This window comes from Heloderma suspectum, chromosome 1, assembly GCF_057233095.1.
Source record: "Heloderma suspectum isolate Gila_16-S chromosome 1, 16-S_ref, whole genome shotgun sequence".
NCBI lineage: Eukaryota > Metazoa > Chordata > Lepidosauria > Squamata > Helodermatidae > Heloderma > Heloderma suspectum.
Window position 1 is genome coordinate 363,801,076 of NC_139458.1, and position 144,179 is coordinate 363,945,254.

A 144,179-nucleotide genomic window follows, 5' to 3' on the forward strand; every position below is an offset into this window, starting at 1 on the left:
TGTTCCATGTCCGGTTCTTACTGTTGCTTCTTGACCCTCGTACAGGTTTCTCAGGAGACAGGTAAGGTGGTCTGGTACTCCCATCTCTTTCAGAATTTGCCACAGTTTGTTGTGATCCACACAATCAAAGGCTTTAGCGTAGTCAATGAAACAGAACTAGACATTTTTCTGGAATTCTCTTGCTTTCTCCATGATCCAGCGAATGTTGGCGATTTGATCTCTAGTTCCTCTGCCTCTTCGAAACCCAGCTTGTACTTCCGGTAGTTCTCAGTTCGCATGCTGCTGAAGCCTATCTTGTAGGATTTTGAGCATCACCTTGCTGGCATGTGAAATGAGCGCAACTGTGCGGTAGTTTGAATACTCTTTGGCGTTGCTCTTCTTTGGAACTGGAATGTAAACTGACCTTTTCCAGTCTTGTGGCCATTGTTGAGTGTTCCAAATTTGTTGGCATATTGAGTGCAGCACTTCAACAGCATCATCTTTTAGGATTTTAAATAGCTCAGCTGGAATACTGTCATCTCCGCTAGCTTTGTTGTTAGTAATGCTTCCTACAGCCCACTTGACTTCACTCTCTAGGATGTCCAGCTCAAGTTCAGTGACCGCACTATCATGGCTATCAGGGACATTCAGATCTTTCCTGTATAGTTCTTCTGTGTATTCTTGCCACCTCTTCTTAATCTCATCTGCTTCTGTTAGGTCCCTGCCTTCTTTGTCCTTTACCATGCCCATCTTTGTTCCCTTGATATCTCAGATTTTCTTGAAAAGTTGTCTAGTCTTTCCCTTTCTATTGTTTTCCTCAATTTCTTTGCATTGTTCATTTAAGAAGGCCTTCTTGTCTCTCCTTGCTATTCTTTGGAAATCTGCATTCAGTTGGATATATCTTCCCCTTTCTCTCTTCCTTTTCGCTTCCCTTCTTTCCTCAGCTACTTGTAAAGCCTCATCAGACAGACACTTTGCTTTCTTGCATTTCTTTTTCTTTGGGATGGATTGAGTTGCTGCCTCCTGAACAATGTTACGCACCTCCGTCCATAGTTCCTCAGGCACTCTGTCTATCAGGTCTAATCCCTGAAATCTATTCCTCACCTCCACTGTATATTCATAAGGGATATGATTTAGGTCATACCCGAATAGTTTAGTGGTTTTCCCTACGTTCTTCAATTTAAGCCCAAATTTTGCGATATGAAGCTCATGATCTGAGCCACAGTCAGCTCCAGGTCTTGTTTTTACTGACTGTATAGAGCTTCTCCATCTTTGGCTGCAAAGTACATAATCAATCTGATTTCGATATTGACTATCTGGTGATGTCTATGTGTAGAGTTGCCTCTTGTGCTGTTGGAAAAGAGTGTTTGCTATGATCAGCGTGTTCTCTTAGCAAAACTCTATTAGCCTTTGTCCTGCTTCATTTTGTACACCAAGGCCATGCTTGCCTGTTATCCCGGTGATTTCTTGACTTCCTACTTTAGCATTCCAATCCCCTATCATGAAGAGGACATCTTTATTTGGTGTTAGGTCTAGAAGGTGTTGTAGGTCTTCATAGAACTGATCAACTTCACCTTCTTCGGCCTCAGTGGTTGGGGCATAGACTTGAATTACTGTGATGTTGAATGGTTTGCCTTGGATTCATACTGAGATCATTCTATCGTTTTTGAGATTGTACCCCAGTACTGCTTTTCCCACCCTTTTGTTGACTATGAGTGCTACTCCATTTCTTCTAAGGGATTCTTGCCCACAGTAGTAGATATAATGGTCACCTGAATTAAATTCGCCCATGCCTGTCCATTTTAGTTCGCTGATTCCCAAGGTGTCGATGTTCAATCTTGCCATCTCATGTTTGACCACCTCCAGCTTACCTTGTCTCATTGATCTTACATTCCAGATTCCTAAACAATATTGTTCTTTACAGCATCAGACTTTCTTTTCACCACCAGACACATTCACAGCTGAGTGTCCTTTTGGCTTTGGCCCAGCCGCTTCACTCTTCCTGGCGCTACTTGGAAATACCCTCTGCTCTTCCCCAGTAGTATATTGGACACCTTCCGACCTGAGGGGCTCATCTTCCGGTGTCATCTCTTTTAGCCTTGTGATACATTCCATGGGGTTTTCTTGGCAAGAATACTGGAGTGGGTTGCCATTTCCTTCTCCAGTGGACCACATTTTGTCAGAACTCTGCTCAATGACCTGTCCATCTTGGGTGGCCCTGCACGGCATAGCTTATGGCTTCACTGAGTTATGCAAGCCCCTTTGCCACAACAAGGCAGTGCTAAACGAAACTGTTACTTTAGCACTTAGCAGGTATTACAAACTGTTAGGCAGTCTTTTCTCAACTTGGCCATAAACTCAAGACATGTGGTTATCTGATGCACACTCGGGGGTGTGTGTTGTGGTTACATGTTCTCGCTGAAGTAGTTCATTTCTTGGAACATTTCTTGCTACTGTGACAGCTAAAAGTGCATAAACAACATAACAATCCCATCAGCCTTAGCTAAAATTATATAATGAACTAAGGTTATATAATACAATTATACAAGGAAATGGGGAAGGAGCTTCTTTGCGCTTCTCAATCCCCCCTTCGAGCACATACTGTGAACAGTATTTTGCTCGCTAAACTAGGGATGGGCTATCTTCCATAATTTGTTTAGAGTTCTGCAACCATTTTGTTTTCTTTGCATCAACAAGTGGAACGGACTCTGTTTCGGCTGTGGGAACGGCTTGGTACATCGTAAGCATTTGGTGATTCACTACAGTGGAAATTATGTGGTTCATGCAAGCAAGAATACAAGGCAAGCATAACAAAAATTAGGTTAGGCAACCAACTGGTGAGCCAGCTAGTAATGTCCCATCCTCTCTAGGTCTGCATGGGAACATGGGCAACCTTTTTGATATCTGACGATTGATGGGTGTTCATAATAAAGGATAGAGTCTTTTTTTATACCATTTAAACATGGACTCAGCATATTTCTTTTAAACCAATTTCTTTTAACTTGGGAAAAAGAAGTTAGCACAACCAAAGTGAATATAATCCACTCAGGCTGCCTCTCTGGCTGATTAAATAGAAATGGGATACATAAATGGAACATATTTAAAACTCTATCAGAAGGCGAAGCATGAGGGTTTTTTTTTAATCTTCAACGGCCTCTGCAATGGGATGTCATTTCAGAGGGTCTTTGCCTCTCAGCAATGGATATGGAGGTTTGTCTACTTCTGGTTCCTTTTCGTCCTGTGGGTCTGATGGGGGACTGGCACCGAAATTCTCTTCAAGTGGGGCCTTTGCACAGTGCGTGTAATAAATCTAGGAATCCTTCTTGCTGATCTTGCATTCGTGGTTAGGAGTATTAAGTCTGGTCTGGTCCATTTCTCTTGAAATCTTTTAACAGTCTAAAGCTGTCAGATACACCGAATCACCAGGCTGGAACTGGTGTGCTGGAACATCTAATGGGAGACTTTGAGCTGCTTCTGCGTGTCTTCTCAACTTCTGGAACTGGACCTGTAGCTGAGTTATATTAGATCTTCTCCCCCCCCCCCAACAATAACACACGTGGCCTCCTGTAATTTGGGTGACGGGGGGGGGTTACTTCTATATATAAATTTCATATGGGGACAACCTTAAAAGTTGTCTGCGAGTAACTCGGACAGAAAAACAAACTAGTGGAAGTGCTGTAACCCAGGGCCTTCCCCCCTTTGGTCTTGGCAGGGTTGCTTTTGTGTTTTCTTTTAAACATATGCTGCAACTCTGGGTTACTCGCTTTGCTACTTGGTATATTCCTGGGGCAAACCACTATCTCACTACAGTTCTTACAATTTCTATGGATGCAGTGTGACCCTTTTCATGAACATCTTGAGCTATTAATTGCAACCTAACTTTGGGTAACACCATTCTCCCATCAGGCACAATTTACATTCCCCCATCTGCCTTATATCCCCCAGAGGCTTTCTATATTTCCCTTTCATGTTTTGGGGCTTCTTTCCACCACTCATGGAGGGGCGCAGTGCACGCGGCTAAAACAGGCATTTCGGAACTGTTACTTGGGACAGGCTGGAGGGCTGCCAATTTTGCAGTTTGATCAGCAAAGTTATTTCCTTAAATGACCACATCAGTCCTTGTCCCATGGGCTCGACAGTGTACAACAGCAATTTCAGAAGGGCTGTGGATAACTTCTAGCAAATCAGCAATCTCTGGACCATTTGCTATGGCTTTTCTTGTGGCAGTTAGGAACCCTCGCCCTTTCCAGAGGGCCCCTGTGGCATGGCAAATGCTGAAAGCATACTTTGAATCACTATAAACAGTTAAAGAGTGTCCTTCAAATAAATGGCAGGTTTTGGCCAAGGCAGTTAATTTGGCAGCCTAGACGCTCTTGTTGCAGGGGAGTGCCCTGGCTTGAAGCAATGACTTCTTGCAAAGAGACCACTGCATAGCCTGTTTTTCGCTCTCCATTCACAATGCGTGATGACCCATCTACCAACCACACATTGTTTGCTTTGTTTAAGGGCAAGTCTTTCAAATCCTCCTTGGAAAGCTGGACTTCTTTTATTACATCTGCACAGTCATGGGGAAGATCAGGGTTGGGCTCAGGGAACAGAGTAGCAGGGTTCAACACATTGCATCTTAAAATAGTCACTTCATGTGCTTGCAGAAGTACTGACTTATACTTTGTGTATCTGGCATTGGAAAAATATTGGGTGTTTTTCCGGGTGAGCAGTGCCACCCACAGCTCACAGGTACCCACAGCTGTAAAGGGTAACTTAACACAGTGTCTTGGATCTTCTCGAAAAGCAGGCCAGCAGCTGCTATAAATCTCAAACACGACATGTAGCCTTGAGCTAAGAAGGGAAGGAGGCTTGGAGCAGGCATGGATACATAGAAACTATAAAAACTACAAGAAACAGTAACATTTAATTTTGCTAAGAGGTTGCGACCTAATAAATTTATTGGACTATGTTTCATCAAAATAAAAGAATAATCGGTTCATAACAGGCCAATTTTTACAGTAACTGGTGTACTTATAAGGCTGAAGCTTTGGTTTTTCTATCAATTCTTATTATGGGTTCTCTGCATCCAGAGAGAGTCAGTGCACTTTTATTTTTTTAAAAAGTAGATTGCGCCAGTATCCACAAGACAATCATAGGGCTATCTGTCAATGGTTAAAGTGAGAAAAGGTTTATTTCTTTTTTAGCTTTCAAATGTTGGGGGAGGAATTTTCAACTACCTGAAATCCTTCACTAAAACCTCCATCCTCATGTCATTGAGTCTGCTGCCTTTCATCTGTTTCTAACCCTTGATAGGCTGCCTGGTTTATGCCTCTACTAGTGCCTTGCCCTCTCATCGGGCACTCATTTTTCCAGTGTCTTTTGTGTTTATAAACTAGGGATGTACGGAAGTCACTTACCTTTCTGTGGATTATGTTGGTGGGGGGGGAGGTGTTCCGTCCCTCCCCCCGGAATCCTCGATGGGGGGGATGTGATCTGTTCCTCCCCCCCGAAATCCTCCGTGGCTGGCTGTGCTCCGCGTAGGCTGTGCTCCGTGCTCCAATGCATTCGGCCCCCCGAAATTGGTGGTGAAATTCTCCGCCCCCCCGCCCCCCCGGGATGGAACTTACCTCTGTCGAATGTCCCTCTCGGCGGCGGGTCCCAGCGGCATTTCGGCGGCATTTTGGCGGGGGTGGGGGCGGCGGCCGGTCTTCCGACCAGCTGCCGCCGCCGCCATTTCCCCGTAAAGTTAAAAAAAAAAACGTGATAGGCTACGTAACGATTTACGTAGCCTATCACGGCTAGATTTTCAAAGTCAGCCGTGATAGGCTACGTAAATCATTACGTGGCCTATCACGGGTGACTTTGAAAAAACAAACAAAAGCGCATACGCAAATGGCGGCGCCCATGGGCGCCGCCATTTGCATTTCTTATTTGGGCACGGGAAGTCTACGTAAAGATTTACATAGACTACGGTGAAAATAAGGGCAACACAAATAGCGTAGCAGGCGCTATTTGCGTCCCTTTTTGATTCACCGTTTTAGCTTACGTAAATCTTTTTATGGGGGTGGCAGGCCGTTCCGCCACAGATTTCGGGGGGCCGAATGCACTGGCATTCGACCTCACTGAGATCCGTGGTGGAATTCTCTGACATCCCTATTATAAACATGACACACATTTCTCATATCTCTTTGTCTCAAATACCCAAATGGGCCACCTCTACCCTTTCTCGGCCACAGCCTCATCTGCGGCCGTGAACATCACTTCTACTAAACGCAACTGCCAACTAGGGATGGCAGAGAATTCCGCCACAGATCACGGTGAGGCCGAATGCCAGTGCATTCGACCCCCCGAACTCCATGGCAGAATGGCCTGCCACCCCCCGCCCCCCCACGGATCCCCCCCGGGACGAGACTCACCTGGGGCGGATCTTCCAGGCGGCGGTGGCTCTGGCGGAAGCTTCGGCGGCGGCAGCGGCTGGTCTTCCGACTGGCTGCCGCCGCCACCGCCATTTCCACTCTTGTAAAAAAAAGAAAAGAAAAAGAAAGACGTGATAGGCTATGTAAAGATTTACGTAGCCTATCATGACTAGGTTTTAAAAAAACCCACACGACGTGATAGGCTATGTAAATCTTTACGTAGCCTATCATGGCTGGGTGGGTTAAAAAAAAACAACAACCGTGTACGCAAATGGCGGCGGCTACGGCCACCGCCATTTGCGTTCCTTATTTTTGCCCTCTTAATCTACGTAAATATTTATGTAGACTATGACAGCAAAAATAAAGGGGAACGCAAATAGCGTAGCGGGCGCTATTTGCGTCCCTTTTTGATTTGCTGTTTTAGCCTACATAAAGACTGATGTAGGCTAAAATGGGGAATCAAAAAGGGACGCAAATAGCGCCCGCTACTCTATTTGCGTTCCCCTTTATTTTCGCCGTCATAGTCTATGTAAATATTTACGTAGATTAAGAGGGCAAAAATAAGGAACACAAATGGCGATGGCCGTAGCCGCTGCCATTTGTGTAAGCGTTTTTTTTTTTTTACCCAGAGCCCTCCGTGGCCAGAAATCTGGCTGCGGATGGTTCTGGCCTGGCTGGGCCTGGCTGGCTGTTCTGCCGAGCTGCTGCGGAGCACAGCCGGCCACAGAGGATTCCGGGGGGGGGGGAACGGAGCGCCTCCCCCCCGGTGAGGATTCCGGGGGGAGGGACGGAATGCCTCCCCCCCCATCAACATAATCCGCAAACAGGTAAGTGACTTTCATACATCCCTACTGCCAACATCTTTATATCAGGTTCCGTTTCCTTCCTCTTTTTCTTTTTCTGCTTTTCCTCTCTGTCATTAAACACATGAGCTGTCACACCCAAAACCACTGTCTTCCCTTGCCAGCCCAGCAGGTTTTTCATAAAATACCCTCTAATATCTGGTGCTAACTTATCTACAAACAATCCAACAATCAAAACCCTATTCTCTTGAGCATCAACATTAATTCCTCCTCCAAACATTCGGATAGCCTAAGACAGCTGAGTAAAAAAACTCCGCTGGAGACTCAGTTGCCAATTGCATAGTCCCCCTTCACTTTTGCCCAGTTGACAGTTCTCTGCCCCATCTATTGCAACACTTCTCTCACTTGGGTATGGTACTGATGAAGTACCATTCTATGAGTAGCATCATTAAAATTCAGATCTGGGGGTGGATAAAAACAAAACAAAACATTTATCACAAGTTGAGGAGCTACTCCCAGGGGGTTCAACCAAAGGGACTCACTAAGTCTCCTTCTGAATTCGGCAAACTGGACTGGTGTCAAAAGAACCTGAAAAAGTTGTGTACAATTTGGAATAATAGGACTATGAGTTATTAAAATAAATGCAACCTGCTGGAGGAATCCTTCAGGATCCTCTTTTATCTTTGGTGTATTTTGCCCCCCAAATACCAGGTCTTTTGGCTTAAATGAAACATGCTGATAATGGAGAATGTGAGCAGTCATGGGGTTAACCAGTTGAATGCCTTGAGCCTGATCTCCAGGCTGTCTGTGTGATCTAGGCGTGTTGAATTATTATAGTATGTTCTTTAATCACCAATAGAAAAACTCTAGCAGCTTTTTGTGCATCACAATGTGGGGGAGGGGCAGTAGCTACTTTTGGAACAAAGCCAGGATGTATCTAGTGGTAGGTTTCATTTGCCCACAGGTACCAATAATCCATCTGGCCAGGAAATTTGTCTTCCAATACATTTATCAGATCTTTTAAAATTTTCTGATTAAAGGATCCTCATTTTGGCCAGGTGTAAAACATTACAGGCCATTTCTCAGTGCACAACAAACACAACCTTTTCTTAAACATTTTAACCGGTATATCAACAGAAGTTAACATGACGTCTAATAGTGAACCCGTAGGTAGACTTTTTCTTACACCCATGATTCTGACCTTACCTCAAGGTACTTTTGTTGTGTATACCTTTCAACACTAGCCTCACTTGGATCGTGAATTCACTTACCTCTGATTGTTGGCCTTAACCTTCTATGAGGACCCAGCCTTATTGAAGGTAGTCCGAGCCCCTCCCGACACACAAAACACCCCAAGGTGTAACTCACCTAGTGCCGGCTGGGCAGTTGTTTTTTGGGAGACTTGGACTCCAACAAACTAGACTTGGTCCCATCTGGGTCGCCAATTGTGGTAAGAGGGCAGAATGGCCCCCGTAGGTCATGTCTAGTGTGGGTCCAATAAAGCCATAGACACTGGGTAAGGATCCAACGCTGTTTTATTGCTGCAGCAAGGCTGAGTACAAGAAAATATACTCCAGCCCCGAGGAAACCTCAGGCTGGTCTTTTATAGCTAGCTGGAGTTACATAGGCAAAAGCTTGCATGCAGCAGTAATTTTCCACACTGCTGCATAGACTGTAGTTGATGTACCGTGCAGTAAACAAAACTGTTACTTTAGCACTTAGCAGGTTTTACAAACTGTTAGGCAGACTTTTCTCAACTTGGCCATAAACTCAAGACATGTGGTTATCTGATGCACACTCGGGGGGGGGGGGGTTACATGTTCTCACTCAAGCAGTTCATTTCTTGGAACATTTCTTGCTACTGTGAAAGCCAAAAGTGCATAAACAGAATAACAATCCCATCAGCCTTGGCTAAGGTTATATAACGAACAAAGATGGAGTCACTTTGGTCAAGCTAATAACAACAGTTCTAACTTTATATGGTCAAGCCTCTGAACCCTAACTGTTGAAATTATACAAGGAAATGGGGAAGGAGCTTCTTTGCGCTTCTCAGTTCCCACCCCAAGGCTAATAGGGGAAGGGGATTTTCATTGAGATAAGAGGTGAGGAGGGAATGGTTAAACCTCATCCCCACTCCCCAACCCACAGTGACTGCTATTTTTTTTTTAACTTGACATGTTTTCTGTGATGTGTTTAGCATCACATCTTGTTTGGCCCTTACATGTTGCACATAACATGTCACATCTATTAAATGGAATGGGAGTAAGACTGGAAGAGTTCTTTTTTAAAGGCTCCTTATATTGTCTACAGCTGCACAACAAGAATTTGTACCCCACTGCATCTCCATGTGGAGGAAAGCTACACTGGTTGAATTCTTGCATGTAGAGCTATGAGACACACAAGAACCCTGTGAAAAACCTATCGGTGATTAGCTACAGTTTTCAAGTCTGTTCATTATTACCTGTTCACATCTGGCAAGGAGGTGCAAGCCAAAGTGTTAATTACTATGCTGGTTTATATATCTACATTCTCAAATCTGCTGCAACATGTATTTAAAAGTGATCTATGAATTAGGGAGAATGTTTTTAGACGTTCTGAACAAATACTGTAAGAGACAAAAAAGGGAGTTTCATGGGTTTGTAGTAGAGGGGGGGGAAAAGCTTCGTTGATATAAAGCCATCAGGAGACTGAAAGCTTATTCTGTTGCTGCCATCCTTTCACTTCCCCTGCTGTTTCTATGGTTTCTTTGCATTCAAAGAGACAGGCAAGGAGGAAGGGCCATTTCATACTGTTTACAGTTATACAGGCTTTTCAATAATGCTTCCACTGTGGCGTATAAGAATATGGCCAGATTCTGACACCATTGCATTTGAGACCCAAATTACCCAATAGCTTTTGTGTAGAATAGGTCTGGGCTCTTATTTTCTTAGATATGATTAAATATTGCTTTCCAATGCACCTTAGTTTGGGCACTGCTTTCTAATCAAGTCAATTTATCAACTGTGGTGTTTATGTCACCCTGCTGTGCCACAGGTTATATATTCCTGTAGAAAGATCTATTGGGGCTATTAAAATAGACGAAACCCATATTTCATGCATTTTACATGAATGTACACACACAAAATCTTCCCAGGCCTTATTATTAGGGAACAGGGCCGGAGAAAAACCCAGGCAATACAGGCAGTTACTTTGGTTCCAAGAAAAATACGTATCCAGGTGGTTGCTGCTTAGAGCTGTCACCCTTTTCCTTACCAAGATTCTACTTTTAATGACAGCATGGCAAACAGCCACTCAAGAGAGATACTGTTCCTGGAATGGAGATATAGCATGAGGAAAGTTGCCCCTGTTGAATTTCTGCATGTTGCACAGCTGCTAAAGCAAAACATTAGTCAACAACAAGATGTCTTTTAAAATTGGATCTCTGAAAACACTGATGGGCTTTGAACTTGTTCATTTTCTGGAAGCCGGTACTAGTGTTTTAGGCTGAAATCCTATATCCACTTATCTGGGAGTAAGCCGCACTGAATAAAGAGATGTACTCCTGAGTAGACATGCAAGAGACTGCACTGTTTATCTAACAGTGAATAAACACAAATAACTTTTGTTTGTTAAATTAAATTTCCAGTTATCTCTTGCTTAACAGAACTATGCCTCTCCTTCAATACTCCCGCAAGGGCACCAATGCAGAAGTTTTTGCAGTCTATAAATGTAATGTAATCGATTAATTAAAAGCCAAATAATGAATTGACTACAAATCTATAGTGGGCTGATAGCCCCAGACTTTAGCATGCCCAGATCTTTGTATTCAGAATACGTTCAATAGCCATAGTTGAGCAGAGGGCTGTCTTTTAAATATTCCATATTTTCATCCATGCCATATTTTAAAATGTTACCTACCTTCAGAAACAGCAATAAATTCATATCCTGCTGTTCAAAATTCCATCATTGTCAAAGTTGAATCACAGATTTCAGTGATGGCCATGTGTCCTACTTTACAGAGGACAGTCCTCGCTTTGAAGGCTTCCTCATTTTAAGAACTGTCCAGTCCAAGTTTAAAGATCAAGAAGGATGAGCTGGGCCTTGAAATTGCCCTTCAGCAGTTAGTACCTGGACAGCAGACTGAGGCAACCTGCTCACAGTCTTCCCTGCTAGGGTGAGGTGGATTGTATTTCTATTTAAATTATAGTAATTATTTATAAAATTATATATATAAATTAAAATATGAAAATGTAATGCAAATTGTTGTCCTCTTTGTCCACTTTTGGTGATGCATTTCCTCTCTTTTTGGCAATGTGCAAGTGGCCACCCTAGAACTCCAGCTTAGTGTAAGGATCAGCTATGTCAGAACTGGGAGCCCCCTCATCTGTGCACTGGTTCCCCTTGTGGTAGTCCACTTGAGGCTACAGAGCGAAGGAAGAAATGGCAGCATTGTCCCTTCCAGGTCCTAGCATAGCTCCATACCCTTCCTATCCCATTGATTCCTCTTGGCCTTGCCTGTCTAGCAATACTTCTACTGCAGGCATGGGCCTGTTGCCTTGGTAAGTCGGGCCTGCATTCCATGTGTGGCCTGCTAGCCCTTGCTCAAGGTGTGACAGCCTGCTTGCTTGTCTCCCAGATTTCCTATCAGTTTGCGCGCGGGCAACCTTAATCAAGCCCTATTTGAAGAACTGTCTGGTCTCAGATTTGGCCTGAACTTGGCTCTGCCTTCAGACTGACATTCCTAGGGATCTGGATGTGCATCAGTGCCCCAAGCAACTTAAGTCCCAACCGTGCCAAAACTCATATTGTACTTCCTTCATGCTTGGCTGCCTATTGTCAGACACTGAGACTTATTCATGCCAACCACGGCAAATTAATGCTTGTATTCTAATTTTGCAGAGCTAGATTCTCCTCTTTTTAATTTTCTTTTCTGTAAAAAAAAGAAAGAAAAGATGTTCTGGCCCATGTGGAATTCTTAGGGATTTATCAACTGAGAGCCATTGCTGTTTCCATAGCAATGGCTTCCATTTCATTGAAAGGAAACCTGTTTTCAAATTAAATTTCTATGTGAAAACTATGGCATAAACGGCAGGGAAGATGTCAGTTCTGTAATATCTCAAGACTGGTATGACTACTGTTCTCCCTCATGGTGAATTTCTGAGATTTTGAAGGAAGTCTCAGATAAGATAAACAAAAGCTACCACCTATTGTTAGAAAGGAGGGCTATCTTCAGTATTTTCTTTCTTCAACATTCACAAATACAGTAACAGACCAAAACCAAAATAGCACCCTCCAAATAAACAAGTGTGCCTGTAATTTCAGCCCCACCAATTCATCCGCTAAAGCTTAGTTGATTAATCTACTTATTAAACTGATTAAGGGGGCGGGTCATATGGGGTAAGATCCTTTCTGAGATATGGCCCAAGAAGTCCTCTCTACCGTTTTGTGAAATATTGTCAGAGAAGAAGAATGGAAATAAAAAAAAAAATTGAATAGAGACAGTTAATCCCTTCACCTAGCAATCAATATTGGATTTAAAATGGTAAAAGAACTTAGAAGTAATTCAAAATTCAATTTCTGTCTGTTCCTTTGAAGTCATGACATAACTCTTGTTCCCAGCTCCATCTGGTCAAATACAGGCTTCCCTTCTAATACCCCTTCCCGTCTGTTTTGTTCAGTTATTATTGTCCGAGCTGCCTGCCAGATTACAACATCTGAGACTGTTTAGTTTAGAGAAAAGGCATGTGAGCGGGGATATAATAGAAGCATACAAAATTATGCATGGTGCAGAGAACATGGATAGGAAGACATTTTTCTTCCTCTCTCATGATTATACTAGAACCCAATGGGGTCATCCCATGAAGCTGATTGGTGGGAGATTCAGGACAGATAAAAGGAAGTACTTCTTCACACAGCGCAGAGTTAAACTATGGAATTCGCTACCACAGGATGTACTAATTGAGATGGCTTTAAAAGGGGATTAGACAACTTCATGGAGGATAAGGCTATTAATGGCTACTAGTCCTGATGGTTATATACTACTTCCAGTGTCAGAGGCAATACGCCTAGGTATACCAGTCGCTGGGGAACATGAGTGCTACTGTTAGATGTTATCAGGCTTTGGAGTCGGAGGGAAAGACTGCTGGAATCCACCCAGAGCTCAGCTGCAATAATCAGAGCTCCCTTTCCAGAGCCATACTCCTGAGGAGTCACTTTCTCCAGAGGAGACCATCTCTTGAGTCTGCCAGTGGAGGAGCCTTGTTAACTATGAACTCTGGAATTTGGTGTAGGACAGTCCAACATATCCGGAGACACCAAGTTGGCACTGTCACTATGAGACATGCCGAGACCCCCAGCCCGTCCCCAACCTTGTAAAGCTAGATCTAGCACCAGCGGCCTCTGCTTTGCTTCCCACTCGCCTCCCTCGGCCCTGCCTGCACTGGAGCAGGCAGGCATAAGCTGGGCCCGGGGCTTCAGCAGAGGAGTGGAGCGGCTATGGGGACGTGGTGGCCTGGTGGACCCAGCCCAGCGACGATGTGACAGCAGCAGCCCTGGTGTGGACCCAGAGGGGTGACATTGAAACCCATTCAAACTGGCTAATGACCTGGGAACCCAGTGTGCTCTGCTGGTATAGAAAGAAATGTCTCCTCTTTCTCCCGCCTGCCAGACCCTCTCGCTGTCCTGAGAACCGGTTATAAGACCTCTGCCTCAGTCACAGCTGAGTTTGACTCCGATGGGCAAGCAAAGGGTGCTAACTTTTACACCCTTACCTGAGAGAGGGAGAGAGAGAGAGAGAGCACCCGTGATTCTACATGATCTGAATATACCATTGCTTTCATCTTGCTGGTATTTCTGGCCCTAATTGTAAGAGGCCAGATTTAATTGTTAATTCAGATCTCTTGACCTGTCAGGATGATCCTAGGAGGTATAGTAAAGGCTGGAAGTTGGTACTGATGAAGCATAAACTGGTCCTTATAATTATCCAAAGCCAAAAGGTTACGCTGGTATTACGCTGGAGTGTAAGCGCTATCTGATGCATATTTTAGGCCCAGTTGCTTATGGGGTCTTTACCGTAACTGATATTGCACATATAGAATATTTATTTTTTAACTATATGTATGCATGAGCAGTTGTTTCCTTTACAGGCTGGCAAATAGCTAAGAAGGTTTATCTTAGAAGGAATGAGCTTTTTAGTATGGGTCTGGTAGTTTCTCGGTTTTTTTGAAAATATAGCCTCTCCCATGTCATTGGTTAAAAAAAACCCTAGGCCAGATCTAAAGAATGCCCAAGGTCTAATTGATAATGGGATAGGCAGCCTTATTGACTTGGATGATTCCAATACTTCTTTAATCCATATCTCTCAGAATGTAAAAGCCTTAATCACAAAGGACCCCAATTTAGTACAACCTGGTATACTACCTAATGGAAATTTTACTTTTGAGGAAGAGACTCTTTTGAAGACCTTTTTAATTCTCCCCTTCGAGGTACAAGCTGAAATAATAGATAGACTAGCAACTCTATTTGTGAGAAACTCTCCTCGGCCTCCAGGAAGGGAAAGGTCTAATTTCAGGAAAATCTCTAGGCTTGCTCTTATATCTAACAACCATGGCCAATAGAAAGACCAAACAAATGAGGTTAGAGCAAAGGAACAATTATAATATTGATGACTCTACTGAAACAGCATGCAATGAGGGAATTAGAAATGATCCCCTTGTGAGAGAACATAATCCCACCCTTATTGTAGCTCATCCCATGATGGCTAGGGAGTGGCTGCAAGGAAGGTTTTTTAGAACCAAATGAACTGGGTGAGCATGATCTCACACCAATAAGACAGCCAACAGTCGAAGCTAGCATAATTAGACAACCACCTATGAGAAATGGGGCAGTGTTTGTTGATAAAGAAGGAGAATTAGACCAGATCCATAAAGCTGATTGACAACCTAAGAATCAAGGAGAGCAGAGTAGGGATTCTAAATTGTCTAGACCCCATGCTAATTCTTTGGCCCTTGATAACTTACAATTGGCATCTCTAAATAATTTTCAGCTTAAAATTCTTTCATGGAACATAGCTGGCTGGAATTCTAAATCCAGGGATGTTGATGTAATCGATTTTATTGGGAAGATAGATATCATTCTCCTGCAAGAAACACGATGTACTGCAAAGTTAGACCTTAATGGCTATTTTATTAACGACTTAACAGCTGTTGCTCAAATTGGAAGAGGAAGACCAAGGGCAGGGTTAGCCATTCTGATCTCTACTTCCCTTTAGGTTACTATCAAATGTCTCTCGCATTGCAGTCACACTGCAGAAGCCTGTCTAATTAATTTTGGATCATCGAGTCTGCTATTTGTTAACATCTATATTCCTCCTATTTCTATAATTGATTGAATTAAACAAGAATGGGAGAAATTAGAAAACTATATAGTAGATTTAGAGTCACAATTTCCCTCAGCTCATGTAGTTGTGATGGGGGACTTTAATGCACGCATTGGGCCTAATAACGATATCTTGTTCTCATCTCGGTTTTGGGGTTTGATTGAACATGAGGACTATATATTTAACAATGATAGGTGCTGCAAGGATTCTAGGGTTAACTTTGCTGGCATATGTTTAGCTCAGATGGCTGGCCGGACTTGCTCTTAGAATTCTTAATGGGAATCCCCTTTTTGAGAAATGTGGTGAATATACATATATCTCGGGGAAGGGAAGTAGTATAGTTGATTATGTAATGGTCTCTGATGCACTTTTTGCCCTTATTAACAGTTCCTCTGTGGCTGACAGACTTGAAAGCGATCATTTGCCTCTTTCCCTTACTCTCCTAGCCTAGCCCAACCCTTACTCTCCTAGAACTGAGGTACAGGTAAATTACCAGTTAGCTGATTCAGCCTTGGTGCTTAGGCACAGGAGACTTTTTTGGTCTGAAGGTCTGAATGCTAAGATCATTGCCTTCTTAAATTCCTCAGAGGGTATGAGGCTCAAAATTACTGAAGCTATTACTGAAGCTCAAGATGTGCAAACTGCTTTGGGTAATTATACTCAGTTGCTTTCTGGTTTGGATATGACACTGAGAGCGACTCAAGTAAAATTTAAGAACTTTTAAGTACAAGGGTATGTCAACTAAGGATGGACGAAAGTCCCTTACCTGGTCCCGCAGTTTGCTTCGCGGTGGGGGGGAGGCGCTTCGGTTCTCCCCCCGAAGTTCTTGGCACGGGGGAGGTGCCCCGCCCCACCCGGCCAAAATTCAGGCCGGTGGAGAGGCGCCCCATCCCTCGCCGCCGAAATTCAGGCCGGGGGGGAGCGCCCCATCTCCCTGGCTGCGAACTAAAAAAAGTAAAGTAAAAAAAAAAAACACGTGATAGGCTACGTAACGATTTACGTAGCCTATCACAGCTAGATTTTCAAAGTCAGCCGTGATAGGCTACGTAAATCTTTACGTAGCCTATAACGGGTGACTTTGGGGGGAAAAAAAGCGCGTACGCAAATGGCGGCGCCCATGGGCGCCACCATTTGCGTTCCTTGTTTGGGCAGGGGTAGTCTACGTAAAGATTTACATAGACTACGGCGAAAATAAGGGCAACGCAAATAGCATTGCCCTTATTTTCGCCGTAGTCTACGTAAATCTTTATGTAGACTACCCCTGCCCAAATAAGGAACGCAAGTGGCGGCGCCCATGGGCGCCGTCATTTCGGTACGCACTTCCCCCCCCCAAGTCACCCGTGATAGGCTACGTAAAGATTTACGTAGCCTATCACGGCTGACTTTGAAAATCTAGCCGTGATAAGCTACGTAAATCGTTACGTAGCCTATCACGTGTTTTTTTTAAATTACTTTACTTTGTAATGGCGGCGGTGGCAGCCAGTCGGAAGACCAGCCGTCGCCCCCGCCCCCGCCAAAATGCCGCCAAAATGCTGCCGGGACCCGCCGCCGAGAAGGACATTTGAAGGAGGTAAGTCCCATCCTGGGGGGGGGGGCGGGGGGGAGAAAATTTCACCACCAATTTTGGGGGGCTGAATGCGTTGGCATTCGGCCTCCCGGAGATTCGTGGAGAAATTCTCCGCCATCCCTAATGTCAACATGGTTTGACAAGGAATGTTTTGAAGCTAAAAAACAGTTAAGGACAGTATATTGCCAATATAGAACAGAGAATTGTAGAGCATTACCTCAGTCATATTACCATCTTAAAAGGCATTATAAATCTTTGATAGTCCGGAAGAAGAAAGAAGCTATACAAAGGCAGTGGAGTATTCTAATAAACTCTTTTTTGGAAAAGGACACTAAATGCTTTTGGTCAGTAGTTACAAGTGCATTAGGCAATCTGTCAGGTTAAAGAGCATGTACAATTCCTGCCCAGGTTTGGGAATCATACTTCTCCATGGTTTTTAGGGAACCCAGAAAGTGGGTTTCAATGGATTTTCTTTTTTCCTCTTCAGACGTCTCTGACTTCTCAGACTGGGCTCCTGTGACCCAAGATGAAATAAAGATATTAATTTCTCAAATAAAACCTGGAAAGGCTCCAGGGCCAGATCTAGTTATGCCCGAACTTTTGAAAGTTAATGTCACATGGTGGGCACCTTTATTAGCAGCCCTGTTTACACAAATTAATAGGACAGCTCAGTTGCCCAATAATTGGACCCAGGCTATTGTAATCCCTATTTACAAGAAAGGAGATAGAAATGATCCTCCTATCCGCCCATTAGCCTACTATCAGTAGTAGGTAAATTGTATGCTCGTTACTTTAATAACAAACTTGTTACCTGGATAAAGGATGAAAATATCTTAGGATATGAGCAGGTTGGCTTTAGAAGAGGCAGGTCAATATTTGACCACTGCCTAGTCTTAAGTCACTTATCAGAAAAATATATAAGATCTCCTAGCAAGGGACTATATGCTGCTTTTATAGATGAAAATCTGCTTTTGATTAGATTCCAAGGGGTAGGTTATGGGAAAAGCTTTATTCCTCTTCCATTGATAAAAGATTACGTTAATTATGTGTTTACATCAGAATATTACTGTGCAAGTGAGATGTGGCGTCAAGGGCACTTTATAACTAATTCTGCCCCTATTACTAAGGGAGTATGCAAAGGTTGTGTACTTGCACCTAAGCTATTTAATCTGTACCTTAATGATCTATCTAAGGTTTATTCTCCATGGGATTTTCATGCCCCCAAACTGGCCAGTTAGCATCCCCATACTTTTATATGCAGATGATGCTGTTCTCCTTTCTTTTACTAAAGTTGGCTTGAAACGAATGCTGAGAGCATTTATAGGTTATTGTAAAGAAAATGTGCTATTAATTTTAGTAAAACCAAGATTACGGTTTTTACCAAAAGCATTTCTCTGACTAAATGGGTTATAGGTGGCCAGGCCATAGAACAAGTTAGGCAGTTTAGATATTTGGGGATTGTCTTCCAATCTTCTGGTTCTTGGGTGGCTCACCGGACTTCTGCTAAACAATCAACATCGAATAGTACTAAAGCCATAGTTCATTTTTTTTATACTAGAGGAGGACAGTTTATTCCTGCTGCACTCAGAGTATTTAAGGCTAAGGTGCTGCCACAATTATTTGGAGTTCCAGTGTGGATCTTACGTTTTCCTCTGCCTTAGAACAAATACTTTCATCTTTATTGCGTCGACTCTTTGGTGCACCTAACTGTGTGCCATCAGCAGTTTTAAGGCTTGAGGCTGGGTTTTCATTGGTGGAATGTATTGCTTGGCATTGGGCATTTAGATACTGGCTAAAACTCATTTATGCAAACTCCAAACCAGGATATGTGCCCGTTCTCTGGGAAGACAATTACATCAGCCAGTAGTCTAAAGCTATCAGAGGCAAATTACAGATGTTGGGTTTTTCTGATAGCTTTCTTTCCACCCAAGATATTTCTCAAGCAAAATCTATAGTTGCGCTCCGGATTAAAGACTTGGCTACCCAATATTCCTTATCTGCTGCCCGTACTACTTGTTCTCCAATTCACCTAGGCTTGACATTTGACATGAAGAGTTGTGCAAAATACCTTGTAAATTTGACCATTCCTAAATATTGCAACATCTTTTCTAAAGCTAGGTTTAATGCAATTCCTCCTGCTGTACTGGACGGTCACTTCCAGGGGATCCCTTATACAAATTGTCTTTGTTTATGCGGAGATGAAGCAGTAGAGTCTTTATCACACATACTCCTTTTTTGTAATTTCTATAGAGACGAGCAAATAAGACTTATTACACCTATTGTAAATAAATTCCCTGGAAGATCCTCTGACTGGTATTTGATTTACTTACTGGCCAATACTAATAAGCATGTAACCGAGGCAGTTGCAAAATTTTTATTTTCTGCTCTTAAAATTCATAAGGTCATCCTCCAGACCCATATGTAACAACTGGCTGATGATATTTTAATATACTATGTTAATTGTATTTAAGTTTTAAATATTTTAAATAATTGCTGAATTGTTGGGGGGGTTGGTCTTAAGTATTTTATTTTGAGGATTACTTTGTGTTTCCAATGGTATAATAAAATGTTGTTGTTGTTGTTGTTGCTATTGCACTCATGTCCTTCTTGTAGGTTTTCCACAGGCAGCTGTTTGGCTACTTTGGTCTAATCGAGCATAGCTCTTCTTATGGTCTTATGTCTTTGCCACCAGGGGAGTGTCTCCATGAGTGATTTACCGTGAGTTTGCTGCATTTGCAGGTCATTCAGGGCACATGACATCATGGCCATCCCACAACCACCCTGGAGTTTTGCGCTGAAAAAATGGTTGTTAAGAGACTACTTTTAGTCCAATTGTTTTCCTTAATTTGGCTTGTCTATGCTTCTGTTGTGGTGTGCACCAACCTTCTGCATTTACTCTGGCATGACTGTGCTGCCCAGGGGTGTGTTTTTCACCTGGCTGTGACTTCACTGGTTTCCCCAGTGTTTTCCCCATCTGTGTTTCCCCGACGTTTCTGCCATTTCACATATTGGAGTAGCTATATCCCTATAGCACTATTGCAAAATAGCGCATTTGAATGGGAGTAGCTATACCCCCATTGCACTACAGCACTGTCACGAAATAGTGCATTGAACAGAAGTAGCTATTTCCCCTATAGCACTGTAGCAAAATAATGCATTTGAATGGGAGTAGCTATACCTGCTATTGTGCTACTGTAGTTTTAGAGGGACAGTAATAAAAAAATTGGGGGGAATCGGGCCCAGTGTGTTTCTCTGGCGCTAACACACTGGCCAGAGAATGCAGGAAGGGCAGAACAAGGTGAGAGTAGGAGGGAGTGTGGGGGAGGGAACAGGCTCTCATGAGAGCCCCAGGCTAGCTTTGGGATAATCCAGGCTTTCAAGCCCCATGGATAATTTTTTTAAACTCTTTTTTTAAGGCAAGCTTTCATAGTAGGAGAAAAATGCAAATAAATACTTTTCCTTTGGTTTATATAAGAGTTACTCTTACAACCCCAATTTTTCATATTTCCATTGTACTAGACATCATACAAATACCTATCATAATGATACTCAGCAACTATATAATCCCTGATCTGTATAGAGTAAGTATACAGCTACGACACAATTCTATACTGCAGTGCATTACATATGGCCAGTTACCTCTGTGCACAGTGAGCAAAATACAACTGTAACTTAATAGTCATTGTATATTACTGTTAATAGGTATGTAAGAACATAAGAAGAGCTGTGCAGAATCAGATCAAAGGCTTATCTAGTCCAGAATTCTGTTCCCATACTGGCCAACCAGCTGCTTGTACAAAGCCAAAAAGCAGGATGTGAGTGCAACAGCACCCTCCCACTCATGGGCAGGATCCAATGTTGACTGTCAGCAAGTGGGGTCCACTGCTGCTTCCATTCTGCAGGCAGCCAGCCCCACTAATTCTGTTGTACAAGCGGGGCCCACTGCTTGTGCAATGGAGATTTAGCACTTCTGGGGGCTAGCCCCATTCCAGAAATGAGCATTTCTGCTAGCTTCAGGTTGCTTCTAGAAATGCTAAATCTCTATTGTTCAAGCAGCGGGCCCAGCTTGCACAATGGAATCGGTGGGGCTGACCGCTTCCCGAAGGTCACCATTGAATATTGCCTCATGTTCCCCAGTATCTGGTACTGAGAAACATATTGCCTCCAGTGTTGGAGGTAATATATAGCCATCATGACTAGTAGCCACTGATAGCCTTGTCCTCCATGAATTTGTCTAATCCTCCTTTAAAGAAGTCCACATTACTGACCATCGCTACATCTTGTGGTTACTTACTCTGTACTTTAACTATGTACTGTGTGAAGAAATACTTCCTGTTGTCTGTTCCCGAATCTCTCACTATTATTCAGCTTAATTGGATGATCGCAGGTTCTAGTATTATGGCAGAAGGAGAAAAAGTGTTCACTTCTCCCACACAATGGATAAATTTATACAGCCTTTGTGTGGGGCTTTGTACATTTTCTGTAATGGTAAAGCACTTTGTTGTAGGTAGATACTATGATTCGTGTATTGATCTGTTTAAACAAAAGAATTCCACATTATCCATTCTGCTTGTGTTTGATTTATCTGGAGTGCACCATAAGGAGGAATGAAAAGCCAGGTGTTGTCAATGAGGTGTTCAAGGGGGCTCAAAAAGGTTATGTGATTAAGGGTGAGACCCTTTTCTTTTGTTATCTCAGATTCCAGAAGATTTAATGCTGGAAGGGGCAAATTATAATTACCTAGCCTGAGCTGCTGCATGTCACAGGTCACAGAATTTGACCCACCAGTTTTTTTGCATCAGCTTCAACAATTTCAGTAGGAACGCCCGCTTTCATTCTGGATAATCAGAAACTTTTATTTCAAAGGCTCCTGATGAGGGAGCTTTCACTAGAAGCCTTCGGAAGCCATTGCTGTGCTCAACTTACTGTTATTATCAACCCCTTCTAGGTTGAATTCAGTCTTCTGACTTGTACATCCAAACATGTTCTTTCATCTTACATTGGCAACATATATTAACAGACCCAAGAACAGCATCTCATCCTATGAAAGGTTCATTTGCCTACACCCCCACCCCCACCCCCACCCTCATATATATTGAACAACAATTCTGCTCCTTACGTTTGCCAAATAGAACTAGCAAATACACACACTCACGAACCAGACACTGAAAACAGAAAGCCAAGAGGAAACACCTGGAAGGACACAATTGCACAAAAAACCCAAGTGGTCAGTTGGGAGTGGCAATATTTTTAGATGTGCCCATGAAACAGCAGACAATCTGAGATGTTTGCCCCATCATCCTCTGAAACATAGCAGGTTTTTGGGAATCCTGCACATGCAGCGCTCAAATACCATGGCACAGCTGTGGGAGGGCAGCAAAATGTCTTGTGCCGGAAAACATTCCAATCCCTTGTCCCATTCGGTGGCTCCTTGAGGCTCACAGGGGAAGCTGGTAGCATCCAGTGGAAGTCAGAACAAGGCAAGAAAAAAATAGTACCTTGGATAGTTCCAAGTGGCTCCTGTTGGTTAGAACTCTCTCCTTAGTACTATAGGAGAATGTTGTCTCAGCAGAGAGTGAAATCCAACTGCAGCCTTATGTAGTTGACAAGACCTGTAGTGTGATCAGCTCCACCCCTCCTGGACAAGCTGACTAGACTGTTAAAAGAGCCTGAGACATCTGAGAGGCTGGGGAGTTGGAGGTTCTGCTAGGGACTCATCCTCTGAACCAGAGGACAATGGCAGTCAATAAAGCATTGACGGTCCTACACCTGAGAAAGAAGCCTGTGCCTTGTTGTCATCAAAATACTTGTTATACCCCCCACCCCTGAGGAGTCCTCCTCAGAGAGAAACTTGGTTTCCAGAGCTCAAGGACTCTTCTTCCCCCGAGAATGATCCAGTGGTGGCATCTCTAGACAGTATTGGATGTACAGCTGAAGAGGAGGCAGTCTCCTCTGTAGGGATGGGGGAGAATTTCTCCCCAAAACTTCGGGGGGCCGAGCGCCAACGCATTCGGCCCCCCGAAATCGGCGGTGAAATTCTCCGCCACCCCCCCGAAATGGGACTTACCTTTCACGAATGTCCCTCCCGGCAGCGGGTCCCGGCGGCGGTTCGTTGGGTCTTCGTCAGGGGCGGGGGCAGCAGCTGGTCTTTTGACCGGCTGCCGCCGCCGCCATTACAAGGAAAGTTAAAAAAAAACAACACCCCCGTGATAGGCTACGTAACGATTAACGTAGCCTATCACGGCTAGATTTGCAAAGTCAGCCGTGATAGGCTACGTTAATCGTCACGTAGCCTATCACGGGGGTGGTTTTTTGTTTTTTTTTTGCGGCCGGGTAGACGGGGCGCTTCTACCCGGCCTGACTGTCGCTGGCGAGGGATGGGGCGCCTCCTGCCCGGCCTGAATTTCGGCCGGGCGAGGCGGGAAGCCTCCCCCCCCTCGCATGAACTTCGGGGGGAGAAGCGAAGCGCCTCCCCCCCACCGCGAAAAAAGCTGTGGGACAAGGTAAGTCCCTTCCGTACACCCCTACTCCTCTGGAATATCCTGTGGGGGCCTTCCTCCTCTGCCTCCTACTGCCCCAGAGGGCTCAGATTCCGATCCAAAAGTGGAGCATCCACCCAGCCCTTCTGAAAGATGACATATGAAGCAGGGAGAGCAGACCCAGCCCCTTAGGAGATGCGTCAGGCTGCAGGCCAGGAATATGAAGGCCTTCCAGGAATGTGAAAGTCTGTGAAGGCCTTCCTTATATAGCTGGTTTTGTTGGAAAACTCCCTAATGAGTTGCAGCTGGCAGTGGGGCATGTCCAGGCAAGGGCTTTCATAAGAGGCAGCAAGGCAGGCCCAACAGTTGTTGGCTGCAATGTCTGTATCTGCTCTCCGTGCATGCTTTGTGAATCCTGCACTCCTGACTTGAACTGGATTTTGTATATGACTTCAGACTGATCTTGACTTCGCTGTTGCTTCTCCTCTGCTTGGATTTCTTGGACTGTTTGATGAACTGCTTTTGCCCATGCACTGTATCGCTGTCTGTTACTGTGAGCAACCTTGATGGTACTATGCTGGCAGGGCACCCAGTTAGAGAAAGTTGCTTGTTTTGGAAACACATGCTGATACAGGATTCTGTCTTGGATACAGGACAATACTGTATTGCACACTGGGGGTGTCCAGGAACTGGAGGCATGACAACTTTATATATCAGCTTTATTCTAGTTTAACTGTCAGTGCCTTTTCTTAAAAAAAAAAAGCCTGGGAGTATTAGTGGTGTGAGGCTGCTGAGAGTTTTTTTATTTGTCACACTTGTATTTGTGCAGTTTCTTAGATGGCTTATAACAAATAAATTTGCACCCTTTACAAGACTATGGTTCTCCAAGGTGAGGGAATGACTACTAAACCAGGTTAAGGGTGTGGTATAAGTTATACTTAAAAAGAAATATGTTTAAAAGTCAGCATGAGAAGCTGCCTAATCAGAACTCATTAACTAATCTGACACTGTATGGTTTCATTTCAATACGGATAACTACTTCTCATTATAAAAAGCAATTGTCCTCTAAGTGATATTAACAGCTATTGTTTGGTATTGATGATGCATAATGAGCATAAGAATACGTTGTGGGCCCTGCTATCTGGGTGCGTTGCACTTTTGCTATCTCTAGGACTAGATCTTACCTTTCAAACTTTCACTCTAGTATATCTCAACTAAGGTGCAGCTAGTTTTGAGGGGGCCCCAAGCAATTTGCTTTCCCATGGTCCCCCACATCCTTGCCAGCTAGTCCCCCTGCTGCCATCACCACCACCATCATCCTGCCCTCTCTCCTTTTTTCTTTTAAAAACCTGGTGGTGGTGGCAGCAGCGGCAGCATACGCTTCTTCCTCCTCCTTCTAGCTCAGCCCTGTGCTGCCAAAAACCACACAATGCCACCGCAGGCCTCTTAAAAAAAACTTTCTTTTTTACTTACATGAGTAGCAGTGATCTGAACCAATCAGATATTGCCTTTGGGGGGGACACAGCTAATCAGAGCACAGAAACAGTGAAGGGGCAGTCTTTATGTTGCTCCTGGGACCTTATTGGCCATGTCTCCTAAAGGCAGCATATGATTGGTTCAGATTGCTGCTATCCATGTAAGTAAAAAAAGAAAGGTTTTTAAAAACGGTGTGCCACAGCGTAGGCTCACCTTGCTGGGTGCTGCTGCACTTCCTTTTCCTAGCAGGGCCGGGCTGGGCTAGAAGGAGAGGGAGGGGCCTGCCACCACCGCCTTCTTAAGCTCAGAGTCAGGGGGTTGTTTGGGGGCCCTCCAGGCTGCAGGGCCCCAGACCTGCACCCCACGGTCTGGCCCTAGCCATGTCACTGACCTCAACATATGTGTATATAGGATAATATACTCCTACCTCCATAATCCTCATCAAGCATTTGACCAAGTAAGCTATTGCCTATGAAAGCTCATGCTATAATGAAGTATTTTTAAAAGACCCCTGGACATTTGGTGTGTCCCCCCCCCCCCCGCAATAGACTGGTACTGCTATTTTTTTGGAATTTGCTTCGAACGCTGGCTCTCATTACCTCTTGTGTAAATGACAGATCCATCCACAAACATAGACAGTCACATCAGCATAAAGCCAAAGCAGAAAACATGCACACATTTAGATGAGTTCAGAAATGAAAGTTAAATAAGGACATATGTGATACTACCGCTGTCAGTTTATGATGTTTGAGAGCCAGATGTTCAACCTTGACATTACTTTGACATGATATGAATTGTTGCATTACTCGGTAGCAATGTTATATTGAAAGGCGAGATGCTGCAATCCCATCCCTGACTTTTAGACTTTGCTAGAGAATCTGATGTGATTGAGAATGACTTCAAATCTGTTGTTATAATTAAGAGTTGGCCTTGAGCCATAGGCCTTTCCCCTGGGTGGGGGGTTGATTGGAATCCAGGAGGCCTTACATCTCAGCATGATATTTCCTGAAGCCTCTCTTGTTCTTGCTGTTAAGTTTATGCCAAATGATCCTGAATGTTAAGACCAAAGCTGACAGGCACTGCAGAGTCAGAGTAAATGAGGTGGTTCATACCAATTCTGATGGGGCAAGGAAAGATCAGGACAAGGTTCCCATTTGAAAATGGGTTTGTCATTATTCTTTTTTTCCATCAGCATTAGCATGATCACAATAATCAATTCATAAATACTTTGGTGAGTCCCCATAAGTAGAGAATCCTCATAAACACAGTCTCAAGTATCAGGCCTTCTTCTAGCCCATCAATTCTGTGATGAAGCATTCATGTCCTATTTGTGGGCTTCTGCAGGCATCTGGGTTGGCCACTGAGTGAGCGGAATGCTGGGCTAGATAGGCTTTTGGTCTGATTCAGCAGGACTCTTCTTGTGTTCTTAAAGGCCGGTGGATAAGTTGCAGCACTGTTATCTAAGTAAAAGACCACCAGCAAGGGAAGTTCAGCCTGGTCCCAATTGTACCATAATGCCATTTATGTATCATTTTGTTTTGGCATTGTCAGACTGATTTCCCTCCACTCTTCTTTGCTTCCGTGTCTTGTCTTTTTAGGGCTTTTTTACATGATGCTGTTAATCTGCTGCATCTACTTTCGGTTTCATCGCAGAATTGAGATCTAAGCACTAAACAAGGAGCATTTCCTTTCCTGTGTTTTTCTAACATAACCTCTAGGAGGCATTGTGGTATAGCAGAATAGCGCAAATACACAAGTTGAAACAATGTTTTCTTTCGAAAAATAATACCCCATTATTAATAATACCCCAGAAATAATACCCCATTTTCCCTGCTCTAAAAAAACTTGCTGAAAGTGCTCTTTGAAAACAGAAGTGAAACTGGAGGATGACAATGTTGTCTAAGGAAATTGTAAACAACCATGACTAGGGAATGCTGAGTGCACAATACATGCCTCATGTAGAAAAGCACTTAGTTTGTAAGCCTGAGGGCAGCCCCCCTGCCCCTCAATCGATGTGAGCCATTTTGGGACAGATATCTGAAAAGTAGGATAATTTTTTTTTAATCCACCCAAAGAACATTTGTTACTGGATGGCTTAAAAATTCAATCAATCAATCAATCAATCAATAAAAATATCAAACTTCTAATAGCGCTATGAGAAATGTGAGGAACAAGGTATCCTTTTAAGAGTTTATTGCACATTTAAACAAACCCATCTTGGTATAGAAATTTAATATCTTTGAATTAATCCTCACTGTCAATAAAATACAAGTGGTTCTGTGACCAGGGCTGGGGCTTATAGCAGCTCCCACACCTCTACCCCACTTCCACCTGTTGAAGTGGTACAGTCCAGAATTCTGCCACCCCATTTCTGCAAAGTGTTTAGAATGAGAATCCTTTTCACTGCTTTGTTCACTTAACCTTTCTAAAGTCTGTGCACAATATTGTGTAGTTTTCTTCATGTCCTTTGCCTAACATCAATTTATTATTGCTTTTTTCTTTTGTAAGAAAATAATGAATTAAAAAACGAAGTTTAAAAAAGGAAGGCAAAGGAACAACTGTGTGTATGTAGAGAGCTGGGCTGCGTCTTTAAAATTCTTTTCTGAGTTCAGTTATATGTCCATATTCAGGGCCAAGATACAGGTGCCATGAGAGATTATCAGCTTTCCTAACATCTTTTTTTAAGCTGGTGTGGCGAGGTGGGAGATTGTAATGGTTTGGGGCAGCTGCTTTGGGAAAGGGCTATTTAACCCCTTCCCCCATGTCATTTTCCCTATCAGAATTGTCATTCTGAAGCTGCTAATGGCCTTGTTGTGAAAAAATAGGCACACTACAGATACCCACCTATTTTTCCCCAGTGGGGCCAATAGCAGCTTTGTCAGAACATCCGAACCACCATGTTGCTTGTAGGTTGGCCCTCAAATTCATTGTTATATGTGGAAAGGGCTCAGTAGGTCTGCCATTCCCGAGTCTGGGAGATAGGCCTGTTCTGGATGAGGTTGCACTCCCTCTGAAAGATCAAGTCCATAGTCTGGGGGTACTCACTGTTGCTGGAGTCCCAAGTGGCTATGGCAGCTCAGAGTGCCTTTTGGCTGGTTCATCAACTATGGCCTCTCCTGGACAGGGATAGCTTGGCCACAGTGGTACAGGTGCTAGTAACCTCCAGACTGGATTACTGCAATGCACTCTGTGTGGGGCTGCCCTTAAGGCTACTCCGGAAGCTGGAGCTAGTGCAGAAAGCAGCAGCTCAGCTGTTGTCGGGAGCTGCCCCTTTCAGCATGTAGCTGCTGATGGAACTGCACTGGCTGCCTATCCACTACCGGGCCAGGTTTAAGGTTTTAGTACTAGTGTACAAAGCCCTAAACAACTTGGAACCAGGATATCTGAGAGAGCGCTTTCTAGGAGTATACAAACCCCACTTACCAGTCCGCTGTGGGGTCCGCTGCGGGGGGGGGGAGGTGATCTGTCCCTCCCCCCGGAATCCTCCCCGGCCGGTTCTGCTCTGTGGTGAGTCCATGGAGCCGCCGGTAGGGGACACCGTTTGCATCCTTGCCCTTTGCCGTGATTGGCTACGTAAATATTTACGTAGCCTATCACAGCAAAGAGCAGGGATGCAAATGGCGTAGTGGACGCCATTTGCGTACCTGCTCTTTTTGTGATTGGCTAAGTAAATATTTATGTAGACAAACACGGCAAAGGGCAGGGACGCAAATGGTGTCCGCTACGCTGGATGCCATTTGCGTCCGCAGACGGCTGTGGAATGAAGAGGACAGACCTGTACCGGCTGGTGCCAGGTAGGGTCCGTCCCGACCGTAGTTCGCAAGGTGGCAGGGGGAAGCAGTCTGTTCCGCCACGGAGTCTGGGGGACCGGATTCTTTAGAATCCGGCCTCATTGGAGTCTGTGGCAGATTTCTCTGCCTTCCCTAGCGCTTTCTCCCTTACCAACCTGCCCAGTCACTGAGGTCATCGGAGGGGTTGCTCCTGGTGGTTCCACATGGACCCATACCCAGACTGGAGTCCACTAGGAGAAGAGCCTTCAGTGTGGTGGCCCCCTTTCTTTGGAACTCCCTGCCCCTGGTGGTCAGACAGGCACCAATACTGTGTTGTTTCCGGCACCTCCTGAAAACAGCATTGTTCCAGGCAGCATTACTTAATTGACCAATCATGGTTTCTATTGGCATTCTATTTTTTTTTTAAAGCATGATTTTAATGGTGGTGTTTTAATCTTTTTATTCTTTTACTGTTTTATCTTTTGTGTTCACTGTGCCGAAATCTATTTTGGATATGGAGCGGTATACAAATATTGTAAATAATTAAATAATTAAAAAACCCTCCATGAAAGTGCTCTTAAAAAGGAGAAGTGAAACTGGAGGGTCAAGACATTGTCTAAAGAACCCCTAAACCACCATGACTAGGGAATGACAAGTGCACAATAAATGCCTTGTGTAGAATAGCTCAGTGTCCTCCACCACACCTGAGGACAGCAAGCTAGCTTGAGGGGTGCAGGGTAGGCTCCATAGTATCCTCCAACACCTTACTGCTGGTGCCCCAGTATCTCCTACCTGAGGCAGCTGCCTCACTTTGCCTAATGGTAGGGCTGGCCCTGATTCTTCTGTCTTTTTTCTTACCACAGAAAATCTGTTAATGAGAAAAAGACAGAATAGCTGTACAATGCCTCCTACCTAGTAGCACTAGGAGTCCCCTGTCTGGAAGCACCCTCGGTTCTGCCATAGTAAAGGCATAAGGAGAGGGTAGAACAGATAAATTAGGGCTGCATTTGCAGTTAACACAAAAAATTAAGCTACCTTGGTTGCACTCATACATCACACTGGCAAATGTATGTTGAAGCTAGGGCTGTGCAGGGACCCCCCAATCTGACTTGGAAGCTTTACAGCCTCCGAGGCAGGCCCACTCCGGCTTGGGCAGATTCAGGGGCACCCCAATCCGCCTCGGCCCCGAACCCGAAGCAGGGTTCGGATGGCGAACCCCGCTTCGAGTCCCCCCCCCATGCCCCCATGCAACCCCCCAGCTCCTTACCTGGGCTGCCTCCTCCTCTGCTGCCGCTGCCTTGTCCGTTGTGCCACCGCCGCCTTCATCTTCTTCGCCGCTGCTGCCTTCACCATCTTCATCTTCTTCGCCGCTGCCCGCTGCTGCTGTCGTCATCGTCATCTTCTTCTTCTTCACTGCCATCTCCTGAGGCCTGGATGTTCAGCGACTGGTCTTCTTCCAGGGAGTCACCATTTTTAAAATGGCGACTCCCTGCAAGAAGAGTCACCACACGTCCAGGCCTCAGGAGATGGTGGCAGCGGTGTCGGCGATGACAGCGGCAGCGCAAGCAGTGAGGCGGCAGAGAAGGTGGCAGCGCAGTGGTGGTGAGGAGGTGGTGGTGGCAGCAAAGAAGGTGGCTCAGGTAAGGACCTGGAGGTGCTGGGCTGGGGGCTGAAGCTCTGAAGCACACTGAGCGCTTCAGTGAGCCCCTGACCTGCTCCAGGCCGCTTCATGCCCCCTCCGCTTCACCTCGGAAGGGGCACAGTGTGGCCTGAAGTGGCCCGCTTCAACTTGGGGTTTGGGCCTTGGGCCGAAGTGGTGCACAGCCCTAGTTGAAATGGCGTTAACGCTGACTTGGGTGATATCGAAAGGAAATGCAATAGAACTGAAACATCATTTGCCATATACATCCTTTTTTGGAAATATCTGTGAAGCTACTACTGCGATTCTCCCTAAGATTCAGGAATTTCCTTGGCATCAACTCGAGTTGATTGTAACATTAGCCTGTCTGCTTTGGTTCCCATTGTTTTGTTTAAAGGTCATTTATTTTTAAGTATGACTGCATTGTATTTTACTTAACAGCTTGGTTGGACTCCCAGCATTTATAAATATTGGAATATTAAATAACAAAGTGCTAACTATTGTGCAGGGATGGAGGGAGAATTAATTAGTTAATTATGTTAACAGCCAGATGAAACAGGGTATAATATTTCACATCGACAGGTTGCCTAGTTTATAAGACAGCACATCTTAAAATAGACTGGTTTGGTTTGGTGTTTTTTAAAAACCCAAGTAAATAATGTCAGCAAATGCAAGTGTAAATTGCTGATTATAGTCACTGAGGGACCCTAATAGCTTTGGGGAATCATTAAGTGGTGACAATACTTTCGTGGAAGGGACTAATTATAATTATAATGCAGGCTTTATTAATTATACTGCAAGACACATTTTTTTCCTGTATCACAGTGGGGCTTTAAAAAATCAGAGTCGTCCCTGATAAATAAAGCTCTTTCACGAGACCTTCTTGATGGTCTTAGGGCATCTCTACACCAGCCTGAAATCCTGCATTTAAAACAGGGCTTTCTGCTTCCATTTTAAATGCAGGATCATGATGGACTCCCTTTACATGCACTTCCTTCTCACCCTTTCCCCCCCTTAACTGAGTCTTCCATATGTTTCATTATACAGCTGCTAGGTGTTGCTGTGGTCTAGCTATTCTTATTGCGGCTTTTCCTTTTTTAGGCAGGAACTCAAGCTGAACTCAAGCATGGTAATTTGAGAGCTCATTATCTCCGATCTTTAAAAAAATGGAATAAAGACTAAAGAACAAGAAATGCAAGAAAGCAAAGTGGCTGTCTGATGAGGCTTTACAAGTAGCTGAGGAAAGAAGGGAAGCGAAAAGCAAGGGAGAAAGGGGAAGATATACCCAACTGAATGCAGAGTTCCAGAGAATAGCAAGGAGAGACAAGAAGGCCTTCTTAAATAAACAATGCAAAGAAATCGAGGAAAACAACCGAATGGGCAAGACTAGAGATCTCTTCAAGAAAATCAGAGATATCAAGGGAACTTTTTGTGCAAAGATGGGCATGATAAAGGACAAAGAAGGCAGGGACCTAACAGAAGCAGATGAGATTAAGAAGAGGTGGAAAGAATACACAGAAGAACTATACAAGAAAGATCTTAATGTCCCTGATAGCCATGATAGTGCGGTCACTGAACTTGAGCTGGACATTCTCGAGAGTGAAGTCAAGTGGGCCTTAGGAAGCATTACTAACAACAAAGCTAGCGGAGATGACAGTATTCCAGCTGAGCTATTTAAAATCCTAAAAGATGATGCTGTTGAAGTGCTGCACTCAATATGCCAACAAATTTGGAACACTCAACAGTGGCCACAAGACTGGAAAAGGTCAGTTTACATTCCAATTCCAAAGAAGGGCAATACCAAAGAGTGTTCAAACTACCGTACAATTGCGCTCATTTCACATGCCAGCAAGGTGATGCTCAAAATCCTACAAGCTAGGCTTCAGAAGTATGTGAACCGAGAACTACCGGAAGTACAAGCTGGGTTCCGAAGAGGCAGAGGAACTAGAGATCAAATCGCCAACATTCACTGGATCATGGAGAAAGCAAGAGAATTCCAGAAAAACGTCTAGCTCTGCTTCATTGACTATGCTAAAGCCTTTGATTGTGTGGATCACAACAAACTGGCAAATTCTTAAAGAGATGGGAGTACCACCTTACCTGTCTCCTGAGAAACCTGTACGAGGGTCAAGAAGCAACAGTAAGAACCAGACATGGAACAACCGATTGGTTCAAAATTGGGAAAGGAGTACGACAAGGCTGCATATTGTCATCCTGCTTATTTAACTTATATGCAGAGTACATCATGAGAAACGCCGGGTTGGATGAAACACAGGTCGGAATTAAGATTGCCGGGAGAATTATCAACAACCTCAGATACGCGGATGATACCACCCTAATGGCAGAAAGCGAAGAGGATCTAAAGAGCCTCTTGTTGAGGGTGAAAATGGAGAGTGCAAAAGCTGGTTTGAAACTCAGCATTAAAAAAACGAAGATCATGGCATCTGGCCCCTTCACTTCCTGGCATATAGAAGGGGAAGAAATGGCAGCAGTGACAGATTTTATTTTCTTGGGCTCCAAGATCACGGCAGACGGTGACTGTAGCCATGAAATTAAAAGACGCTTGCTCCTTGGGAGGAAAGCTATGGCAAACCTAGACAGCATAGTAAGAAGCAGAGACATCACCTTGCCAACAAAGGTCCGCATAATCAAAGCTATGGTTTTCCCAGTAGTAACGTATGGCTGTGAGAGCTGGACTATAACGAAGGCTGAGCGCTGAAGAATCGATGCTTTCGAACTGTGGGCTGGAGAAGACTCTTACGAGTCCCCTGGACTGCAAGGAGGTCAAATCAGTCCATCCTAAAGGAAATCAACCCTGACTGCTCATTGGAAGCACAGATACTGAAGCTGAAGCTGAAATATTTTGGCCACCTAATGCGAAGAGAAAAGTCACTGGAAAAGTCACTGATGCTGGGAAAGACTGAAGGCAACAGGAGAAGGGGACAGTAGAGGATGAGATGGCTAGATAGCATCACCGATCTAATGAATATGGACTTGAGCACACTCTGGGAGAGAGTGGAGGACAGGAAGGCCTGGCGTGCTATGGTCCATGGGGTCACGAAGAGTCGGACACGACTTAACGACTGAACAACAAGTGTGGGAGATGCCCTGGAGGTTGATGACATCACCTAAAGGACCCGCAAACCTCCATGTGTAGGCAATCTCAATAGCAGGATAAATGCTTTGTGTGAAGAAGCCCTTATAGTGCCTTCCTATGCATGTTTAGAGTGAAAGAAGTCCTACAATTCCCAGCATGGTAGGGATTGCAGGACATTTTTCTGTCTAAACATGCGTAGGATTGCACCCTTAGAGATGCAGTGGGAACCAAGTCATTGCACAGGATCCAGACGACATTTCCCTGGCAAGTGCTTTCTTTACAGTGGGCGATGATGTTCTCTCTGCACTCGGTTGTGTTTCCTTCCTAGGCAGGTGCAATCATGGCACTGATGAAAACTCTTGCATTCACTGCATTGATGAATATTGTTTGGCAAGACACTCCCAGACAGCTACAGCGCATACAGTTATTACTGATCACCAGTGAAACAGCCACCTCCGTCTCAAGCCCAGCACCTTTGAGAGTACTTTTCTTTAAGAGTATTTTTCTTCTTACTCTTTAAAAACCATTACAGGCTGATCAGTCCCCTGCTGTACTCATGCAAAAATGGAATTCTCATCTTGGCCTTTAAATTCCCCCTGAAGGCAATGCAAGATGGGCCTTCTCTCCACAGGAGTCATCTGATGATTTCATGGCCTTTTCTTTCTTTTTTTTACGGTGGTGGGTGGGGAAGGTTTTATTTAAGTTTTGTGAATTTGTCCAATACAGTGGCACAGTGCAGATGTCTCCAGCTTTTTGCAATGTTTCTAAATGGAGTTGTGACTATTTCCCATACTTAGGATGCTGAAATAAAGATTTTATTTGTAAAAAAAAAAGCCCAACACATTTCAGCCTATTTTTATTTTAAGGCTTTCTTCAAGGGAAGATTATAAAAAAATATGCAGAAATTCCTGTAAAAATGTGTCCTACGACAATTCAGTGGCATTGAATTGCAGTAGGAGACATTATACGAATTTCTGCAGATTTTTTATAACCTTCCCTGGAAGAAGTCGTTAAAACAAAAACATTGGGCTTTTTTACAAATAAAGTCTTTGTTTCAGCATCCTGAGACATTTCTCTTCTATTTGTGGGCCTATTTTGGATGCTCTCCTGCTTTTTCACCTCTTCTTTCCCACACCACAGCTATTCCCTCCCCAACTTCAGGGGTGAAGCTAACCATCCCTTCATTCCATAGACTAGGCTGCTTTCCCCAACCTGGGCCCCTCTGGATGTGATGGACTACAACTCCCACCACCCCAGCCCACCTGGCCTGCTAGTTGGGGGGATGGGAGTTGTAGTCAAACACATCTAGGCAGCACCAGTTGGGGGAGGCTGGTGTAAGGAGCCCAGGTGGGGGTGGGGATGGTCTTGAACAAGGGCAGGCACCTATCCCCACTGCCGATCTGTCTGCCTAACTGTTGCAGTGCAAGGTTGCCAGGAACAGAGGAAGCTGCCTTATAAGACAGACCATTGGTCTATCTAGCCAAGTATTGTCAGCACTGACTGGCAGCAACTGTCCAAGGTTTAAGGCAGACGTTTTTCCAGTCTGACCTGGAGATGCCGAGGCTTGAACCTGTGACCTTCCACATGCCAACCATGTCCTTTACCACTGAGCGATGGCCCTTCCCACCTTGGTTGCAGTACTGATCAGCTGACTCACTAGCCAATCCTTACTCACCTAGCCTATAAAGCCCTGGCTTGAGAGTTTTAGGGCATCTCTACACCAGCCTAAAATCCTACACAGGGCTTTCTGCTTCCATTTTAAATGCAGGATCACAACGACTGCCTTTTTCACCTGCTTCCTTCCCCCTCCTTCTACCTGTATCTGAGTCCTCCATTATCTTTCATGGATCTCGCTCCTCTTCTTGCCACTTTTCCTCTTTTTACAGAGGGAACTCAAGGGGAGCATAACAGGGTAATTTGATAGCTCATTATCTGCAATCTATTTAAAAACGGAACAAAGGGCATTTAATGCAGGAGATGCCTTGGAGGGTCATGGCGTCGTGTAAAGAGCTCGCAAAATTCTGTGAAGGAGCAATCTCAATCGCAGGACAAAAGCCCCATGTGAAGGAGCCCTTACTTATTAGTCTGAGTATTTTGCCACTATGAAGAGCAGCAGAATTGACCCAACTGTGCCCCTTTCTTTGGCCCCTGCCTGCAGCCCCTGATCTGCTTGCTGCAGTACTGAGTGTAGCCCTTTGGACCATGCCTTTGTCTCAACAACCAGGAGCAGACCCCGGCTGACACATGAGATAAGAAATCCTGCTGAGAGGTTAAGCAACTGCCTTGCACACATGCCCTGCTGCGAGGGCTAAGCAAGATTTTTTACAGGTATGAAAGGGCCTTTAAGTTGTCATGGCTGGTGCCTTCACAAACGGAGGGTGCTACAAGCCCCCCTCCCCCCAATCCTTCCTGCTAAGCTACTCCCATTACACCATCCCTTCAGGATTGGCCAAGGTATTTTACAGCCTGAGGTGAAGGAAAAGATGGCACCCCCTCCCTATTCCACGTACATTTCCAGCTGGACTTGCAGATGAAACAAACTCCAACACTTGCACTGAGATAGTGTCTTCCACCACACTTAGGGCAACAGGTTGGTTTAGGGGCCCCAGGACAGGTTGTGTAGTGCACACAGCTCTGTCTTCCAACAGAAAGAAACAACTAGGGAGTTCAGGAGGAATAACCAGAAGGCTGCCACTGCTGCCTCCCAATATCTGCTGTCTGAGGCGATTGCCTCACTCTGCCTAATATTAGAGCCAGCCCTACATCGCTTAGTTCCATTCACCCAAAGTTCCTCCTACCTGTTTCATCCCAGCTCTGCTCATGAAAGCCTTTGCTACCAGCTGTCATAGCTAAATGGAGCCCCACATTTTCCTCTTACCCACTGTTCAATGTAGCCCAACCTCGCATCTTCTCCCTCTTCCGGCTTAAAGCAGTAGGACCAGCAAAGGAGATGTAAACTTGAAGAGCATCTACTCTCCAGTCACTGCCCTGAAGACTACTCTGTCTCCTCCACTATGCCAGGGTGGAGACACCCTTGTGATGCTCAGCATGTGTTCCTATGGCAGGTAGGTGCAAATTCTGTGAGAATTTGTAAATTTTTAGTATTCTATCCTCCACCAGTGCACGGGCAGGACCACAGAGAGCTTTTCTGCATGAGGCATTTATCATGCGCTTGTCATTCTCTATTCACAGTTCTTTACAAGTTCTTTAGATGACATTGTGACCCTTCAGTTTCACTTCTGTGTCTAATCAGCACTTCTGGCAAGTTTTTTTTAGACCAGAGAAAATGCAGAATTTAATTGTGAAAGTGAAAGAAAGCGCGATTTCCTCTTGTGTATTTGTGCTATTACGCTATACCACAGTGCCACTTAGAGGCTATGTAGCAGAAAAGCAGGAAATGAAGTGCTCCTCGTGTAGTGTTCAGATCTCAATTCTGCAATGAAACTAATAGGCGGATTAACAGCCTATTAACAGCCTCGTGTAGAAAAGCTCAGAGTCTTGTGACTGCCATCTTCAAGAGAACAAAATAATCATACATTACTTGTAATTGCCTCCAAGGTGGCAATTCCAAAAACTGTATGTTTTGTGAAAGGAGTCACCAATGCCTTTTAGATAAATTGCATTTCTACATAATACACTACATACTGAGTGTAGTTTACACAATAACAGTTCTCCTTGGCACTTGTTGACCTTAGTCTAGTCCAAACTGGCAGGACTGCATTGCCTTTTAGCCAGCTCAGAACATGCTTGTTTTCTTTCCCTTTCCCTATTACAGTAACATACCAGAACCCAAAGTGTCTCAATATACACATATGCTGTGTTCTCAGCCTAACTAATTAAAATATACCCTCACTGATTAAAATTGACTTCACCAATTAATCAAGTAAAATTTTAGTTGATTAATTCACTGCCTAAGGTAGCAGCCCTATGCATGTTTAGACAGAAAAAAAATCCCACAACTCCCAATGGTGTGAGTTGTAGGACTTTTTTTCTGGCTTAACATGCATAGGATTGCACCCTAAATCAATTTAAGCGTGCAGATCCTGTTTTTAGAAAGTCTACCATCCTTAATATAGATATCTTTCAAGTGTCTGCATCTATGTGTATGTAGGAACAGGTATTTGAATAGTTTCTTTCACATTCTTAAGTTCAAACACATCCTTCTGTGTATATTGGCAGAAAGAAAAGCTGTGAGTAGAATTATTTTGTGGAAGTTTGCAAAGCAGGTTATGTACCACACAGGATTACCTATTCTCTCTTGTGAGCTGTGAATACCCGCCCAATACTTTTTATGTAATGATCACTTGATATTTAACACAAGTAATTATTATTATCATAAGAGAGAAGCAGTTTTTAGTTAGTGCTTTATGTGCAGACTTAGAGTATGGGTCTGAGTTTAACAGCAATGGCCTTGCATTTGGGATATTATTTCATAATGAGTTTAGAGTGTATTTTTAAAATCCACCTACTCACCTTCTGTGATTTTGCTGATTGGATCCAGGGTTTTTTAAATTAAACCGTGGCCAGTTGTGGTCCAACTATTTTCCTGGCACAGGCACAGTGAAAACGCATCAGTTTCTGTCTTTCACTCTGTACCATAGTAAGGTGCTTGATGAAATAAACAGCTGGTCAGTGAAGGAAAATATAAGAGACAACTGCTTTGTACTGCACGTCGTCACCGTTTGGCCTCTGGAATTTCATTAGGGCAGGAGGAGGTCATCTGGAGAAACTGCAGCCAGCTTTCTTTTTTTCTGAAGGTCAAAAATACATACTATGTATAATACAGAAAAGGCAATCTAACTTCAGGGTTCAAAGCAGAAATTGATCACCCACAGAATTCAGGAATTCTGTTCCAGGTATCACAACACCGCTATTGCCCAAATGTATTGTTAATTTATGCCAATGCTTCTCAAACTGTTAACTAAAAGGACATGCCAGTAGGACAGGGGGTTTATTTGGGCTTATCTGGCAGCCCTACATGGGCTTCTTTAGGGTGGAACAATATGTTTTAAGAATGTGCAGTTCCTAACTCCTGCTCCACATCATTGGTTGCCACTGGCCGGGGTAAGGACACAAACATCAGGATATTGGAGAACTCAACATAGGGTAGCCATTTTCTATGGCAACCCTGTGTTCATTGTAATATGTTCCACCATTAAGGGCATGCAACAGATGCAAGGAGTTACACCAGGTCCCCTTACGCTTTAACTCCCCTGATATTTCCCATCAGACCTTCAGTATTACACAAAACAACTGCTGAGCAAATGGAAGCCCTGCATTTTTCCAACTCCCATATTTTCATGGAAGCCTCCAATCACCACACCACCCATTCATGTTATTTAGCTCAGCCCCTTTTCTGCTAAACAAAGAGTAAAGGCCTCAGGGTATTTCATGGATTTAATAGTCCTGGGTTGGGTCCCACAGCCAGTGCATGCGAGAGAGTGAGTGAGTACACCATTGTACCACCATAATCGAGAACTAAGTGAACACTTAATGGATCAAGAAGTTAATGGGTTCCATTCCAAACTACAAGAAGATAATCAATTAATGAATCAATTCAATCCTCATTCATTGAGGATTGGTAGAATCAGGACATTTTTAACACCCCAAGATCCCCTGGGGCTGAATGTGTCTTTGAAGCCGCACATCCTTCTTTGCTCAGTTGGAGTGCTGATGTGGCCCCATTGACATATGAGGCCCATTGGAAAAAATTACTCATCTCTGTGGTTTCGCACAACCTGTGAATACCAGAGATACGAAGAAAGCCATTCTCACTTCCTGCAGACATGACTATCTCTCTGAGAGGGTGTTTATACAGTCAGTAGATTCAGGTGGTAAGGGTTGACTGGATTGTACATAGGATGGCTGCTTATGACTCGCCAAAAAAGAGGAAATGCATCACCAAAAATGAGGAAGAGGATTGTGTTTTGCAAAAAAAATTGCATATGCCTATTTATATGAATAGATGCAACTTTAGAAATAATTACTATAATTTAAATAGAAATACAGTACATCTCCTCATAGTGTGGAAGGCTGTGACCAGGTGACCCGTGTGCCTGCCTGTTTGGCCTGCTGTCCAGGTGCTAACTGGTGACAGGCAATAGTTATTATGCTTCTTTTTCTTTAAACTGGGATTGGACAGGACAGCCCTTCAAACAGAGGATGCCTTCAAATAGAGAACGGTCCTCTGTAGAAGAAAACATATGGCCACCCTAACAGTACAACTTCTGGTGGCAGGTAGGAAGTGGCGTGGTTGAATGTTCCCTATCTATATCTGTCTGTCTCTTTGTACACATTAAAAAACTTATGTAAGGCAGAAGGCTATGCTGACTCTTGACATGCTATTTTTCTATGTACAGGAATCCCCCCGCCCCCTGCAAGCAAGCATTTAATTCCCCATCTGCAGCTCAACATGGTGCAGTCCAGGGAAAGCGTTTTATTTAATTCTGCTGATTGTATAAACTGGCACTAAGTCACAGCTGCATTTGGACCATTTCACATAGGCAGCCCTTGGCTTGCATTTCATGTTATGCTGCATCAGCCGGGAGTGTAGTGCAGCATGCGCTCTATCCACGCAAGTCTGTGCGGCCTATAATTTATTGTAGGAAACCACTCAGAACATACAATTACTTGAGACAGGTGGTAACAAATGTCTTTGCTAACAGGCAGAAACAAAATGATAGCCTCTAGTTCTACTTGAAAAAGAGAGCAAGAGAGATGAAGACTGCTTAATGGGCAGAAGAGGTAGTCCTACCAGTGGCATTTTCTGGAAAGAAATGTTGGCATTTGACAAACTAATTGCATGTTTTGTGAACAAAAAAGATATATCCCCCTTTCTAAGGTATTGGGTGGATGACCTTTGTAGAAAAAGAAGAAGAAAAGAAACAACACACACACACACACACACACACACACACACACACAAACTAGCAAGCAGAAATGGCAATAAGAGAGACCAGCCATGGGAAAATATGTAATTAAAAAATTATTATTGTAATAATACTGTTTTCTAACACCAATTTATTATTTAAAATTATTTAAAATTTTAAAATTAAAATTTATTATTGTAATAATACTGTTTTCTAACGCCAACTGCTTTGCAGCCTTTGGGGATTACAAATTAAAATGTGCTTTCTGGCTACTGTAGAATAACTCTGCCTGTGTAGCAGAATGATACGGTGGAGACCTGGGGTGGAAGAATGGACTATAACAGATTGGGCAAGGCTAGACTCTCTCTACCTGGTATGCTAGTTTTCTGCTTGTGAGTCCATATTACACTGGGGAGGAGTCTTCACATATGGTACCCCACACCTGCAGACCAAGCGCATGGCAGCTCTCACTGATTGAAAGCCTGACTTTTGCAGCCTCTGGCTCTCCTGAACTTCCAGAATAGCCTTTGCCAACCTGGTGCCCTCCAATGTGTTGGATGACAACTCCTATCATCCCCAGCCAACACAGGCATGTTATCATAGAAACATAGAATCATACAACAGTAGGGTTGGAAGGGGCCTACAAGGCCATCGAGTCCAACCCCCTGCTCAATGCAGGAATCCAAGTCAGAGCATCCCTGACAGATGGCTGTCCAGCCTCGTCTTGAACGCCTCCAGTGTGGGAGAGCCCACTACCTCCCTAGATAATTGGTTCCATTGTTGTATTGCTGTAACAGTCAGGACGTTTTTCCTGATGTTCAGATGGAATGTAGCTTCCTGTCACTTGAGCCCATTATTCCGTGTCCTGCACTCTGAGAAGATCAAGAAGAGATCCTGGCCTTCCTCTCTAGGTGACAACCTTTCAAGTACTTGAAGAGCGCTATCATATCTCCCCTCAGTCTTCTCTTCTCAAGGCTAAACATGCCCAGTTCTTTCAGTCTCTCCTCATAGGGCTTTGTTTCCAGTCCCCTGATCATCTTTGTTGCCCTCCTCTGAACCCTCTCCAGTTTGTCTGCATCCTTCTTAAAGTGTGGTGCTCAGAACTGGACACAGTACTCCAGATGAGGCCTAACCAGTGCTGAGTAGAGGGGAACTACTGATGCTGATGATGCAAGTTGTAGTCCAACACATCTGGAATATGCCAGGTTGGGGAAGGCTTTTCTTGAACCTCCGAGAAACCAGGTGAAGTGGAAAGGACATTGTTACTTTCCCTCACTGTTAGGGATGTTCGAACCCCCCACTGTCCAATCTGCGGGGGTCCACTGCAGGGCAAGTCAGGCTGCTTGGGGCCCCATGGAGTCCTCCAGAGCCCTGCTGTGCCCGCCGGAGTTAGCGGAGCAGCTCTCTGGCTTTCTAAAAAATGCGATATGCTGAAGGCGGCTGCCATTAACCTATCACGGCAAAATTACAGCCATAAATGGTGTATTTTACACCATTTGCAACTGTAAAGCACTTACTTTTACCTAAATTGCAGCTGTTTACAGCTGTATTTAGGTAAAAGTAAGTGCTTTACAGCCGCAAATGGCGTACAATACACCATTTACAGCTGTAACTTTCCTATGATAAGCTAATGGCAGCCACCATTAGTGTAACATGTTTTTTAGGGGGCTGGAGAGCCATCCCGCGGGAACTCCTCCGCCCCTGGAGGTAAGTGCAGCTAGTCCACTGTGGACTCCAGAGGACTTTCTTTGGAATCCGACCTCATTTGAGTCCATGGCGGATTTCTCCAGGGCCCCATCTATATCAGCCATTTGCCCCAGTGCCACTTTGAAGGGAAGATCTTTGCAACAGATGACGCAGTTACTGCTACCCCCACCTCAATATTTTTCACAGAGAAATCCGGGTTTTCTCAGATCCCATTTGCTACTAGGTTTTCACTGGCTTCGGGTTCACTGAGGGCGACTGAGCTGTCTGTCCCTTCCTCGGATTGAAATCGCACCGCGGTTAGTGATTCCCCTCCTCCTTTGCAGCTCCGCAGTTACAGAGGCATGAAGAAGCGGGCTCGTGGAAGCTGCCCTGATGGGTGGAGCGAAAGAAGGCTGGGGCGGGGGGAGAGCAGAGGGGCAAACATGACTACCGGGAAGTAACTCATTGCCTTCAGTTCCACACTGCAGCCCCTCTCACTTTAAGTATCGAGCTTGAGGGTGGAGACGTGCAGCTACAAAGGCACACAGCTGGGAAGCGATGGACGCCTGTGGATTCAAAGCTGCGCAGTGGAGAAAGGGTGGGTGCCAGGGCAGATGATTTTCATAGACAGAAGCCTTCATTGAGCCTGTGTTTGTGCGGGGGCGGCGGCTGTTGACTGGGCAGTGAAGAGACTACGTGCTACTCGCTCTCTCCTCCTCCCCAGCTCCACACTCTCTACTCCCAGCACCGGCTCAATCTCCGGAGGCAGCAGCTGCCTGCTTGCCTGCCCGCCTCAGAAATGTGTGTGCAGGGTTTGTTATGAACGTCTACTCTCAAGCACATCCTACATGCTAGTCGCGCACCCTTCTCTCCAGCTCTGCGCTCTCTGCTCTTCCTGGCTTGGGAAGTCCGCATTAATCCTCCCATCTACAGCCCCAGTTGTTAATTCGCAGCGCTAATACTGCACAGCTCCTACCGAGCAAACAATGAAATTGGTGCCATGTAGATGCGGCCCATCATCCCTAGTCACTCTGGCCAGAGGCTATAGAGCATCACCTCCAATGTAACTGTAGTCACTATAATAAAGAATACTGTTCTTGTGGCACTTTAACGGCTAAGAAATGTATTGTGGCATATGTTTTCATGGGCTGGAGCCGGTTTCATCATGCGTCTGATGATGGCAGCTATTGCCAGACAATGCATTTGTTAGTCTTCAAGGTGCTACAAGATTCTTTGTTGGTTCTGCTGAAACAGTCTTAGGGCTGAACTACATGTGTCTCCCTCTCCTACCCCCATGAGTGGGAAAACAGCTTAGGAGGGATTTTAATGACAAAAAGAGCCTGCAAAGAAAGATTTCAGCACCGTCTCTCCAGTGCTACTGCTGTGATCAACACACACACACACCTGCATTTTCCTAAAATAAAGTTTAATGGGGAGATGGATCATGGATCTCCTAGTGTTCAGTTGGCCGTCGGTTTTATTTATAAAAAAACTATAATGGTGGGAGAGCCATGTAGTTTTATCTTATTTCTCATAAAGAACTAAATCTGCATATATGGATGGTTTCAATGAGGATTTTGGAATTGGAAAATCTGACGTCAACTTGCCTCCCTTTGGACTCTCATTGCATCCTCCTACACCATGCATCCCCAAATGAGCAAAGTGTTGCATCTGAAAGCTCCCCATGATGATCTTACTTTTCAAGATTTAAGATAAGCCAATTCCTTTCAACCCTCCCTCCACCTCGTTATCTTGGTTCTGATGGATTAATAGGTCCTCCTGCATAATCCTGTTCCTGGCAATGGGATAAGACGCCTTGAATTCTTCTTTTGCACCAGACCTTTTATGCTCATAACCATTGAAAGCAAAGGGGAACATCTGAAGTCATCATAAAGGGAAGGCGCTATGCAGCTTGGCAGTATAAGTCTATTTTGTTGGGGTTAAAAAAAAAATCTACATTAGGCAGAACTATTCGAAGCTGTTGACTTTCTGCAAAGCTGTTCAGGTTTTGGAGCTAGAGGTTTTGCAGTTTTGACTCTCTCTAGGGCTGGGATTTTCTCCAGACTTCCAGATAAGATTATTGTGTCAATCTGGTAGGAAAATACAAACAGCAATCCTATTAGTCTGAATTGTCAATTGGGATCATAGTTAACTTTCTGATAGTAATGCCTGGAAAACAAACCAGTCACAGTCCTGGTCATCAGACCAGAAAACTAGATTAGGAAGGTGATACTTTTGTGGCCAAATGAGAGAGCTGCTGAACAGCAGAAGTTGAAAGAGAGGGGTGTATGTGTGTGTGTGTGGGGGGGGTACAGGTTATGTAAATATGTGGTATATAACTCACTTTGGACACTATAATTAGATGAGACGCCTGCTTCAACAGCACAACCAGCCAAATAACGAAGTCATCTCTCACCTCTGTGACAAGGACATATTAAATATTGCAATCAGTAAAATAAAACTCGGAAATGTACGTTGACGTTTACAAGCTTGTGTGCAATTTTCGAAGCATGTTTTTCCTTTTAAGCCACATGCAAGAGGCGATAACATGCTGTGCCACATTGGCTGCTAATTTAGCTGCAAATCATGTGCCAATGTCATATAGGCCACATTTGATCCTAACACTAAATCATGATTTTGCATGATGAGGATGAGCCACAGCGAGCTTTGAACCCCCCCTGCCTCTCCTCCCCCACTGCATTAACTGCAGTTTAGCGTTCCGTCTGTCCGAATACTAAACTGTAGCTAATCTTAAGTATGGCTTGTCGAGACTAACCATACCATAACCTGTGGTATGAAGGTGGCTTGTTTCAATGAAACATAGTTAAAATTAGCCACAGTTTGTCTGGGTGTGGACATCATGATAAGATGCAGTGAATCTACAATGGAATTGGACCCTTCCAAACTCCCCCTTGCGGCCATGCTGGAAGAGGAGAGTGGAGTGTGGGAGTTCAAGGCCTGCTGCAGCTCATCTTCCTAATGCTAAACCATAGTTTAACATTAGGACTAGATAACCACAGTTTAGTATGACCTACAAATGAGGCTATTGGTAAGGTGACACAAGTACCTCTTTTTCAAGGAGGATACTCACACAATCCAGATGAGTTACAGAATATTCTTGAATGTACAATGTCAATCATATTCCAACATGCTGGCTTCCTGCATTGTGCTTACATGTACCTTAGCTATAGGTGGATGTCTTCAGGGCCATTTCGAGAGAGAGGTGATGTGGGTGGTCGACTTGGGGGCCAAGAGATCCAGGGCACCGAATGACCCCCAGGCAGGTGGCAGCAATAGCGGCTGAGTGAGGCTTGGCGGGAAGTAAAGGAAAGTGCTGCACTGGCCAGTCCAGGCTGCAGCTGGGTGCCACTTTAAATCACAATATTGTCCCTAGTATGATAGGCAGCAAGCTGAACCAATCAGCTTGCTAATTTTGGGAGGCACGCAGCCAATGCAGGCATTGGAGCAGTTAGAGGCCTGCCCTCTCATTGCTCCAGGGCCCTTATTGGCTGTGTCCCCCCAAAGCAGCATCTGATTGGGTCAGCTTGCTGCCACTCTCACAGACAGTAGAGAAAATATTGTGATTAAAAATGGCACATAGTTGCAGCCTGGAGTGACTGACACAGCTCTTTCTTGTACTGTGTGCCAGGCCTTGCCCAGCCACCATTGCTGCCTGAGGGTCTTTTGCAGGCCCTGTTAGATAAAAAGTCCTTGCTTTCGGTTTAGAAGAAAAGAATGCCAGGCAGGCAGCAGTGGATCCAACACTATTTTATTGAACGTTTTGCAAAACGGGTGCAGAGCAGTCTGGACCCCGAGACACGTGTGCAAAAGCCCTTTATATCATATCGCTTCTATTGTTCTTACCAGTAACCAGTGAAACAGTTAGTACATCGGCTCACTAAGTTAATATCCAATAAACAGTCACTATCAGCTTACCAAGCCGTTAGTCATGAGTGCGTCAGTATGATTCCCTTTTTGCTCCGCCTATATTTTCCCGCCACTCGGGCTCTTACGTAACTTGAGACGCCAATGGTTATGGAGTCTCCCTTTTTTCTAACAATTCCCTCCTTTAAGTCTTTATTCACGTCTTAAAGCATTTAAAACGGAGTTTCTTTATCATCACAATAGAGCAAGAGCATCTGTTTTGACAGAGCGGTTTCAATTAACCGCTGGGATAAGCCTCTAGCGCAGGGGATAATGCAACAACCAAATAACACTAAAACTCCTATCATCACTACAAGCGAAATAAGGATTGAGGCTGCTAGGTGTTTCCATTTTCCAAACCATCTCTCCAACCAGTCAGTCACGGGGTTGTTAATCCCTGAATTCTCGGCTAATTCTTCAGACAAGGCGGTGAGACCCTGCAAAGCCCTTGTTACCGTGCCATCTGGGGCAGTGTTGTTAGGGATGAAGGTGCAACACCGTCCACCTAGCATGACACAAACCCCTCCTTTTTCTGCTAACATCATATCAAGAACACGCCGATTTTCCCAAGCCATTTGGCTGGTGGCATCTAGCTGCTCAGCCAATCCTTTTACAGCATCTCGAGTATAGTTTATAAACCTCTGCTGATTATAATAAACGTAATTGATCCAATCTACATTTTTGTTAATGGTCACCCACCAAAACAGGGTAGATTCAAATCCTGCAGAAATTTGATTTCTTCCTTTGAACTCATCTGGCACTCCCCTTGGTACTCCTATGGAGTCAATATATATTTGATCATCAAAAGGGGTTACTGATCGTTTCTGCCGGGTTTGGCCAGTCTTCTCTGCTGGATGGTATGCAATTGAAAAGGGGACTGCCAACTGAACTAACCCACAAGCTCCGGACCAATTGGAGGGCAATACCTCATACAACTCTAGGCCACCACAATACCACCAGAGATCAGCTCTTGGGATTGAAAGGGAATTATTCCTAAAGCGGGTAGAATTAACACATCTTACTTTACTCGTCAGGTTCCCTATACACCCCTCTGTGTCTGCAAGGTTTCAGTGTATGCATCTGGTATGGTTCCTTCTTTGCAGGAAGACTGTGGAAGGTCTGACACGATCCTTTGATTTGAGTGGGGGGTATAATTTATTGAGGGTTTGGCATTCCTCCTCTCATCAGGGTGTTGGAACAAACGGATCACGCAGGTGAGGAGGGAAGGAGTGTCCCATCCCAGTGGAAAGGGCAGCACCTTTGCTACAGATCTCCCTGTGGCACAAACAAAACAGTCAGACTTATTTAAAGACTTGGCTGTATACTTTATCCACTCTAACCACACATTATCAGTTTCCTCTGTTATTGGGATCCCTAACCTGGTTCTCCAGGGATGCCTCTGTTTCTCAGGGATCTGTACCAGAAGTGGTCTGAGGGGTGTTGGTGTGACATTTTGGGGTTTTATCTTAAAGCTGTCAAGCCCAAGTCCTTGAGGTATCACCATCCACGTTAATATTTCTTTAACCAACATTACCAACACCACCCACAATACTTGCTTCATATTACAAGTTTTTTGTAATTCGAACCCGAGCTTTTCCCAGATGTTGTGACTTGTATATTACAGGCGATTGTGGCTCCTGGATGGCTTCTTCGCCTGTGTCCTTGGCAGCATCCAGAGGGGTGCCAGGGAGCAAAGGACCGTTGCCTGTGTCCTCCTGTTCTTTCCAAGTAACAGAAGGAAGCGAGGGTCGCTTAAATGGCTTTATCCGGCTGCAATGTGTCCATTTACTAGAACCCACAAGCTTTACACACGAGTGGCTGGTTGGTCCCACCAAATAAGGCCCCTCCCACCCTTCCTTTAAAGCTTCTTTATTCCACTTTTTCAGCAACACCTCGTCTCCCGTCTGGAAGAGATGGATAGGTGCATCTAACGGCAGTCTCTGAAACGGAACGGAATAAGCTCGTAGCTGTGAAAGAACAGACTGTAGAGAAGTCAACTGATCCCTTAGCATCTGATCACCCACCTCCCACTTGACTTCCTCCCTCCTTCCGCAGTGTACCCGAGGCGGGAACCCAAACATCAGTTCAAAGGGGGACAATTTTATGTCCTTTCTTGGCATCCTTCGAAGCTTCGTTAAAGCTATTGGCAGAGCCTCAACCCAAGTGAGCTTCACCCCTCGTTGGAGTTTGGTTAAAGTCTCCTTGAGGCTCCGATTGATTCTTTCAACCTGTCCATTTGCCTGGGGCCTCCAGGGGCAATGTAAATGCCACTCTACTCCCAGAGCTTGTGCCAGCCCCCGTGTAATAACTGAGGTGAAATGTGAGCCCTGATCGGACTCTATAACTTCGGGCAGGGAGAACCGGGGCACCACCTCCTGTAACAATTTAGCAACAACAGTTTTAGCTTGGCAGTTCCTACATGGAAACGCCTCTACCCACCCTGTCATTTGACATACTATTACAAGCAAATACCTGTAACCCCTACATGGTGGCATCTCAGCAAAATCAATCTGCGCCCTCTGGAAAGAATAGTAGGCCCATGGTCGCCCTCCTTTTGGAGGAGGGGGTGCCCTGGGAGGGTTGGTTTTCTGGCAGACTTCACAGGTTGCGGCTAGTCGGTGGGCGCATACAGTTAAGCCAGGGGAGACAAACAGCCTCTTGCAATAGTCGATCATGGCTGATGCTCCAGGGTGTCCAAGAGAATGGTGAACTTGCTCTAGAACAACCCTCTGCAGGGTCTGTGGAAGAAGCAGTCTTCCATCTGTCATCTGGATCCATCCGTCATCGCAGGGACTTATTCCGTGTTCTTGTGCCATCCGTAACTCAGCAGGGGAGTATGTGGGGCGCTCTTTTCTTTTGGGTAGAATGAGGAATGTTCCTTGGATTCCCTCTCTGGCTGCTCTTTTTGCGGCCTCATCTGCCTTCTGGTTTCCCTGTCTCCATTTTTCCTCTTTTTCTTTCCCATGGGCTCGGACGTGGACAACAGCTACTTGTGAGGGTAGCTGGAGGGCATCCAGAAGATCCACTATTAGGCCGCCATTAGCCACTGGAGATCCGTTTGCTGTAAGGAATCCCCTCTCTTTCCACAGTTGCCCATGAGCATGCACAACGGCGAAGGCATTTTTGCTATCGGTATAAATATTTACTCGCTTTCCCTTGCTGGCTTGCAGGGCTCTTGTCAGGGCTACCAGTTCAGCGGATTGGGCGGAGAAATGAGGAGGCAGCCTTTCCTCACGCACACTCTCCTCTAGAGTAACGACAGCCGCGCCTGTGTAGCGCCTTCCATCCAGCATATAGCTAGATCCATCTACAAACAGATCTCTGGCTCCCTCTATTGGTTCATCCTCAAGGTCCGGTCGGCCTTTGGTGTCTAGGTCTAATACTTCAAGGCAGTCATGATCTGGGAGTCCTGATCCGTTTGTGCCCAGTAATGTTGGCAGTAGTGTGGCGATATTAAAGCTGGAGCAAGCCTTAAAAGTGAGGTTTTTGTTTGTTAGTAAACCTATTTCATATCGGGAATGCCGGGCTGGGTTGAGAAATTTGCTTCCTCCTCCTGATCCCAAAATTTGTGGCACTCCATGCGGCACCCAAACTTCAGTGGGTCCTCCCATTGTCATTTTCTCCGCTTCAGCGCAAACCAGAGCCGTTGCCGCTACTGCCCTCAGGCAACTTGGCCATCCTCGCGCTACGACATCTAGGACCTTGGAGTAATATCCCACTGGTCTCCAAGAGGGCCCTTTTCGCTGGCAAAGCACTTCCGAAGCTATGCCCTTATTTTCATGCACATAAAGTCTAAATGGCCGGCTGGGATTTGGTATGGCTAGAGCAGGTGGTGACACAAGAGCAGCTTTAAGACTGAGAAAAGACTTATTCATTTCCTTAGTCCATTTCCATTTATCCAGTCTATCTTTCTGCAGCGCCTCATACAGTGGCCGCGCTGTCTCCCCATAGTTTGCTATCCATAGTCGACAGAATCCGGTCAACCCCAGGTAGGCCCTCAATTCGCGGGGGGACTTAGGGACAGGAGTGTCACGGATGACTTCAACTCTTTCTTGCCCTAGGCTCCGAGTCCCTTTAGTTATGTGGTAGCCTAGGAATTTTACAGTTGGTTGGGCCAACTGTACTTTTTCTTTTGACACTTTATACCCCCCCCTGCTAGATAGTTGAGGAGGGAAACCGTCCCACTCAGGCATGCATTCTTGGCCTTGGCTGAAATCAGGAGGTCGTCACAGTACTGGAGGAGATGCACCTCTGAGTGCTGCTGGACCCAGGGTTCGAGATCCTTTTGGAGCTGCTGGCCAAAGACCACCGGTGAGAGATTCAGCCCCTGAGGGATGACTGTCCATGCTAATTGAACTTTTGACCCCCCCCCGGGCTTTCCCATTCAAAGGCGAACAAAGGCCTTGAATCAGGGTGGAGGGGGATGCTGAAAAAGGCGTCTTTTAGGTCTATGACAGTGAACCAGGCGTGCTCTTCCGGAATTCCTACAAGGAGGGTGTGTGGGTTGGGGACCACAGGATGGGGGGCCTCGATCTGCTGATTAATGAGCCGGAGGTCTTGCACTAAGCGAAAGCCCTTGCCCCCCCTCCCCTTTTTGGCACAGCGATGATGGGCGTGTTATAGGGGGACATTATCTCAATGAGCCGGCCTTCTTCTCGGAGCTTTGTTATTACTGGTTGTAGGCCCTCCTTTCCTTGGCGGGAAAGGGGATACTGTTTCACATGAACAGGCCTTGCTCCCTCCTTGAGGGGAATTTTGTATGGTGCTGCCGACTTGGCACGAGAGGCCCCTCCAATCCCGGCCCAAGCTAGAGGGTTGACTCTGTTTTCTATTAAGCTCCAGTCCTCGGTGGCCTCTGGGGTGGATTCTTCTGCAACCTTCAAAAGGGCCATTTGGTAGTTACTACTCTGCTGTTTAGGGAGCCGTATCTCCATCCTTCCGTCAGGAGTAAAAGCAATCTCAATTTGGAGTTTAGTCAATAAGTCCCTCCCTAGCAATGCCACCGGACAGGAGGGGGTACAGACAAATGCATGTTCTAGGTGTGTTTTCCCAACCTTGGTGAACAGGGGACGAGAGAGGGGCAGTTGGGTTGCCCTTCCCTCGACCCCCATTATGGTGGTGAACCCCCCACCTCCCGTTGGGGGCTCACTGAGGGGGAGGACGGACAGGGCGGCCCCTGTGTCCACAAGGGCTTTGTAGGAGCGGCCCCCAACCTTTATTTTGACCATGGGGTCCCGTCTTGCCTCAGAGACGGCTAAGAGGGGGCCGGGCCCCGGTCTGTCCTAATCTCTTTCCTGTTCATACAGAACTTTCTGCGCTTCTCCCGTATTTTCCCCTCTCTCTTTCTGCTTCAAAGCCTCACAGTCACGCTTCCAGTGCCCCATTTTCTTACAAAAGGCACATTGATCTTTCCCCAGGGGAGATCCTTTCCTTCCCCCTTTCCTCCCCTTCCTAGCTCCCTCTTTGTCAGGTTTAAGAACCGCAGCAAGGAGCTTGGCCTGCCTCTTGTCTTTTTCTTTTCCTTCTTCTTCTTCTCGCCTCTCATAAACCTTTTGAGCTACTTCAACTAAAACTCCTAAGTCAGCTGCCAACCCTCCTTCAACTTTTTGCAACTTCTTTCTGATGTCCTGGCAGCTATTTCCCACGAACTGAGTCGTGAGGATCCTTAAATTATTTGGATCATTCAAGTCAATGTCAGTATATTTAGCGAAGGCTTCCCTCAGCCTTTGGAGGAACACAGCAGGAGGTTCGTTTTTGTCTTGCTTTAGAGTTAGGACTTTTTGCAAATTGGGGGCCCTTCTCGCGGCTTGCTTCATGCCTGCTAAAATGAGTCGAAAATAGTCAGCATGTAAGCGTCTATGTGCCGCTGTGGCCACCCCCCAATTGGGTCGCCCTGTGGGCAGAACCTCCACCGTCTCCTCCTCAGTTGCTTGGGGATTTTCGTCCCTATACTTGGCTCATGCCCCCGCAAGGATGGTTGGCTTTTGGCTGAGAAAACAGGTGTTCAATAGCATTTGTGTATCGTCCCATGTGGGGTTGTGAGTAAGCCTCACATTCTCCATCAGAGACAGGAGTGGCCCGGGATCCTCTTCAAAGGAGGGGTTAAATTGTTTCCAATTATACAAATCAGATGTTGTGAATGGGACATAAACAAACATCGTCCCTTGAGGATGTTGGGCGGTAGGGTCGGGGACTTCTCTGATGGGGAAAGTGAACTTCACCGGTGGTTGGGGGTCCTTTCACAGGTTGTAGTTAGGTCCCCCTTTTGCCTCTCTCTGTAGGACCTCCAATCTTTCCTCTAGGGAATATAGACGATCTTGGAGAGTGTCCTGGCGTTCAACTAGAGGGGTGGGGTCCTCTGGTACTATTTCATGAGAGGGGTCCTTCTCGGGGGCATCTAACCGCTGGGCGGGCCCCTCAGGAGAGGGTGGTGGTTGCAACGAGCGCCCTGCGACGGCTGTCCCGTAGGGAGGAGGAAGCAGTAGGTCCTCCGGTGCCGTGGCCACGACCCTGGGTGGTCCTTCTTTTGGTGGTTTCCTTTTGACCACCATGGGAAGGGCAAGGGACATGCATTTAACAACCCACGGAGCAGGCCTGCCGCCAAGGGGCACACAAGTTGCCCACGAATCAATATAAGGGAACTGGTCCCAACTTCCCCTCTGTGCTACTATTGTTCGCACATCAGATACCAAGGTTGGGTCAAAAGACCCCTCGGGTGGCCATTTGGGTTCTAATATTGGCCATTCCCGGGTGCAAAAAAAGACAAGACGATCCTTTGTCATCTTAGTTCCATAATCCTGCTTAAAATGTGACCAATTGCGCAAACAACACTCCAAGGGCGTATGGGACTTCTTCGCAGACTTAGATTGGGACCCGCCCATGACGGTGGGAATTTCAGTCAGCAATTCTTGCGCTTCGCCCTCCTCTGACCTAGCCCGTCTCCGGGGTAAGGAAATGCAGATCGGGGCTCCTCACTCCCTTCGCCCATAGGCGTCTCACACAATCACAAACACACCACCGTCCCGCATTTATCCCCTAATGTAAGCTGTTTCACTTACCCCAAAAGCCTCTTCTGTCCCGCCCGCAGCTGCGTCCAGCTGCTTATTGATCCACTGCCGGTGCCTAAAAGGAGTGATCACGTCTCCCTCTTCCTCTGGCGTTGGTCCCCAGGCACTTCTGCCGCCACCGTCGTGAGGAGAAGGCAGTATAAAACAACCGCCTGTGGCCACTTCTCCTCCGCGGCCCCTCGGCTCAGCGCGAAGGGGACGCGCCCCAAAGCAGGATCCGAGTCACGGCACCAAATTGTTAGATAAAAAGTCCTTGCTTTCGGTTTAGAAGAAAAGAATGCCAGGCAGGCAGCAGTGGATCCAACACTATTTTATTGAACGTTTTGCAAAACGGGTGCAGAGCAGTCTGGACCCCGAGACACGTGTGCAAAAGCCCTTTATATCATATCGCTTCTATTGTTCTTACCAGTAACCAGTGAAACAGTTAGTACATCGGCTCACTAAGTTAATATCCAATAAACAGTCACTATCAGCTTTCCAAGCCGTTAGTCATGAGTGCGTCAGTATGATTCCCTTTTTGCTCCGCCTATATTTTCCCGCCACTCGGGCTCTTACGTAACTTGAGACGCCAATGGTTATGGAGTCTCCCTTTTTTCTAACAGCCCCACCACTGCAGGCAGCAAGAGTTGCTCCTGCTGCTGGTAAGGAGGCAGAAGACTTGCTCAGGGGGAAGGGAGCAAACGGTTCCCTTTTCCTATCTCCCCCCCCTCCCCTGGTCCAATAAACATTGCACAGAGGTTGTTGGGTACGCTGGACCTTTGTTCTGATGACTTCTGTAAAATGTTTTTTTCAAAGAAAGGTATCCATTTGTTCCCTTCCTGCTGCCACATGATGGGACGGGGAAGCAAGTCATTGACTGACCAGAATTGGGGGGTGGGGGTGGGAAGAGCAGGGCAACAAAGCAGCCAAGGTGGGAAGGGGGAAGGGGATCTTGCCCAGTGCCCCCCCACAAAGCTGGCAGTAAAGCTAAAGCAGCAACTAGATGGTAGGAATGTTGCATTACTATTTTATTGCATATATTTTTAATTTGACCCCTTTTGGCTGTATGTGTGCGTGGGTATTTAATCTTTGGTTGTTGCTTAGGCAATTACTCCTGAGCAATCCAGTCCTTCTTATTTGTGAGTAGAGATGCATAAACTGGATTATTTTACTGTACTGCTTTTTGCTGTTACTTCTGAGGTGTTCTGGAGAGGTGTGTCTGTGAAGATATTCAGTGAAAGAGATGGCTTTTGGATGCTTTTCTGTGTGTCTGTGGGGATATTAATATCATCGTCATCCTCCTCTCTCAGTGTCTCCTTTTGCAATGGGTTGGCGCTGGATTACAAAGACTGCTTTTCTGTGTTGTTGCTCCGAGGATACCATTACCATCATAATCATTTTGTGTGACTGTATGGATTCCCACCTCCACTGTTTTGCATTAATGATTTTAAAGTCACTTGATTCTATGTGCAATGGGAGTTGTTTGTGGAACAGGAGAATGTGTGACAAATGAAGTGTTTGTGTGCATGTGTGTCCACCCCCCCCCCCGCAATATAAACAAAATGTGAAAATGTGACAGTGGATCCCATGTTGCAGGTTGGGAATCAGTGATGGGTCATGGGTCTGGACTGATCACTTGTTTAAAGGATTATGTACTAAGTTCAAAGCACCTTATAATACCGTGACGTGTGTGTGTGTTTCTATGTAAAAGAAAGAAATTAAAAAGGAAAGATATCAATATACCTGGAAATGTATGTTTGGTGTCAGACAAGGAATCCGTTGGGGGGGGGGTGAAGCTCGATGAGCTTCCCTTGGTTTGGCCCCCTGTATGCTGGTCTGTTTTCCACTATGGAGCCTGACTCGATCTGCATTGATATGGGCCAGATCGTGGATTTCCCATATTTTTTTAACTTGCGCAAATCTGAATTTTGTGCAAATTTGACTGCAACTTGCACAAATCATGCACATTTCAGCTGCAATTTGCACAAATTACGCAAATTTGGCAGCCATTTGCAATTGCACAAATCTCTTTGCGCAAATTTAAAAAAATGCTCAACGTTTTTTAGAAGTATGCAAAAATATGCCAAAAAGTTTTCCCAAAGAAGTTTGCGAAAAATCTGCAGCTTGGCCCCCAAATGCAAGCTGAGTCAGGCATGCTGCAAAAATCCATCAAGCCAAAAAAGAAACAGATTTCTCAGTGACGGACATCCCTAGATCAGACCAGCACACTGGCTGAGTGTAATAAGGACAGACCTTTCTGCTTGTGGGAGAATCAACAGAATGAGCAGAAGGCCCCCCCAGAGCAGCTGGGCTGGCTTACCATATTTTGAAGTAAGTGAAGTAATACACAGTACATCACTTAGGTATTCCAGAATGTCATGTGGTTTATAAAAATTGTAAATAAAATCAAATAAATAAATTACAATCTAAAGAGTAGGCTCCCCATACAACCATTAAGTCCAGAGTCTCAAATTACCTAACTGCACTATTGGCTTTCACACCTGAAGTTAAAAATATTACATATAAAAACAAGAATATAATTGAATAAGCACATGTCTAACACCTATGAATTGGTATTAGCCATGCAAATTATGCAGAGAGAATATTCATCTACATGTGCTCAGCAGTTGCAGACCAATGCCACCCCCTCCCCAATTAAAAAAAAAAAAGATGTGGCTTCTTCTGCCACACAGCCTATTTCAAAGTCAGTGACAATTTCAAGTGGACAAAGACTGGCAAACCTGTTAAAGTGGAGGGCACAGTGCTAGAGCTGGCTATTAAGACGCGTTAGGCCAAATGCATAGCTTAAATAGGTATTATTTCAACCAACAAGGCAAGAAGATGTAATTGGCGTAGTACATCATTACAGGCACTGAAATGACTGCTATTCACAAGGGTGCTCATGGGTTATGTTGAAGTGAGCAAGGAACAGAAAGCTGGTATTGGCAGGAGGTACAGGAATGAAGTGCAAACTGGGCCAAAGCCTGCTCCACAGCCAGGAAAGCAGATGTTTACCCTGAGTGTTTCCCCAGATCCTCTTGACCATCGGGTTGCCATATCACTCTTATGAGAGCCAGGCTGGTGTAGCTTTCCCCTTCCTTACTCAGTCAGGTAAATGAGCCAATAATTACAGCTCTTAGAGCAGAGCTTTCCAAACTGTGTGCCGCGCAACACATTAGTGTGTCGGCAGCAGCGTGTAGGTGTGTGGTGCGAAATGCAGAAAATTGTGCGGAAGGGCACCACGGAGCTCCCTTACTCACATTTGCTTCCCTTGGCCCCTCCCCCGGAACTTCCTAAAGCATCTAATGTTAAAGCAGCTTAGCTGCTAAGGCTTAGGTGCTTTAACGTTAGCTGCTTTAGGATCACGTGGCGTCTTGACGTAGGACGCAGGTGATTGGCGCCGTTGGAGCGCTACGGCGAGGAGTGTGGTAACGCTGGCTGCACAAGGAGTGTGGAGAATTCGAAGTTAGCGGAGCAATTAGTCGAGCAATTTGCAATCAGCTCGGGCAAGAGGGTTCCCCGCGTCCTCGGTGCAGCTGCAGGGCAGTGGGGGAGAACAACGGCCCACTGGACGCCCCCAGAGCAGGGAGGGCTGCGCCGGGCAGGCGAGGAGCTTTGAGGCTGCGCTCCCCGGAAAGGTAGAGGCGCGGGTCGAAGAGAGGGGAAGGGAGGCACTGCCCTGGGAGCAGAGCTCGGCCGATGCTGGCGCGGAGAAGTGGCAGTGGCCATCAGCCCTGTGTGGTTTCAGGTGTGCCCTTTGTGGACTTCTGCACCGCGCTGCTGCGCGGCCAGGCCGGAGTAACACGCAGGTAGAAACGCCACCTGGGACTGCACCGAGCGGGCCGTCCGCCATCTTGGCCAGTCGGAACAGAGCTCAGTTGATTTCTGCCATTTATTTTTATTTTTACTCTGCTGTAATTGTGGATTAACCACGCACTGGCAGTGTACCACCGGAGAGTGCTGGAACTGGACTCTGGACATAGGCATTGCAAATATTTACAGCAGTATAGCCTTGTAGTGAGACATATATATTTACACCATTTTTGTTGGACTTTTGCTTCTCTACTTCATGTGTTTTTGCAGCTGAGCTCCTACCTGGACCTATGTGTCCTAATATGTATTGTAAATACTTTAGTTAATTTTGTTTATTTTTCACATTTTCTCCTGGTCCTGATTCCTATCTTTATCTCACTTTATCACTGTGGGAGTGGAGCGCAGGTGCTGTTATTTTCATAAGAAAAAACAGAGAAAGATAAGTGCTAAAAACAGTCTTGTTATTTTCATATTAGTTAATGCTAAAACCTAGAAATAAATTTGCATAGATTTATTCATTAAATTGCAGTTGAATCACCCGTAAAATGGATACCTTTCTAATTAAGAAAAGAAAAGCTGGTGAAGATGACGTTTGCAATGAACAAAATGTAGCTGCTATAGAGGAAACTATGCAAGAATCAACTGTTGAACCATCTGTATTAGTACGTAAGAAGTGTAAAGGAACAATTTCCAAGCCTCGTTTATACAGTAAAGATTATATGAAACTGGGGTTCACATTTTCTGGTAATGAAAACAATCCTTGTCCCCAGTGTTTAGTTTGTGGGGATATACTTGCAAATGAAAGTATGGTACCAAATAAATTAAAGCGTCATTTTACCTCAAAACACTGTCATTTGTCAGAAAAACCAGTAGAATACTTTATTGAGCTTTCAAAATCTATAAAGAAGCAGTCTGCATCATTCACAAAGAGAATGAAGACATCAGAGAAAGCTCAAAAGGCAAGTTACTTGGTTGCTCAAATAATTGCCAAAAACAGGGACCCACATGCTATTGCCAAAATCACCATAAAGGAATCTTGCTGTGCTATTGTTCGAACAATGTTTGGGCCCGAATTTGAGATAGAAGTTAATAAAATCCCTTTGGCAGATAACACAATTGGAAGAATATGCACAGATGGCGCACCCTCAATGGTTGGTTCAACAAAAGGTTTTATAGCTTTAGCAAAGAAAGAGAATGAAAATATTATAATTACTCATTGCTTTTTACATCATGAAGCACTAGTCGTGCAAACCATCGGAAATGAATTAAGAAAAGTTTTGGACAAAGTGGTTCAAATGGTCAAATACATTAAAAGTAGACCTCTTCAATCAAGATTATTTGCTCATATTTGTGAAGACATGGGGGCAAGGTTTAAAAAGCTTCTACTACACACAGAAGTTCATTGGCTCTCAAGAGGTCGAGTGCTTTGTCGTGTATAAGAATTGAGAGAAATGATGCTTAAACTTTTTGAGGAAAATCAGCAAAATGAATTCTGCGATCTAATTCAAAGCGAACTTTGGTGCACAAAATTGGCATATCTTGCTGACATATTTGAACATTTGAATAAAATAAACACCAGTATGCAAGGAAAAGGAGAAAATATCTTAACAGCGGTAGATAAAATTTGTGCTATGAGAGACAAAATAGCAATTTGGAAAAGGAAAGTGAAAGAAGGAAATTTTGAAATGTTTTCCAAAACTGCTGAGTGCCAGCTAAAATGTGATATCAGCTCGCTAATTGTTGACCATTTAACATTGCTTGGAGAGAAAGTTCATCATCACTTCCCAAATGTTGAAATCCAAGACTATGATTGGATCAGAAATCCATTTCTTTCAACTGCAATGAGGAACTTTTCACTTATTGAAGAAGGAGAATTAGCTGACATAAAAAATGATCGAAATCTGTTAATGATGCATGAACAGGGTGACTTAGACAGCTTTTGGATTCGCATTTCAAAAATGCATCCAAACATGGCTAAAAAAGCATTAAAAATTCTTCTGCAGTTTTGTACTACATACATTTGTGAAGTATCTTTTTCAACGATGGCAAACTTAAAGACACTGAAACGTGGAAGCTTAAAAATGCTTGATGACGAAATGCGAGTGTCTTTATCTAATATTCCACCAAATATTGAAAAGCTGTGTTCATCCCATCAACCTCATACATCCCATAAAAATGGTAAGTAGTTATTGGTGTTATTCAACTTCTTTAAATTCTTGCACATATTTACATACTGTTACTCATAAATGACAACAATGTATGTTATTATCTTACAAATCATATATTTTTAAAAATATAAATGAAAGGTTTTCATGAGATATGTTGTATCCCCATACATTTCATTATTACAATTTATGTATGTGTCCGTATCTCTTATAACGGGTTAGTTTAACCTCCGGTTTGCTAGTAAAACTGAATTACCGTGTCACGAAATGATGCATGTCTAAAAAGTGTGTCACCAACATGAAAAGTTTGGAAAGCTCTGTCTTAGAGTGTCAGGCTAGGACTGAGGAGACCTTGGTTCAAATCCCTACTCAGCTAAGAGGCATCCTTGGGCCAGTCACTATATCTCAGCCTAACCTACTTGACAGGGTTGTTGTAAGGATACAATGGGGTGGGGAGAGAAAGTTGGAATATTAATTGAACAGGGGATGATGGAAATTGTAGTCCACTACATCTGGAGGGGACCAGGTTTGGGGAAAGCTGGGGCAGGGTTTTGCCACAAAACCTCTCATCCTTGCAGATACAAATTGAACTTAGTATAGCAGAGCTGGACTGGTTTTCCCACCTTTTCCCCTTCCTTACTCAGTCAGGTAAATGAGCCAGCAATTACAGCTCTTAGGACATTTCTGTTGATGAGGAAGCCATAAGGAAAATTGTACCAATACTCCACTTAAGCCAGCAAACGAAATGTCATAATAGAAGCTTATTTATTTCACACGCCATAAAGACCACTTTGATCATTCATAGTCTATCCTAGAACAGGCATTTAGTTCGCAGTTATCTCCAGCTTCCAGGTGTATGGACAAGTAGATACATTTATTAGGTGGCACTTTATGTGTCATCTCTCTATATTTTTCTCTGAGATTCTCAGGAGGTTAGAGGCTTAGGGCAGTAGAAAGATTTCTAACTGAAACCTTATTCAAATTGCACAAGGGTTTAGAATTTTCCTCTCTGAACTTGGGGATGTTTCTGCTCTGTCTTGAAACTGAATTTTGCATGTTAGCTTTATGGAAGAGAATTGGAATAACTTGTACTTCTGATAAGATTCAGGGTGCTTCCACACTAGACATTTAGTGTGGAATTGCCATGCTTTGTTCATTCATTTTTTACAGGGCATCCACATGACACCATTAAATTATTGTCCTCCTGAAAACCATGGTTTTCCTGATGGTTCTCATACCACAGAAAATCTGACTTTTGGGGAAGGGACAGAACAGTAGCACAATCTTCTCAGGCGTACACCTTAACACTACTGTTCTGTCTTTCCACGAGGAGTGCTTTTGACATACGCAGTGGAGAACCTCTTGCCAATCAGCACACCTTCACTATAAACCAGCCTCCCCCAAGCTGGTCCACTCCAGATGTGTTAGACTACAGCCCCATCATCCTCATGCAGCATGCCAGGTTGTCTGGGGATGATGGGAGTTGCAATCCAATATATTTGGAGGGCACCAGGTTGTGAAAGGCTGACTATAAACTTTCACGTAGTTGCCATTTTATCAACTTGTTTATTGACTTATTTTTAAATATCAATCCTGTAATTAGTGCTAAAACATTTTTCCAGCTACGCTTTTTAAAAAGCATTAAAATATTTGTGCAATTGTACTTAAATGAAAGAGTGTTACAGTGCTAATTAAATAACTGATTTTTAAAAATAAAAAGCCAGTGCCTTTTTGACCACTGCCACGTCAGCAACATTTTGTTGTTGTTCTGTGGAAGACTTCCAATCTACACTTCTAATCCAAAACATACTCTTGTTTTTTGAATTTCATGGACACTAATTGGTCAATCACGCTTAAATGAATAAGCACTTTAGTGCTGACTAAATAATCTTTTTTTAAAATATATCTATCTATCTATCTATCTTGGGCTGGGGAAAGGGATTTTTTAAAAAGTTCTGGCTGGTCAGGTGAGTTGGACATTCTTCCTCCACAGTGCCTATGTCACAACCACTAGCGTGGGCAGAAGCAGAACATAGCAAGATGTGCATGAAACAAGTGCAATATTCCTAACAGTGTGGCAAGTCATTTGCAATTCCTTTGCACTTATTTATTTATTTATTTATTATGTTTATATTCTGCCTTTTTTCCTCCTTAAGGAACCCAAGGCGGCGTACATAATCCTCCTCCTCTTCATTTTATCCTCACAACAACAACCCTATGAGGTAGGTTGGGCTGAGAGTCTGTGATTGGCCCAAAGTAACCCAGTGAGCTTCATGTCCGAGTGAGTGGGGACTAGAACCCAGATCTACGAAGTCCCAGTCCAGCACACTAGCCACTACACCATACTGGCTCTTTGTAGTTAACAGCAGAGGAGCAACCATCAGGTAGCACTAGGTGCCACCCATCTGGAAACTTTAATGCAAATCCAAATTTCAATTAAAAAACGGGGACCTTGGGAATAATTCTACTCCCTTCTCCAAATACTAGCTGCCATTCCCTCCAATGTAAGTTGCCATCAGCTCCCACTAGGCTTGATGTGTGCTTGGAACAGAAAGATGTGGAAATGAATTAGTAGCCTCTTGTGGAGGTAGAAGGGATTGTACCACTTCAGACTGCAGGTATGTGTGTGTGGAAATCATAGCTCCCCTATGTTAAAAACAAACAGCAAGCACAATCTCCCTGCAAGTGGAAAGCTAGCTAGGATTGCGACCACAGTGCAGGGAAGGGGCTGGGCTAACTCTTCCCTCCTGCCATGGGTCCAGTGAAAATCACCAGCCTGAACCCGCTGTTAGCCCAGTGAGAGAAGCTTCTATAGGCACATGTCACAACTGGGCAACCTTAGTTGGGAGCAGGAGTCATGGGTAAGGTTTACAGCAGAGATGTTGAACCTCTTTTAGCCTGAGAGTTGCATTCCATTTCAGAGAAGCTCTCAGGGGTCACATTGCAATGATGGGCGTACAAAAAACAATCTGCCTATTTTAGTTTAAAGCTTTTTCTGCCAGTAACTCAACCTTAAGAGAGGCATTTCAACCTTTTAGAATGGGGAAAAACTGCACTAAAGTCAGGAAACCACCAAATGATTGGTGGTCGGGGGAAAGGGGGTGGGGTCAGAGGAAGGGGCTTGGCCCTCTGGGGAACCTCAGAGGGCTGGATTGGAACCGCAAGCAGGTCTGAGGTTCTGCTCCCCGAAATTTGAGAACATAAGAAGAGCTCTGCTGGATCAGACCAAGGGTCTATCTGCTCCAGCATTCTGTTCACACAGTGGCCAATCAGCTGTCGCTGGGAAACCCACAGCAGGATACGAGCACAACAGCACCCTCCCGCCCAAGTTCCTCAGCAACTGGTGTACAGAGGCATACTGCCTCTGATACTTGGAGGTAGCATATAGCATCAGGGCTAGTCGCCATTGATAGCCTTCTCCTCCAAGAATTTGTATAATTTACAGGCAGCAATGTCAGATTTAGTGGAGAAATTTCCCCTGATGGATTTAGAAAGATAGGGTTCCTCAGTTTTGTTTTCTGCCTATATTTAGATAATCATTTTGCAGTAAATATTGCACATTAACTCACAGGGCTTCTCCACATGTGATCAAGACTGGTTACTCATGGAATTTTGTGGGTCCTGTACATGACGTTGTCAGCCTCCAGGACCTCTCCCGTTCTCTCCGACCATTTCTGCTGCTTTATTTGAAATGGAAATAATGAGCTAATAAAAAAATTCAATTTGAATTTGTCCATGTAAAGAGGGAGTTGTGCTATAAGAGCAGTGCCGTCTAGTGGTATAATGAAACATATAGAACTTGCAGGTAAAGGCAATCCCTGCTGGAAAAGAAAGAGGAAGTGTGTATGAAGGAGCCAATCTTAATCCCACAAAGAATCTGTAAGCAGAAGCCCCGACAAAGTTGCAGGATAAAAAGCCTGGTGTGGAGGAGCCCACACTGTCCTTATACAAGTTGAACAGAATATTAATTGGGGAACCGAGGAAACACTCATGCCCTTGCTAATAATCTGTAGTGCTGGGATATACAGCATCTGATATATATGAAGCGCATGAAGGATTCCAAAAATCTTGGTGCTGAAAGAGAGCACTGTTTGCAGTCAGGCTGAACCTTTGCAAGCACAGAACCATTTTGTTGCGAAACCTGGACCCCGCAATGAATGACTCACAGTTGGCAATCTCTGTCCTATCAGTAGGTTTTCTCTAGTGGAACAGAGGCCTGATGTTTGATATCATATCTGGCCTATTTGCTTCCAGAATGGTAATGAGTAACAGTACACTGGAGCCTCTATTGATCAGCGGCTTATTTATTCCAGGCTTTTACTGGTTTACTGCTCAGTCTGCACCAAAACACGTGAAACATGTTGTCTCCAGACATTAAAACGTTCTTTCTTCCTCTCTCTTTTTGTTGTAATGTTCTTTTTCCTGCTTGTTCTCAGTTCTTTTCCAATTTATTTCTCAGTTACCATTTTTTAAAAGAACACTTTGATTTGGTGCTGGGCGCCTAGGAAAATAGAGGGGGTTGATCCAAAGAGATAACAGATCTCCAGGTCACAGATTCAAAGCAAAACCGAGCTGAAGCTTGCTCAAGCTGGAGGTCACTAGCATAGATTTGCAGGTCTGAAAGAGATCTGCATGTCATTGGGTTGAGCCCCTTTCACACTGATCATTCTCCACCTACCAGTCCTATCTGCATATTCTATATTATCCAGCATTTTGCTTTCTTGACTGTACTGCATAGCTTAGGATAGATGGAGATGTTATGGGCAGCAAAACAATGCTATGGGGAGAGTGGAGGATGGAGAGTCTGGGGCAGAGAAACCGCTGCTTCCCAAGCCCTACTGGGCTCACACCAGCTAGGGCAGAAGGGGGCCCTTTTCCTCCCCTCTTTTTGTCTGCCAGGTTTTCCTTCTTTTCATTTCCCCTCCCATTGGTTTTATTGGGAAGGAAAATAAGTCTGCCAACTCAGGGCTGGCATATGTTTTTGATCGGGGGGGGGGCTTTGTTGGGGGGAAACGAGAGGGCTTTGGATCCAGCATTGTATTTTTCAATGGCTTCCTGTGTAAAAAAAACCCAGCCCAAGCCAAATCAGAACTCCCTGAAATAGCAAACAACAAGTACATTAGGGAGAAAGGTTTGGCATAGCCCATTCCATGATGTGCTAGTTTACTACATGCAGGAAGTGTTTGACATAGAAGAGCATCCCAAAAACACGGCCCTCCCCATACATATACACACACACACACACACTTGAATTCTTTTAGTGGTACAGTCCAAAATTCTGACACTCCAGTCTACTACTTTATTCTGCGTAATTTGTAGAATAGCTCTCAGATAACATACTGCTAAGGTGGCCATGTGCCCTTCTTTGTAGAGGACAGTCCTCTATTTGAAGGAATTCCCTATTTAATGGTTTGTTCAGGCCAAGTCCCATGTAAAGATCAAGAGCCATGAGAATGGAGAAGGGGAGGGGGGGCTCGAGGTTCCCATCCAACTTCAAGTTGTTTGAAGTTGTACCTGGAGAGCAGACTGAGCAGGCATACAAGTCTCCTGGTCATGGTCTTCCCTACTATGGTGAGAAGTATTGTATTTCTATTTAAAATATAGAATAAAAAGTATTTATTTCTAAATTTGCATCTTTACATATAAAGTAATATATGCAAATTTAGGCAAATCTGTGCTCTCTTTTGGCATTGTGTAAGTGGCCACCCTGCATACTGCTTCCAGTTGAGGGATCAAAGTACGGCTTGCTTTCTAGAGTTCTCATATATATTTTCATGGGACACAGTCAGCTTCATCCCAAACCATGAGCTTAGCATGCACGTGTGCACGCACACACATGCGCACACCATACCACTGACAAACAACCAGGTGCTGCACTTCTCAGGAAGACCCTGTCTCCAAACCTGACTGGACGATGATGCCGGGCTCTTGGCATGCACAAACTGGATGTGGTTTGCCGTTGCCAAGCGCCTGGCGGGGACACACTTCAAAAGAAGCAATATCACAGCTGATGTACCACTGGTGGTCATTTTTACGAGGCCCCTGTCATTGCAGAGGAAGAGAACATTTATTAGCTTCAGCTCCTTGCTATGCATTTTGCTTCCCAGCCTAGTAGCAATATTGACATATGGTCTCAGGGTGTTCAATTAATGGAGAAATGTTGGTGTTTCTTGAAGCAGTTTGCCAGTGGGATGCCAGTTGCCTTAATCCAGGTACCTTGTTATCTTAATTAAAACTGAAAATCAGCTTTGATCAAATACAACTTTATTGCATAAGCTGTTTCAATGCACCATTGTCTGGCTTGCTCACTTTGCCATGGATGAAAAGGATTTATATTTCACACTGGGCAGGAAGTCTCATTTAAATGTTTCCTGGTTTTGATCTCCTTAGGGGGAATTAATTTGTATTCCTGCGTGAACAAAATAACAAGGAGCATGGCAATCAGATTATTAAGTCATTTAAACAGCCATAATGTAAACCACTGGGCTAATGGGTTACACACCCAGATTCCAAGCTGCTGACCCTTCTCCCTGGGGCTGGGCAGATGTATGGGGAGAAGGGGGGGGGGACCATGAAAGTCATTTTTACCCTATGTGTTACAGAAATTGCCAAGCAAAATCCTGGGACACCAGTAAGAGTACAGTCTGTCTGCTGGAAAATAGTGATAGCCATTAAAGGGTGATGATGATTCAGTCCACAGAGCCAAGAATGCATTTGAAAGCAAGCCCCTGTGTTGTTGTTCAGGGGCCAAGTATAAAAGGACTCTGCCAAATTTTCATGCACAAAAATGTTATGCGGGTGGGGGAAAGCATCCATTTCAGAGAGAGATTTTCACAACCCCTTGCTTACGTTTTCCTTGCAGATGCTGCTATCCTTCTTCTATAGCTTTAATGCTTTTATTTTTTTTATAAAGAGTTTCTTCCTGAAGTGATACAAGCAAATTAGGCATCACTCAGGCAACATGAGAATCATGTGATGATGTCATAAAGCAAAGTCGGACTAAGGGCAGGAAACATTGCCTTTGCTCTGAATAGGCTTTCCGGTGATGCTCACATACCCAACAGATTTGGATGCACGATGACAACACAAATTCATATCATTCTGAGGACAATGCTTCTTGCCCTCATTTGGAATGGCTGAATATTTCTGCCCCATTTCACAATTCCTCCAACAATAACTATAAGAGAGGGAAACTTTTGTGTGTGTGTGAGTGTAAAGTTGTTGTCATTTTTTTTTAACAAAATGCACCCCTCCCCCAAATTTGACCCAGCCTATTAAATAATGTGGGGCCTTACCCAGGAAACAGGTGGTGGCCTTTCAGTGCCAGCTAAAAAGTGCCTTTAATAAGGAGGGAACCAAAAGAAAGAAATGGAAATGGGGAAAAGAGAACACCTTGAAGTTTCTTCAGCCTCAGGTTTGGGGTTTTCCTTGCCTTAGGGATTCTTGACTTCTCTCTCTTTCTCTCTCTCTCTCTCTCTCTCTCTCTCTTTCTGGGCAGGCTCAGTAAGATTTCTAGGTTTGGTTCTGGAATGGAGCTGCCCAGTATTCCATTTTATTCAAGAAAATGGTGTGTACCTCATAGTGTTTCTCTCAAGATGTTGCCATAGGTCACTGGTAGAGTACAAGCGTTGATATAAAAGTTCCCAGGTTTAATTCTTGGCATCTCCATTTAAAAGAATTTGAGGCAGCAAGTCTGGGAGAGCCTGGAGTTAGACGAAGCAGTCCTGATCTAGATGTACCAATGGTATGACTCAGTGTAAGCAATTGGGGACAAATAATGGGAAAGAGGCAAGGCTGATAAAGGACAGTTACTGTTTCATAGGTAATTTCTGACTGATTCAGCTGTTAGCATCTACCTCTAATATAATATCTGTAGAGGAGCTATGTCACAAGGCACAGTTCTTTTACATCTCTGGAATATCTTAGGTTATTAACACTCCTTTGTCAGGTGCAGAACTCTGGCCAGGTATTGGTTCAGGACAACCCACAATGATAGTTCTATTCACAGAAGACTGATAAGAAACCTATAACAATATATTAGTAGTTTTATGTTGCATAAATAATAACTTCGGTATCAATTTGCCTGATGAAGCCTACTGAAATACATTGGGAATTACCTATTAAATAATAATTTACCTTCTTGGCCTTTCCTCTTGAGCTTTTCCTGACTTCATATGTATATACTTCATTCTGTATTTGAGGGTACTTTGGATGCCAGGCACACTAATTCACCATGGTTGACCTGGACAAGATGATGTCTCCCCATGTAGCATCCTCCACTACACCTGAGGACAGCAGGCTAGCTTAGGAGGTGCTGGCATATGACGCACACAGATTTGTACACCAAGATGTTGCTGCTGCTCCCCAGTTCTCAGCATTTGCTTCCTAAGGCAGCTGCACACTCTGCCCAATGGTAGGGCTGGCTCTACAGGTGACATTCTAAAGCCATGTGGAGGCTTTGCAGTGCTATTCTCTTCCCTGCCAGACCAAATGGGGAATAACTGCATAAATGGTACAGTTTGAAAGTGGGATTGTCACCCAATAGACCATGCAACTAGTTTTTATCTCCTGGATTTTTGTTCCTTCCCTTCCAATTTACCACCAAGTCATGCAGTAAGCCATGTGGAAAGCTGAAAGCTGGTATCTGGATTTGGTGTTCTGTATTTGGGGAACTAAAATTGGGGGTTGCTCAAATGCTATGAGTTCAGTAGACCTGACGAATCCAGCTAACTCTATTCTCAAGATTTACTGCCTTAAGTGAAGCATCTGGCATTTGCGTAAGACATGTCAGTCTGTTAGACCACAGTGCAGGTTTAATTGATCTATTTTGGCCCAGTCCTATGAGCTGCTGGATTTTGTGGCTTTCTGTGGCAGATTTTGCTTGCTTCTTATTGCCAGGTTTGGGGAGGATTTTGCGGTCTATGATGATTTCACTGTTAGTCATACTCCTGAGTTAAAAGTCACTTTAGGCTGAAAGGTCTGGGGATGCAATCAAACAAAACAGAACATTTGGCAAGGGAAAGAAGCTTGGAGCATCACAGCCTCACAGTAGTAGGCATGTCATGGGTATGTTATGGGCATACCACATGTGGTCAATGTTGTGCATCACTGTTGCGAATTAAAAAAAAATCATGTCCTTTAGTATACAAGCTAGTTACTAAAACAAATAAAAGGCACCCCATTACTTCCTGGTTTTGCTCTGGAAAAATGGTACTCCGAAAAGATCAATTAATATTAAAAATGCAGCATTCATAAGTTAAATGTTTCATGGGAAAGGATCAAATCTGACTCTCGGATTGTATGCTAATGTGATGGCTGCTTCTCAGCAAGTTGCGTGCTATGTAAGAAGCCCCCTGTGGGGGGTCAGCTTGTAAGAAAGCAGGAACAGTAATGTCTGCAAAATTTAAATTGCTTTTTGGGGGCCTACTACAGCTCAGTGGGCAGTGTATTTGCCTCTAGGCTAGAAAGCCCTAGATTAAGCTCCTGACTGGGAACCCGCATATGTCATGTTGAGATCCCTGCAGGAGGAGGTCTCCGCTGCCATTGTCTTAGAGCTAGGAGCTTTCAAGTGGAATCTGCCAGTTTTGTAAGTAAATCCGAAGCTCTTGCAAGATGGTGTCTCTTATAGAGAAGATGACAGGTGCTCGTTTGCAAGAATCAATGAGCTGTGCTGATGTCTTCGCTCCATGGCTCTGAGCCAGGATAGAATCGCCCGATACGGGTAGGAGGGTGGTGGTTGTGTCCTTTCGGTCCAATTCTGCCCTCCAGGAAATGGATACAAATTCTTTTCAGATACAGCCCACTTGGCATTCTTGTACACATTGTTAAGATGCAGCTGAGAGGCTTTGTGGTCAATGATGATGACGTTGTTCACTCATAACCCTCCTGTGTTTTCCCACCACCGTTTCCATTTTTTTTCTTACCGCAGCAACTCCGTTAAGGACAAAGTTATTATTTATTTGTTTCATTTATATCTCGTCTTTTCCTCCAAGGAGCTCAGGGTACATTACCCTCCTTCCCTCCATTTTATGCTCACAACAACCCTGTGAAGTAGGTTAGGCTGAGAGTCAGTGACTGACCCCAAATCACCCAGTCAGCTTCATGGCCAAGAGGAGACTTGAACCTGGGTCTCCCGAGTCCCAGTCCAACACTCTAACCACTACACTATGCTAGCTGCACAATGCCTTCTGATTGGTAGCATTAGGAGCCCCCCCTGCGCAGTTACCCCCAAGTTACTCCCATAAGCTTGGTGCTGAGCAGAGATATGAGCAAACGTCCCAATATAGTGCTTAGACTGGAACATGCTGGAAGGCAAATGTCATTATTGATGAATAGTAATAATATTAAAACAGTACCATCAATATACACAGTGTTTTACAGAGTTCCATGAGCAAAAAAGACAAGTCCTAGTCCAAAGGAGCGTACAATTTGGCATTGGGGAAGACTGTGGGGTGGCCTTGTGTCCTACATTACAGAGGACAGTCTTTTGTTTTAAGGGCTGTAAGAGAACGGTCCTTTATTTAAACGTGTCCTCTATGGGAAGGACTGTCAGTCCATGTCCATTTTAAAGATTAAGACCCATCAGAAGGGAGAGCAGGGGAGCCGTGAAGCTGCCCATCAACAGATAGCCCCTGGGCAGCAGACTGAGGTCACTTGGTTATAGTCTTTCCCACTAGAGTGAGATGTATAGTGTTTCCATTTCGATTGTAATAAATATTTAGAAATTTGCATATATAAATATAAATTAAGATATGCAAATTTTATGCAAAGCTGTGTCCTCTTCTGTCCTCTTTTTTGGTGATGCATTTTCTCTTTTTTGGCAATGTTTAAGTGGCCAGTGTTTAAGTAGAGAAGAAGACAGGGATAGCGGAGTAGGAAAGACAATGGCAATAAGAGATAAAGCAAGGGATTTAGCGAGGCCACAATCCTGTGCACAACACTTACATGGGAGTATCCCCCATTCAAATCAGTAGGACTTACTTCTGAGTAGGATTGCACTATAAATGTACTTCAGTTTTGTTTCAGTCTCTCCAAGCCAAATAAATAAATAACCTGCATTTTGTGGACATCGGGGCTGTATTGGCAGTTCAACTTTGCATGCTCCCCTCTGCTTAGAGCAGGAGGCTGAGTGGAGACTGATCACTCCCAGCAGTCTCTCTTTCAGTGCCCTTTCGAGATGTGATAAGAGGGCTGTGGGCCTCTCTGTGACCTCTTGGCCAAGGGAAGAGAAGGATGCCTGGACGTCTCCCCTTCCCCTTCAGTAACTCCTTCAATTGTTTCCTGTTTCAGGAGGGAGGGGAACAGTGCTGAGAAATGCCTCTTTATGCATTTCCCTGTCTTGGTCTTAAGAGTCCTTGCTTGGGAAGGCACCCTGAATAGGTGGCATTCTTGCTGATGTAGTATAAATCCCAGGCTAAAAAAGATCAATGTACAAGGCATTAAAATGTTCATGAGGGGGAGGGGGGGGGAAATCATACTAATAAATGACAGCGCCATTTATTAGTGGATGGAAGGGAGGAAGCCATTTGGGAACAATCAAAAGAAGCTGAGATAGGGCTTAGAAATAACAAACAGATGTCATTACATAAGAAACAAGACATTATTTAACCAGTCCAATTCATGTACCAGTCCTGGTTTAGTACAAAGTACCTATAAACCACCAGTGTGCTCTCGTAAACCTGTGTGACCCATGTAGAGCTCACATGTGTTGAGTGAACCAATTAAATGGTTATAAATCAAGCCTGTCCACTCCAATGTGACAAAGGAGTCTTGGTGTTCCTGCGGTTAGAAGAACAAAGTGATTTTAAAGCCAACAGCTTTACCACAACAAACTTCAGTTCTCCTAATGGGACCATGCCTTGAAAGTACTTTCATATGTGCTGAAAAGGGCACCATGTGTAAAGAAGCACAATTAAATTCTGTGTTGGCAGATGACTTTGCAAGGCTGGATCAGGACTCAAGCTTCAGTGACTGTGTAAATGTGAAAGCAACAATCTCTTACTCCTTGGTTTATACTACTACTACTATTACTACTACTACTAAGTCACATCCAATGCAGGAGTGCCTAAGCCAATCAATTCCAGTTGGCTTAAGCACGATAAATCGAGTTACTTGTGACTGTCTTAGTGAAGCCAATGGAACCAATGAAGGAGGGCCATAGGTCAGTGGTAGAGCATATGCTTTGCATGCAGAAGGTAGCTCCCTGCCTCAGGCTCCAGGTCCCAATGCTCACGTTTTATTATAGCATTTCTATAGCATTTTAAAGATTCCTTTCTGTTTCTGTCATGTTGGCCTTCACTTCAGACCTATGTGGTAGGTCACCGTTATTCCCATGATGCACTAAATCCATGGCTAACCAGTGACCTGCACTTCGGCTTAACGGTGTTTTTACAAATGTGCTCAACCCTCATTTGAGCTTATCTTGTGCTGTTTGTGCAGATGTGTGGATGCTGTTAATGTAGGACAGAATATGGAGATGAGCCATTTTGCAAATGAATTCATGGCTTAACCAATGTAGGTTTTAGATTTGTATTACAGGGAAATAAAAAAAATGTGTTATGGCTCATTTCATCCTTAAGCCTAATGCACTCCCCAGGAGACCACCATGCCAATTCAGAAAGAACACTTCCAGACACCATATAGGGCAGCCTTCCCCAACCTGGTGCCGTCCAGATGTGTTGGACTGCAACTCCCATCACTGAATGATGGTGATTCATTCACCATCATGGGTGAATCATCTGGGGGGAACCAGGTTGGGGAAGGCCAATATAGAGGTTGGGATGCCTCAGGTCATTCTGATTAAAGAGGTTGTACTCTGTTGTCACAAATCTGGGTATTATTTGTATATCAGATCTTTGAAGGACGTACATTAGCGCAGATCTATAGTGCTAACTTGGGAAGAGAACAACCAAAACATTTTCCAGTCCACTTTTGGACAAGTGCCCAGCCAGGCAACTGCTTATCTGAAACTGTGGTGTAAAAACATATAGCTTTGTCAATGTTATGACTAATTTCTTTGCACTGCAGCTGTAATATCCAGGGCGTTTGCTCAGCTGCAAAGAGGGCTGCCATGCAAGGGGCAAAGGCAGTGCTCTAGACCACATGAGCACCCAACGCTCCTTCTTGGATGCTTCATGTTTTGCTCTGTCTTTTTCCTTCTGATTTCCGTGGTGCGGGTGCTACTGATGGGGCAGATGTATAGGGAAACTCCTTGGCTGTGCAATGTACTATGCAGATGTCTCCATTTTGTTTGTTTGTATGAATGATGCTCCAAAGAGCTAATTTCTGGTAACATGTTTACAGATGCCATGCTACCGAAATGAATATTGTGGTCTCATCCCATTTAATATGCATCTGATTGTGCGGTTGGGGACACACCACTCATGCCAGAAGGCTGAGACACATCCAGCAATTCAGGGAAGTGGCAGGGACGAGCTATATAGATATGGGCAGGGAGAGTATGAAGAAAGCTATTGGGTAGGGCCAATTTCTGTTTGAGGACCCCTTGGCCAAGTCCCCTCTGGTGTGACCCCTTCTACAACAGTGACCCACTGCCCCAGGGAACGCTTACTTGGTAGCAGCAGCAGCAGCATGGAGCATCAGTGCTCTCCCACAATGCCCTGATGCTCTAGGGCGTTGTGGGAAAAAATGATGGTTCCCAGATCCAGCTGCCAGCACAATTTTCTTTTTTCCAAAAGGAGCCCCAGAGCAACTGCTAGGGGTAGGCATTGCCAAGGTGCTGGGCCTCTGGCAGCTGCCCTAAAATGCTGTGTGCAGACACAATGGGGCTGCTTATGGGAGAAAGATGACTAGCTTCTTCTCACATGCTTCTTGTTTAAATAACACACACCCCAGTCCTAGGCGAACCCCGTTCTCAGCCACACAAAGACAAAATGAGGCATTAATGAGGCCCCCACCTGTTACCTCACAGTTAAGTGGGGAAACCAACAGATGGTAAACTGAACTGACAGCTCCTGAGGAAACTTTGACATCCATGAGAGTCTGAGGAAACAGAAGAAACAAAGCTGGCAATTAGTGACTCATGCCAGGTCCAACAGCCGTCCTTCTATTAATGCAATTAGAGTCAATGTCATGAGAGCACTAATGCTTGCTTGAATTCAAGGCTTCCATTATATCAAGGAGTTTGTTATTGCATTATTACTCCATTTAATATTCAATATAACATTAACATGGATATTAAGAATGGCAACAAATAGGATACTTCCAAATCCCTTACATGGCAAAGTGAGGAAGATTGCAAGCCATTTTAAGCCATTGATACGTACAAACAGTTCTTGTTCTTGTTATTCCAGAGTGTGCTTTAGTGAAACATAAAGAGAAAAATATAGGTCCCTGTCCTAAGGAATGTGCAATCCAACTGTTTACAGTGGAGAAGACAGCAGAGGTAGAGGAAGAAAATGTAGAGGCAAGGTGAAGGGTCTTCACTGAATGCTATACTCCACACATACTTAGGCCTTGTTTAATTTGGGAATGAAGATTAAGGGGTTAATCCACTCTTCCTCAATCTGGTGCCCTCCAGATGTGTTGCACCACAACTCCCAGTATCCCAAGTCAGCATGGCATGTGGACACCAGGTGGGAGAAGACTGGGGCCCTATCTACATGGAAGCATTTTCTGAGGCAATTCTGTTTAAAACCGAATTGTTTCATTAAAACCAAATTGTTTCATTCTGTTTCATGAACTCAGATTTGCTTCTCCTGTGGCACACATAGCCTGTAATACGGTGTGGACATACCCCCCCTCGCTTTCACTGGGCAAATGGTACCTGAAACCACATTAGTGGGTGGAGTCCCACGAGTAGAATGGAATGTCATCAACCATGGTCCCGCTCTGTCGTGTTACACGCAGTTTGATGTAACTATAAATGTTACATCAGAATGATGAGTCTTCCTTTTCCCCTTAAAACCCGCAAAACATTCTCCGCACATGTGCAGATGCACATCTATGCTTCCCTGCTTCGTAACATTATGGAGCTCACCATTGTAGTGGTGTGCAGGGGCATATGGCGGCATGTAGCTGCCTTACTTCCGCACTGGGAGTTGTGATTTACCACCTGGTGGTATCCCAGCCCCTGAGATTATTTCAGCACTCGACTGGGCTTCGCTTGTGTCTGCGGGTTTACAATTTCCCAAGAAATACGTTCATCGGAATCGATGTTCCTATGACATGACCTAACCTGACCCCCCACCCACCCCTACGTGTGTCATGTCAACAAAGTAATGCCAATATAAATGTTGCATTTAGATCGGGCTCCTTTTTTTTTCTTAAACATTTTTTTCCCCTCCGCACATGTGCAGATCCACACGTATGTTTCCATGACTGCTGCTGTAAACAAACAAATAAACAGGCACACATTCTACTCCATATTCCCATGATGGTTGGCAGATGTGCAGGAGTCTGCTCTGGTAGGGGATAGGTGCACACTCATCCCTCCAAAATAGATGCTGAGTCGCTTCAGGTGTACCTCCTAGTGATGGCTGTTTTCCTGGGGGATATAAGAACTCCCTTAAAAAAATCGACCTTGAACCAAGAGATGCTAGGAAATGGAGGAAATGGAGGGCTAAAGCAATCCTATCTAGAAGGTGCTGCCACAGAGCCTCCTTACTATGGATCTTACACACGCATCAGTTGGCATCTGTTCAATGCCTAGGGGTGTCAGAGAATTCCTCAAAGGAACCAAATGAGTTTGGATTTTTATGAATCTGACCTGCAGATTCTGCATGGACTGGCTTTCCCCACGTCAGACAGATTCCGTGGACTTGTGGACCACTTTTTCTAACCTTTCTGAACTTTAAACAACAAATGCAATAGCATTTCTCTTATCTGTCTCGAATGGCATAGGTAACTGGGAATCTCTGTGAATGCGAGGTGGGACAAGAACACACATACGACCACCTGTGTGTCATGATGGGGAGAATTTATGTGTTTTTTTCCATGGGATGAGGTTCTCTTCTATGCCCAGGGATGGTTGTAGTGGGAGTGGAACTCAACAGTGGGAGCCCATTGGGAGAAGGAGCCCTCCCAGATGGGTGAAAGTGCTGCCCAGTGGATGTACTGGGCAAGTTTGGGTTCTCTGCTAGAAATAGGTCTGGCGTCACTGGCATACTGTCATTCTGTGATGCATGTTGTCCTTCACCATTCCATCCCACTTTCCCAACAATTGTCTCTAGCAAGGCACACTGCCTATCTAGAGAAGATAGTAATGCTACCCCGTGCCTCCTGGCATGTTGATTGTCTTCAACAATTTGGTGCAAATAGTAGTCAAATGATTTGGCATCCCAAACCATTCTTCACAGCAACCAATTGTTCTCCATTGTGGCATGGTGCAACACACATTCTATATTGGCACTGGGAGCCCTTCCTGTCCTCTGGTTCCATGCCATCGCTTACCGGATTGCTGGCGACAGGGTGGCTTGGTGGTCCGGGATGCCTGTTTCTGGAATTGTGGGAAGAAGAAAAGTTGATTGTGAATGCAAATTTTCTTGACGGACAGTGTACATTGTACAGGTAACAGGTAACAGTTAGCAGTGTACAGTTTAGAGTTACAGGTCATTGTGTGTCTGTGTCTAAATCACAGCTTAAAGGTTAGAGCTTGCAGCTTGCAGTGTACAGGCAGTTTTCAGACAGAAAATGGCCTTTCAGTTCTGTCCTCTCTGCACGTCCAGCAATGAACAGGGGAAGCAGTCAGTGGTTCACTGATGCCCTCAGTATGGTTGTCAGTGTGACTGAGTGACATGCCAGGACAGAACTGAACATACTTTGGTAGGTGCCCAACTGTCTCTTTTGTAGCTCCAGCACCCATATTTTGGGGAAACTGTAAGCATCCTTACCCTAGATGTTGTTCCTTCTCCACAAAAGAGTCATGTGAAGTGTCTTGCACCCCGGACACCCAGCCAACTGGTGAAATAAGGCCTGTGTGTAAACAGAATGTTGTGTGCAAAGTGAGTTAGGGTACAGTTGAAGGGGACAATTATTATTAAGGAATTATTAAGAAAGCAATGCTTGGAATCCCTCACTGGGAGTGGGAGACCCCACAGAATTTAAAACACACCAACAGATCCAACCTTCATCGCTATGAAAATCAGTATGAAAAGCAGCAGTCGAGATGCATTTTCTATGTAAATTTGTCTTTTAGTAACACATTTAGGCTGGACTTCTGAAAAGCAGAGAACAAAAGCACAGCTTATTCCAAATAGCGCCCCCCCCCGCCATTGAGGCCACCACTGGAAGACCGCTATTACAAAGCGGAGTTGGAAAGGTAGGCTATCATTTCCTGTTACGCCCCTTGTAACACTTCCTCTGTTTCAAGGGGTGCTACATGAGTGGCACCTATGGCAAATTACATCAAAGCATGAAATGCAAAATGTTCCCCTTTAAGAAGTTTCAGAGGGGAAATCATTCCTGTGTCACATACCAGTGCAACACAGAAAAAATGGCCTCCAACAGTACATTCAAAAATCCTATCCACAACTTGAGTTTTGGGTCCTTCTCAGGTTTGTGCCAGCCTGCCTGCTCAGGCCCTGGTATTGGAATCCATACATATATGCATAGGTGTGCAGTAGTGAATGGGGTGGGGGGACACAAAGCAGACTGCAATGGAGATCTTCCTGGAAGCGATAGGACAGCCATTGACTCACCATGTGGCTGGTCTGCCCAGACATGCCCCTCTGCTGACTCCATGTTTACAATTTTGGGATCTAAAACCAAAAGGTTAACAAGTAAATAAAGGAAGGGAAAAACAGTGGGGGGAAACTACTTACCTGCGATTACTTATCTGGTGGACATGTACTCCTGAACATTGATAGTGGCCAGATCATGGCCGAAAAGTTCCTTGGATCCCTCTGTGACTGAAGGTGGCAGAGAAACCACAGTCCGCTGAATTTTAATGCTACAGCTAACCTGCTTGGGTTGTATCATAGCATCACCTGTAAAGATCCTATGGAGTTCATTGTAGTAGGGGCATGGAGCCATAGTACTTCCCGACCAGGAGTTGTGACTGAGCATCCAGCGGTATTCCAGGTGCAGAAATTTGGTCTTTGTTCGACATTCAACAGTGCTTCACTTGTGCCCCTGGTTTATCATTTTGCAAGAAATAAGTTCATAGGAATCTACATTCCTATGGCTTGACTGAAGTTGATCTTGTATCTTCTGTTTCTCCCATATGTCAAGGAGATCTAGGATTTCTACATGTTTCCAGAAAACCCCATGGCCCTTGCTCACTGAATCTACAGCTGCCATTATACAAAGCTGCGGAACTGCGAAGGTGTGAAGGAGTGGTTGAGAAGGGAGAGCACCTTCGTAAATGTGGACGTGCGCAGCTGCGAAAGGCAGGAAAAAACTTTTTTACAAAAATAGGGACAGCCCACTAATGGTGATGCAGTATCAAAACACTGACATAACCCTAGGCACAGACATACCCCTAGCCACGCCCAGCAATGCACATTTAATTTGGGAATATGGGGCACACTTGAACGGAACCTCATGGAAGCCACGTTAAAGGGAAAATCTGTCACAAAATGTCTTTGCGAAAATGCGGCTTTTACGGCAGGAAAACCCATGGTTGCTGTGGAGTGGGGACAATGTCATGTGTACTGTGCATGTGTGAGGTGCAGTAGCACCACTGTACATCTCCCGTGTAGACCTGGCCTGGGTTAATCCAAAAGCAGTGGTTTTATACATGGCCTAGGCTTTAGTTTCAGGACTAAGGTCTTTAAAAAAAAGTTGAATTCACTCTTGCCCCCCAGTATACTGCCATTCAGTGGAAACACTTCACAGAATCATAGAGCTTTGACTGGATCATGACACACATTTTAAAAACATTATTAATCTCCTTCCACTGCAAGATGAACTTTGTTCATTTTGCAGCAGATTGCCTGCTAAATAAATATTTTGCAGGCATATACAATGTGGGTGCATTTGGAGAAATAGGGTGGGTTTCACAATCTACAGACATTGACAGTACTTTTCCATAAACAATAAAATGTTTTTTAAAAAAACACATTACATCACTAAGTAACAGCAACATTGTCAGTAATCTGCCTTTAAAAAAAGAAAAGAAAAGGAAGTGATTAAATGCAAGGAAAAATACTTAACAACTCCATAAATCTTTTCACTGTCAGCATAATAAATTTGAACAGTTTATATTCTTATCAGTTCGAGAGAAATGATGATTCACTGCCATAGAGCTTTTACTGAGGTTTTGCTGAAGGAAAATTTTTCCCAGCCTTTGAAAAGGATTTCCTGTGTTCTGCAAGAGAAAACAATGTTTTGGGGTGCAGTCCACTGGGGAGGTTTTCTGTGCAAGCCCCATTGTAATCAAGGAGATTACCATGCCCCAGAACAGCTCCCAGTATTCCAAAGGAACTTGCACAGAATAATTTCCCTCTGAGTTATGCCCTTGGTTTTTTTTTTTTTTTTTACTGTAGTCCAGAAATGGCACAGTAGGAAAACAGGTGGCTTCAAAATGCAATAGTTCACAGTAATCTTCCCCTACCAGGTACCCACCAGATGTTTTGGCCTACAACTCCGAGCATCCCTGGCCATTAGCTGTGCTGGCTAGGGATGTTGGGCATTGAAGTCCAAAACCTTGGGAGGACACAATGTTGGGAAAGGCTGGTATACAGCATTGTCCATATCAAAGACTGGAATTGCTGTGATTACAACCGTGAACTCCATGGGCGGCTTTGCCACCATCTCTCAGCTTCAATTTCCCATTTGTAAGATGGTGATAATAACACCAGTCTGCCTTCCAGGGCTGCTGTAGGGATTGCTAAGGTAATATCCATTTATATATGTCCTGTCTATCAATTGTAACTTCAGTTGTAACAATATAACAAAACTAAATAAATCAACAATATATTTAAAAACCCAAACCAAACACAAGTCCAATATAAAACCAACGCAGAGGCAAAATTGGGGAGGGGTGAGGAGAACAATTTAAAATTGTTTTTATAATGGCTTCTAAACCATTTTTAAAAGAGCAGCAGAACATTTAACCATCCTGTGCAAACCTGTGCAAACAGCTGACATCTGGAAGCCATCAAATGCACGCAAAGTACTTTGGACACTGAAAACATGAAATATAAATGCTGTATTATTGTTGTCATGCTACTACTGCTGGATTGACGCTTGCACAGGGACAATGCTAAGGATAAAATCTGGTGGGCCTTTAGCAGGCCCAGGGAGGACATTTACCCTCCATGAATCCAGAGCTGCTGAGCAGCACTTTCCTAGCCTCATGTGTAAAGATTTCCCTCCCATCAATATAGGATTGCACACATTGCCAGAAATAGAGGAAATGCATCACCCCCAAAGAGGACACAAATGTACATAAAATCTGCATATTTTAATTAATATGTTTTTATACACATTTATAAATACTATGTTTTAAAATTTAAATTATAGTACTTATTTATACATTTATATATTTGCACATTTGAAATAGTAATACAATGCATCTCACCATAGTGGACGAGACTGTGTCCAGGTGGCCTCAGTCTGCTATCTACACGCTGTTGATGGGCAATTTCAAGGCCCAGCTGCCCCTTCTGATGGTTCCAGACTTATAAACTGGACTTGCACTGGAAAGCAAGACCTTCAAATAGAGGACTGTCCTCTGTAGAGTAGGACACATGGCCACCCTATGACCAGTACCATATCAGATCCATTCTCTTTCTGGATCTACACAAGGCCAAGAACCCACCCAGCTTCTGCATGCATTTGGGAAAACTTTTCATGTGATGTTAAAATGTTCATGATGAAGAAGATGCTTTTGAAATAGGTTTGAGTGGATCAGCCTCCCATAGAATGTTGTATAGGTTGTGTTGTCCTTGGAATGGACAGAGAGCGCTGAACCTTCTGAGCAAACTTTAACTTGAAAGGAAATATGCTATTGAACTGTGGAGCAAGTAACTACTGTAACTCGTTCAGATAGGAATTTTTTTGGTAGCTGAAGATCATCAGTGACACAGGGCCAGGTTCCCTCACATCCCCCTCTCACTGTTTGCTTCTTTACATGTGGCAGAGTTAGCTGGAAATGAAATAGTTATCCACCATTGTGACTCCAAGCCTCAGTGATAACTTAATATGAAATGCAAATATCCAAATAATACCAGACAATATCAGAATCAAGCAGCTTTAGAAATTGTGACATTCCTTTGAATGAAACCACCAATTTGAGCACTGAAGCTATCTTGCGAGTGAACATCATATCCTTGTTCTCTAGTTGAATATCCTATATACTAATATTGAACTCATTGTCTGAGAGTGGATCTTTATGCAGCCAAAACAGCACCATCCACATATGAGAGGGAGATATCTAGGGATGTCGGAGAATTTCTCCACGAATCTCCGGGAGGCCGAATGCCAATGCATTTGGCCCCCCGAAATTGGTGGAAAAATGGTCCGCCACCCCCCGGAATGGGACTTACCTTTGTCGAATATCCCTGGCTCTGGTGGCTCCCGGCAGCGGTTCGGCGGTGGTTCAGCAGCGGCCGGTCTTCCGACTGGCTGCCGCCGCCACCACCATTTCCAAGGTGAAAAAACAACAACAAACCAAACATGATAGGCTACATAAAGATTTATGTAGCCTATCATGGCTAGATTTTCAAAAAACACTGTGATAGGCTACGTAAATCCTTACGTAGCCTATCACAGCTGATTTGGGGGGGGGAAGTGCGTACGCAAATGGCGGCGCCCATGGGTGCCGCCATTTGCATTCCTTATTTGGGCACGTGTAGTCTCCGTAAACATTTACGTAGACTACGGCGAAAATAAGGGCAACGCAAATAGCGTTTGTGTAAATGTTTACGTAAATGTTTACGTAGACTACACGTGCCCAAATAAGGAACACAAATGGCGGCGCCCATGGGCGCCGCCATTTGCGTACGCACTTCCCCCCCCCAAGTCAGCCGTGATAGGCTACATAAAGATTTACGTAGCCTATCACGGCTGACTGCAGGGACGCAAACGGTGGTGGCTACGGCCGCCACCATTTGCGTCCCAGCAGGATATGAGGTTTGCGGCCGGAGGGACGGGGCGCCTCCTCCCCAGCCAGAATTTCGGCCGGAGGGATCGGGCGTCTCCCCCCTGCCCAGAATTTCGGGGGGAGGAACGGAGCGCCTCCCCCCCACCGCGAAGCAAGCTGCGGGATCAGGTAAGGGACTTTCGTCCATCCCTAGAGATATCAAGAGCCTGAGGAGAACCCCAAAGTTTGAAAAAGTATTAAAAAAAACTGTTTAACCCTCCCCATGAAAAGCTCAATGAGTACTACACATATTTATTGGGCACAGAATGCTGTTTGTTAAGAAGGGAATGGAAAACTGGGTGTGTGTGTGGGAATGGAGTAGACTATCCAGGAAAGGGGCATGGTGGACTGGCAGGAACCCTGAACAGGAGCACTCCCCATTGCAACATTTTGTTGCAGGTCCCACTTATTGGTATTGTAATTTAGGGTGCAATCCTATGGGGATAGGCGGCCACCTGCAAACTCAGAGGTGACCACCTATCCAATGCGGGCAGGAGCAGCGTGGAGGGGATCGTACCCTCCATGGTTCAGCCGCCCTGCATTCGTGGCTGGACAGCCGATTTTGGCTATCTAGCCACAGGAAGTCGGGGGGATGGATGCCGGATGACGTCCACACAGGAAGTGTCAGAACGGCACTTCCCCCGCCCTGGCATGCCCTCAGGAACACCCTGCTTTTGCTGCTCCTCTTACGAGAGTGGAGCGCGGGACCGATCTGCACTGCCTACAAGGCAGCGCAGGAGGGTGTGAAGGTCGGTTCTCAGGGAACCGACCTATCCTATGGCCACCGAGCTGCTGACTAGTGGCCATAGGATTGCGACCTTAGAGTACAATATGAAATCTCCATTTCATATCAGAGGAAGCAGTAGGGATGTACGAAAGTCACTTACCTGTTCGCGGATTATGTTGATGGGGGGGCGTTCCGTCCCTCCCCCCAGAATCCTCGCCGGGGGGGAGGCACTCCGTTCCTCCCCCCCGGAATTCTCCGAGGCCGGCTGTGCTCTGCGGCAGCTCTGCGGAGCAGCCGGCCAGGCCCGGCCAGGCCAGAGCCGTCTGCAGCTGGATTTCCGGCCGCGGAGGGCTCTGGGTAAAAAAAAAACAAAAAAACCGCGTACGCAAATGGTGGCGGCTACAGCTGCCGCCATTTGCATTCCTTATTTTTGCCCTCTTAATCTACGTAAATATTTAAGTAGACTATGACGGTGAAAATCAAGGGGAACGCAAATAGCATAGCAGGCGCTATTTGCATCCCTTTTTGGTTCCCCATTTTAGCCTACGTAAATCTTTATGTAGGCTAAAATGGGGAATCAAAAAGGGACACAAATAGCGCCCGCTACACTATTTGCGTTCCCCTTGATTTTCACCGTCATAGTCTACTTAAATATTTACGTAGATTAAGAGGGCAAAAATAAAGAACGCAAATGGCCGCGGCTGTAGCCGCCGCCATTTGCTTACATGGTTTTTTGTTTTTTTCAACCCACCCAGCCATGATAGGCTACGTAAAGATTTACGTAGCCTATCACGTCATTTTTTTTTTAAAACCTAGTCATGATAGGCTATGTAAATCTTTATGTAGCCTATCACGTCTTTCTTTTTCTTTTTTTCCTTTTTTTTACCAGAGTGGAAATGGTGGCGGTTGGAGCCGGTCGGAAGACCGGCCACTGCTGCTGCTGCCGCCGGAGCCACCGCCGGAGCCGCCACCACCGCTCGGAAGATCCGCCCCAGGTGAGTCTCGTCCTAGGGGGGATCCACGGGGTGGCAGGGGGGTGGCAGGCCGTTACACCACGGAGTTCGGGGGGCCGAATGCACTGGCATTCGGCCTCACCGTGATCCGTGGCGGAATTCTCTGCCATCCCTAGGAAGCAGGTCTTTACGGTACTGAGGTTCACTCAGTTGAGCCTTGTGTTCTGTCAAGTCTTTTTTGTACTCTACAGGCATCTCTGGTGTGAGGTTACACTCGCTGTCTCTACTCTTAGCATGCTATAGAGCTAGATGGTGGAAGCTAAGTAGACAACCAGCCACCTTTAAGGCCATCTTCCCCAACCAGATGTGTCAGACTACAATTCCCATTATCCCCAGCCACACGGCCAATGGCCATATATCACTAGGCAGCATAGCCAACACAGCCAACACATCTGGAGGGCACCAGGTTGGGAAAGGCTGCTCTATCATGGAAAGAAAAAATGAACATGAAATGCACCCTGCAGTGAACTGTGATTCTCCTTGCTGCTACGTGCATTTATTCAGCACTCTCCTTGCCTGCGTGTGTTCCAAAAAAGCAGAAGTTCTGGTTTTGTGGGCCCTGCCCATTCCCTTCTTATCACAGCTGTGATTTTCCAAGGAATAATAAAAATAGTCTGACACGCGCAAACTTTCAGATTTCATAACTTTAATGTGTCACTTTTTACCTTGAGATGCGTCAAATGATATAAAGGCATCGCAAAGATACCTTGTAGTCAGAAGAGACACTTCTGAAATGTAATGCCTGGGGTTGCCCTGGAGGACTGCTCACAAGTTTCAGGTAATGTAGAAAGGGACATCGGAGAAATCTGCAACGGAACCAACTGAGTTTGGATTTTTATGAATTCGACCTGCAGATTCTGGCTTTCCCCCTGTCGGGCGGACTCCATGGACTTGCAGACTTTTCTAACTTTCAGGAATTTTGCACAAATTTCACCACAGAAAAATATGCAAAAAACCCCGTAAAACCCCTCCCCAAAATGCGCATTTCCCCCGTAGGCTAAAGTGTGAAAATGCATATTTTGTGAGAATTTGCTCATTTTTTCACATGTGAATTTGCACAAATTCAGAAACTAAAAAAAATCCAATTCTGTTGAGGAGTGGACAACGGAACGAAAGGCACCTGCGAAACACAGACAGAACGGGTTTTACAAAACCTGTAAATGCAGAATGCATTAGCAACATAGCCCCTAAGAAGGGTATATCGCTGGCAACACACTACACCAGGGCCTATCACATGGGGGGGAGCCAGGAGGGCCATTTGGCCTGGGCCTCACATTCATGGAGGGCCCCAAATTTAGAGTTGATGTTATCTCCAAATGAGGTTATATATACAGATCAGGGATGGTGCGGGTGCCCGACTCAGTCTCGGAATCTGGCCGAACTGCCCCTGCCTGCACCCCCAAGCCCCCTTTGCCAAGCCCCTGCCCCTGCTTGCCCTCTGCCTGCACTCAGCAAATGGCCTGCACTCACCCTGGTGGCCTCGTCAAGCATCGAGGTTCCTATTTTTTGAGAAATAAAATGGCAATCACAAAAATGCTCATATTTGCACACATGCGAAAATGTGTATATTTGCGAATGCGCATATTCATGTGTGAGGAAATGTGCATTTTTGCAAATGCACATATTTGTGTATGCTTGAAAATGCGCATTTTTGCAAAAATGTGCATTTTGCACATGCAGATATGTGCATTCACAAAAATGCACATTTTAACGCATACAAAAATATGCACATTTTTGCAATTGCCATTTTTTTTTTTAAAATGGTGACCACGGAGCTCAACAAGGCCACTGGGGTGAGTGGGAGGGGCTCGAGTGCGGTCCGGGGACCGGTGAGTGGGAGCAGGGGCTGGGTGGGCGTCCGGAGAACCAGGACAGTGGTGAGTTCACACAGAGATAAACTGACAGGATTGAAAGAAGAAGATGTTCATCATACAACTTTAAATTGGATTGTAAGCCAATAGAAATGCTTCAAGACATACTCCAACTTGGACTTGTTGATGTGTTTTCTTTTTCTAAGGTCACAGTTGCATTGAGGATTTCTCTCAGTCTACCCGCATCAGTAGCTTCAGGTGAACGGTCTTTCAATGTGCTGAAGCAGATCAAGAATTACTACCGTTCAACTGTGGGGCAAGATCGTTTGAATGGCCTTGCTGTGCTTAACATAGACTGTGACATTGCAAGAAAACTAAATTTTTCCAGAATAATTGGTGAACTTGCACAGAAAAAAAGCTGGGAAAGCATTGTTAAATAAAAAAGGAACATTTATTACAAATTATTGCATTGCAATTTTCTTGCGTTAAAAGTGTTAATTTGTTAAATGTAAACATTTGAAATATACCACCATTTCTGTTTAGGCATTTCTTCATTTTTTAATATACCAGGAGCATAAAAAAATGGAAGTGGCCTGGGCCGCTCTTGACCTCTGAGAGGGCCTGCACTACGCCAGTGCTCTAGTGTTTACCTTGGATTCTGAGGCACAGCCCAAAAGCGCCTGGGACCTGCACACCCTTGAGTCCACCTCCTGCAGAATGTCATGTCCCAGAGAAAGGTCAGAACCAATCTTGGTGGTGCCTGAGTAAAATACCATCAGTTTGTAGAGTCATTCTTGGTAAGAACATAAGATCCCTGCTGGATCAGACCAAAGGCCTATGTAGTCCATTCTCCCAGTGGCCGACCGGAGGCCTCTGGGAAGCCCACAAGCAGGACATGAGTGCAACCGCACCCCTAACAAATGGTGTTCAGATGCATATATACAGGTGTCCCCTTACATGTTATCTCATCCAGCTATATTAACATCTTGCAATATAATTTTTTCTTGTTTTCACAGATATCCATTTTGATGGCACTTGGGAACAGGGAATAAACAGAAACCTATTACTTAAGTCAGTTAAAACCTATTTTAGCAATGTATAGATCTGTGTACAGATCTTTTGTACAGATCTTTTGTTCTACATGAGAACAGTATTGTGTATAATGGGCATTACAAATAGAGAAATAGATTCTGTGGTGCGGGTGTTGAACCTCTTTCAGCCTGAGAGCTGAATGCCATTTTGGAGTTGCTCTCGAGCTGCATGCTGATGGTGGGCAGGGCATGAGGTAAAAGGGGTGTGGACAATAGAAAAAAATGGTGGGGGCAAAATGCCAAAAAATACCAGCATAGTTTTATTTAGCTTAAAGCTCTTACTGCCAGTAGTAACTCAACCTTGGGAGAGGCATTTCAACCTTTTAGAAAGGGGGGAAACTGCACAAAAGCCAGGAGACCAAACAGTCGTCTTCTGGAGGAAAGGGGGTGGTCAGACAAAGGGGGCATGGCCCTCTGGGGAAGTTTCTGCACCCCTGTTCTATGGTGTCCTCCTTTTCTCTAGTCATGTCAACGTGTGCAAGCCATCAAAATCACCGTTCTAAAAATGTGTCCATTGACATGATCTTTTCATTTCTGCCTGGCATTCCCAAGTTTGGTCCCAGGGATGTAAAGTGTTGCAGAGGGAGAATGGCGAAATGTGTATGAATTGTGCTGGATGTGTTGTTACAGAGCAGGGAAGCTGCTAATAAAAGGTTGACATTGAGTTGGCAGTGGCAGTTTGGGGTTGTTTCTTTTTTAGTTACATGGCAGTACACAGAAACCAGCTGCTGTGTGATGAAATCTTGAAGCTTCCCAAATGAATTTCCAATGTTATTTTATTCTGCAGTATCCACAGCAATTACCTCCTCTGCCATAAAACCGACAATATGCCCATTTCCACTGGAAGTCAATTTATATCTGGAGCCTGAAGGGGGAAAATGCATTTAAGACAGCCATCCCACATGCCTGAAGGAAAACAGCCTATTGGGTCTATGCCTTCTTGGTCATTTTTCTTTCTTTTTTTAAAGCATAGGCAGATATAAAATAATAAAAGGCAGGGATGACTATCTTTATCCATAAATAGATAGTCCAGGATGCTTTCTTTGATGGAAGTGGGAGACATGAATTGGATCCACAGAGTAAAAGAAACTGTCCTTTAGCTCCGCTCAAGGTTCCCAAGGGAGCTGATCTGAAGCAGTTGCTCTTACTAGAAGGGTGGGCAGAGTCAAGTCTGATGAAGCAGGATAGCAAGATCAGACCAGGCTGGGTCTGTGAGGATGCTAGCTGGAGTTCACTCAGGAAGAACTGTTGTCTTAGCAACATGAAGAGGTCTTCTGAAGCTTTATGAAGACTGGCTGATCTGGGCCTGCGATTAACCCCACTCCCTCTGAGGAACTGTCTGCCTCTTAAAGGGCTGTTGCTTGACTCTGCAGCCACTAGCTCCTCCAGCACGCACATGGTGAGGAATGCACTGGAGCCCGCCCCCCTGAGTCTGAAGAGTCTGGTACTGCCACATCCTCTGGCCTGAAACAACTCCATGCTCAGCAGATTGAAGAGCGTTCAGAAGAGGATTGCTGGGGCCTTTCTAAGGAGACTGTTCATGTACTTGAATTCAGCAAGGAAGGGCCATGGAGGGACAGTGAGGATATGGTTCAAGGTGAGAGGTAAATAAATATGCTCATCAAGACAAGGAATGCAACTCATCCACCAATGGGGGGTCTTTGGGGGAGTTGTAGGGGTTTAGCTGGGGAGAAGCTAGTATTCCAGAAAGCAGCATAAAGTTTCTGGCATATTCCCCAAGCCAAAGCTGTTCTGCCCATATCCTACGCAGGCTTCACCATCTGGAAATCTCTCCACCCTGTTATTGGTGCTCTTGTAATAAAAAATAATACATCTGATCGAATTTGAATTATGCTTCAACTTATATAGAGCCAAGACAGAAAGAGAGTCAATTGTTTCAAGGTGTGAAATAGGCAGAGGAAAGCCAAGCTAACAAAGGCCTTAGCCATATAGATGCGCAAGTTAAATGAGATGCAGTTGGGAATGGTCCCTCCCAGTTCCTCTTCATTCATAAGCGCTCTTCTGGAAAACCAAGCCAAGCCCCCAGCTGTGTCCTGTTTCTCTTCACTCTTTGAGCAGATAACTCCTTTGCAACTTGGCTTTGCTTCTAGAAGTCACAGCTTATAACAACTGTTGTTTTGACGTATTTCGCTGATTTTACCAAAATATACAAAGATGAGAAAGGAAAAAGAAAAGAAACTCAAGAAAAGAAGGAATCTAAAAAGAAAATACAATACTGGATTCTACAATAAAATGGTATACAGGATACAGATGGAGGCCATCTTCTTTCAAAAGACTTACAAGATTCTTCTTTATTCAACTCACTGCCTTTTTCAAACCAAAATCATCAGTTTGATTAATTCAGCAGTAATTCTGGCTCAAAATAACTAGGCTTCTTTTAAATCTAAAGGAGAATCTTTTGATTTCTTTGTATAAGCTGTTTCCAGCAAACCAAGAGCTAGCAGGTGGCTTCACAATCATTTCACCTGCTTTTTTTTTTTTTAGTCCTAATAAAACATGCAGTGGTTGTAATGGTCAAAGATACACTGTAATTTCCTTTATAATTGTTATTAGCTCTGTCTAATTTAATTTTTACACAGTTCCATCACAAACAAATAGAATGAGGTCTCTCTAAAGTGCATTTTCATTACATGTGAGATACAATTTGAAAACAGTTTCTCTCCTAACTTTGCAGAGGTTAAATGCTACCTATTCGTGATGTTTAAATAGGTTCCCTTCAAGTTAAAGTTAACAGATAAAGCTGAGATATAACTGAATATGTATTCCCAATACCCTGGGTGCTTCCAGACAAGGCATTTAATGTGCAGTCCAGATATGGGGGTCCAGATATTGCCATTGTCCACTTGTAATCATCCTGTGTTTTCCCACCAGTTTTCCCATCTTTTTTTCTTATCGTTAAGAAGGAAAAGATGGACTAGCTCCTCAGTGCCTTATGGTTGTTGGTGCTAGGACCCTCCTTCTGGAAGAAGCCCATTTCCTATTATTCTGCTCCACAAACCATTCTGCTCTAGTCTACAAAACACACACACACACACACACACACACACGAAACACTCTCTCCCACCCCCCCAATGCTGCAAAAATTCTTATCCAAAAAGCATACCATGCAACCAAATCAAGTTTGCAAATTATGGCACATATTTAGGCATAATTGCTTAGTTTGCATAATTTAGCCAATATATAAAACCTTTTAAGCTCTAATGTTCTGGCCCCAGGATATGTGAAGGAGTGTCTGTTCCCATATGAGCATCTTCTAAAGTCATCAAATGAAACCTATCCCCTTTGGAGGTTGGATTGACGGCCACAAAGAGTATTTCCACTGGAGGAGCTTTCATGATCTTCCCTGTGCGAAGGAGAGGACTCAGTATAGGTCTATGGTTTTTCCCTCTCCCTGTCTTGAATGTGCCTGGACAAGGAATAGAATGTCTGTGTGATGTACCGATCCTGCCCTCCCTGCCTGTGATGATCAACTTAGGCAAGATCTGGATCTCTAGCATCTTGTAGTGCACAGAGGGTGACAGCTGGATGGGGCAATGGGAGGTGTTCACACCTCCCATCGCCATGTTCCATTGTCCAGGAGCACAGAGTGGAGGGGTGGTAAGAAACAGGACTCTACTGAGCCCTGGGGGCAGTGGCGCTGACAGGGTTGACAGGGGCCCCTGGATAAGATACCCTTTGCGGCCCCCATACACTCCTTGGTGCTCCCCCTGGTTTCTGTCCCCCCCCAGTGCTTTCTGTAGATGCTCTCTCCTCCCCACAAGCACTTCCTCTCTTTCCCTGTCCCCCCCCCCAACCCTGTGCTTTCTCTTTCTCTGGTCTTGGTCTCCCCCACTCACTGTCCCCTCCCCCTGACCAGACAGCAGCACCATTGTTTGTTTATTTGAAAGCTGCAGGTAGGCCTGGCATATTGATTTCCCCAGAGTGCCTCTGGCCCCATGTGAGGCCCTCTAGGGGAATGAAGATGCCAGGTGTGACTGCAGCTTTCTCTGCAGTGGATCTGGCCACTTCTGAAGAGTTTTTTTTTTTTTAAGGTGTGCATGGTGACTGCATTTGGGGCCCCTGGGCTGTGGGACCCCAGACCTGCACTTGGCAGCCTGACCCCAGCAATGCTATTGCTGTGAAGAGCTCTCTGCATGCAGCACTGTGCCTTTGCATAGGGAAGCATTTGCCGTGTGTGTGTGTGTGTGTGTGTCTTCACGACAATGGAAAGAGAAGCCAGTGGTGGCTTACCTGGATTTTTCAAGGAGCCGGCTTTGGTCTGTGCAGGGTTCCACGAATAAGCGCACCGCACCATATTAAGTCCCTTCACAGGAATATACTTCTGGGTGGGGTGGAGGGATTGGAGTGAACGTCATTAGACTGGCAGGGGCTGATCAGCAAGAGGCTTCCCCCCCACCAATGCGAGAGGCTTCCCCCCTCCTTCCTTACTGCTGACAAAACTGCAAACAATTGAAGCTTCGAAGCTTTGCATTAATTACTCCAAAGCAAACATTAAAGAAATACAGGTGTAGTCTTTTTTCTCTGCTGAAGCTCCGATGCTGCAAACAATTGAAGCTTCCACGCTTCACATTAATTACTCCCTTTCAGGTGAGAAAGCAGCTTCAACATAGCATTTCACAGCCTTTAGGAGAGTTAACCCTCTGAATACTTGAAGCACCATGGCTCCAACCAGCCCCCTTTCTAATCGCCTTTCCACTAAAGCTCCCAATGCCACAAAAGATCGAAGCTGCAAATTAATTATTTCCAAAAAGCAATGAAGCACATATCAAAGACATGCAGCTTCGCAATTAATGCTCCTAAATGTGTTATTTTGATGCATGGGAATCTGGGTAACTGATGGAGCGTGCATTTCAGGAACAAGCCTCATTGACCACAGTGCAAGTTACTTCTGAGTAGACACACCGGTATTTGTGCTGGGAAAGATAGGGATGGGAAACCAGCCCCCTTTCTAACCTGATGCAGCACAGGGTCGAAGGTGCGAATTACTTACTTCTGAATGGCAATAAACCAAACAATGGAGAATCACAGCTTTGAGATCACACTTTACAGCCTTTAGGGAATTAGTGCCTTAAAATGTGCTATTTCGATTGAGGGGGATCTCTGTAAATTCTGAAGTGCGCATTCAGGGGACAAGCCTCATTGATCACACTGGGAGTTACTTCTGAGTAGGCATTACTTAGTTTGTGCTGGGAAACCCAAGGACGGGTAACCCAGGGACAGGAAACACCCCTTGACCGGGGTCACTGTGAAAGGCACAGCCCTGGGCAGTGCTAGCATACCTGAGTTAAATGTAGGGGTTGGAGCACACAACAACTATACCACAGAGAATCTGACTTAAGGAAAAGAATTGGACTTAAAGTAGTCTCAGGAAATCTGGTTTTTCTGTGAAAAGCTCCAGGGTGGCTGTGGGATGGCCACAACATCATGTGCCCCGAATGACCTCCAAACAGAACCAGCTCGCAGCAAATCGACTGCAGAGACACTCCCCTGGTTTATTATTTTCTTTCATGCTTCCTGGGAGCTGCCTTGAGGGCCTGCTTTGGTCAAAAGGCAAGTTAAACATTTTAGATGGTTTAGACCTTGCTTCTTTTAAATGGCTGCCCTTTTCACAACACTGCATCTTCACAAAACAAACACCACCTCTCCTCAATAACTACCATTTTCAAACATTTTTATCTGGCAATCTCAGACCAAGAGATCAAGAAAAACCTTCTTTAAAGTTCTTAAATTAAATAGCTGAGTTATTCTGATACAGAAAAGGAGGTCATTATCATCATACCAGGAATGATATCATTCGCCCTGCGATAAGTGTGCAGTAACTCAAGTTGGCAGATGCTGATCTCCATGTGACCTTAAATTCTGAATTACCATTTTATTAAGCTGCATACAAGTTGCAGGGCTGGCCCTGTCATTAGGCAAGATCAATCTTTTGCTCAGCCAGAGACTGGGGGGGACTGGTGGGTTGAGTGTACCCTACCCCACTGCCTCGTCCACCTGCCTGCCACCACCAGCCGCTGGCTAGTGGGGCTCTCTGGAGCAGCCACCAGCTCTCCCATTATGCACTCCCTGCTTCCCCTCACTGCAGCTGTGGGTCTAGCGAGAGCTCGGCCGGGCCCACAGGAGCTCAGTGGACCTCTTGCAAAATTTGCCCAATCTCTCATGAGGGTTTGGGCGAGGTTTGAGTGAGGTCTCATGAGGATTCGGCTGAGCTCTTGTGAGAGTTCGGCTGAGCTCTTGTGAGAGCCCTGCAAATGGGAAGGGGCATGAGGAGGAGGCACCGGCGATGGTGGGCAGCGCATGTTTTCACCTCAGGCTGTGAGATAACTTGGGCTGGGGCTGCATATTTGATTGCATCAGCTGTGCTGCCCCATCTTTTCACCTTTCCGTCTTTGACCAGAAACAATAGAAACATGGTCTATAAAAACTGAGCTGAGAAATTGTCAGGATTCTGATGAAAACACTGTGTACTATAAAGGCCAGTCATCCATTTGGGCTGATGTTCTAACAGAACAGATTCCTGGCTATACCTCTTTTCTACTGACTCATATTGGCTGTAGGAATTCACCTGCAGACAGCATGCCCGTACATTGTTTGCGTGCATTTGCTTCATTTCATTTGGAAATACCCATATTTTTTCTGTCCTCCATATGACAGTAGATTTACAGTCTTGTATACAGTGAAGCCTGCAACCAATGACATCATGCAGAAAGCATGTAAAAGGGCCGTTCAGAGGCGCAGCAGGGTATGCCGTCGATTACTAGGCAGCTATGGTAGGAGACATGAGAGGAATGGAACTCCAGGGGTTTTGCCCCCGTCCTGAGCGCATAATAGGTGCATTCTGCAGTGCAAAGCCTGTCCTCCTTTGGGTGCTGTGGTACTTCTGACTGGAACAATAAACCTGTACATTAAACTGTAGTAATAGGAGGAACATTTTTCAGCTTGTAGGTTTGTGTCAAAAAGCATTGCATTTTGGCATAAGATGGAAAAAACAAATCTAAAAACAAACGAAGGTGTCTTGATGTATAGGAAACAGGGTAAGAAATACTGAAGCTGTACGAATAAAGCCAATGTAGCAGGTGTGGAGTTCCCCTTGCAGGCCCCACCCCATGCACATCCTAAATCTGCTCTGGAGGGTCCCCTTGCCTTTCAGAGCAGATGGGGGCATGTGGGGTGCCACAACGGGGAGGGGGAAACCATTCCAGTAGCGTTCTATATTCCACTGCAGGCAGTCAGGGTAGGATACAACCCACGATGGGCCGCTTTAGACACATGCAGCAATAATCTGAAGATAGTGTAGTAGAAGTAATTCCAACATACACTTGTTTTCAGTGCAGAGGATGTGCGTCAAAACCATTCCCACCACATGTAGATCGTCTGTGTGTCTTCAACCATAGAGCGAATCTGAAGGCAACTTCACATGCTACTGGAAATACTGGTCCCCATTTGCCAACTGTGTGTATGAGCAGTGACCACCATAATGTGCGCAAAGGAAAGATGTGAGTTTGAAAACATGTGGTCCACTGGGCCAAAGCTCCCAGAAACTTCTTTATTGTATGTTTTCAGACAAGCATATCCCCTCCACATATTACAATGTTCGCCTTAGAGGTATATAGGTGCGCCAGTGAGGACTCATCTTTCTCTTAATAGGTGAAGTGGCTCTGACTGTATGCACATGGGATTTCACTCTCTGGGTACACAGGCCTCCATCTGTTCATTTATTTAACACATTTATTTAACCACAGCATAAAACTAAAGCAGGAAACACAAGAGCAAGAAAGGAACAGAGAAAACCTTAAAACAGACTAAAACTTGCTCAGTTAAATTAAAGCCATCCCTAAAATATCTCCCCTACCTTTGCAGGGAACCCCCCCCCCCCATGTGTGAGTGTATGGGGGGGTGCCTGCTGTTTCAGGGGGTGGAAATTTCTGAGAATTTTTTTGAGGGTAGGGGGTTGGCTTGGCTTACCATCATTCCCATTGGCTTTCTGGACATTGAAATGTAGCCAGGAGACTGTTTTTTTTTTAGTGTAAAGGAAAGAAAGAAAAAATAGCCCCTGGACCACCTGATCTATAAAACTAAGATAAGCCAAGCCAAGCTTCCCTGAAATGCTCAGAAAATTCTCACCCCACCAATCTTTGGGGATGCTTTATTTTCACCCCTCCTCACCAGTTCAGACTTAGCCCAGTTTTAAATTAAATCAGTGAAATGTATTGCCTGGGCAAACGGGTTTTTTTTCTTTTCTTTTTTGCCTGGCACCTTAATGATAGCAACACTGGTGCCTGGTGAACTTCACTGAAGAGGGCATTCCGTAATAGGGATGCCACTACCAAACAAAGCCCTCTCCTTTGGAGATAGTCTTCATAACTCTGATGGAAGAGATACACAGAGAAGGGCCTCAACAGACGATCTTAGAGAACAGGGAGGTTGGTATGATCCGCAAATTAAAATGCCCCAATAAAGTTCCCGAGTTTCTGCAGCTCAGCATGTAGAGTAGGGGGCGCTGCAGGGATCTGGCAGGTCCCCAAAGGCCCAGATTTCCCTGCAATGGACAACCCTATTCGGAAGTAGGTCAAAAGAAAGGAAAAAGGCAGTTAATTCCTATTGAACAAATAATGAAATATTTGCAAAGAAGTTAGGGGAGTGGGGTCAGGAGACATGTAGACATCAGGGGTGGGGCTAAGAAGTGTAATCCTGCTGCCTTTTCATGCACTGGCTGTACACATGGAGGGGACCCATGTGAACACCCTTCCTATATGTATTTGCAAGCTGGAATTAAATTGAAAGCAGCCCTGTCCAAATTGAGCTAAGATTATTGAATTTTAGATGTGATATTCATAACACATTTTTTTCATCTTCAGTCTTCTGAAGATTATTGATTCTGCAATAATAAATTGTGCTCCAAAATAAATAAATAAATAGTGCTCCATTAGTGCTCTAAAATTATACATAAAAAAGTAAAGGTAAAGGTGTCCCCAACCAGTCGTGTCTGACTCTAGGGTGTGGTGCTCATCTCCATTTGTAAGCTGAAGAGCCAGCGCTGTCCGAAGACGCTTCCGTGGTCATGTGGCCGGCATGACTGAACACCGAGGTGCACGGAACGCTGTTACCTTTCCCGCCGAGGCGGTACCTATTTATCTACTTGCAATTCCTTGCTTTTGAACTGCTAGGTTGGCAGGAGCTGGGACTGAAGACGGGAGCTCACTCCGTCACGCAGCACTCGGGTCTCGAACGGCTGTCCTGCTGACCTTCTGGTCTGCAGTTCAGCGTCTTAACCACTAAGCCACCGCAGCCCCTAATATATATATATATATATATATATATATATACATACATACATACAAAAATTAGGACCCTAACTTTTATGCAAAGGTTTCATTTATTGGAAATAAGCTCCTCTGCGATAAGCTAGGAGATACAGTGAATTGCCAAGGCCACCCAAAAATATTGGGGGTGGGGGGCTTGAACCTGGGATTCTCTATTTCATCTCTAAATCCTAACTGATGTACCACACTGCCTCTCCAAATAACAAAGTGCTCAAACAGAGCCAAAGCAAAAAAGAAAAAACAACTGAAGGCCTGTCCTAGAAACTGGTTTTAACATTTCCTAAAATGTGGTAAACCTAGGCATAGCTGAGCTTTGCAAGAAAGAGCGGGCTCATACCATGAACGTTACAATGAAGATCCCATCATAGATGGACAGCATGTAATGACAGGATCTGAAGGATCTAGTCCATTCAACTTTAAGAATGTATATATGTGAGAGATGGGGGAGAAATGTGCTCAATTCACATTTTAATGCGAGCCACCTAATTTCACACTTTTGAACCAGTATGCGAACTGAAACACAGTTTTCTTTCAAAATTTGCACTTCTCTGAATTTTGCAGTGGAGTTTTTCAATCAAAAATTGTATACAAATATGTGAATATTAGGGAAGGATGCTCATTAAAAATGCATACATTAGTGAAAATAACACTCAAGTACTCCTTTCAAAAAGCTGCATATTATGCAAAATGGCATACAAAAATGCATGTATTAGGAGAAATGCACACAAAAATGTCTATGAATGTTCATGTGATGTTTAAAAAAAAAATCTAAGTTCAGGATGAACTGAATTTAAAATTGGAAAAATTCTCAAAGTCTGGGACAAACCAAACGTAACACTGGAAAAATGAAAAACTGAGAGAAATCAAAATTTATAGTTGGTTCCATCCCTAATGTACGTGCACCTTAAATGGCACATATATATGGCAGCGTACATATGTGCATATATGTGTGTGTGTGTTCTGTGTGCTTGCTGACAGTTTGCATTATGACCTTCGAAAAAATTCCCCCATGGTGCATTCTTCCCTTTTCTTTATCACGTTGATAGATATTTCATTTCCTTGGCTCTGCAAATTACAGTCATACAACCTTGTAACTGAAAAGGGGCAGGTGATGACATTTAGGTGTAGTTGAAAGATTTAATGTCCAAGTGAAAAAATGCAACTCTCCCCTCTCAATGATCTGCTAGTTATTCATGTGGGTTGCATTGCTTCCATACCTCCCCACCTCCCCTCGTATATTTCAATATACAATCAACAGCACACTTGCTTGATTAAGAACTGCTGATGCAGCATTGTTAAGTCCAGAGCCCTTTGTGTGTTTTTTGGCAGAAACAACGCTATTTTCCAGCTTAATATACATATTGACTTGCCAAGATACTCAGCAATCTCTTGGGGCACTTCTTTCTGAAATCAGTGGCAAGACTCAGTGAATCTTTAAACATGCGCAGTACTGGTATTATACAATGCATATGTGGTTTCTCCCTTTATACAGTGACATCTCTGTACATGCAAGTGCAAATCCACAGATCATTACAGGTGCCAATCAGCAAGATATACTGCAAGTTTTCTCCAGGGAAATGCTTGCACGTTCTTTTGCTCATGAGTATTACATATAAGGTTTTTGACACAGGAACGAGTCCGTCCTTAGCAGTTCAGTCTTCCAGGGCAATCAGGTTTGGGCTGATAGAATTGACTCGTCACTCATGGGTCATTTTTAGACATGGTGCTGAAATAGTCTTTTGCATTTCTCAGGCCTATAAATCAAATGGGGGTGGGGGGAAAGGAAGCTACATTGCTCAGCATCTGCATTCAATTCAAAATTTCTCTCTTCTGCATGAACATCCACAAGAAAGGCATTCCAGATTCAATGGCTTTTTGACAGAGTAATCCTGTACATGTCTACTCTGAAGTAAGCCCCACTGAGTTCAATAAGACTTACTCCTGGTAAGCATGTACAGGATTGCAGCCTGTCAGTTATGAAAATGCTCTTGGTTATCCTCTGGAGTGATCTGTCTCAGCCCTTTGCATAAGGTTGTAAATGCTATTCAACTTACCCACTTGCAAGCCATATGGTATTATTACTGTTGATCATTATTAATCATGACTAAAGGGCTTTCCCATTCTGATCTCATTTACCTTTTACCCTGCTACATTTCTATAGCACAATGTGTCTAAATGCTGTGGGTGGGATAGATTAGCAGCCCTTCAGCAACCTGCCCTCCAGATGTGTTGGACTATACCTCCCAACATCCCCAGACCGCATGGGCCTGCAGGTTTTGAAGTTATGTTGTTGACAGGACTCTTCGTCTGTAGAAACACAAAGGGGCCCTCTGATAGAAAGACTCCATCTAAACTCAAAGCGGGAGTTTAACAGTATTTGAAAAACTACTCGAGAATGAAAGACCCTAGTAGATGTATAAAAATGTAGAAATGGAGATAATTTCACTGAGGTATTGACCTTGTCCACATACACATGCCTGCAACAGGAATGCTTTGCCTCCTGACAGACTTGCTGTATCTTCTTTTTTCTTTTCTTTTTTACTAAATTCCAAAGATATTACGTAGCCTGCAGGCCTGAATAACTATTTATGCCCTGGGCATAGATAAATCCTAAAAGCATTTGCAATAATACAGAATGCAGAGAAGAGCAACTTTTTTCCACTAGTGGAGTCAGGAAGAAAATTCCTACTGCCTTCCATGGATCAGGCCATGAACAATGATGCAAGGAAGATGACCAGGGTTTCATCCTTGAAGTCAGGATTTGAAGCTGGGTTTCTCACACAACAACCTTATATTCACAGCATGACAATGATAAATTTTGCATGACATTTCATGTGAACAGAATCACAGAAAATGGTGATGTGAGGGGGAAATGCCATTGAAAGGGGTGGCGGGGTGTGTGTGTGTGTGTGTGGACTAAAACAAACCACCAGAGCTGTTGATTTCTCCAGAACAGTTTTGCTGCTATGGATGGTAATAGCTGGGATATGCGCCAGCCCAAACTCAGGTCTGTTTCAATTGGCACTGATCTGTGTACAATCAATATGGTTGCTTAGACAAAGATGCCCATGTTTAACAAACATCAATTTCCCAAATTATTATTTTTAAATAAATGCGAGGCAGTAAGCAAATAATGATTAACAACAATTCCTTTCTCATAAAGGTCATTACATGAGAGTGGGCTATAAATGTGGTACTAAGGACAACAGTTGAATTAACCTGCCAAGGGAGTATGAATGAGTGACTGGAGATGAAAATCTAGCCAGGCAATCAGCCTCTGCTTGACATCATGTCGGATCACAACATTGATCCTGGAAACTGCACAAGTCCTGGAAAGGCTACAAAGTCAGCACTCTTGGCATCAGTTCAGACTATCTTGCTTGTAAAATAAATTTATTTATTTATTTATTTATTTATTTATTTATATACTGCCCAATAGCCGAAGCTCTCTGGGCAGTTCACAAAAATTAAAAGCACAAAGCACAGAATAAAACAATATAAATAGGAAAGCTTATAACCACAATATAACAGTACAATCAGAATAAAACCTATCAGCAATGCAGAGTTTTAAAATACAGATTTAAAACATCAAAGCTAAAAGACTAGGAAGCTAAAATGCTAAAATACTGGGAGAATAAAAAGGTCTTCACCTGGCTCCAGAAGGAGCACAATGTAGGTGCCAGGTGAACTTCTCTAGGGAGCTCATTCCACAGCTGGGGTGCCACAGCAGAAAAGGCCCTCTTCCTGGTAGCTACCTGCCTCACTTCCTTTGGCAGGGGCTATGGAGAAGGACCACTTTTTGCCTTTGTGCTCATGGTCCAAGCCTCTGACAAGAGATGGTACATCTGGTAGGGATGTTGGAGAAATCCCCAACAGATTCAAATGAGTTCAGATTTCTATGAATTGACCTGTAGATTCCGCATTGGACCAGCTTTTTCCAAGTTGCATGGCTTCTGCAGACTTGTGGACCAGTTTTTTACTGGGTGTGTGTGTGTGTGTGGATTTGCACAAACCCACACTCGCACCAATGGGCATTGGTGCTAATGCTCAGTTGTGCAAGTGGAACAAAATTTTCATACATCCCTAAAAAAATCTGATTCCATCAACAAGCGGACGATGGAACAAAAGACCTCTGACAGTCTGCAAAACACAGACGGAATGGATGTAACAAAATCCATACATCCCTAGTGTATGGGCGGTGGGGGGGCGGTCTGTCTGATTCATTTGGCAGAAAAAGAACCTGCAATTCTGCATTCTACAAGTCAAATCATGTTGGGGAGGTTCTACCCTTTCAGAAAAAGTAGGGGCATGGAAAAATGTTGGTGTGTTGACTGAGAGAGCTGGGAGCAATTTCTATGACAGCTGCTTTTTTCCTCCTGCAAATGGAAGATTGCATGTCTAAATAATCCCCAACATTTTTAAAAAGTCCCTGCAATTGGAATTCAGAGAGAAGACTAAGATCCTGCTCCAGATGTTTTGTTTTGTTCACATGTGGGAACATCATTACATTCTAAAGTGGCACTGTCCATGAAGGATTGTACTACATGGCTATTTCTACACCTTTGAACTGGCTCTAGACAAATTGACATGGTTATTTTTTCCACAGTGCAATAAGCTATTTTACACTCATCCCATGTTGGGGAATTCTGTGGACCTTGGTCTTGTGAATCCTTTGACTGTCGACCAACATTCACAAGACAGACTTCACTTGTACCAAAGGCTGGACCACTATGGTAAGTGGCCTGTGATATAGCTCCACTCTCAAGACAGGCTGAAATACTCTGCCCTGTGCATTTGCTCTTGGGATGTAACTCAGGGCGCAATCCTATGCATGTTTAGACAGCCATGATGGCTGGGGCATGGTGGGAATTGTGGGACTTTTTTCTGTCTAAACATGCATAGGATTGCGCCTTCAGTTTAATGTTACTGGTAGTGATATATATATATATATATATATATATACACACACAATGTAATATGTAGTGCAATATAAATAAACAATAAAGTGTAATATACAAAATGAAGTGTAAATAAATAAAGTGTAAAGTTTATTTACAGTGTGAAGTGTAATAAAGTGTAAATAAACAATAAAGTGTAATGTATAGTGTAATATGTAGTGTACTGTAACATGCATAGGATTGTGCCTTTAGTATAATGTAACTTTAGTGTAATGTAACTGCATATGTAACTTATGGAATGGAGAATCCCGTTGCTTTAATACTCCTTTTTCCATTCCATAGTTACACTGCCTCTGTTTTCTGGACCATTGGCTGGACCTGATCCAAAGTTAAAGCAGGTGTTTACTTAAAGCAATGCCATCCCTGGCGTTAGGATAACACAAAACCTTAGGGGGTTGCCTCACTCTAAATAAGATTTATGGTGTGCTGGGACAGGTGGAATGCGCTGATTATGCATGGATTTAAAAAATATATATATGTGTGATGAATACTTAATTTTGTTCCTTTTTCTTTCATGCTCAGATGTTGTTATACACTGATTTTCCCCCTCTGTGAGTTATCTGCCAAACCGAGCTTCAGTTCCTAATATGATGTTGTTTGTCTCAGGGGCCTTTGGCAAGCCGTTGGTTTTGTTGGGCTGTGAGCTCAGCCAGAGGCAGCATCATGCATATCTAACCCTTAAATACAATAAGCTAGTTTCTTCATGGATTATGTCAAATGCGCCAAACATGTACTTGTTCGTTTGCCTGTGTAATGAGGCAGCCGGGGCTTTGTACAACTTGAATATATTAATAAACATGATTGCCTTTAAATAATAGATCTAGCTAAATGTGCCTTTGACTCAAATAAACACTGGCAAGATAAAATCTGCATTTCCTGTGGAATTTAAAGGCTCTCATTGGTGACAACAGTTCAGGAATTATCCACACGTCCCCAACCTGGTGCCCTCCAAATGTGGTGGACTCCAGCTCCCATGAATCCCAACCAGCTTGGCCAAGAACTTCAAAACATTTGGAGGTCACCAGGCTGGAGAAGGCTGCTGCGTGTTGACTGTGGTCAGGATTTAGGAAATTTAGCTGGAAGCAAACTCCTCTGAGGCCCCTCCTTGTACTGCAATTACATGGGAATCGGTGTAAATTATGTTGGATCGAAGCTGCACGTTGCACATATGTGCATGGCTTATTTGTGGACTCAGGTGTGCTTATACAGGGAACCTGAGGCCTGTGGTACATATACATTAAGAGTTTCATTTTGCACTAGTTTGCTGTTCATCTGCACAGGTGCCCACAACATATCGTGAAAGCCTTGCCTTTTATCCAAGGGCATCCCTGTATGACACAAGTTCCAATTTGTGGTTTTCAGGCCGATTGTAATAAAAACAGAATGATATGGTCTGACTGTACATGCAGCTTCTTTGAAATGTTGCCATGGTATATGCAACGTCTTCATGAAAAATAAACCATTCGTGGGTGCTATTGATTGTAGGTGGTGATGAATTATTTCCACCTTTTCTCTAACGAAATCATGCAATTTAAAAACATCATGAGGGACCGAACCAGGTGAACTTTTAGGAGAGGCATTTGATCCTTTGGATCTTGCTCCCATTTGCTGTCACAAAGTGTCCTGCCCCAAGCATAATTCAAAGATGTCTCCCAGCAGGTTACAAACACAGCTTCGAATTTGGAGCTGAGGATGCCTTTTCCTAGTCTACAAGAGTTACAGAACTGTCCTTATCTCTGGTTTACTGATGGGAATAAATGAGAGACAGCCTGATCTAAATTATGAAAAGTATGTTATACCAGAGCATCTTCATGAGTTGGTACTAGGGATGGGGAGAAATTCATTCACTTTGCATTTTAATGCGAATTTACCTAATTTTGCACTTTTGAACCACTATGTGAACCAAAACTCAGTTATTGTTTGAAATTTACACTTCCCTGAATTTTGCAATAGAGTTTTCCAATCTAAACATTAATATATTATGGAAAATAATATTTAAAATGCATTAAATTGAGAAACGCTTGCAAAAAAAGGTGTATATAAGCCAAATATGCATGCGCACAAAAATGCTTATCTGCGCAAAAATTCTTATGAATTTTCATGAGAATGTGTGTGTTTTTTAAAAAAACCCCTCAAAGTTCAGGACAAACTGAACTTAAGACTGGATCATTTCTCAAAGTTTGAGACAAACCACACTTAAGACTGGAAAAATGAGAAACTGAAGAAACCAAAATCGACAGATTCACCCATTCCTAATTGGTACTAAATCTGTTGGGCAGCCGCTAGACTGACATTTGCCAAGCAGTGGAAAATACAATGGACCAGTTCACATGACCCCAATACACTACAGTGGCTTGTTAACCACTTTGCATGTGCCGGTCGCACGCCAGCCTGATTTACATGATTATCCTTGCCAGCCACAGCTTCTTGTGTCATCCAAACCTGGTGATAGTGGCATTTTGGGGTGGTTAACAGACACCCAGAACTCATGGCCTGTTGTAGGGTTGTGCCTACATGCCACCCTTGCTGGGCGCCACAACCTACCATGGCTTAAATAAGCCACTGTGGGCTGTGGTGATCATGTGAACTAGGTCAATGTGGGCCTTCTACAAAGGAATGGTTCTTGAAAGTCTGGGAAACTAAAGTGGTAAAGTTGACTTCATATAGAATGCTACCTCTTGAGCTACATTAACTAACGAGACTGGTTGTCTGCTCCATTATGGTACGATATCAAATTGAAGACAGAATTTTTTTAGTGGATGAATACAGGATGAAGTTTGTAAAAATTAGTGTGGGTAGAGCAGCGCACAGTTTTTCTGTCTGTTAACTAGACATAATAATTGTTACCTGTTTTTTCTTTAAAACAAAAAACAATCCAAGATAAAGCCAATATTAAGTGCCTAATCCAGAATCATGGAAATTAATTCCATTTACTTCAGTAGCTCTTGCCTAGATGACATAAGAGCAGTTATCTGGTCTTGGCATCAATTCTGTACAGTAACATTTGAGTAGTAGTGCGCACGACCACAGCTTTGTCATTGTATTGGCTGAGGAACCTTGGCTGAAGAACCTTGGCTGAAGAACCTTGCTCCTTGTCTTGATGATGGGTCTTTTCATACGCGTCACTCTTATATAGGAACAAAGGGAGTCGCCTAACACTGAGTCAGATCATTGGCCCATCAGTATTATGTATTCATTAGCTAGCAGCAGCTCTCTGGGGTACAGGCAGGAGTCTCCCAGCCCTACTTGGAGATGCCACGAATTGAAACTGGGACCTTCTGTATGCAAAGACAAGTGCTCTCAGTCAGTGAGCTATAGCCTTTTGCAACTAAGTGAAAAGTACAGGTGAAGGCTTGAGGTAATACTATTCAAAGCCCGTATTTCTTTTCTCCCTCTTTTAGATCTCCCTCCTAAACTACTGAAGTTCAACACATCTTTCTTGCATCCCCCGCCCCCATGTAATGAGTGCGATACATTAACACAAAAGTTGAAAGCTGCCGTGGTCTGGATCCAGTCAATTTGTTTGTTCTTTGTGGAAAGAACAGCTTTGGTTCAAGGATTTCCAGCTGGTAAAACTTTCACTCCGTAAATTCAGTGTGAAACAAATGGGCTCCTTGCAATGCTTTGGAGAACTTTCAAAGAAGCCGGCATGTCAGATGTATCCAATTAGCAGGGGGCTGTGACAGCCTGCAAAGATCTGGAGGAGAAAGGGGACACAGAGAGAGCACGCACCCTAAGAGTAGCCTGCATGAACTAAACTTTAGTTCATTTAGTTCTTTTCCATTATTCTTTTGCTGAAATTAACTGAGATTGCAATTAGTAGACTTACAGCACAATCCTAGGCGTACCTGTTCAGATGTATGTTCTATAATGTTCAGTGGGATTTAATTTCAGGTAAATGTGTTTAGGATTCTGGCCCTAATTTTGCTTCTGCATGAACTTCATTAACTTTTCGTGAACTTTTCTTAATTTTGGATGGGGGGGAAGGTTGTCTCAACAAGGGGTGAAGTCGTATGCCAAAACTTCTGGAGGGCCACACTTTGCCCACCCCTGCTCTAAAGAGTTTGGAGCAATGGTCTTGGTCTCACATCACAAGAGCGCTGTGAAGTAGGTTTAGCTAGTGCTGTGCCAAAATCTTCCAATTTCCTGGAAGTGTTCTTCCCCCATAGGAGTAGCTTCCATTTTCTTTTCTTCTTTTTTTGCCTCATTCTCAGGGTACTTTAGAATTTCTTTTGGCAGGGTTTTTGAGCTTCTCTTATCATTGTGAGCTGTCCAAGGGTGCTGTGTCTTTCTTTCTATTACGCATCTCTGCAGCCTCCTCCACTTCCTGATCTGAAAAAGCCCCATGGGAGGAAGCACCTCATGATGTCTTCCTTTGGGCTTTAGTTGAAGTGTGGAAAGCCAAGGAGGTTGCAGAACTGCTGGAGAAATTATTGTATGATGAGAGACAGCACACTTAAACACAGACTTTGTCCAACCCGTTACTAAGGTAAGTGCAATAATCCTGCACCCCATCAACAATCATTTCCCTGAAATGTTATTCTCCTTTGGGGAAAATAAGTGAAAGCAATTTCTCTTCTATCAAATTGAATGAGAATAGTTGAAGAAATATGGAAGAATTGTTCAGCACAGCACTAGGTTTGGCTGAGAAATAGTAACTTGCCCAAGGATACCCAAAGATATCCAAATATCTGAGTAGAGATTTGAACCTCCATTTCCAAATCCTCAAAATGTACATCCTTGCAAAGCATTTTCTGGCCTGCTTGTACCAAGTCACTTTTTATGTACCTTTTCTGATGCATTAATTGTCCACTACTTGATTCTTGCTAGCATACTCATAATTATGGCAGCTTTGCTCTCGAGCCAAGCAGGATACCATTACAGAAATTTCTTCATACCTAGGAATGTGTTCTCTGCTACTTTGTCATGTGATTCAGACCTCTTATTTCACTGTTGACTTGCCTTTGAAGCACTGTTGGCAGGGGTACCATGCAGTTTGTATGTTCTGTACAGTTTTTGCAATCTTTTGTAGCTTTTATTATGCAATCACTCTTATCTCTTTTACAAATTTTAAAGCGGGGGGGGGGCAGATGATGTCATCTTGAATTTGTAGCTCTCCCAATGTTTTCCCACCACTTCTTCTGTCTTTTTTCTTACCAGAAAATAATATCTGTCAAGGAAGAAAAGATGGAAGAACTGCACAATGCCTTTGAATTGTTAGTGCTAGGATCCCTCCCCTCGGAAGCACCTGTCATCATCTTCTTCGTCCTCATCCCCATCCTTTTCATGATGGTGGGACAAGCTTTAGCTATTTAAAATGTAAATGCTTTTGAGCAACACTGAAATGCTTTTTCAGGCAGAAGTGTTGAGAGCAAGATGAATTAGAATGGATTACATGCATGAATAGTCTAGTGCCTGTTTACAGTCTCATTCTTGGAAGTGAGCCCCCCGTAATCCATACATCTCCTAGGACGCCTGCCCACCAAACCCCAATTCTGACAAGGGGCTAAAAACCTCAACCTCAGCAGGACTGTGTCTCAACAAAGTTGAGGACAGAAGTACAAGAATCGGCCACGTCTCTCAACTAGTGGCCAAGTTGCTGGACAGATTAAATAAACAGAGGCACAAAAGTAGCTTCAATCATAATAAACCAGATAGTTTTGCAGAAAGCTAGAATCGTTGCTAGCTTATGAACAAAGAAGAGAGGCAGATCAGAACAGCTAATAATTTGCTGCAATTCCTCTGATACATTTAAACCGGATGCTGCTTCCCCGAGTGAAATTCTCTTAGCCATCATACTTTGCAGCTGTCTGATAATTAAGTCAGAGACAAAGAATCAAAGTCTGGGAGTTTTTGGAAAGGATGAACATCAGGGTTTTATGTTTTAGATGGGTTTTAGTTTAGGCAAACAATAAAACCCCAAAGTTTTAATGAAAGATCAGCTTTAACATCAGTAATCTGGCCAGACAACAGCAAGATGAGGAGAATGTTTGATGTAAAATCAAGGTCATGCCCTGAAAATCAGAGACAGACTTTGAGAGGGGTGTGTGAGAGCCATTAAAAAGGGGAAAAAAGAAACCTGAGACAGGCTGCTCTGGAGTTGCCAAGGCCTCTGCTCTGTCTCTCTTCTGTGAACATTTTCAAGTCCAGTTTTTTTCAGAGCCGTGGTGTTGTCAGGGGAAAGAGTACTCCAAAATGGGTAGGAAATCTAGGAGACTAATGTAAAAGTTCCATTTGATCATGAATTTCATTGTGGAGGGGAAAGGAAGTTCATATTTTTCAGAGTCCAATTCTAAGAACAGATGAAATGATGCACACCGTAACAGAAACCCTTCCATTTGCTTCAGAGAAATTAAAAGACAGAACAGCAGTAATGTTCATGGTCTCCCTCCCTGCTTTTACCTCAGAACAGGAAGAACAACATCTGGGAAGGAGAGAGCAAACAATAAAATGTATACATGATCATGGGGGCCATATTTCTGGACCTCAAACATCTCCTGCCCCATGATGAGTAAGGGGCGAACTTACCCCAACAGATATTGTAATTTGCTCATGAATTTACAAATTCCTCAGTCCAACCTTGGATCAAAGTTTTCCCTTATTTCGATATATCATTATGTACACACAAACTGTTGTGCATGTGCATCAACAAAGTGCATCTTGGGAGCTGTAGTATGGCATCATGCTAACTGTAGACTTGGTGTCATGGGTCATTATGTTATGTTCCCCCTGGCTGGATTTCCAGGATCCATTTCAATTGGGTTTCAGGCCTGGTTTTGGCATGGAAACTGCCTTGGCCATCCTATAGGATGAGCTCCACCAGGAAAGAGATGAAGAGAGTGACCCTATTGATTCTCCTGGAACTCTCCATGGGTTTCAGTACCTTCAACCATGGTATCCTTCTGAAAAGGCTATTTGAGCTGGAATTTGGCGATGCTACTTTGCAGTGGTTCATCTCATACATCAGTGGCTGATTCGAGAAGGTGGTGCAGCATTCTGTGGTATCTGCCATGCTTTTTAACATCTACATAAAATGAATGAAGACATTTGGAGATTTGGAGTGAGGTGTCATCAATATGCAGATGACAGCCAACTCTATTTCTCCTTTTCATCAAATTCAGATGAAGTGCTAAATCAGTGCCTGGACACTGTAATGGGCTGAATGAGGTTCAATAAACTGAAGCATAATCCAGGCAAGGCCGAGGTACTATTAGTAGGCAGTTCATCCACCTAGGTTAGTAGTGTTCAGCCTGTCCTAGACAGTGTTGCACTCCCGCTAAAGAATCAAGTATGAATAGGGCCTTTTCTGTGGTGGCCCCCACTCTGTGGAACTCCCTCCCTAGGGAACTCCGTCATGCCCCCTCTTTAATGAGCTTCTGTCGTGCATTAAAAATGTGGTTGTTCAGGCAGGCATTTGGGGTGGGTTAGGGTATTTAAAAAAAAAAATTATGGTAGAATTTTATTGTTTTAAATTGTTTTATGGTGTGTTGTACATCGCCCAGAGTGGCTGGGTGACCAGCCAGATGGGCGATTAATAAATTTAATAATAAAAATAAAAAATAAAAAAGTCTGGAGATAGGAATGGACAGATCAGTCTATTTCCAGCCCATGCCAGTTTCACATGTATTCTGTCCCATTCACACCCCCATTAACAATTAAAAAAACTTAACTTAAATTTGCATTTAAATAAATGCTACTTAGAGTGCAATCCTAAGCATGTTTAGGAGGTGTAGGGCTTTTTTCTGTCTAAACATGCATAGGATTACACCTTTACAGTCCTATCTGAGGTGGTCTGAGGGCCTTTAAAGGCCTTTCTCTCTCTCCAGGTAATAGATGCTTGAGACTATTACCTACCTGTAAAAAAAAAAAAGACTTTTAACAATTTTAAAGGTAACCCTTGGACCACCTCAGGAAAGTATTTGAATTCTACATTGCCATTTCGGAGAAATAAGAATTCTGACATTTAGCTAGCTTCCGATCTGTGCATTAGCCCGGGAGGAACCAATCAGGTCATTTCACTCCAAAATATGGAGCAATTAAATTCTTCAAGCATCCCTACCTGGGGGTGTTCCTTGGTTCATTTCTGTAACTGGAGAAACAGGTTGTCTCCATGGCAAAAGCCACCTTTTCCCAGCTTAGGCTGGTGTGACAACTGCAAGCCTACCTGGACAGGGATAACCTCACTTCAGTTATCCATGCACTGGTAACTCCTGCTGCAATGTGTCATACATAACATGAGGCTGCCTTTGAAGACAGTCTGAAAACTTCAGTTAGTTCAGAATAATATAACAGTAGTGTCACCCATTAAAAGCCACTCTCATACCCATACTCTAATGGTACTGGAGCTCTTACTGGTGTCCCCATTGCAGCCTGGGACAGTGGATATTATATTTTGCCCATGACAGGGGCATTTTAATGGGTGACACCACTGGTATGATATTGTAATATTATTGCTTTACTTTTTTTGGCAGCTTTGGATGAGAGGAAACGTTCTAAGTTTTCCCATATGCATATGTGAGAAATTGTGATCATGATATTATTAGACCATTTTCATGTTTATTCATTTAGAGATGCATTACATTGCTTGTTTTTATACTGGAACCCAAGACAGAAAGCCCAACAGGTGCCTCTTTCCCCTCACTGACAATAAAAATACAAAAATAATAAATGGAGGGAGCAATCTTATGGCCACTAGACAGTGGCTAGACGGCCATAGGATATGTTGTTTTCCAGGAACTGAGGTTGGTTCCCAGAGAACTGACCTCCCCCCACTTCTGCACTGCCTCGGAGGCAGTGCGGAACAGCCCCATCCTCCACGCTTGCAAGAGGAGTGTGGAGCGTCCGAAAAGGGGTGTGTCTGGGGGGCGTTCTGGGGCAGAGAGGGCAGAAATGCCTCTACGACACATCCTATGTGTCGTACGGCAGCCTCCTTCCCCGCTCCACCATCCCGCAGCTAGACAGCCGCAATTGGCTGTCTAGCCAAAAATGAGGGGCAGGAGAAGCGCAGAGGGAATGATCCCCTCTGTGCTTCTCCTGCCCTGCTTTGGATAGGCGGTCACTTTTGAGTTCGGAGGCGGCCGCCTATCTGCATAGGATTGCGCCCTAAGAGCACAATCCTATGCATGTTTAGACAGAAAAAGCCCTACAACTCCCAACAGTCCCCAGCCAGCATAGCTGGGAGTTGTAGGACTTCTTTCTGTCTGAACATGCAACGGATTGTGCCCTAAATAACTAACAATGTGCTGCCCTTTCATGACACACAAAATAGCTGTCTGAAGCAGCTGCCTCACATTGCCTGATGGTAGGGCTGGCCAGAGCTCAAGATAAGTCTTGCAAACCAGCCATACCACATGCTAAAGGGCAGGTCTAAAAGATTAACTAGCCCATATGAGAGAGGGATTTCTTCACCCCTAATATTGCATTTTACAAAATCATTTTCTGAAGCCCTGATGTGTGGCCATTGTGAGATTATTTCCTAATGTACGGCAATACCCATGGACGGTGAGATTAGGCATGCCATTGGGAATGGGGATGGGAAGGTGGAGGCACCAACTCCTAGCAGTGACTAAACTGCATATGCATATTACATATTTAATTTAAATTAGTAATTGATAATTTATAATGAAAGCATGCCAAATGGCAGTCTTAGTGAGAGAAACAGTAGAAATAACTTGCCATACAGGTTTAAGACTGAAGAGCAACCTTTGTTAGATGATATATCAGTAATAGCTCTTGAGAAGCAAATATTAGTTCTGCCGTTAATATTCTGAACGGGTGGTGAGAGGGTGAAAGAAATCACAGCCTAGATTAAACCTTATAAGAGTTTATGAATGCGAAGGAAAAGATGTCAGAAGGAAAGCTTATTAAATCCAAACAAGATTAAAGGGGATCTCTGATATTTGGTTATTAAATATGCAAATTTACATTTTGCATGATTCTTTTAAAAACCAAAACCAAACAAACACATTTCTGTAAAAGCACATCCACCCCCCACCCCAAATAAGCATTATGCCTCTAAAGATAAAGAGGAATGAGACTGGAGAAAGATGGCAAGTATATATGAAAGCTTACATGCAGTGATCTAAGCCATTCATGAGCTTATGGAATGTACTGATTTTGACTCTGATCCTTTTGACATAGTGATATAGAATTTGTCCAATACATACAATGCGACAACAGCTCCAAAAACTCACAGACCCTTGGTTACAATAGTAACTAAGAACTTTGGAATCCAAGCTTTCAGCCCAGTGGCTCTGCCAAAACCAGCTCGTTTGTTCCTTAAGGCTTACCACAAAACAGTTCCCAAACTTTACTACACTGTTTACTTCCCACGTGAATTAGCCAAGTGTCTGCCTGCATGAAGGGATTATTTACTTTCTCCATGGAAGAGAATGGCAGCTATTTATGTCATTAATACGAGATCTCTTGTATTCGCAAATGGCCAGGTGAAGATGTGGTGAAGAATCAGGACCATGTCTTCGATCTAGAGCCTCCCATCCACTCACTTCCATGAGGTCTTGGCACCCAGGTCCTTCTACTTGTGCAAATTTCCCCTCCTCAGTGAAGTGAATGAGGAAACTCTGGCAAGAATGGAGACACACAGGCACATGTGTGCTAGATCCAGCTAGATCCAGAGAAAAGTATGCATTTATTTAGTACATTAATATCCTACCTTACTTCCATCATGGAACTCAAAGTGGTGTACATGGGGTTTCATGGTAGTCACCTGTCCAGGCACTGACCAGACCCAGACCTGCTTAACTTCAGCAATTTGGCTGCTCCATGTGTCCTCAGACCATGCCTTAGCATGCTGTGTTTATAGAGGACAAGAAGACCCAGATAAGTTAGTACAGTTTCAACCTATGTTGTTTTGAGTCAGGCACAAACCAGTATGGAGCTTGGTCTGGTCAAATTTCCCTCTCATCAACCACCAAGGATTTGTGGAGGAGGAGGAGGAGAGGCCTTGGTTGACTACATTGGTTCAGCCAATGTCCTTTTATTCCCAGGTCTAGGGTGGCCATTTGCACATCTCTGAAAAAGAGGACAAAAGAGGACATGGATTTGCATATTTGAGAATAATTACTATTTTAAATCGAAATACACAATACATCTCAGCATAGTAGAGAAGATGGTGACCAGGTGACCTATGTGCCTGCCTGCTCAATCTACTATTCAGATGCTAACAACTGTTGATGGGCAATTTCAAGGCCCCTGCTCTCCCTTCTTAGGGATGATTTTTAAATATTTAAGCTGTACTTGAACTGGACAGCCCTTCTAAGAGAGGACATCTTCAAACAGAGGACTGTCACTTGTAAAGTAGGGCACCTGGATACCCTAGGGAGGGTCTGGTCCCTGCTTCTCTGGCTCATTTCCCAGTCTAAGAGGGCAGGGCCCTGGCTGGCTTCTGCTACGAAGGCTGCTGTCCTTGCTGTTAGGATTTGTGTGTGCATGTGTGCACGCGGGGGGCGGGGGAGTGTTTTCCTTTGTTTGGCCTTCATGTGAATTATTATTGGGTTGTTAATCTTAATGTATAATTAATGTGAGGCATTTTGATTAGCCTTTGTCTTAGCCAATTTAAATCTTGTTCTGAATTGTCACCATTATGTTGAAATATTGCTAGATTTTATTTAACTTTTTCTGATAAGCCGCTTTGAGCATGGATTCATGATGGAAAAAGAGCATACAAACCAAGTGATGATAATGGCATCAGCGTTCCATCGGCAAGTGAAGATATTTCTCTTTAAACAAGCATTTGGCTCTACTGTTGCTTAATTTTGTTTATTGACGGTTAGTTTTGTTTTTTTGTGTTTGTATTTTTGCCGCTTCTTTGATCTTGTTAATCTGTTTTAATGATTACTTATTGTTTTTATGGTGTTTATTTGGTAAGCCACTTTGAGCAACTCCTTTTTTGGAGGAGAAAAGGTGGAGGGAACATTTCTTAAATAAATAAGGCCACAATCCTATGTATGTTTAGACAGAATAAAGTCCTACAACTCCCAGGATTCCCCAGCCAGCATTGCTGGCTAAGGAATGGTGGGAGTTGTAGGACTTTTAAAAAAATGTCTAAACATGCATAAGATTGCACATTAAAGTGGCATCCATAATGGGTTTGGAAATTCAAATCTGAGAACACCTGAATCAGTGTCTCCAAAACTGGTATCCCAAATCAGATCAAATGTAAATGTAAGCTAGTCTCCATGCAGAGTCCGTATCTTATATATATAATTCAAAGTTGGGAGTTAGTTGGTCATCCCTTTTTGACTGCCTTCCCATTGGCCAATTCTCATGAAACAAACTTCATTGGAAAGCTGTTGACACACAGATTCCACAAATAACAACGGTTTTTCACTATAATTCAAAGTCAGGAGTTTATTTATGCCCATATAACTTTTTTTTTTTTTTTTAAGAATTATGCTATCTTCTATAACAATGTACTATAAAGTTTTATTTTTAATGTCAAAAAATGTCAAGTATAATTAAACAAACATAATTAATTGCAAATGGGAGGAAAATGAAATATAAACACAAAACATTCTCTGTGCACTTTTATAAATAGAGGTGCATGTCAATGTACAATGATATGCCAGTAACATATAGCCTGTAAACAAATCACGAAGTGTTTAAGGGACACCTACAGTTAAAAGTAACCCAGTCAAAGTTTAGTTATTGCTCAGAAAGGAAGTCTCTAGCTGTTAAATTTAACAAAGTAACATTTAAAAGTCTCCTTATACCTTTATAAACAAAGGTACAGGCCAAAGTACAATGATATGCCAGTAACATATGGCCTGTAAACAAATTATGAAGGCATCTACGTTGCCATGAGTCATGTGAGCTCATTGGCAAACCTCAAGATTCAAGTTTGGACCACAACAAGGATGTTTACAGTGGCCGCCTGGAGTTTACATCAAGAACATTGTATTTAAGGAAGATAGATGATGTAACACTTTGAATGTTAGTTAAGTTAAACGTTAAGATTTGTTTTTTCTCTGTGAGCTGTGTTCACAGGTAACCAACTAGTTTTGTACCTTATATTCAAGGACTGGCATGATGATAAACAGCTATTTCAAACAGTATTGTTTGTGGAAGGTTCTGTTGGTGTGTTCTGGCTCCATTCAGGAAACAGATCTAGCTAACAATCTCATCTATCTACTTCCCTAGATGTTGCTGGGACTGTGTTCTCATCAGCATGGTATCCAACTAGCTTCTTGGTTTGAAGAAATTAATCTGAAATGTATTAACCAGTACCACTGCCCCCCTTTTCCCCAAGCAATCCACTGACAGTAAATATCTCAACAACAAAGACAAACAAACAAATCAGGTTTAGAAGTTAGACCGGCAGTTGGTACATGTAAGTTGCCTGTCTTACAAGCCAGAAGAAAGAGGTTTTTACAGTAGATTTTGGTGGTCTTGCAAAGTCAGTCAAATTCATGGATGCCCTTCCAAATCAAGGGGCTAGGATTTTATCATGCCAAGCCTTAGGAGAAAATATTCTTGCACGACTCCTATAAAACAATTCATATAAACCACCTGACGTTCAAACTACATGTAATGGAACAGACCCAGGGCCAGTCTACATGAGTTTTTTTTACCCCTCATCATTGTAATGCCTGGCTCATTCGTGTGGAACACAACACCCTCCCTAAATAGCTTTCTCCTCATGCTATATCTGTCCTTATCTCCTGAATTTCTTCAGACTACTTTTATCCTTTTTTTTAATGTCTCGTGGTTTCCGTGCGATATAAATTCTAGTGTGTGCTAGCCTCATGGAACTGTAATTTATCCTGGTGGAAGTGGCTTCACCTTATAGAATATCATGGAAGAGTAGGGTTGGAAGGGGCCTACAAGGCCATCGAGTCCACCCCCTGCTCAATGCAGGAATCTAAGTCAGAGCATCCCTGACAGATGGCTGTCCAGCCTCGTCTTGAAGGCCTCCAGTGTGGGAGACCCCACTACCTCCCTAGGTCATTGGTTCCACTGTTGTATTGCTCTAACAGCCAGGAGGTTTTTCCTGATGTTCAGCCGGAATCTGGCTTCCTGTCACTTGAGCCCATTATTCCATGTCCTGCACTCTGGGATGATCAAGAAGAGATCCTGGCCTTCTTCTCTGTGACAACCTTTCAAGTACTTGAAGAGCACTATCATATCTCCCCTCCTCTTCTGAAGGCTAAACATGCCCAGTTCTTTCAGTCTCTCTTCATAGGGCTTTGTTTCCAGTCCCCTGATCATCTTTGTTGCCCTCCTCTGAACCCTCTCCAGTTTGTCTGCATCCTTCTTCAAGTGTGGTGCCCAAAACTGGACACAGTAGTCCAGAAGAGGCTAACCAGTGCTGAGTAGAGGGGAACTAGTACTTCCCGGGATTTGGAAGCTATGCTTCTATGAATGCAGCCCAAAAGAGCATTGGCCTTTTTTGCAGCCACATCACATTGTTGGCTCATATTCAGCTTGTGATGGATAACAATTCCAAGATCCTTCTCGCTTGTAGTGTTGTTGAGCCATGTATCCCCCATCTTGTAACTGTGCATTTAGTTTCTTTTTCCTAGGTGCAGAACTTGGCATTTATCGCTATTCATTCTGTCATTTTCTGCCCAGTGCTCCAGTCTATCAAGATCCCTTTGAATTTTGTTTCTGTCTTCCAAAGTATTAGCTATCCCGCCCAATTCTGTGTCATTTGCAAATTTGATCAGCATTCCCTGCACCCCCTCCTCCAGGTCATTAATACAAATGTTGAAGAGCACTGGGCCCAGGACTGAGTCCTGTGGTACTCCGCTCATTGCCTCTCTCCAGCTTGAGAAGGTCCCATTGATAAGCACTCTTTGAGTCCGATTCTGTAGCCAACTGTGGATCCACCGGATCGTTGTTTCATCTAGCCCACTTTGAGCTAGTTTGCTCATCAGGAGATCATGTGGCACTTTGTCGAAAGCTTTGCTGAAGTCGAGGTATATTATGTCCACAGCATTCCCACAGTCCAAAAGGGAGGTTCCTTGATCAAAAAATGAAATCAGATTCGTCTGGCATGATTTGTTCTTGACAAATCCATGTTGGCTTCAAGTAAACACTGCATTGTTCTCAAGGTGCTTCCAGATGGATTGCTTTATCATCTGCTCCAGAATTTTCCCAGGGGTTGATGTCAGACTGACTGGTCTGTAGTTCCCAGGTTCCTCCTTTTTACCCTTTTTGAAGATAGGGACAACATTAGCCCTCCTCCAGTCATCTGGCACTTCACCTGTCCTCCATGATTTCTCAAAGATAATAGACAGTGGTTCTGAGAGTTCTTCTGCCAGTTCCTTTATGACTCTAGGATGCAGTTCATCTGGCCCTGGAAATTTGAACTCATTCAAAGTAATTAGGTGTTCCTTGACCATACGCCTCTCAGTCCCAAGCTGCAATCCTGCCCCTTCAGCCTGTACTTCGCCTTTGCCAGGGGGGCCATAGACCCTCTTTTGGGAGAAGACTGAGCCAAAGTAGGAATTGGGCACTTCTGCCTTTTCTTTGTCATCTGTTATCGGCCACTCCTGATGTTTTTGCTATCTCTCTGATGGGTTTATGTTGTTTCCTCAGCCTAATGATGGCCTCCTTCACTCGCATGGACACCTCTTAGGGATGTACGAAAGTCACTTACCTTACGACGAAATTGATTCGCGGTGGGGGGGAGGCGCTTCATCCCTCCCCCCAAAATTCTGGCCGGGGGGGAGGCGCTCCGTCCCTCCCCCCCGAAATACTGGCCGGGGGGGAGGTGCCCCGTCCCTCCCCCCCAAAATTCTGGCCGGGGGGGAGGCCCCCCGTCCCTCCTGCCGCGAATCCTGGCTGGCCGGGAACGCAAATGGCTACGTAAATGTTTACGTAGCCTATCACAGCTGAGTAACCCCCCCCCCGTGCATATGCAAATGGCGGCGCCAAGGGCGCCGCCATTTGTGTTCCTTATTTTGGCATGTCTAGTCTACGTAAACATTTACGTAGACTACGGCGAAAATAAGGGGAACACAAATAACATAGCGTCTACGCTATTTGCATTCCCCTTATTTTTGCCGTAGTCTACGTAAATGTTTACGTAGACTAGACATGCCAAAATAAGGAACGCAAATGGCGGCACCCATGGGCTCCGCCATTTGCGTACGTGTGGTTTTTTTGTTTTTTTTACTCAGCCGTGATAGGCTACGTAAACATTTACGTAGCCTATCACGGTATTTTTTAAAAATCTACCCGGGATAGGCTACGTAAATCTTTACGTAGCCTATCACGTGTTTTTTTTTTTTACTGGAAATGGTGGCGGCGGCAGCCAGTCGGAAGACCAGCCGCCGCTGCACTGCAGCTGAACCGCCACCGGAGCTGCCGTCACCAGGGAGATTCGCCCAAGGTAAGTCCCGGGGGGGGGGGTGGCAGACCGTTTCACCACTGATTTTGGGGGGCCGAATGCGCTGGCATTCGGCCTCCTCGAGATCCGTGGCGAAATTCTCTGATATCCCTACACCTCTTTGGACCTCATGTTGGGAGTTCCAGTGAACAGCTACCAAATGCAAATGTAACACTCAGAACCACCTCCAGGCCTTTTATCTGCTTGACTGGTCATGGGGTACCTCGGAAACAGGCCACACCTGGCCATGCAGCTGCTTGTCAGCCATTCGTTCCATTACTTATGAGCCACCAACGATGGGGGGGGGTATGCCACTGGCTGTCCTTCCTGAATGGTTAGTGCCCCACTTTTGTCAAACCCCTTGAATTACAGCTGGAAGTCCTGACTTTGCTCCCATCTGTTTCCTTTCAACTTCAATGTGGTGGTGTACAGAGGCCAACTGCCAAAACATAGAATCATAGAATAGTACGGTTGGAAGGGGCCTACAAGGCCATTCGTGTCTGGCCTTCGTGTCTGGTTGGAAGGGGCCTACAAGGCCATTCGTGTCTGGCATAATGCCTGGCTCATTCGTGTGGAACACAACACCCTCCCTAAATAGCTTTCTCCTCATGCTATATCTGTCCTTATCTCCTGAATTTCTTCAGACTACTTTTATCCTTTTTTTTAATGTCTCGTGGTTTCCGTGCGATATAAATTCTAGTGTGTGCTAGCCTCATGGAACTGTAATTTATCCTGGTGGAAGTGGCTTCACCTTATAGAATATCATGGAAGAGTAGGGTTGGAAGGGGCCTACAAGGCCATCGAGTCCACCCCCTGCTCAATGCAGGAATCTAAGTCAGAGCATCCCTGACAGATGGCTGTCCAGCCTCGTCTTGAAGGCCTCCAGTGTGGGAGACCCCACTACCTCCCTAGGTCATTGGTTCCACTGTTGTATTGCTCTAACAGCCAGGAGGTTTTTCCTGATGTTCAGCCGGAATCTGGCTTCCTGTCACTTGAGCCCATTATTCCGTGTCCTGCTCTCTGGGATGATCAAGAAGAGATCCTGGCCTTCCTCTCTGCGACAACATTTCAAGTATTTGAAGAGCGCTATTATATCTCCCCTCAGTCTTCTCTTCTCAAGGCTAAACATGCCCAGTTCTTTCAGTATCTCCTCATAGGGCTTTGTTTCCAGTCCCCTGATCATTTCTTTTGCCCTCCTCTGAACCCTCTCCAGTTTGTCTGCATCCTTCTTCAAGTGTGGTGCCCAGAACTGGACACAGTAGTCCAGAAGAGGCTAACCAGTGCTGAGTAGAGGGGAACTAGTACTTCCCGGGATTTGGAAGCTATGCTTCTATGAATGCAGCCCAAAAGAGCATTGACCTTTTTTGCAGCCACATCACATTGTTGGCTCATATTCAGCTTGTGATGGACAACAATTCCAAGATCCTTCTCGCTTGTAGTGTTGTTGAGCCATGTATCCCCCATCTTGTAACTGTGCATTTAGTTTCTTTTTCCTAGGTGCAGAACTTGGCATTTCTCCCTATGAAATGTCATTCTGTTGTTTTCTGCCCAGTGCTCCAGTCTATCAAGATCACTTTTCATTTTGTTTCTGTCTTCCAAAGTATTAGCTATCCTGCCCAATTTTGTGTCATCTGCAAATTTGATCAACATTCCCTGCATCTCCTCCTCCAAGTCATTAATACAAATGTTGAAGAGCACTGGGCCCAGGACTGAGCCCTGCGGTACCCCACTCATTACCTCTCCCCAGTTTGAGAAGATCCCATGGATAAGCACTCTTTGAGTCCGATTCTGTAGCCAACTGTGGATCCACCGGATCGTTGTTTCATCTAGCCCACTTTGAGCTAGTTTGCTCATCAGGATATCATGTGGCACTTTGTCGAAAGCTTTGCTGAAGTCAAGCTATATTATGCCTAGGGATGTACAAAACTCACCTTTGCTCTGTCCCTCCCCATGGAATCCTCGACAGGGGGGGAGGCAATCCTGTCCTCCCCGCCGGAATCCTCGACAGCCAGCTCCGCTCCGTGGCCAGGCAGCAGAGCAGCCAGCCCGGGGCCATCCGCAGCCAGATTTCCGGCTGTGGACGGCCTGGTGCAGACGCAAATGGTGCAGACGCATTTGTGCCCAGCTAGACAGCTGTGATAGGCTATGTAAGAATTTACGTAGCCTATAGGGATGGCGGAGAATTTCTCCACAAATCTCTGGGAGGCCAAATGCCAACGCATTCGGCCCCCCGAAATTGGTGGTGAAATTCTCCGCTGGCCCCCCGCCCCCTGCCCCCCCCCGGGATGGGACTTACCTCGTGCGAATGTCCCTCTCGGCGGCGGGTCCCGGCGGCGTTTCGGCGGCGGGGGCGGCGGCAGCCGGTCTTCTGACCGGCTGCCACCGCCGCCATTGCAAAATAAAAAAGGAAAGTAAAAAACAACAACACACACCCGTGATAGGCTACGTAACGATTTACGTAGCCTATCACGGCTAGATTTCCAAAGTCAGCCGTGATAGGCTACGTAAATCGTCACGTAGCCTATCACGGGTGACTTTGAAAAAAAAAAAGCGCGTACGGAAATGGCGGCACCCATGGGGCGCCGCCATTTGCGTTCCTTAGTTTGGCACGTCTAGTCTATGTAAAGATTTACGTAGACTACAGCGAAAATAAGGGCAACGCAAATAGCATTCCCTTATTTTTGCCGTAGTCTACGTAAATCTTCACGTAGACTAGACATGCCAAACTAAGGAACGCAAATGGCGGCGCCCCATGGGTGCCGCCATTTCCGTACGCGCTTTTTTTTTTTCAAAGTCATCCGTGATAGGCTACGTGACGATTTACATAGCCTATCACGGCTGACTTTGGAAATCTAGCCGTGATAGGCTACATAAATCGTAACGTAGCCTATCACGGGTGTGTGTTTGTTTGTTTTTACTTTACTTTTTTTTTTGTGGCCGGGGAGACGGGGCGCTCCTCCCCGGCCTGAATTTCGGCGACGAGGGATGGGGCGCCTCCCCACCAGCCTGAATTTCGGGGGGAGAAGCGAAGCGCCTCCCCCCCACCGCGAAGCAAGCTGCGGGACCAGGTAAGTCCCTTTCGTTCATCCCTAGTAGCCTATCATGGCAAACGTCAAAAAAAAACAAACAAACACAGCGTACACAAATGGCGGTGGCTACAGCAGCCGCCATTTGCGTTCCCTATTTTTTGCTGACTTATCTTACGTAAATATTTCCGTAAGATAAAACGGTGAAAAACGGGGGAACGCAAATAGCGTAGTGGACACTATTTGCGTTCCTTTATTTTTCGCCGTTCTAGCCTATGTAAATATTTATGTAGTCCAGAACAGCAAAAAATAAAGGAATGCAAATAGCGTCCACTATGCTATTTGCGTTCCCCTTTTTTCCCTGCCGTTTTATCTTACGTAAATATTTACATAAGATAAGTCGGCGAAAAATAGGGAACACAAATGGCGGCCGCCGTAGCCGCCGCTTTGCGTACACTGCATGGTTTTGTTGTTGTTGACGTTAGCCGTGATAGGCTACGCACATTCTTACGTAGCCTATCACAGTCCAAGGATGGCAATGGCGGCGGCAGCAGCCCTGCCGCGGCGGGCCAGGAGACCAGCCGCCGCCATTGCTGCTGCTGCCACCGGAGCCACTGCCGCCGCCGAATCCGCCCCAGGTAAGTGCCATCCCAGGGGGATTCTGCAGGGGCGGGGGGGCAGAAGTCCGTTCCGCTACGGATTCCGGGGAAGAATTCTCCGCCATCCCTAATTATGTCTACAACATTCCCACAGTCCACAAGGGAGGTTACTTGATCAAAAAATGAGATCAGATTCGTCTGGCATGATTTGTTCTTGACAAATCCATGTTGGCTTCAAGTAATCACTGCATTGTTTTCAAGGTGCTTACAGATGGATTGCTTTATCACCTGCTCCAGAATTTTCCCAGGAATTGATGTCAGACTGACTGGTCTGTAGTTCCCAGGTTCCTCCTTTTTACCCTTTTTGAAGATAGGGACAACATTAGCCCTCCTCCAGTCATCTGGCACTTCACCTGTCCTCCATGATTTCTCAAAGAGATTAGACAGCAGTTCTGAGAGTTCTTCTGCCAGTTCCTTTATTACTCTAGGATGCAGTTCATCTGGCCCTGGAGATTTGAACTTATTAGGTGTTCCTTGACCATACGCCTAGCGATCTCAAGCTGCAATCCTGCCCCTTCAGCCTGTACTTCGCCTTTGCCAGGGGGGTCATAGACCCTCTTTTGGGAGAAGGCTGAGCCAAAGTAGGAATTGAGCACCTCTGCCTTTTCTTTGTCATCTGTTATCGTTTTGCCATCCTTATTTAATAGCTGAACCACCATTTCTTTCCTCTGCCTTTTACTATGCACGTAGCTGAAGAAAGCCTTTTTGTTGTTTTTAGCATCCCTTGCTAACCTCAGCTCATTCTCCGCTTTAGCCTTCCTGACGCCATCCCTGCAATTCTGTGCTACCTGCCTGTACTCTTCCTTTGTTACTTGGCCTTCTTTCCACTTCCTATATGTGTCCTTTTTTGTTTTCAGGTCATCCCTAAGCTTTTTGTGAAGCCACATTGGCTTATTCTGTTGTCTTCCACCTTTTCTTCTTGTTGGAATTGTTTGTAATTGTGCCTTGAGAATTTCCTTTTTTAAAAGCTCCCACCCATCTTGGACTCCTTTTCTCGTTAGAGTTGCTTGCCATGGGACCTTACTTATCATTGTTCTGAGTTTATTAAGATCAGCTTTCCTAAAATCCAGGGTACGCGTTTGACTACACTCGGCTTTTGTTTCCCTTAGAACCAAGAACTCAAGTACAACATGGTCGCTTTCCCCCAGAGTTCCTGTAACTGCTACCTCATCCACTAAGTCATCTCTGTTGGTTAGGATCAAGTCAAGAATAGCCTATCGTCTAGTTCCTTCCTCTACTTTCTGTCAGACAAGTCAGGAATTTCCTGTAGGGGCCATGTTTTGCAGAATTTGTCTCCCAACAAATATCGGGGAAATTGAAGTCCCCCATTACTACTACATCATGCTTCCTTAAAACATTGGCTATTTGCTTTTCAAAAGTTTCATCCTCGTCTTCTCCTTGGTTGGGTGGCCGATAGTAGACTTCGACCATTAGGTTCCTTTTATTCTTTGCTCCATTTATTTTGATCCAGATGCTCTCGATGGGGCTACCAAGCTCCTCCTCCTGTATTTCTGTGCAGAGATATGTATTTTTCACATACAGTGCCACCCCACCTCCCTTTCTGTTCCTCCCATTCTTTTTGAACAAGTAATATCCTTCAATTGCTGTATTCCAGTCATGAGAGTCATCCCACCAAGTTTCAGTTACACCTATCAAGTCATAATTTCCCTCTTGTATTAAGAGTTCAAGTCCGTTCTGTTTGTTTCCCATACTCTGGGCATTAGTATATAGACACTGAAGACCATGTGCTTCATACTCTGGCTTTCTTCCTACATGTGTCTGAAGACTATTATTGGGTGCTATTAGAGCTGTTCTCTCTGTTGCAGTGCATGAGCCTACGTCCATTGTTACCCCCAACTTTACATTTCCCTTCCCCGTAGGATTCAGTTTAAAGTCCCCCTGATGAAGTTCTTCATACTGTGGCCAAACACATTCTTCCCATCCTTTGTGAGGTGCAACCTGTCCCTTGCCAACAGTCCATCTTCCAGGAAGTATAGCCCATGGTCCCAGAATCCAAATCTCTCTTGTCGGCACCACCTTCATAGCCAGTCATTCACCCAGAGTATTTTTCTTTCCCTTTCTATCCCTCTTCTAACTGTTGGAAGGATGGATGAGAAAACTATCTGGGCCCAAACGTTCTTGAGTTTCCTTCCCAAACAGTTATCCTTGTTCCAATATTTCTGGCCCTGACTGTATATATAAAGCCCTGACACAGGAGGGCTCATCTTACAGTCATCCCTCCCACGTCTAGTGCAATGCAAGCACTATGAAGCGATGTGGCACACATGTGTTACGAAGTGATACACTTCTGCTCATGTGACCTTTCAAACTCCTCCTACTTCTCCCACAATTGCAACATGATCCGCTGGTATGTGGCACTTGACCATATTATAAACACAGCAGATGCTGCCCTCTGTTCATCAGCATGTGCCCACTGAGCAGCAATTGCACACGCAAAAAATACCATCACAGCAGTGCCTTGCAAATGGAAGGGGTTGCAGTGTAGTACCTCATCTGCTTAAACCTGGATTTGCAGGGGTAGGGAGTAAGGATGTACGAAAGGTACTTAGCTTTCGCGAATTATGTTTATGGTTGGGGGGGAGGTGTTCTGTCCCTCCCCCCAGAATCCTCGCCGGGGGGGGGAGGCGCTCCATTCCTCCCCCCACCGGAATCCTGGCCGGCCGGCTGTGCTCCGCAACAATTCTGCGGAGCCACCGGTCGGCTCCACCAGCAGCCGGACATCTGGCCACTGGCTAGCAGGGACGCAAGTGGCGGCAGCCGCAGCCGCCGCCATTTGCGTCCCTGCAGTCAGCCATGATAGGCTATGTAAATGTTTACGTAGCCTATCACGGCTGACTTAAAAAAAAACAAAACGCGCGTACGCCAATGGCGGCGGCCACGGCCGCCACCATTTGCGTTCCTTATTTTGGCAAGTCTTAGTCTACGTAAACATTTATGTAGACTAAGACTGCGTGATAGGCTACGTAAATCTTTATGTAGCCTATCACTTTTTTTTTTTTTTTAACTGGAAATGGTGGCGGCGGCAGCCGGTCGGAAGACCGGCCACCGCAGCCACCGCCGCAGCCACCGCCGCTGGAACCGCTGCCGGAGCCACCGCCGGCAGGAAGATCTGCCCAAGGTAAGTCTCGTCCCAGGGGGGCGGGAAGGCGGGCCGTTCCGCCACTGATTTCGGGCGCTGGCATTCGGCCTCCCCGAGATCCGTGGCGGAATTTTCGTACATCCCTAGTAGGGAGGCAATTCTTTAGATGAGAAATGGCATGGGCGTAATGGTGCTAAACTCTCCCTCCACCCATCGTTTTCTTCCCTGCCATCTGTCCCCTCTTCTCCTTGTCTGAGCTCCATTGCTGGAAGTTAGCTTGGTTGGAAGAAATGTGCTTGTAGTTGGAGCTGGAGGGAGGTAAATGGAGGATCCAGGTTGGGTTCAGCTCTTGTCACCTGACATGCTCCTTTTGCTATAAAAATGGAACCCATCCCCCTTTATATTTGATTGGGGCAGACCCAGGTTTTCACAAGCAGGTCTCTGACATCATCACATGTCATTTGGGCCTTTTTCTCCCAGAAATGTTTCACAGACCCTTCGGAAGACTTTAAAGAACCAGAGTTGAATTTTGTGTTTATTGTGGAATAAAAAAACAGGTGTGATGTTCTTGAAAATTCAAGTTTAATTGCAAACATGTTTCAGAGAGTTAGGAATAAAGGATCTATCAGGCAAAACACTAGGTTTGTGCTAAAATAAATAAAGAGCACAAGCAGCTGTGAAACTAATTTGGTAAAGGAATTCATTCATGGCTTTAACTGAACAGTCTAGAGTCATTTTTAAAGAACTGTTCCATAGAATTTAATGAGTATGTTATTCCGTGATTTAGTATTTGACAAGATAGTCTGCAATCCTGCAACAAGCATGCATCCATTAGCATTTTGCTATCACAATATGTAAATAGGTATGCACAAACCCTAGTAAAATGTGTTAACTCTTTACTTAAAAACAAATACTACAAATTACTAAAATTATTCAAAATATTTGTTATATAGTTCACTTGAACATGAAAATGGGTGGTATGGTGGCATTGCTTGATACTACTACAAAAATTCAGCAGATGTAGGGCTTCTTCACATGGAGTTTTTATCCTGCTATTGAGATTGGTTACTCACAGAAGTTTGCAGGTCCTTTAGATGATGTCGTTAACCTCCAGGGTGTCTCCCGCACTAAATGACCTTTATTCCATTTGTAAAAAGATCAGAGATAATGAGCTATCAAATTACAGTGCTTGAATTCTGCTTGAGTTCCCTCATGACAAAGGAAAAGCTGCAATAAGAGAAGCTAGATCACAGCACCATCTAGCAGCTGTATAATGACACATATGGAAGACTCAGATAAGGGGGGAAAGGAGGGGGAAAATTGGGGGGAAGGAAGCAATGTAAAGGGAGTCTGCCATGACCCTGCATTTAAAACGGAAGCAGAAAGCCCTGTTTTACATGCAGGATTTTAGGCGGGTGTAGAGATGGTCTTAATGTGGCATGCTCTTCTATTGTTGCAAATGTCCTTAGGGGCAAACCTCATGGCGCACTGCAGCTGTATCTAATGAAGCCCAACATGACCCCTTCTGCACTGCAAAGTACCTACAGGAAAGGGTGATTTGCTTGGAACAGGGAGAGGAATGTATAACCCTTCCCCCACAAGTTAGTTCCCCACTGAAGCTTCCCTCCACCCATCCTCTCTTACTCCTGCAGGGTTCCATCCAGATTCATATTTGCAAAGTAGTCAAAGGTCCAGAATAGTGCTGGGAGTCAAGCAGTGGGCAAGGGGAGGTGTCAAGGGAAAAAATAAGAACATAAGAAGAGCCCTGCTGGATCAGACCAAGGGTCCATCTAGTCCAGCATTCTGTTCACACAGTGGCCAACCAGCTGTCGACCGGGAACCCACAAGCAGGGCATGAGCACAACAGCACCCTCCCATGAACTGGCAGGGGAAGGGATAAGCACTCCATTCCTCCCATCCCTTCTCCAATGCAAATTATCTCCTCCCATGGATCCTTTCAATGAAGATGGGGCCATCATGGCTTTATTACATACAGCAGAAGTGTAGCATGTAGTTTGCCCCTTGGGTTTTTCTGTTTGAGGTCAAAGGCCTATTCCTATTCATTTCTAGCCAATCAGATTGGCATAGCAAGTTTCAGTTGGAGAAACAACAAAGCCAGCACCCAAAACTGAGCACGTTTGACTTCCCCAGGCCATATATAGTCTGGTATTATAAACTCAGATCATCCAATGTGACACTTCTTCAGACTTCAACTGCAAATCTTCATGAATGTGGGCAGGTGCCACCACTGCCAGACTGCTCTCCTGAACAGAGAGATATATTTCTCTGCAAAGACAAAGCCCTCAGAAATGTGTTCCTCAAAATAAAAGTCAGACATGTCCCAGGTGTATTAAAAGCTACTGCCTGGGAATGAAGGCTGTAGTGGATTAAAATGGATTGTTGTAGGAATGTGACCTCATCAAAATAGAGTGGGCTTGTGATCTTGCTGCCACCAAAGTCAACTATGAGACTATGAGCAATTCTGGAAGTACTTATTGTTAAAAGGGCACCAGTCTATGACAGATGCGGAGCAGCCTGTGGATTATTGTCAGACTCTCCTTCCACATGGCCACCAAAAGCAAGAGGTGAAGGCTGCTATTTGGATAAGTCAGTGGCATGCAAGATGACGAAAACAAGGTTTTTGGTTAGTGTTGGGCTGGTGATCTCCTTTATCGCTGACTAGGCTGGCTGGGGAAAGCTTAAAAACCCTTCTACAAGCGTCATGCACAAGGCAAAACCACCCAGACCACGCCGCCTCCTTGCTGTCATTCTGTGATTCCAAGAGGTGATGAGAAACATGTTCGTTTCCTGTCCCTGAAGAGCCGCCCATAGCAGAGCCAGGAAGGAGTTCATTAACTTGGCCCCCAGCTTTTCCTTTCTTTCTGGCTGCTTTGGCAAAGGGGATCTTGAGTTGCTCCTTTGTTCTGAATTAGACAAATGCCTGGAGGAGAAGGCTATCAATGGCTACTAGTCCTGATGGCTATAGGCTACCTCCAGTATGAGAGGCAGTATGCATACATACACCAGTGGCTGGGGAACATGGGCAGGAGAGTGCTGTTGCACTCAGGTCCTGCTTGTGGGTTTCCCGTGGACTACTGATTGGCCACTGTGTGAACAGAATGCTGGACTAGGTGGACCTTTGGTCTGATCCAGCAGGACTCTACTTATGTTCTTATGTTCTTAATATATGTAAGATGAAGGTACACTATAGATGTCATGACTTCTTTTCACTTCCTTTCCAACATGTGCAAGATCTGTGACGATCAGCTACGTTTCCATATTCTCCATCTACACAGAAGGGCTAGAGCAGCGTTTCCCAACCTGGCACCCTCCTGATGTGTTGGACTGCAACTCCCATCATTTCCAGCCAGCATGTTGCCCATCCTGGCTGAGAATGATGGGAGTTGCAGTCCAACTCAGTTGGAGGGCATCAGGTTGGTTAAGGCCGAGCTACAGTAACAGAGACCAAAGCACTTGGCAGGCACAGGGTCCATATCGCTTTGGATCCTGTCCAGGGCAAAGTTAACCCCCAGCACCATTCTAGGGTAGAATTCGTCACTGATTGATCATATCCTGCAGTGAGGAATATAATTTGAAAGAAATGGGTAGTATATCCCTCATGTATTTCAATAGAAGAAAATATGATTCTTCCAGCATTTGCTAATTGGCATAAGTGTCCAGAGCTGTCTCCCCTTAGAAGGAAGCCTCCGATCTTGGAGGCTTCCATGTATCCAGTGCCCTGCTGGGCAGGAGGTGATTTTCGCCTCTCCATCCTCCTTTTAAATGTTTTTCCCCTAGTCAGGCCTTTAAACATGCTGAAGGCGGCTTGGCCAGGGCTGGAGAGACCATAGGATTCCTCATATCCTGGCATCTCCCCTCCCCACCCACCCGTATGCCCCCTTTCCCTTCCCTCCGAGGCTGCATTTGCACCCTCAGGAAGCAGCCAGCACAGTCCTTTCCATGGCAGCTGTGAGGGAGTGTGGGATAGCAGCTCAGAGTCCCCCTCCTGAGGTTGTAGCAGCATCTACGGCCTTGGGACGAGGACTCCGAACAATCTTATGGGCCCTGGGACACTTTCTCCATTTGTTACGCTCGTGCCCACCTGCCAGAGGCCTTCCATATGGTTCCAAAGCAGTCTCCCATACGGGCAGCTTACATGGGCCTCCTAAGCTCTAGCAGTCAACTTGCATTATGTGCCTTCACTCCATTCTTTGAGATATTCTAGACTTGTTTCCAGAAATAAAATTGCTCTATGATTCCATTATGTTAAACTAACCACCGTGGGCAATACTTCTGGAAAAAGCATACAACTCTGCTGGAAATGGTCTTCCCCAACCTCGTATACATTCTGTTTGTACCAATAGACACAGGGACCAGGTTTGGATAATCATGGGGGAGAAAGAGCCCATCATGGGTTCTTCCCCTGCCCCCACACGTGTCGGTCATGCAACCATGATTACCCATGATGCAGCGTGGGTTGCCGTGTCATCTGAACCCGGCACACAGGGTGGCGGGGGTGGCTTCTCACCCACCCCACAACCCATGACTTGCAGTAGGGGTTGTGGGGTGGGTGAGAAGCCACCTCTGCCACACCGTGTGCTGGGTTCAGGTGACATAGCAACCCATGCTGCATCATGGGTAATTATAAGAATTGCGGTCCCACAACCGGCAGGCGCAGAGGTAGAGAAAGAACCCACAATGGCTTCTTTCACCCCTGCGATTGTCTGAAGGTAACCATAAGATCGTCCATGTTCAGGCACTCCACTTGTGATTCCTAGAGAGTTTATTAGACCATTAAGAATATCAAACATTGTGACCTGGAATGGAAGAGATTGGAGAGAGCTGTCTGCAGCTGATGGACATCTCTTTGCTTAGTTCTGGTGCTCTATTTGCAATAGCAAGATTTGTTGAAGAAGATGGTGTCAACACCTCTCCCAGAAGAAACAGGCTGGCCAATGTTCATTTATTTTCTTGTATTAATTAATGTATATTAATTTAATTTAATATTGTTTCAAATACATATTGGTTCAAATAAAGAAGTGGTGTCTAGACAGAAGCCAAAGCTCTCAAAATGGATCAGGTGTGTCAACCCAAATGATGAATCATGTCATTCTTAGATTTTGTGCATCTACGCTACTGATTTGTGCTCCATTTCTGCTTTGGATTACAGGTTGAAATATATGAAAACATTTGTTTTGGTTTGGTTTTGACCAGAATTCAGTGACAGCATCACAGGTCTATGTTTCAACCCCTTTCCCCAACACAGCGTCCTGCAGATGAGTTGGACTACAACTCCCATTGTCCCCATCCAGTGCTCCCTGTGGATGATGGGAGTTGTAGTCTGATGCATCTGGAGGGCGCCAGTTTGGGGAAGGGTGCCCAAAACATTGTTCTGTGATGCTGTCTCTGAATTTTACACTATCCCTTTCCTTTCTAGCTGCAATTGGTGCGATAAACTTAGATATTAACATTGACTATGCAGCTTTCCCCTGTAGAAATTCATGCTAAATCCCCCATTAACATAATACATAAACATGAGTCAAACAGAGAGCCTGTATTTACATTCCATTTATCCAGAATTCATAAATGTTTTACATCAGCTTCCTTGCTGCAGTTAAAAATGAAGTGCTTATATCAAGGTCAACACTTCCTCGGGCAGGAATGTGAATCAGTAGAGTTACAGATGTGAAACTATTACAGGCAGGGTTAATTAACACTTGAAGCTGGGTCAAAAACTGCATATTTGATCCTTCAACTAATAGTTTAAATGTGCTGGAACATTATGTATGGTGAGCTGGTATTTCCCCAAACCTACTGAAATGTAGTCAGAAAGAAAGAAATCTAGTTGAGTAGTCAGGGATATCTAATTTCCATGTTTACTGATGAAGATTTTAGTGCAATACAGGAGCACTCTAAGCAGACAGGGATCTCACCATAATCTGGGATGGCTGTGCCATGGATTGACATCCATGTCAATCTGTGGAGCATAATTTAGAAACCGTGAGAGAGGCTATGTTACAGCCAGATCTCCATGACCTTCTGGGTTATTGCTGCATAATTCACCAACCTGTATTCAACTGTCTGCTCCTGATTTATTTTGACAGGGAGAATAGCAACAGGGTGGAACAAGATGTCATGGGAGATACGAGGCTATCACCCAAACTGGCATCCCTATGCAGACCATTTCTTCCAGAGGTAGCAGTACTTCCCCAAGTTATGATGCCATGACCTTGTGCATTTCTCCATTCCTGGTCCACCTCATTCGCTGCCACTGATGCAGGTGGGGAACACACAGTGTTGTGACATTCGGGGTATGCTTGACTATATGTAAGCCTGGAGGGAGTTCTGAACACCAGCACGCTGTTTTCTGCTGCAGCCCTGGCCATGTATGCATGTATTTAAAATATTTATAGGCTTCTTTTCTATTTAAAATATTCAGCGTACCATGGAATGCCTAGGTCTGGCCTAGGGGTGTTGAGGACAAGGGTTGAGTGGATCCATGCAGATTTTGACACATTTAGGATGCAATCCTATGCATGTTTAGACAGACAAAAGCCCTACAACTCCCAGCATGGCTGGCATTCCCCTGCTGGGAGTTGTAGGACTTTTGTCTAGAATCATAGAATCATAGAATAGTAGGGTTGGAAGGGGCCTACAAGGACATCAAGTCCAACCCCCTGCTCAATGCAGGAATCCAGGTCAGAGCATCCCTGACAGATGGCTGTCCAGCCTCGTCTTGAATGCCTCCAGTGTGGGAGAGCCCACCACCTCCCAAGGTAATCATAGCCCACCACCTCCCTAGGTAATCATATTCTAATCATAGAATAGTAGGGTTGGAAGGGGCCTACAAGGCCATCGAGTCCAACCCCCTGCTCAATGCAGGAATCCAAGTCAGAGCATCCCTTGCAGATGGCTGTCCAGCCTCGTCTTGAACGTCTCCAGTGTGGGAGAGTCTGTCTAAACATGCATAGGATTCCACTGTTACTTACTTATTTATTATTTCTTTACTGGTAGTTGTATACTGCTTTTCACCCAGAAAAGGATTTCAAAGGTGCTTACAGTACAATAAACTCAGAACGACCTCTCAGACACTTGGGGAGGCACTCATGTGACTGTGTCCAATTCGCAAGCCTACAATATTGGACGTCTCTTCTACATTGTCTCACATGAGGAACATTCACATGGGGCACCAAGAGTGTGAAAGTGGCTCAAAGGCACATTGTAGTGTCTCGTGTGAGAAATGTTAACAGAATGGAAATAATGATGATGATAGTAATTATTATTATTTAGAAACACTTCCCTCTAGGTACTGTAAAAAAACCCCAAAGCTTAGAATTTATATAGTACATTTCACTGCGCATTATCTACATCAGGGGCAGGCAAAAGATAGGCCGGGATCTTTGGGTGAATTGCAGTAGACTGACAAGGGTTTCTGACTCCTAATACTTTAACCAGTGGAGGCTGGTGGCTCCAATGACAGTGGGGCTGTAAATCCTCTCTGGGTCTCCATCAGAATCAGTCAGAACTCTAAAGGAGCTACCCAAGGTACTGAACCCTTAGGGGTTAGCTCTTTTAGAGTTCTGACTGGTTCTGAATGAAAGCTAGAGTGGATTTACAGCCCCACTGACATTAGAACCCCCAGTCTCCACTGACTTTAACACTGGCAAGTAGAATTGATTAAAAAGAAATCTCTGCCATGGCTAGCTGGCCTGAAGCTAACCACTTATCTCTTAGGTGCTAAGACAGGAGTGCAGGATCTCATTTTAGCCCACCTGGGGTCCCAGTCCATCCCTCCAGTGTTACCCAGAAGGCCACAGCTCTTTCCTAGCCCCATCCCCTTTCCTGCAGCCACTGATCTTTTGGTGGTTTCCCGGCTTTTGTGCAGTTTTCCCGCATTCTAAAAAGCTGAAACGCCTCTCCGCAGGGTTATTTATGGCAGTAAGAGCGTTAAGCTAAAATATGCTGTTATCTGTGTCATTCTGGCCACGGCCTTTTGTCCTTGGCCACACCCCCTTTGCCTTTGGCCCTGCCCACCACTAGAATGCGGTGGGGTGAGGGGTGGCAGAGTTTCTCCGAAATGGAAATTGGCTCTCGGACTGAAAGAAGTTCTGTGTCCCTAAGAGACTTAGGGTGCTTCCAGACAAAGGGCTCCTGGCGCTACCAATTTGAACGCATTGCACAGCTATTTTGTCATTTTCTCCTTAATGGATTTTCTGTGATAAGAGAAAAGATGGAAGAAGCAGTGGGAAAACACAGGAGGATTACAAGTGGAAGCCAACGTCTGCGCAATTCTGTGAATGAGGCAGGGTGGTGGTGCCATAAAAGCCTTATCTGGAAACTCCTTCAGTGTTCCTCACTTGTAAAATATCAGAATTGGTTGCCCTTGGTTTGTGCAGCCCTACTGGCCACGTTGAGACTTTTGTGTTAGAACTCAGTATGTAGTAACTCAGATGTAGGTTGCCTTTGTATGCACAGTGTATAGCTCATGGGGTACATTACGTAATTTTCTCCATTGTCCCACACACACATGGGACATACTAATTTGCACCCGGCTCTGATTAGTTGACATTGGGGTTCCAGTAAAAAACCAAAACATTAGGTTCCACAAGCTCAAAGTCTGCCCACCCCTGTTCTACATTATCTGAATAATCCTTCGGCAACCCTGTAAGGTAAGTCAGCAGTACTACCATTTTGCAGATGGGGGTGAGTGGCTGGGCGGGTGGGCCAGGGCTAAGTCTGAAAGAATGATGAGTTCATAGCTGAGATGGGCTTTAGACTTCCCATCTCTCACACTTAACCCACTAGGCTACACCAAAATAGGAAAACAGATACGGCAAAATAGTCTAAGGCAAGCCATCACCAACCTGGCATCCTCCAGATGTTTTGAACTACAACTCCCATCGACCCAGCCAGCAGGCCCAATAGCCATGCTGGCTGGGGATGATGGGGTTGTAGCCCAACACATCTGGAGAGCCCCAGGTTGGGGAAGGCTGGTCTAATACGAGCCATTGCCTAACAAACAATCTGTTTGCGCATACACCATTCACACTGGAGTACAGCATACAATTCACAAACCCCACAACATGATACTTATGGAGATCTGCAAATATGAAAAACTTGAATACTGGGAGGGGGAGAAGGGGGACAGGGGGAGGGGATATGTTGGTTTAAAAACAGAAAAAGAGATACTCCAGCAATGGATAGGCCAGTGAGCTTGACATCTGCTCTGGGAGACATCTGTGAAAGGATTTTAAGGGTCAAGATGGAAGAATATATGGGAAGCCCAATCTGATTAAAGGTACGGACCAGCACACATTAAGGCATGGGAAGGTCATGTTGCGCTTAACTAGCTTGCTGGAATCCTTTGAAGATACTCCTGCCATGACAGATAAGAGGAATTTAGTGGATTTAGAATATTTTGATTACCCAGAAGCATCAAACAGGATTCTAGGCTGGAGATTAATGACTATAGTAATAAAAAAAAAGAAACAGAACAGGAGGCAACATAGTCGACAGTGTGAAATACAGGTTTAAAGCAGAAATGGAAGGCTAACTGGGAAGAATTAGACAGAGCTAAGAGTGGGGCACCATAAAGGACTCAGTTTCAGTTATTCGTATTCTTACATAATTGACTGATTTCAGTTCTGTGAAACACAGTGGTAGTTTTTGCAACTGTTTGTACTAAGGCAATCTGCCCGCTCCTTAAAATGTTCATTCCAAAGTAAGGCCCGTTGAGTTTAGCGGGGCTCCCTTTTTTGTATGTATTCCTAGGATTTTACATTTTGCCAACCAACCAGAAACAAAAGGGCCAGCTGGAGTGTGTGTGTGTGTGTGTGTGTGTGTGTGTGTGAAAGCCAGCATTTGGAGGTGGTAGCTAGCATTTCTGAGGTGTTTTTTAAAAGTAGAAGTCAGCAGCATTTTCACTTTGTGAGCATGCTTGAACAGTGTACTCTGTGCCTGTAAACTCTGGAGTCAGGCTGCTGAGCTCAGCCATAACTCATTGTTTTGCTCAGCCACAAGTCACACTTCCTCAGTAGTCCGTTCTCCCTCCCCCAGCTTTTTGCACTGAGGCAAACAGAGCCAGTGGTGTTAGAGCAACATGGCAACTTGGCAGCAGCAACTCAGGGGATTGCTGTCACATCCATTTTGCCAGGCGACTCCATCACTCCACACTAGAACACAAGCACAGGTTCTACCACCTGCCATGTCTATCAGTGCTACCAGCAGCGGACACAGAGGTCAACAGAAAGCTTTTGCTGTTTGCACTGTCCTTACTGAAATTCCCCAGGCTCCACACTTGACCTTCTCCTGGCTCCATCCAGGTACCAGAATGATTGAAATTAAATGTTCGTTGGAAGTCACTTGAGTGTAGTGGTGTACTGGTGTAGTGGAGCCAGGACTCGAAGGGTTGAAGCACCAGGACTTTTTGATTAACAGGGAAGCTGACATCATTCCCACCCACCCGCTTCCCTGTTCCCTCTTAGCTTACCTGCAGTCCTCTCAGTAGCTGGGTAAAATGGATTTGCCCAGCAATTATATATTGTTGTGAGCTATCCCTGTTGTAATGCAAAGTATTTTGGGGTGGCTTGGTCCTGAATTGGCAATTAAGATCCATTAGCTTTACATAAATCCTGCTCCTGGTGGAGATGAAAAGTGCACGAGCTGGTTTGTTGATAAGGACCAACATGGCTATTTGAATATTTGGACTCTCCTTGGGAGCATGGCTATGGACACTGTCATGATGAGCCCTTGCATTTCAAAATTCACCGCCTCACTACTGCACTTCAGGATAAAAAGGTAATGTGCTATGTTGCCTACCAGCACTGCCTTTCCAGACTACTGGTGCTGAGGGCCTGGACACTTAGCAGTGACCTCTGTTGAGTGTTGACTGAGAATGAAGAAGGCTCAGCAGGCACTATGTGGGTACTGTGGCCTTTAACCTGCAGAGAAGCCTTTTTTGGCCTAAGCAGATCAGTGCTGCTATTGGTTCATGCCTGTGAACCAGAAGCTCCTCCCCTTCCTGGTTGCCACATGGTAATAGCAGCAGCCGTTAAGTACACAAGCCCTTCCCCCCTTCTTGACTGGGTGCCATTGGGTGATGGTGGTGTATGAAAGTGAGAGTACACCCTTTGCAACAGCACGAACTGTTGTCCATACCTACTTGAAAAAGGAGTCAGTTGGAAACCGTAACAGCCATGCCTTCAGTAAATAACCCTATCTGAATGGAATCTAAGGTGAGCTGTGTCAATAATGTCAGTGGAGGTTTAGCTGGTAACCTACATAGACAACATTGTATTTGGGTATTATTACTACTACTACTACTACTACTACTACTATTATTATTATTATTATTATTATTATTATTATTATTATTATTATGGGCCATGGTGGCTTAGTGGTTAAGACGCTGAACTGCAGACCGGAAGGTCGGCAGGACAGCAGCTTGAAACCTGAGTGCCACGTGACAGAGCGAGCTCCTGGCTTCAGTCCCAGCTCCTGCCAACCTAGCAGTTCGAAAGCAAGAAATTGCAAGTAGATAAATAGGTACTGCCTCGGCGGGAAAGGTAACAGCGTTCTGTGCACCTCAGTGTTCAGTCATGCCAGCCACATGACTACGGAAGCATCTTCGGACAGCGCTGGCTCTTTGGCTTAGAAATGGAGATGAGCACCACACCCTAGAGTCGGACACGACTGGCTGGGGACACCTTTACCTTTACCTTTACTGCTACTACTACTACTACTACTATATTTATTTATATCCCGCTGTTTTTTATCTGTCCAACTGCACAGAAAGGCTTAAATCCAACATCACGTGAGCGGGTATCTGATCATCGGATGGGATTACCCCCTACTCTCCTCCCCCTGTGTGCAGCTCCCCTTCAAAAGCTGCTCCAGAGGGTTCTCCAACTAGGGTGATCACGTCCTACCCTGCAGAAGACAGTCCTCCATTTGAAGGGGCCATCTCTTGTGGAGCTGTCCAATCAAAAAAATGTTAAAGGTCAAGAACCAGACATGGCTGGTCTTTGGGGGCACAAGGGGCACCAACCACCAATTAGTTGTCCCCAATGACACGTTCACCCTCCCCCCACATTGATTGTACTTGCTGTGTGGCTGGCTGCTACTGCCACGGCCGCTGCTTTCATTTCTTCCTCCAGCAGCAGCAGCAGCAGCAGCAGCCTGACAGTGGCTTCAGTGTTGTCATCACGCATGCAGGGCAATCACACACGTGCAAATCATTCCCCCTCGGATTGGAGAAGTTCTTGGAAGTTGCCTGGAGGGAACGATCCCCCCCCATTCAAAAATAAGCAGATTCGGCTCTCTCTGCCTTGGCATCGTATCCTTGTATTAATGGGCGACACTGTGGCCACATGGTTCAATCAGGGACCATGAATACTGGATCAAATGTAAACCCCCTCCTGCAAACCATCAAGGCTGCACAATACTAGGTCACCTGGTTCAGCCTCTTCCTCAGCTTGTTCCTTGCTCTGCAGCAGGTGAATGAATCCTTGGATCCTTGCCCCTCTTGGCTGATAAAAACTGGCAGGGAAGGAACAGCTGGCTGGGCCAGGGAGGTGATGAATGCCTCCTTGCAAGAGCAAGTGGTCCTGGGCCGCCTCAAAGAGGCGGTGGTGAGACCACTCCTGAAGAAACCCTCCCTGGACCCAGAACATCTTAATAATTTTAGGCCAGTGGCAAATCTTCCTTTCCTGGGCAAGGTTCTTGAGCGGGTGGTTGCCAACCAGTTCCAAACACTCTTGGGTGAGAGTGATTCTCTAGATCCATTTCAAGGTCTCAGTGAGGCTTTTTCTTCTTTTTTATCTCCTCATGGTGGTGGTGGGAGGATTTCAGGACAAAATGGGTGGGGTGGGAAGATTTAATCCCCCTCCCAGAGCACTATGGTCCCAGTCCAAATCAGGGCTTGCAGGAGAGGAGAATACGAAAAACTGTTGTTTTCGTCTGGCCCTGAGTGAGCGTCTGCTTGTGCTTGCTTGTTAGTGGTTGCTATTTCTCTGTCCATTTGCTTTGAGGAGCCGGACCAGCACAGCAAAAGAATCCCAGTATGCAAACTGCCTTTGATGTTGGCTGGTTGGGGGGTGGGGGGGTTGTTCTCATTTTCTGGATGGTATTTTATTTTTCTCATTATTATTTTTAAGATAATGAGTAAACCATTTTCTCTATTGTTGTTTGGTGCTGATGCTACTATTTGAGCAATTGCTGCTGTTGTGTGTGTGTGGGGGGATTTATTAAAGCAAATGACAGAGGCCAAATGAATTGGCTCTGGCTGCAATCTAAATCTAATGGGGGCGGGGATTGGAGTTCATTTCTGGCTGCTTTGATTAAATAATTTGCCACTGATTTTCCATGAATTAATTGGGCACCGATATTGATGAATTAATTGGCTGTATTTTTATTTTATTTTCATGTTAGGTTGTGTATGTGTGTGGGGAGGGGGTAGATTTTTATTTTTGCCTGGGATGAGTGGATTCCCCACTACCATCACTGCTTTGATGCTGGAATAATAAAAAAGTGTCTCCAAAGGACTACTTTTGTGTGGATGATGATGATGGTTTTGTCGTGTGGCTGTGTGGATCCCCCCTCCCCATTTTATACAGCTTGAAGTCATTTGATTCTCTGTGCAATGGAAGTTGTGGCTAAAATGGGAGCATAGGGTTCAAACGAATGCTTTTTTTTCTGGCTGTGTGAATTTCCCCCTGTTTTACACTCATGATCTTACTTGATTCTCTGTGCAAAGGGAGTTGTTGGTGGAACAGGAGAATGTTGGTCAAAGGAATCCTTCTGTGTGGCTGTGAGGTACCACCTGCTTCTCACTAGTGATCTTAAAGTTCATGTGCCTTAGTTTCCCCTTTCTGTGGTATGGGTTGCTGTCTGTTGAGGATTCAAAAGACTGCTCCGCCTCTTATGACCCCCATAGTTCCACCTCTCATGACCCCCTTGGTCCCCCCCTCCCGTGGATCTGCCCCACCAGCCTCATTGGGTACCAGCTGCCACTGTCAAGTAACAAATTCATCCGTGTGAGCGCAGACAAGAATTCTCCTTTAATACGAAATCTCATTCCGCGTATATGAGTTTTTGCACATACAGAATATCAAGATGCATCTTGGGAACTGTAGTATGGCATGAAATCATGAGTCACCATGTTATGTGCCCACTTTCTGATTAGTTGTTTTCACATGGCACGAAGATGTCATGCGACGTTTGCTCACTGTCACTGATCACCGGTATGAAGATGGACCGAGAGAGTCCTCCTCCTCTTTCTAGGAGCCAGAGTGGTGGCGGCAGTGATGGTGATGATGAGGGAATTAGCCAATGAGACTGCTTGATGTAAGTTTGACAGGGGGCTCTCGGTTGTAAAGACAACTGAAAACTGGGGGGTGATACTCTGTGTTCTGCTTTACTGTATATGCTCTGAAGCTCACAGTCTTCTTAACTTAATAGCAAATTCATAGTACATCGGTCTGAGCATTACAAACGGATGAGTTTTGACTAATCACAAAATTTGGCAGCATCACTGGATAGACCCCAAACTGTCTTTCATGGGAAAGTGAGAGTTTCTCCAAAGAGAATAAAGATCTTTCATGGGCAGCCATTCCTCTCCCTCCAGCCTTGCCTTCCTGAGCTGAAAGATTGTTTTTAAATATAGGCTGATGCTCTTGTCATTGTGACAGGTGCCTTGCTTGTGAGATCTTCTGGTTTAAACTTGTGAGGTACTTGAAAATCAGGGCCCCCAAAGTTACTCATCTTGTCGCCTTGACAGATCTCTTGGTTTGTGCTCCAACTACCTTAATTGCCAGACAGGAGGCCCATTAGACTGTAATTCACTGTTTGAGGGGAATGAAAAGGCTAATTTTCTCCCACAGGCCTTCATTATCTCCCCTAGACCTACAGGAAAAAACTCTGCAAAGCATAATTATCATTCATTTCCAGATGATTTTGCCTGAATGCACCCTCCTTTCTTCACAGTATAGTCTCTCTCCTGAATCTGGCTTATCAGAAGTAATAATAGAGAAATAAGAGAGGACATAGATTGCTTTAAAATGTATTATATGTGTCAAACATCTTCAAAGACACAAAGGGAGTAAGGTACATATATAGAAGAAAGGAGGTTGGATTAAAGAGGTTGCACAGTTGGAGATGTTTTGTTCTCCTTTCCCCCGCTCAGTGGGAAATTTGGAGCAGCCTTTGCTGTATCTGTTTCTCTCAGAGAAAAGAGATGTGGAGACCTATGGGATGCATTTACTCGTATTCATTAGACTCTTAAATCTGCATTGACAAAACATAATGTTAAGTTTATTTCTCTCTGCTGTAAACTGACTCTTCAGGTTTTGCCTGTTTAAGTGTTGAATTTCTCCTTTTCCAAATTAGGTAACAGCTTTTCCAGGCCCCAGGTGCAATCTATACTGAATCTGAGAACACAAAAGGCATGCGGGTACAGGAATAATGGTCATGGTGAGATATTCCAGAACCAGGCTATCTGGTTTTGTTTCCTTGAGAGCTCCAAGACTCGACAAATATACAAGTAGAGCATTGGTGGAGGCAATGTGGTGCTCTGGCCCAGCAGAACATAAGAAAAGCCCCCATAGGATCCACAGAGAGAGGCCTTATACCAGCCTTCTCCAACCTGGCAATCCCCAGATGGGTGTGGTCTACAATTCCTATCATTTCCAGCCAGCATGGGTGGCTAGAGATGATGGGAGTTATAGTCCAACACATCTGGAGGGTGCTAGGTTGGAGAAGGCTGCCTTACACCCACAAGGAGTATCCAGCCAACTTACAACTCTCTCTCTCTCTCTCTCTCTCTCTCTCTCATTCTCTCTTCTTCTCTCTCTTCCAAAGTGCAAAATCACAGGCAGTATCTACATTTTCCTTTAGCTTTGTGTGTGAGTGTGTGTGTGTATGTGAGAGAGAGAGAGAGACAGACAGACAGACAGACAGACACAGAGGAAGAGACCTTCCCCAAGATTTGACGGGTATCCATGCAAATACACAGAGCTTTTCAACTCTCTTCCAATCTTTAGCTCTCATTGAGGAAGCATCAACCAACCATCCTGGATTATTAACTAGGAATTCATGTAACAAAGGAATGGTCAGCCAGAAGCATAATAGCTTATTAGACTGCACCTACAGTAATTACTTAAGTATTCTCCATTGAATACTAATAGTACATGGGAGTTGCTCAGCTCACAGCACCTATATAGCTGAAACACAGTGAGGCCTGCCAATGAGCCCTTGGCCTATTAATCTATCATACATGGTTGCTGATGGAAACAAAGCCCTGTGAGGAGAGACTGAAAGAACTGGGCATGTTTAGCCTTGAGAAGAGAAGACCGAGGGGAGATAGGATAGCGCTCTTCAAGTCCTTGAAAGGTTGTCACAGAGAGGAGGACCAGTACCTCCTCTCGATCATCCCACAGTGCAGGACACATGATAATGGGCTCAAGTGACAGGAAGCCAGGTTCCGGCTTCCTGGCTGTTAAAGCAATATGACAGTGGAACCAGTTAACTTGGGAGGTGGTGGGCTCTCTCACACTGGAGGCATTCAAGACGAGGCTGTCAGGAATGCACTGACTTGGATCCCTGCATTGAGAAGGGGGTTGGACTTAGGGATGGCGGAGAATTTCTCCCCGAATCTCCAGGAGGCCGAATGCCAACACATTCGGCCCCCCGAAATTGGTGGTGAAATTCTCCACCGGCCCCCTGCCCCCCCCGGGATGGGACTTACCTCGTGCGAATGTCCCTCTCGGCGGCGGGTCCCGGCGGTGGTTCGGCGGCGTTTTGGCGGGGGCGGCGGCTGGTCTTCTGACCGGCCGCTGCCGCCGCTGCCATTGCAAAATAAAAAAGGAAAGTAAAAAAAAAACAAAAAAACACCCGTGATGGGCTATGTAATGATTTACGTAGCCTATCATGGTTAGATTTCCAAAGTCAGCCATGATAGGCTACGTAAATCGTCACGTAGCCTATCACAGGTGACTTTGAAGAAGAAAAAAAAGTGCATACGCAAATGGCGGCGCCCGTGGGGCGCTGCCATTTGTGTTCCTTAGTTTGGCACATCTAGTCTACGTAAAGATTTACGTAGACTACGGCGAAAATAAGGGCAGCGCAAATAGCGTTGCCAGAGGTTCTGCATCCCTGCCTTATGGCACAGCCATGAGTCCAGGGATGGCCCAAGACATTTTGCTGCCTGAGGCAAAGGAGATGGTGCTTTCTCCCATTCCACGTAAAAATGCCAACTGGGATTGCAGTGGAGTCTTTCTTCAGTACTGGCTATGGGACAGTGCCCTGCACCACCCCTGCAGGCTAGCTGAGAGGGTGCAGGGAGGCCACGCGGCCTGCAGCCCTCTCCTCCAACATCTTGCTGTTGCCTCCCAGTATCTGCTACCTGAGGTGACTGCGTCACTCTGCCTAATGGAAGGGCCGGTGCTGCGTGAGTCCCAGTCTTTGTGCTTGAAAGCATTTCATTATCATCCATCCATAAACTGCAGATGAGTCAGAACTCAGAATACACCATCTCTGGGATGACATTTCCAAATCTCATTGAAGTGAGCTGCAAAATTCCCATGGACCTAAGTGGATCTGGGATTGATCTGGTTGAAGCTCGTGTTAGGGAAGGTGACATGACAAGCCCTGTGGATTTCCCAGAAAAATCTCACATCTGACTCTTGTAAAGCACTGCTCACCAACACAGCCAAGCCAGGTCTACATAGCTATAGTGTGATGCAGACATCCAATTATTTATGAACTTGCTTTTATTTTTGCTTGTTTTGCAAAAGCACAGGACCAAGAGCCGAACACCACCGCTCACATCTAACAAATTCAGAGGCTCCTTCTAAAGAGGCAGATGTGTTTATTAGTACAAGGCAGGCATAGAAATGGCACAGAGACCAACCATTTCCTGATAGCTTTGTTAGGGCCTCTTTTCTTTCTCTTTTTCTTAGCATATCTTCTCTGCGCTGTTCCACTCAGCCACTTTTGAGTGCCAAGTAAAACCAGCCTGAAGACTATCAACATCCAGCACCTCTATTTCAATGTGCCAGAGAATAACTGCAGGAACTGGATGGTAGATGTACATTGCACAACATGTGGCAGAACTCGGGGTGGGGGGTGCCGCTGTTTATCAATTGACAATTACCATAAGACAAGACGTGCCCAATTGTATGGAAATATTCAGACCATTGGTCCATCCAGTCCAGTACTGTCTACCCCAGGTTTGGGCAAAAAGTTTATTTGTTTGTTTGTTTATTTATTTAAAACATTTGTATCCCACCCTGTATCATTAAGATCTCAGGGCGGCGTACAGATAAAATAAATTTAAACGGTATAAAACAATAAATAATTTAAACAGCTAAAACATATTAAACCATTAAGCAAGCTAATACCAATTTAAAAATCTAAAACAATAAAAGTTTTTTTTAAAAAAAAAACAGTGTGCAACTTTAGGGAATTCAATTATCCCTCAGAGGCTTTTGTGAAAAGCCATGTTTTAACTTGGGGCTGAAATGAAATCAATGTCTGTGCCAATCAGGCATCTAAGGGGAGGGCATTCCACAACCAGGGTGCCACAGCAGAGAAGGCCCTCTCCCACATCCCACCATAGTGTATATCTCACACTACTGGGATGCAGAGGAGGGCTCCTCCAACAGATCTCAATGCTCAGGCAGGCATATATGGGGGGGGGTGCTCCCTCAAATATCGAGGTCCCAAGCTGCTTAGGGCTTTGAATGTCATCACCAGCAACTTGAATTCTGACTGGAAGCATATCAGCAGCCAGTGCAATTACTTTAAAATTTGTGTTATGTGATCTTTATGTGATGTTCCGGTCAGTAGTCTAGCTGCTGCATTTTGCACTAGCTGCAACTTCCAAGTCGTCTTCAAGGACAGCCCCATATAAAGTGTATTACAGTAGTCTAATCGGGAAGTTACCAGTGCATGCACTACTGTGGCTAGGTTATCCCTGTTCAGGAAAGGCCGTAGCTGGTGGATCAGCCAAAGCTGGCCCCAAGTAGTCCGGGCTACAAAGTCCACCTGGGGCTCCAGTGATAGGAATGCATCTAGGAGTTCTCCCAAGCTATGTGCCTATTTCTTCAGGGGGAGTGCAACCCCATCCAGGACAGGTCACTTACCCAGTTCCCAGACTTGGGAACCACCAATCCACAGAGTCTTCTCAGGATTTAGCTTCAGTTTATTGGCCCTCATCCAGCCCATTACAGCCTCCAGGCACTGGTCCAGCACCTTCACCACCCCAGCTGACTCTGACGATAAGGAGAAGTAGAGCTGAGTATCATCAGCGCACTGCTGACACCCCCACCCCAAAACTCCTAATGACCTCATCTGGAGAACATCTAGCTCTCCAGATGTTTTGGATTTCAATTCCCATAAGCCCTTGCCAGTATGGCCAATGGTCAAGAATGCTTGGAGTTAAAGTCCCAAACATCTGGAGATCTACCTTCTGCCTACCCCTGGTCTACTCCAAGGGGCAGCAGCTCTCCAAGGCCACAGGCCTTTCTCATCCCTATTAGCTAATGGCCAACTTAGTCATTGCACAGAGACACATGCATGATGATGGTGTTGATGACGACGATGACGCTAAAAACATGAGCAGAAGTCTGTTTCCACAATGGGTGTTTCCCTTCTCCTCTTCTTCATGCAGCTGCCTGCATGCCCCCCCCCCCCATCTGCTCTGGTAGGCCACCCAACCCTCTGCAGCAAATTTCAGGTGGGGAGGGGGGTGATGGGGGAAGGAGGAATTCAATCCACCAGCAGTGTCTCCTCCGCTGGCGGACGGACACCATTGGATGCAACCATTGTTAACACTTCTGCCCAATATACCCACCGCATTGCACGATAAATCCAGTTCAAAGCAATACAAACCCAAGAGAAATCTATCATAAACTCAGTGATGCAACAAGAACCAAAACAGCTTTTCAGTCATGCTAACTGTGCAGAGTGTGCAAGGGGAGCGGCAGGGCAGCATCGTGGTGACAGCCAGTGCAGGCTGGTGGCTCTGATTTTGGTGGAGCTGTGACTCCATTCTGGGTTTCAGTCAGAACCAGCCAGAACTCCAAAGGACCTATCCAGGGTGCTGAACCTATTTGGGGGATAGGGTTCAGCACCTTGGATAGGGTTCAGCACCAGTCAGAACTCCTCTGGAGTTCTGGCTGGTTCTGGCTGAAACCCAGAATGCATTCACAGCCCCACTGAAATTGGAGGCACCAGCCTCCACTGGTGACAGCCCCTGACCTTGATCTACAGCCGTGTGTTTCAGATGCTGAAATGAATGTGCGTAGGCTGGAGGCTGAACAGGGCTGGCCGGGTTCAATGTGCTCGCTGGGGCGAAGGACAAGATGGTGTCTCCCTTCCCCCATTGTTTCTACAAAGCCAACTGGCCTGGCTGTTAAAGCTTCCTCCAAGAAGGGCAACACGACTGCATCCTCGTTTGGGATGTACGAATCCCTTACCTTGCTCCGCTCAGGGGCATCTGCGGTGGCGAGGAGGTGATCCATCCCTCCCCCTGAAATCCTACCTGGCCGGCTCCACTCCGCGGCAAGGCCATGGAGTGCCAGCCGGGGCCAGCTGCAGCTGGACTTCCAGCTGCTGCTGGACTGTGGCCACAAATGGCGGCCACTACGCCGGCCGCCATTTGCATCCCTGCCAAGCCGTGAGTATCTAAGTGCCACTAAGTGAGTATGTAAGTATCTCACTTACATACTAAGTGAGTATGTAAGTATCTACATAGCCTATCACAGCAAAAGGCAGGGACGCAAATGGCGGCCGCTACGCCATTTGCGTCTCTGCCTTTTGCCATGATAGGCTACATAGATACTTACATACCCTATCACGGCTGGGCAGGGATGCAAATGGTGACCGGTGTAGCGGCCGCCATTTGCGGCCTCAGCCCAGCAGCAGCCAGAAGACGATCCAGAGCCACCGCCGGAGCCGCCACTGGAGCCGCCGCCAGGTAGGCT